Source organism: Neoarius graeffei, chromosome 27, assembly GCF_027579695.1.
Source record: "Neoarius graeffei isolate fNeoGra1 chromosome 27, fNeoGra1.pri, whole genome shotgun sequence".
NCBI classification, from domain to species: domain Eukaryota; kingdom Metazoa; phylum Chordata; class Actinopteri; order Siluriformes; family Ariidae; genus Neoarius; species Neoarius graeffei.
In genome coordinates, this window is record NC_083595.1 from 819,713 (window position 1) to 963,891 (window position 144,179).

The following is a 144,179-nucleotide window of genomic DNA, read 5'->3' on the forward strand; positions in this document are numbered from 1 at the left end:
GTTCTGGTATCTGCTGAGTCACCAGAAATCTGCCAAGACACTGACACTTGCACCTGCTCCAACATGTGGCGCACAAGGGCTTTAAGGTTTTCAGGACCAAGCTGCAATATTGTATGGACACTTAAGTATTTGAACTTTTGAACTTTCTCAAAGCTATCATTCTAGACACAAAACGCCCTGCAACTAAACATGCACTGATGTCTTTTCTGGGTCAGAAAATGGATCCCTGACTGCTCTTTATATGACAAGCTTCTCCATTCTGCAATCTCTCATCACGATCCACTGCAACATCCTTTGACCTGGACTGACGCTATGGTGGTCGCTTATCACTCCCTCAAAAGCACCCTTCGATCACTTCAAGCCCTTCCACCTCTATGCCTGTGAACACCGGGGCACAGCCTCTGGGGAGCATGGGGGGGGGGACTGCAGCATTGTGCATTTTTATCCAAAACATTAGACATTGTTGCTCAAGGCTTACCTGCGTGTCTGGGGGCTGTCTCCGCATGTGCTTTGATGGTTTTAGATGCGGAAAAATTGGTTTTGTCTCACCCACTGATCTTGCACTCGTCACATCAAGTTAAACAGGTGTTGCAAAATTTACAGACCCATTAAATTAATTTATCAGTAATTTAATAGATAATTAAATTAACATATGACTGTTTATTCTCTGTTCTAATAATCTCGAAATTCATGTCACATCCTCTTTTGATAATGTAGGTCACGCTCTCGCACGCCTCCTTAATTCTCAGGATGACACTTGGGATGACATTGATATTGTCTGTCTAAAAATTGTGCATACTACTAGTATCAGGTCTGATCTCTCCTCCAGCCCTCTAGGGATGGGGGAAGTACTCTTTGTTGGTGGTTCTTGTTCTAAACGGCTCTTGTTTTATAATTTATAATATTATCATACCTCTGTGGTTACTCTGTGTGTTCACTGCCTGATATTCTGCATGAGGCATACGCGCTTCCTTTCTCATTTGATTTTTGTCATCTTGATTGTGGACAAATTCTCTAAATGGGTAGAAGTTTTTCCCTGTTCTCGAGAGAACACGAAGGTAGTTACTCGTACTCTGGCAAAAGAAATAATACCTAGTTATAATAATAATAATGATACATTTTATTTATAAGTGCCTTTCAAGGTACCCAAGGACACTGGACAGTAAAAAAGAAAAAAACAAACAATAAAAGCAGAACAATAAAATAACAATAAAATAATAAGAAATCAATAATAATGATTATTATTATAGTTATGGGGTTTCAAATGCCATAGACTCAAAGGTACCCTTTGTAAGTATCTCTAAACTAAACTGGTGTTTTCACATTCCTCAATCCTCTGATATCGTGGAACGTACTAATCGAACATTGAAAGACAAATTAATTAAGGCCATGCAGGACACAGGTTTGGCTCTGGAATCCATAATTCATTCTGGCTGAAATTCGTGTGACACCAAGAAATTATTTTTGGAAGACCTTTCCCTCTCCCCTGGAAGAAGGGAACTCCGGCTCTGGGTACCTCTGATTTGAAAATGCATATGGATGAGTATTCTGCAGCCCTTATAGATAAGTTGCATAAAATTTGTACCAAGGGCAATAGTACAATATTATCTCCACCACACACCCCTTTCACGTGGGAGACAAGTGGTGGTATGACTTTTTAAAGTAATGATTTGGACAATTAGGAAAACCTAGATATGGTGGGCCTGCAGACATAGTCGCCATTACTTTTACTGCTGTTTTAACTGATCTTTTTCCACAGTGGATCCATTCTACGTGATTGAAGAAGGCTCCATAACAAAGTTGTGTTACAATGACAAGTTTGCTACTAACGTTTTCTCTGTGTCCCGAGAATCTCTGTTCTCTCTCTCTGTCTCTCTATTTCTGAGCTCTACACAGATTCGACTGATCATCCTCAAGACGTTGTGAACAAAGAGGGGAAGAGATCTTGCGCCCCGTTTGGAACCAATTATCCTCACTACAACCATGACAGTCCTCATCACGGGTTTCATGACTTCATTGTTGCTCAGGGCAGGGCTACCCTCCCAAGCCTTAGTGACTGCTTCATCTTTGCTCGGGGCAGGGTTACCCGCCCGAGCCTTCTGGACCACTTCATTGCTCGGAGCAGGGTTACCCACTTGAGCAGGACTTCGAGACAACATCATCTGGCAATTCGCTAGCTGCACAAGCACACACCAAATGAATGTGTTATGTCTTTCATCTGATGCCATCTTCTACTATTATTACACATCTCTATGCTCTGAAACTCTGTATTCTTACAGGACTCTGTTCTCACTATAGGTTGATATGCCTTCTAATTTCATTTTCCCTCACTGTTTTAGAACAAATTACTCTGAAGGAAGTAGCGTGTATTTGGGACGAATTAAGAGGTTTTGAGTTTCTCTAAGCTCCGGTGAGGTGGGACGAGGGCTGATCGGGCATGCCCGCCCTCTGAGCACCAATATACGTCAAGAAGGGCAAAGATTAACTCAAGATTAATTCTCGATGTAATCACATATATGATCACAAGGTGATAATGGTCATATATGATCCTAGGATTTGATAATAGTGATACTATTATCAAAGGGGGGGATTGTTAGGTTTATAGAAAGTATTATTCTTGACCAAGAAGGCAGCAATTTATTAAAATGGTGACAAAATTAAGGATTAATTTCTGTTCAGTTAAAATGACCTTCTGTCTCGGCTGGACATTGTTTGGGAACATTTTGTTTATTTTGATATATGTTTTTCGTATGACTGTCTTTGTTTAGGTTTGTTTTTATTTTTTGTTTACTTTCTTATAACATATCTTTGTTGAAAAATTCCGTATGTGCGTAGGCAATGACCTTTAAAATCTGTTTGTACCTTGCTATCATGTCATATGATCAGAAATGTCATTATGTTATGATTTACACACACACACACATCTGAACATTCCATCAGAACAGTGATGTAATTAAAATGTGACCTGCTCGCTCACACACAGACACAGATATCAAAATGATGTCACTTACTCACACCATCCCATAGAGACACACACACACCCATCTCTGAGGTCACATACAAACACACACACATTCGACAGACACAATTGCTGTTTAGAGAGATTATAATTTGTTAAAAAAGGTGTTTGTGATATTTCATCTTTGGCGGGAATACTGTGAATAAACAGCAGTGAAACCGATCTCTGGTTCTCTGTTTTTTTTATGGTGTTCCGTCCCAGACATCTGGGTGGTACGAGGGCGGGGGTCCCGAGAAGTAAGTTGACCGATTGACCGTTTCCGACTGGGAGAACCCTAACAGTATGTTTCTGAAAACCTGATGAGAGACACCAGCTTAATAGAATTGAGGAATGTGTGAAGGACATTGGACACTGGATGCTTAATAACTTCCTTCTACTTAACTCTGACAAGACAGAAGTACTTGTACTCGGACCACATGCAGCTAGAAGTAAGTTTTCTGATTCCACAGTAACTCTGGATGGCCTTTCTGTTTCTTCACGTGCAGCAGTAAAAGACCTCGGAGTGATTATTGACCCCAGTCTTTCATTCGAAACTCACATTGATAACATATACCCAGATAGCTTTCTTTCATCTCAGAAATATTGCTAAGATAAGAAATTTAATGTTACTACATGACGCGGAAAAAACTAGTTCATGCTTTCGTTCCCTCCAGGTTGGATTCTTGTAATGCCTTACTGTCTGGATGTTCCAATAAGTGCATAAACAAGCTCCAGTTAGTTCAAAATGCAGCAGCAAGAGTCCTTACTAGAACTAGAAAATATGACCCCATCACCCCTGTCTTATCCACACTGCATTGGCTCCCAATCAAATTTCGTATTGATTATAAAATACTACAATTGACCTTGAAAGCACTGAATGGTCTCACATCACAGTACCTGAGTGAATTTCTGCTCCTCTATGACCCGCCACGCCTACTTAGATCAAAAGGTGCAGGCTATCTGCTGGTACCTCCCATAGTGAAGGCTACATCAGGGGGCAGAGGTTTTTCTTACAAAGCCCCACAGTTATGGAACAGCCTTCCAAGTAGTGTTCAGGAATCAGACACAGTCTCAGCGTTAAAGTCTAGGCTGAAACCATACACTACCGTTCAAAAGTTTGGGGTCACCCAGACAATTTTGTGTTTTCCATGAAAAGTCACACTTTTATTTACCAACATAAGTTGTAAAATGAATAGAAAATATAGTCAAGACATTTTTCTGACCATTTTGAGCATTTAATCGACCCCACAAATGTGATGCTCCAGAAACTCAATCTGCTCAAAGGAAGGTCAGTTTTATAGCTTCTCTAAAGAGCTAAACTGTTTGCAGCTGTGCTAACATGATTGTACAAGGGTTTTCTAATCATCCATTAGCCTTCTGAGGCAATGAGCAAACACATTGTACCATTAGAACACTGGAATGATAGTTGCTGGAAATGGGCCTCTATACACCTATGTAGATATTGCACCAAAAACCAGACATTTGCAGCTAGAATAGTCATTTACCACATTAGCAATGTACAGAGTGTATTTCTGATTAGTTTAAAGTGATCTTCATTGAAAAGAACAGTGCTTTTCTTTCAAAAATAAGGACATTTCAAAGTGACCCCAAACTTTTGAACGATAGTGTATCTGTTTAGTCAAGCCTTTTGTAAATGGTGTTTATGAGGTAAAGGTGTAGATCTGGAGGATCCTCAGACAGAGTGTTTTGGTAAACTGGGATGTATGGATGCTGTCAGTCCCCACTCGCTTGCTCACTCGAGTTTGTTGACGGTGTAGTGGCTGGCTGCTTTATGTTCTGGGACTCCCTCATGCCTGTGTTACCTTCTGGCTCTCCCCTTTTAGTTATGCTGTCATAGTTAGTTGCTGGAGTCCCTGCTTGTACTCAGTGCAATATGTATACTGTTCCTACTTATTCAGGTGACATTGGGCATATCCAACAACCTGTGTTTTCCTCTCAGTTCTCCCCCCCAAATCTGTCTCTCTGAGTTACATGTTGGTCCTGGGATTGAGATGCTGAACCTCTTTGCTCCTTGGACCTGCCTGATCCATCCTGGTGCCCTGTTTCTGGTTCGAGTCTCATCGCATCGCTCCTGTGGAGGGTGGCCCCATGTGGACAGTTGGGGGTCGTGCCTGGACAGTTGGGGGTCGTGCCTGGGGGTCGTGCTCTGGACTCTTGCAGTGGTGCTTTTGTGGCTGGGGACTGCAGTTGACTTGCTTACTTTAGGACTGCAGTTGTTGCGAACGGTTTTTCACTTGGGTTTCCATTGGTGGGGGGGTTTATAGCATCAACAAAGCTGACTTTATGTTAGGACTGTTAATGTTATAGTCATGTTGTCTGTTGTTGCCCGGATGGGGATGGGTTCCCTTTGGAGTCTGGTTCCTCTCGAGGTTTCATCCTCATGTCGTCTGAGGGAGTTTTTCCTTGCCACCGTCACCACAGGTGTGCTTGTTAGGGATAGATTAGGGATAAAATTAGCTCATATTTTAAGTCGTTCAAATTCTGTAACGCTACTTTGTGACAATGTTTATTGTTAAAAGCACTATACAAATAAACTTGACTTGACTTTCAGGAAATGCACTTTCCAAGAGCAATCCTATTCAGCCATGCACCAGAAGAGGGAAATTGGAGGGTCTTGGATGCAGATCACGAATGCAAAATTCCAAGTTCCTTCTACTTAATACTGGCTTCCTTTGCATTCTTTGTCTCATCCTGGGACTTGACCATGTCTCAGTAAAATAAACAAACAAACAAATTAATAAATAAGTAAATAAATGAATGACTGATAAACTTTAAGTCTTCTGGGCAAATGCTGATTTTTTTTAAATATTTCCTTTTATTGTGAAGGATAATTTTTATGTCCAATTTATCATAGAATTAACTGAGATGAGGCTGAACTGGCTGCATCAACTGCTAAACTGGCTGTATTGCAAGCCTCAGATCTGTAAAGTTCTTTTCAAACACCCTCAGATGGCATGAACTCCTATTTCGAAAGGGAAAAATGGAAATGGCAATCCATCAACGTCTTAAATCCTATAGTGAAGGAATACAATCTGTGATTTTGGAAGCCAACAAAAATCAGTGCGATGAAGGGATCATTTCCATCTAATGACCCACAATTACCAGATGTGCAAAGAAAGAAATGGAACAGTGGTCTGAGGCTGCCTCAAAGCAGTGGGACAATCCCAATGAGCAACAGCAAGAAACCAATACTATGGGAACATTATAACAAATTTGTCGCCAGCCAACAATGGCACCAATGGAGGGTGAGCAGAGGCAATTCTCATATCAGCAAAGTGGTCAATATTCATCAAGTGACCTCCTTACCATCATGCACAGACAAAACGACCTAACTGCATCTTTAGTGCGACAACAGTACATTGTCCCTGCCACCCCAAGAAATTCCCATATTTGAAAGGAATCCACTCCAGTAAAGGGCACTTATCAAAGCCTTTGAACAAGGAATGGAGCAAAAGGCAGGAAAGGCAGACTGCTTGTACCATTTGGAGCAGTTTACAAGAGGACAACCACAAAAACTAGTGTGCAGTTGTCAGCAGATAGCTCCTGAGCGAGGCTACAGTGATCAGCGAAAATGAGTACATCCCCTTTGAAAAGTAACATTTTAAACAATATCTCAATGAACACAAACAATTTCCAAAATGTTGACGAGACAAAGTTTTATATAACATCTGTTTAACTTATAACGGGAAAAAATTAAGGTTAATAATATAACTTAGATTACACATTTTTCAGTTTTACTTCAAATTAGGGTGGTGCAAAAAGGAGTACACCCCACAACAAAAACTACTACATCTAGTACTTTGTATGGCCTCCATGATTTTTAATGACAGTACCAAGTCTTCTAGGCATGGAATGAACAAGTTGGCAACATTTTGCAACATCAATCTTTTTCCATTCTTCAACAATGACCTCTTTTAGTGACTGGATGCTGGATGGAGAGTGACGCTCAACTTGTCTCTTCAGAATTCCCCATAGGTGTTCGATTGGGTTCAGATCAGGAGACATACTTGGCCACTGAATCACTTTCACCCTGTTCTTCTTCAGAAATCCAACAGTGGCCTTAGATGTGTGTTTAGGATCATTGTCATGTTGGAAAAGTGCACGATGACCAAGGGCACGGAGTGATGGTAGCATCTTCTCTTTCAGTATAGAGCAATACATCTGTGAATTCATGATGCCATCAATGAAATGCAGCTCCCCAACACCAGCAGCACTCATGCAGCCCCACATAAGGACACTGCCACCACCATGTTTCACTGTAGGCACCATGCATTTTTCTTTGTATTCCTCACCTTTGCGATGCCATACAGTTTTGAAGCCATCAGTTCCAAAAACTTTTATCTTGTTCTCATCACTCCAGAGTATAGAGTCCCAGTAGTCTTCATCTTTGCCAGCATGGGCCCTGGCAAACTCTAGGCAGGCTTTTTTATGCCTGGGCTTTAGGAGAGGCTTCTTTCATGGACGGCATCCATGCATGCCATTCCTCTGCAGTGTACGCCGTATTGTGTCATGGGAAATAGTCACCCCAGTTTGGCTTTCTACTTCTTTAGATAACTGCAGTGAACTTGCATGCCAATTTTCTTCAACCCTTCTCATCAGAAGACGCTCTTGTCGAGGTGTTAACTTCCATAGACAACCTGGATGTCTCTGTGAGTTGGTTGCAGTTCCATCTTTCTTAAATTTTTGTACCACTTTTTCTACAGTATTCTGACTGATAAGTAAAGCTTTGCTGATCTTCTTGTAGCCTTCACCTTTGTGGTGTAAAGAAATTATTTTCTTTGGGGAATTCTGAAGAGACAAGTTGAGCATCACTCTCCATCCAGCCACTAAAAGAGGTCATTGTTGAAGAATGGAAAAAGATTAATGTTGCAAAATGTCACCAACTTGTTCATTCCATACCTAGAAGACTTGGTGCTGTCATTAAAAATCATGGAGGCCATACAAAGTACTAGATGTAGTAGTTTTTGTTGCGGGGTGTACTCATTTTTGCACCACCCTAATTTGAGTAAAACTGAAAAAAAAAGTGTAATCTAAGTTATATTATTAACCTTACTTTCACGTTATAAGTTAACAGATGTTATATAAAACTTTGTCTCATCAACATTTTGGAAATTGGTTGTGTTCATTGAGATTCTGTTTAAAATGTTACTTTTCAAAGGGGGTGTACTCATTTACGATGAGCAATATATATAGTGGCAAGGGATCTTTTACAGGAACGCTTTGGGAATCCATAGAAAATTGCAACTGCCTATATGGAAAGAGCTCTGGCATGGCAAACAATAAAATCTGAAGATGTTAAATCACTTCAAGCCAACTCCTTATTCTTGCATGGTTGCTGTAATGTAATAGAGGAGCTGCCATATGTGCCAGAGCAGGACATGCCAGTGAATATGAGGACCATCATCTCAAAGTTACCTTTTAAGATGAGGGAGCAATAGAGGACTAAAGCACATGAAATAATGTAAACAACTAACCATAGAGCTTGTTTCAGTGATCTGGTTACATTCATTGAACGACGAGTCAAAATTCTCTCTGATACTTTGTTTGGTGAATACAGGATCCATCATTTGGTGCCGTAGGGGAAAAGAATCCCAAGTTTAAATTGCAGCCCAGGGATAGAATAAAAGAAAATATTGTCACCACAACAGTAACATCTATGGATTTGTCTGAGGGAGTTCTTGAACTAACTTCAGATTTAGAGACATCTAAAGGAGTTGAATGTCTTTGTTGTGCTTGTAGTCACACTTTGGATGAGTGTAAGAAGTTTCAGAGAAAGGGGCGCAAGGAAAAGATAATCTTCCTGAAGGAAAGGGGAGTTTGCTTTGCATGTTTACATTCTGGGCTTATGAGTCATAACTGCCAGCAGTGCTTGATGTGTAAAGCATGCAGTCAAACTCATCCTACTGTGCTTCATATTAAGGGGCATCTTGCAACTCTGGAACAATCAAAGGAACCATCCAATGATCAGCTGACTCCACTCAAAACATGTAGCCCAACAGGGGCCGGTAAGGACCGAGGTGCTCTATCCATTTTACCTGGAAAGGTGAAATTAACAAAGGGGAATCAAATTATACATACATATGCCTTCCTGGATGTCGGTAGCTTGGCTACATTTTACTCAGAACATCTAATACAGAAATTGAATGTTACAGGCAGAAGAACTAGCCTCCTGTTGCGGACTATGGGTAAGAAAAGATTGTTCCAGCCTATTCTTTGACTGGTTAAGAGATAACTGGTCTGGACAGCAATGATTTTCACATCCTTCTCAAGGTTTTTACACAGAAGGAAATGCCTATCACTGTAGATGATCTGGTAATTCCTGAAGACCTGACTAATTGGCCATATTTGTCAAAGGTGCACATCCCAAGCATTAAGGCAAATGTTGTGCTGTTAATTGGTAGCAATGCTCCCAAGATAATGGAACCTTGGGAGGTCATCAACAGCTGTGGGAATGGTCCATATGCCATTAGGACATTGCTGGGATGGGTCATCAGTGGTCCACTGGCTAGAAACAATGACAACTTGGAGCAACGGTTTCTTTCTGCTACAGCAAACAGGATTTCTCTGTCCAAATTGGAGAAAATGCTGACTGATCAGTACAACTTTGTAATAAAAAGGGGGTACATTTCTGTTTTATGTATTTTGATCATGCATTGCATAAAAAGTGGGATTTTCCTCACTGAAACAAAATTGTCTTGTTTATCCATCATTCAATGGAGGCACAATCTTTGACAGGTTCCACCAACATTTGAACTCAGATGCCTGGATTCACCATCCAGAGTGCTAACCATGACACCATGGAGCCAAATCATTCAGCACTTGTGCTTTTCGGAAGATCAATACAGACACATAGCGGCCAATACCATTGAAGCCGCAATGATATTGCAATAAAGCTCAGATTCAAAATTGCAGAACTGGCCCATACCCATCTTGAAAAGAAGTTGTTTCATGGTGACGGACACAAAGGGTTTGGGACATAAAAGCTGGCTTGACCAAAAGGAGCCTTCTGTTGAGATAGTCTGTGCATGTTAGTTTGGAAGCTGCAAATGAAGGATTCATAGGTTCCACTGAGATTTGAACTCAGATCACTGGATTCAGAGTGCTAACCATTACACCATGGAACCAAAGTCAAACAGTGTGATTGTTTTAACCATCAAATTACTGGCATTGACCTGGCAAAAAAAAAAAAAGCACAGACCAAGATGTACACAAGCCACAGTCCTTGATGCTGAAATCTGGGCTTGAGCCAAAGATGCTTAGATTTTCAGTCTAACACACTCCCAGCGGAGCTATTTCAGCAACTCCTGGGGCAATCACATCACGACTCTATCCAAACAGCTGGATACAAAATTTGTCCCTTGTCAAATACAAACAGCAAGCCGAAATTTTGTTTTGAGATTACATTAGAATATGTTACAGGCATTTAGCAGGTGCTCTTATGGGACTGTGGTCACAACAGATCCAGTTCAAATCTGTGTGACAGCACTGCTTTTTCCAGGTCACTCTTGAATGCTGGATCAGTGGAAAATATCGATGGACAAAAAGTGTTTGCCCATCAAGTGAGCGGTCCTCACTCTCCGGTACTACCTGCTCGGACACCCGTTCACCTTCTGTTCTGACCAGTGGGACCACCGCGTGGATCACTCTGGGTATCACCCTTCAGCATTTTAAATTCAATTTGGCCTACAGGCCGGGGGCTACATATGGTGGTGGCAGATTACCTCTCCTGCCAGGTAATGCCAGGAAAATGACAAAAGGGAGGTCATCAAGATCGATGTCCATTGACCTTCTCAGGGCTCCGAACCGGGCTTTTAGCCTACCAAACGCACATTCTATTACCATCCATGCACGGCCCAAAGACAGTCCGAAGTACTGCTCTTGGGCAGTACTCCCCCCATTGGCATATTCTTTGATCAGATATGGGAGCAGTGGATACGCGGGGTCGCCCAGTAGGTAAATTGGTATGGCCTCTTCATCGATAATTTGCCTGGGACAGGGTGGAATATTTCCATTTTTCAGGTATGTGTTTAGATTAGAATTTGCAAACATACGAGCATCATGGACGCTCCCCAGCCATTTATTTTAACATGATGGTGGCACTGGTAATGGCGACAGGCAACAGCAGTGGTGTGTGAGCGTATGAATGTCAGTGCGCATTTTTGTAAGGCAAGGCAAGTTTATTTATATAGCACATTTCATACACAATGGCAGTTCAATGTGCTTTCCAGAAGTAAAAACAAAAACAGTAAACAATAGAGAAAAAAAATTACATAAAATAATTTTATTTTTATTCTAAAACAATTAATTAAAAGAATTAAAAGAAAATAATAAGAATTAAACAATAGTAGAAATAAAATAATAAAATGCCAAAAAGAAAAAGGAGAAAAAGAAAAAGAAACCAGTGGAATAAAATTGAATAAAATTAAAGTAAAGTTAAAACATGCAGAGAAAGTAAAGATTATAAAAAATGTAAAAATATTAATTATTTAACAGAAAACATCTGAAAACAGCTTGGTCTTTAACTTAGATTTGAAACTGCCAACAGTAGGAGCATTTTTAATGTCCTCTGGTAGTTGGTTCCATAGCTGTACTGCATAGTAGCTAAAAGCTGCTTCACCACACTTTGTTTTAACAACTGGTTTTAATAGTAAATTTTTCTGTTGCAATCTGGTAGATCTGATTGGGTTAGGCCGCTGCAACATATCAGAGAGGTAATTGGGCCCTGTACCATTTAGAGATTTGTATACCAGCAGCAATACTTTAAAGTCAATTCTGTAGCTTACTGGAAGCCAGTGAAGGGACCTTAGAATTGGAGTAATGTGCTCTGTTCTTTTTGTTCGTGTGAGAACCCTAGCCACGGCATTTTGAACCAGCTGAAGTCGTTTGATGGTCTTTTTTGGCAAACCTGTGAAAAGGCCATTGCAGTAATCAACCCTACTAGAGATGAAGGTATGTATTAGTTTTTCCAGATCATTTTTTGACATAAGTCCTCTTAGTTTGGAAATGTTTTTTAGGTGATAAAATGCCGTTTTAGTGATTGCTTTCATGTGACTGTCAAAGTTTAGCTCGCTGTCAATGAAAACACCAAGATTTTTAACCATTTCTTTAGTTTTAATCCCTTTTGTGTCAAGAATAGTGGTAATTCTGAGTCTTTCATCTTTTTTTCCAAATAGAATTACTTCTGTTTTATCTGTGTTCAGCTGAAGAAAATTTTGTGACATCCAGCTATTGATTTGATCGATACACTGGTAGAGACATTCAAGGGGGGCATAATCATTAGGTGATAGAGCAAAATAAATTTGGGTATCATCTGCATAGCAGTGATACAAAATTGAATTTTTATTGATAATTTGCCCAAGTGGGAGCATATAAAGGTTGAAAAAGTAATGGTCCAAGAATCGACCCCTGGGGGACACCACAGGTCAAGGGCATTGACATTGAGGAACAATTTCCCAGGGTAACAAAGAAGCTTCTTTTAAGTATGATTTTAACCAATTGATAACTTTACCAGTCAATCCAACCCAGTGTTCAAGTCGATATAGCAGTATGTTGTGATCAACAGTATCAAAAGCTGCACTGAGGTCCAGTAATACCAGGACTGATGTTTTGCTTGCATCAGTATTAAGACGTATGTCATTTATAACTTTAATCAGCGCTGTTGATACTGTTTCACTCTGCTCCTCCTACTCAAGCGAGTAGGACACTTCTTTGCTTTGGTCCTGCTTTCTTAATCTTTATTTCTATACTTTACTTTCTCATTGAATTTCCACCATTTTATTTTTTTTAATTTTTCATCTTTATAAGCTTTTAATTTAATTTCCACTATATATATATATATATATATATATATATATATATATATTTTTTTTTTTAAATGCCAGGAAGCAAAAAATCCTGCAGAAAATGCATGGAATTAGAACAGAGGATTTCTATTCTGGAATCAAAGATTAATGCTCTGCCAAAGACGGACGAATTAAAAGCGATATCTCAGGAAAGGAGTACTGAAACAGTGGCTGAGAATGCAGAGATTGCACTCCGACAGACTGAGGACATTGCAGACCAAGTGGAAGAATTCATAACTCAACCTGTAAGTACTGAAAACTGGCAAATGATGGGTGCTAAGCCCAAAAACAAAAACAGAAGAGTAATTACTTCAACACCAGCTCGTTCTACAAATTACAATAGGATCTACAATCCTATGGAAAATCCACAGCCCATAAGGCTTCAGAACAAATTTGAATGCCTCAGGGATGTGGAAGAGGATTTGTCAAGCAGACAAACACATAGTAAAAAGAGATCACACCAAGATCGAAGAGCTGTGAGAAGAGGCAAAAAGCAGCTCGTAACACCACCTGATCCCACAACCCTTGTTCTTGGTTATTCCACTGTAAGACAACTAAAAGGTTATGAGATGATTATTTGTTGTCTTCCAAATGCATCCATCTCTGACACCAAAGACAGCATTTTGAAACTCATGTCCGAGCATAAAACTATTAAACGTACTGTTGTGCATGTGGGAGCAAATGATGTTTTCAGAGAACAGCTGTTTGTCCAAGATGATTTCAGAAAACTTTTCTGAGCTCTATAAGACTGGAATTCAATCTTTTATCAGTGGCCCACTCCCAGCGAGAGGAAGTTTTGCTTTTTCTCGACTCTTCAGTCTTAACACCTGGCTTGGAAAAACTTGTTCTTCATTTGGTATGAATTTCATAGACAATTTTAACCTTTTTTGGAATCGCAAAGAATTTTACAAGCCAAATAGCACTTGAACTCAGCTAGATTGGAGCCAAAGTCCTAGCAGACCACTACAAACTTGCAATCTTTTCTCAGCCAGCACCGAGGAAAACAGTTGATAAGATGTCGCAGACTGACATAGTTACAAAGCTTAAACAATCATCTTTGCAAGTCGTCATCAAGGACACACAAACATCTGACTTGCAGGCCTCCCAACATTCAAGGACAGACGACTCCACTTCTCCTCCGATGGATTTCCCAAATAGCATGAAAAAATTGCTCCCAATGGCTACACTTTCCTTTTCCAGCCCAAATCTGTCGCGACAAGCAGTGTATCCAGTTCATCAAAATTGTGTTTGTCCAGGACTTTCAGCTGGCTACAAATCTTTTTCACCATCCAAAAGATACATGTCATCTCCAATCCTTTCACCCTCAAACCAAATGGAACATTTAGAAAGTCTTGTTTGATGTACTCTGGGTCCCTGCAAATGGTAGTGTTAAAAAAAAGCTGGGACCCGATGTTGACACTATTCCTGTGTTGATAAGAAACAGAAAACATAGAGCACATTTAACCCTGGGGGTGAACCAATCTAATCCCCTTCCTGTTTTAAAACAGCATCAGAGTGCACAACCAAATATTGCTTCTAGAATTTCTGTAAAGCTAGCTCTTCTGAACATTAGATCACTTTTAAACAAGTCATTTTTAATTAATGACCTTATTTGTAAACACAATCTTGATTTTTTGCTTCTAACTGAAACCTGGCTGGATCAAGCAAATAGTGCTACCACCCTTATCGAAGCAGCTCCCCCAAATTTTAATTTTTTGAATGTTACCCGACAAGGGAAAGGTGGAGGGATCGCAAATATATTCAAAGTCTCTTTTCAATGTAAACAATACTCACTTGGTGATTTTACATCCTTTGAACACTTATGTGCACTTGTTACATGCTCTCCTAACATATTATTATTAAATATTTATAGGCCTCCGAGACATTCAGCCAAAGTCTTTCTTGAAGAGTTTGGTGAACTGTTATCAGTCATTTGCTTAGAGTTTGATTGTCTTATTATATCTGGGGATTTTAACTTGCATGTAGATAATACTGATAACATTTATGCCAAAGAACTATTTGCAATTATTGATAACTTTAACCTGGTACAACATGTACAGGGACCGACCCACTCTCGTGGTCATACTCTTGACCTCGTCATCACAAAGGGTCTTACTGTTTCTTATACTGTTGTTGACCTGGCCTTATCTGATCATTTCTGTGTTTTCTTTGAACTTTCTATGTCTCTCTCCTCACATTCAGAATAGCTCAACGACTATAGGTAGGAGAGTCATAAACGACAACACATGTTCTTTTTGAGCAAGCTCTCTCTCAGAACTCAACCAAAATGTCAGACTCTGTAGATGATTTACTGGAATTTTTTAATTTAAATATGACCCAAATTATGGATGATATTGCTCCATTCAAAATAAAAAGAGTCAATGATAAGCAGAAAGCACCATGGAAGCAGTACCCGGCTGTTAAACTGCTAAAGAGAGAATGTAGAAAGACTGAAAGAAAATGGCGCAAATCTAAACTTCACATCCATTATCAAATCCATAAAGAGATGCTTTGTAATTATAATTATGAAATTCATAAAGCAAGACAGTCTTTCTTCTCCAACATCATCAGCAGGAATATGAACAATGCCCGTGTGCTATTTTCAACAGTAGAGAAGCTAACTAATGCCCCACCACAATTAGCACCTGAACTTCTATCAGTTAATAAATGCAATGAGTTTGCATCTTTTTTCAAAGGTAAAATTGATAAAATAAGGCAGAATATTTCTCATAATATATCTCAGTTGCAAAAAATTGAAAAACTGCAATCACCAATGACACAGATAGATAACTTTAACACAATGTCAAAGTAAGCTCTAACCTCCTTGTTTTTTGTCTTTATCGTCATTACTAACAAGTTCGGACTATTGTTACTATTTACTGCAACAATTACAATGACTTACTGCGGTATGTTGGGCCTTCTATTTCTTATCACTTTCTTCTGCCACCTGCTGAGTGGATTATGTGACCACCGAGGGCCTCTCCAATATGGCCGCAATTTTCTGCTGCTTCTGCGGGACAACAACGCTGGCAGTGTGGATCCCTCATCCACCTTCCCCGCGGAGATCATCCGTCCAGTATACATCAGCAGTAACAAGGGCTGGGGTCCCAAGCCACTGAGGAAGAGGGGGAGACGGGGTAGTGTGCGCCAGAGACTGAAGAGGCAAGGCTACCGACGGATTCCTCTGCCCACTGTCATCTTAGCCAACGTCCTTTTCACTTCGCAACAAGATTGACGAGCTCCAGGCAAACGTCAAGTTTTCACCTGAGTATAAGAACGCTTGTCTCCTTGCCTTGACTGAGACATGGCTCAAAGATCATGACCCTGAGTCTGATTTGGAGATCGACAGCTTTGGGGAGCCTGTTTGCTTGGACAGAGATCCCTCGGTGACAGGTAAATCACTGGGGGGAGGCTTATGTCTCTATGTTAATAAGAACTGGTGCAGCATGGTGATAATCAGAGAGTCACTATGTCACTTCGTCCATTTTATTTACCAAGGGAATTTCCACAGTTATTTATAACACTTGTCTACATTCACCCGAAAGTTAATGCCGAGTTAGCAACCCAGGTTATAGTCAAGGCGGTGCAGTGGCTACAAGGGATTTCCCCGGATGCGCCAGTCCTTGTCATGGGTGATTTTAACCATTGTCAACCAGGGAAGTCCCTATGTAATGTTTACCAGTATGTGACTTGTCCGACTCGCCATGGAGAATGTCTGGACCTCTGTTATGGTTCTGTGAAGGGTGCTTACAAGTCCTTGCACAGAGCACCACTTGGTTTGTCAGATCACAACGCCGTGTATTTACTTCCATCCTATAAACCAGTCCTGAAAGAACACAAGCCAGTGAAACGTTTGGTTCCGGTTTGGTCGGAGGAATCAATCCAAAGTCTACAGGACTGCTACAGCTGTACAGACTGGGTCTTGTTTAAGGAGGTCTGTACTGATCTAGATGATCTCACAGAGACTATGTCAGCATATGTAATCTTCTGTGAAGACTTGGTTATTCCACTCAAACAGGTTTCTTTCTTTCCAAACAACAAACCATGGATTTCCAAATCAGTTAAAAACTTAATAAAATCAGCGTAACATTTGTTATCGGGGGACACTACTAAGGCTACATCCACACGACAATGGCAACGAGATTTTATTTAAAAAAATATTGCGTCCACATGGGCAACGGATCTGTAAAATATCAGGTACATATGGCAACGCAACACTTGCTGAAAACGATGCAATACACATGCGACACTTCTACGTGCGCTGTAAGACGGTCCCATCGGAGACACCAGAACAATAGAAGAAGTAGGACGCATGCACATAAACCCCTTCTTCTACCCGGCGTGCAGCACTCACAGGACCAAACACACAACAACAACAAGAAGATGGCTGCGACTACGCGAGGAAATCGTGCCTTGTGTGTACAAATTAGTTTTATTAGTGTGCATAGTTTTATATAACTTAATTTTCTTATTGTGTGTGAACATTTTGAAAAGCATTTTTATATAATTTATATAACTTTTCATATTGTGTGTGAACATTTTGAAAAGCAGTCTTATCCAATAAAAAAAAGAAATTCAAGAAATGGTTCAGTTCCTTGTTTATTTAAAAGAAAAGCTGTATACAAAAGTGAATGCAATGCAGTGGTTCATACAAAACAGCGAGAGTGCTGCTTATTCTAGTCATGTGGTTGTGACATCATCGTAAACAAATCCGTTCTACTCATCCAGACGACTTCGCAATGGCGCCGTTGCCAGATTTTTCCACTCTGGAGCCCGTTCTCGTTTTGGGGCGCCCAAAACGCCGGTGCCGTGTGGACGCCAGGCCGAAACGATAAACAATTTTATCAGATTCACCTGAATCCCTTGCCGTGTGGACAGCCTCTAAGTATAGAGAGCTACAAAAACAAGTTAAGAAAGAACTTGAGATTGCCAAGTGTAGCTATAAAGATAGAGTGGAGAACCTGCTTTGTGCCGGTCACTCCAGCCCTGCATGGGAAGGGGTGAAATCCATGATGGGTATGAAAACCAAAAAAAACGTCCCATTTCCCATGGCAGCATGTCTGACCATGAACTTTCAAATGAACTGAATGTTTTTTATAACCGTTTTAATACACACAACTTTGCAGTGGAACAATCCCATTTTAAGGCTGTGACAGCGGACCAAAATCCCGTCCACATTGAGGAGGGTATGGTCCGGAGACTTTTCCAGGGTGTGAAGGAGAGGAAAAGTCCAGGCCTTGATGGTATCAGTGGCCACTTACTCAAGAATTGTGCACATCAGTTGTCTAATATTTTTTGCTATATTTTTAGACGCTCCCTCCATCTCAATAAGGTCCCTTGCTCATGGAAAGATTCCATTATTGTCCCCGTCCCTAAAAACAGAGCTCCAAAACAGCTGAATGACTACAGGCCCGTTGCCCTTACATCCCTTGTTATGAAGTCATTTGAGAAGATAGTTAAGAATGCACTATTATCCACTGTGAAAACCGGCTTGGACCCATTGCAATTCACCTATAGGCCAGGTAGAGGGGTGGACGATGCTATATGCACTTTACTGAACTTGGTGCTCTCACACCTTGAGGCAGCTAACACCTTTGCACGTCTTGTTTTTATTGATTTTTCCTCTGCTTTTAACTGTATCCAGCCACATATTTTAGCTAATAGGTTAAAGAACACACATAACATTGACCCTGGTCTTATTTCTTGGTTGATGGATTTTTTAACCGCCAGATCCCAACGTGTCAGGGTCAACGATATTTTATCTGATGCTCTGCTCTCCACTGGTTCACCGCAGGGTTGTGTTCTCTCCCCCCTTTTATTTGTTTTATACACAAATTTATGTCAAAGCCAGCACACAGGATGGCATATTTTAAAGTTTGCTGACGACTCTGTTATTGCGTCTCTTTAAAGTCAGATGATCCTGATCATGGCTCAGTGGTGTCTGATTTTATTAACTGGTGTAAGTCATCCTTTTTAGACATAAACGTGAGCAAAACTAAAGAAATGATCATTGATTTTAGAAAAAACAAAGATGTCATCTCCCCTGTATATATTAGTGATCAGGTAGTTGAAGTTGTGGAGGAGTATAAATACTTGGGTACCATAATCGACTACAGATTTACTTTTGGCAAACGTGGACACTGTATGCAAGAAAGCTCACCAACATATGCATTTTTATCGTAAACTGAGGAATTTTAACATGAACAGCAGTTTTATGAGAATGTTTTACAGTTATTTTATTGAATCTGTTCTTACTTTTTCTTTTATCTGCTGGTTTGGGTTGCTGACGCAGAAAAACAAGAACCGTATTTTTAACATTATCAGTCTCTGTAGCAAAATTGCCAATACTCCCCTGAACAATATCTCCACTCTCCATAAAATCAGGTCACTCGAAAAAGCACAGGCAATTTTAGCTGACCCCAGTCACCCCCGTTCTCAGAGTTCTCCCTTTTACCATCCGGACACAGATTTGTTTTAAAAGGTTGTAGAACCAACAGATTCAAAAACTCATTTTTACCTGCTGTAACCATCCTTTTAAACACTACTTGATGAATGTTTTTATTGTTCTAATTATTTATGGTTGGTTTATGTCTTGATTGTGACTGCGTGTTTTTTCTGCTGGCTGCAAAATGAATTGCCCTCAGGGGACATTAAAAATACCTTGAACCTTTCACCACCATGTCCATGAACGGATATTGTAGTCACAGGTAGCTTGAATATTTAAAGTATACCTGCCTTTCCTGTTAATGTAATCTGTAGAATTGGCTGAAGGTTGTTTTATCTCTGTGTGCGCGCGCCATCTACAGCACCTCGACACTGGGGGAGGCCATGCGCTTGCTGAAATCCGTGCACAAGCTGTTGGACAGCAGTTTCTCTTGTCGGCAGTCGTATGTACTTAGGACCAAGATGCACAGTAATCGCTTTACACACTTCTCTGATTATTATGGAAACCATCGACCTAGAGAGCCCGAATGTATTTGCCGTTTTCCGTATTCTACCCTCATCAGCTAAATAATATAAGGTGCAGGCTACTTTTGTCAGTACACTGGGCTCCGCATGACAGTCGTCTGGCCTTCAATGTAGAGATGCAGTAACTCTGCAAGCGAGAGCAGAGATGACTGTGACATTCGGAAGCTCTTGTGCCATTCCTCCGGGAGAACAACTTCATTTGTGAAGTTTAGCCACCAGGCAGCAGTTTGCCCGGGTCGGATACAAAAGCGGCGGCGACGTTGGTAAGCAGCAAGCCTTTGTCTTGGTGGTAGAACAAGTGCCTGAAAAACTGCGACCCTCCTCGCAGTCCTTCTCCTCTGCTCCTCATAAAGCAGTTGTAGTCCTATTTGCAAATGCAAACAAACCAAAAGTGTTTGCAAATATGTAAAAAGGACGACCACCCATGTTGCATCCATGAGACCATCAAACCAAAATATTGAGCACCTGACACAAATATTGTTCTGTGACGCATATCGTGACGTCGGGAAAACCTAAAACTCCGTTTTCCTCTATGTACACGCAGGCATGAAAATGGAGTTTTCAAAGAAATCCGTTTTCAGTGACTGAAACCTCCGTTTACGTGTAAATGAGACATGCAACTGCATAAATAAACATGCCTCTTCATAGATATTCGGCTACATGTAAACGCACCATGAGAATGCGTGTCGCTTTATAGCTCTGCGGAACACTGGGAGCTGTTTGAGATGCGCTATCCTGGGGTTTAATATTGAAGGCACGTTCACGCTGTCCCTCTTCTTCCTCATCACCCGCTTCCTCCTTTTCATCACTTTGTTCGCACTGAACCCATTTTATAATGCCATCCAAGAAGTCTTTGTAAAACTGAAATTTTGGTTTGTACCAGTCTGTATGATCGGCCTCTCTTTCATAGTCCTCTTTTATCAATCTCTGTACTGATGCTTGCAAGTTATTAAACTCAATGAAAAATCCCTCAAATAACTTAATTTGTTTCTCAACAGTTTCTTTATCTGGGCCGGATCCAATAAGGCTGTTGATTTCATTATGTTTATGTGTTAGAACACCAAGCTTCCCTCTGCGTGTTGCAATTAACTTAAACAGTTGTCGTTCATTTGAGAAATCCTGGTCTTCAGTCTCTTCCTCAGTCATATTGAAACTTAACTCAAAAGCTTTAAACACAAAAGTTCATGACTAACTTAAAAAGGTTGAACACAGCGCAGTAGGAAAGGCGAAAGGCAGTGCGCGCACAGGCCGGTTCAGTTTGTAAAGTGCGCGCAGCGGCTCAAGTTCAAATGCGAGCACGGCGGCCCGTTCAGCAGTTCAGCCTTATTCTCACCAACCAGAAAAGTCAGTCAATCCTACAAGCACGTAAATCCACATCCACGAACTCCCGACAAGTAATCCACAAGCTTGCAACAACGCAGCTTCCAATCTTCCAAGTATCCAAAGCAATATTTGAATTTCCACCGCAGTCGCCTAAACTATCGCAACGCTTCCAAATTGTGGTTTTCCAACTTGCAGGAGATTTTCCTACTTCAGACTGGGTTTTCCAACTTTAGGCTGGTTTTTCAATGATGCAATGTCTTCTTATAAGATACTAGATGCCAGTCAGAGATTTCAATAGTAGTTGTTGTTTTATTCCAAATGTAAATTAAGTAGTAAACAAAACGGTTCTTAAAGTCCATGAAACTAAACTTCACGCAAAAGAAAACGATAAGCAAACAAGCGATTGAAAAACCGTGTGCCTGCTGGCGTCTCCAAGCTTCTAAACTTTCCATACACCCTTGAGCACTCATGCGCGCGCCGCTAATTAGCGCAGGTGAACCAATTAACCCTTTCATGTACCAGGCTCCACTTAAGGCCAAGACCAACATCTCATATAATCTCTAGCCGCTTTATCCTGTTCTACAGGGTCGCAGGCAAGCTGGAGCCTATGTTGCAACAGAAGGCTTGGTTCGTTTTAGAAATGGTCAATGCACGGCATAGGGGATGGCGTACGAATCCCCAAGAACGTCACAAGAAACTAAATTGCTACAGAGCATAATTTTTTGACACTGAATTTTCCTGATTCAGGGATTATTCTTTTGAGTACAAATTCCAACTCTGGACCCACCAGAGGTAGGTAGGTAGGTAGGTAGGTAGGTAGGTAGGTAGGTATCTATCTATCTATCTATCTATCTATCTATCTATCTATCTATCTATCTATCTATCTAAATTGTATCCGTCATTGGTCAAGGGGTTGGCTTGGGAAACAGAATTTTGAGGTCAAAAATCGCAATCATTGATGATCAATGATGAAGGTTTTGGGTTCAGAAGCAGAACATTTAGAGTTTTTAAGAATGCAATTTTGGCTAGTTAAGTGGTTAAGGTCATGGGTCAAGAATTAGAAGGTTTTGAGGTTAAAACAGCAATCATTGCTAGTAAAGGGGTCAAGGTATTGTATACAGAATTAGAAGGCTCTGAGTGTAAGCAGACAATTAAGCCAAGTGTATCGTATAAAGAATTGGAAGGCTCTGAGTGTAAGCAGACAATTAAGCCTAGTCGGGGTATCCAGTCAATCAGACTTGTTTTAAGGGCTATTCCCCACAAACCCTGAACCTAACCACAACCTCTACACCTAAATTTAACCGTGATCCCAGTACCTAACCCTAACCCCAACCCCTAATCTCAACCACTAAAATCAAATCTTGGATCTAGACCTTCCCCTCATCCCGTTCCCGAACCCTGGTTGAGGACCGTCAGACTGATCACCAACCCCTTCGACCAACAGCCAGATTAAGGTACAGAAAGATTGTTTGCTCGGGAGTGTGGTGTCTGGGCTGGGGGGGGGGGGGGGGGGGGTGAGAGAGTAGATGGACTTTGGACCAGCCCGTGCAGAACGCAGGCATCAGCTTTTGCTGTGGCAATGGAAAACGTTCACCCTCACCCTACCCTAATCCTAACCAGAGGTAGCCTATTTTGGGGAGTGGGCCAAAGATAGCACCTTCTGGAACACCAAACTTTACTTTAGCATGCATACCAAAGTCACCATTTACGTATACAAACTGACAATGATCAGTTAAATAAGACCTGAGCCAGCAGAGGACCATTCCTTTACCTCCAATGACATTTTCTTGTCTATCCAGCAGAATGGAATGATCAGGTGTGTCAAAAGCTGCACTAAGGTTAAGCAGCACAAGCAAGGAGACACACCCCTGATCAGGAGCCATTAGTTGGTCATTTACTACTTTAACCAGTGCTGTGGCTCTGCTATGATGAGATCTAAATCCTGATTGATACCTTTTATGGATGTTATTCCCATGTAGATATGAGCATAACTGTTATGCCACAGTTTTTTCTAGGATTTTGGAGATAAAAGGGAGGTTTGATATTGGCCTATAATGGGACAGCTGACAAGGGTTGAGGTAGGTTCTTTAATCAAGAGTCTAACAACTGCTAGGTAAAAGGATTTAGGTACATAGCCATTGCTAAAAGAATAACTGATTGTTTTTCAAAGAGGTTTGTTTGCTTCTGGTGTTATTTATTTAAAGAATCATATAGGTAAGGGGTGAAAAAAATCCCCACAAGTACACAAGTTGAAGATTTTGATTGAATAAGTGAAATTAGTTTGGTCTCTTTAAGGAGTGTAAAACACAAACCATTGCTCATAGTCATAGTTTTGGATACTTATCAAATTGTCTAGTTTCAAATTAATAGTTTGATATTTTTGCCTGATATTTTCAATTTTGCCATTGAAAAAAAACTTCATTAAGCCATCGCTACTACATATTGAAGGTTTGCATGTTTCTGTGGTGGTCTTATTCCTAGTTAATTTTGCAAAAGTATTCCATAAAAATTTAAGATTATTTTTGTTATCTTCTATTATGGTGGAGAGAAACATTGAACAAACAGCATTAGAAGCTTGTCTCTGGAGTTCCAGTGGCTCTCATTCCATGCTAATTGGAATACTATCAATTTTGTTTGACACCATTTTCTAATTTTACATGTATTTTGTATGTTTTAAGGTGCATGTGTGATTGTTATACCAAGGTGCTAGTTTTTTTTTTTCCTCCTGAATTATTTTAAGTGGATTTTTTTTTTGTTTTTTTCTTTTTTATCAGACATCTAATTTTTGGGTTTGTTTACCTGACATGTTTCGACGTACAACTTCCGTCTTCCTCAGAGTGTCACCGGATGTTATTGGTGATGCATCTTTTATCAGCTGCTGTTTCTGAAGGCGTGGCCTTCCTGTCTGGTTTGACAGGTCGGTCACGCCTTATACTGTCTGTTCGTCCCCTGCAAGATGTCACTCCAGGTATGGGAGAGCATGTATGCTCCCTCATCCCGGTTGATGGTCCTCGGGCTTCACTTACGGATCTCCATGGCCTCCCTGATCCAGCGCTGATGTTTGTTATCTTCTGTGCGGATGACTCTGGCATTCCCCCAGTCCATAATGTGATTTTCCCTTTTGCAATGATCTGTTATAGCTGACTCATAATTTTCCTGTTGTGCCTTTTCTTGCAGCTGATAAAAGATGTGTCACCAATAACATCCGGTGACACTCTGAGGAAGACGGAAGTTGTACGTCGAAACATGTCAGGTAAACAAACCCAAAAATTAGATGTCTGATAAAAAAGAAAAAAACAAAAACTAACTATATTTAATATAAGACATAATGAACGTAATCGAAAGATATTTTAAGTGGAGCTACATTATCTAAAGTAAAGCAGAATGTTGACTCGAAGCATTCAGTTGTCTGATCAAGTTCTGCGAGGTCTAATGGGGATCCAATCATAGTTGATAACTCTGGGAAACTACTGATAAAACTTTATGCAGTAGTTGCTGTGAATGTACTTTTGATGTGATGGTGTGCAGGGTGCATATATTATTGGTAAGACATTTCAAAAAAGATGAGGTAATGGTCTAAGGGAGCATCAGACTGTGGAAGTATGACTATATTTTCTATATTTAATACAAATGCAAGTGCTAGATCGAGAGTGTGACCACTAGGAATCATACAAAAACCTGAACAAAAATAGGGTTAGGTCCTATGACATTCTGACTCACCCCTACTGAATCTAGAATGGACACGGATGCTGTTCTCAGAGTCTTCCAGGTGATCAGAACAATGTCTCTAACAATTAATTTGTTGTCGAAAGATACAACCAGGTTTGAGAAATTCCACAAATTCAGAAACAAATTCAGAATTTAAAACCACGGGTCTGTAAATAATTAGTTGAATCAACTGCGTAGATTTTTTTTTAGCTACATACATTAGGATAAAGAACTTCAAGCATACTGAATTTTTGTTCAGGTTTTTGTACAATTCCTAGATTATTATAAACAACTTTGATGCCTTCTCCTCAACCAGTGAGACGAGGTGGATGCATATAGTTGGACGAGCTTCATTTAAGTGCTCCGTACTCATTTGGTTTGATCGACATTTCCATTAAACATTAAAATCCTGATCAGAAATAATTCCATGAACAATTAGTCTCATGCTGCAGTACTACACTGATAAGAGTTACAGTTAAATCATTATTTGTATGGTGGTAATTAATGACTACTTAAGAGCAAAAGAAAACAGTCTCATTTTAAACATCACTATAAGGTTACAGATTTTAAAACAGTCATAGAACACTGGTCTACAGCCAAAATGCTTCTGAAATAAATATAGTCAAACTTTCCTAATTCTGGATCGCTGAGAACGAAAATGAAACTTAAAATTGTTCATTGGCTCGTTTTCAAGATTGGCTCTATGAATAAATCTATGAGTGGCTTTGGATAGTACTTACTTTTTTGGCAAAACAATGAATGATGCAATCTGAAGCCGGTATTGCATCATACATGACATTAGGTTATTCCTTGAAGTCACTGATGATGCATTCATAAATCAACTGACTTCACTCTGCTGAACAAACTGGTCTTAGATCAGCTCAAAAAAAAAAAAAATTCATACAGTGCTATGCACTCGAGATCAAGTCTTTGCTTGAAAAGAGATGCTCCATTTCATGAATACAAGAGACAAGCTGCCAATAAATAAATAAATAAAAACCCACTGCGTGCACACAGAATAAGGACGAAACCTATTCAGTACTTATACATAATTGTTTTGTGCAATTTGGTTCATGATACATTTTATTTATATAAACTTTTTGCTGATTTTCTCGTGTTACATAAAGAGATCAGGTGAAATATCATGTAAACCGACCATAAACACATGAAGAGACCTAGTTTTACAATTTATATTTAAAACATTACCATCTATACAATGTAAATAAGTATAAAATATAAAATCTTAAATATCTTGGAAACCATAGCCAATTAGCTGATTAACTGTCACTTCTAATTCAACACACCAAATTTCATAATATTCAACTTCATCTCTGAAGCAGACAACTTCTGAAAAATTGTTGACCAGTGTAACATGAACAATAAAGTTCAAAGTACAGGTCATTTTCAGTCAAAACTGTAACAACCATATTTAATTTGACAACTTTAAATCATGCAGTGTCTCTGAGTTAGTGCACTTGAAGGTCTTAAATGTAACTGTGGCAGCAGGGGCGTGATCAAGCGCCGGTCTGTGACAGGAGGGCGGAGTCAGGGAAGGTAAGTGGCAGAATCACTACACCTGACGTCAATTAACCTGTGTTTGTGTGTCTTCCCAGTGACTGCACCCTACTTAAGGAGGGAGAGCGAGAGCAGAGGGAGCTCTTCCCCGAACCAGACGCTGGTTGTGTGTGTGTCTGCAGTTATATGTCAGTTGTTCACTGGAAAGTGTGACAATAACAAAACGCATTATTAACCTGAACTCTGTCCTGCCGTCTTCTGTGCTCCGCCCTTCCATGAGAACCGCTACAGTGGTGCTGAAACCCGGGAATTATCTGGAGCGCAGAAGCCGAACAGCCCCATGGAGTCCTCCCCATTCGCTGACCTGGTCCACGCCTTCGCCACGGCCCAGCAAAGCCAGCACCAGGCGCTAGTCACCCTCCGAAAGGAGCAGGAACAGTGGTTCGAGGCCCTGGTGTTGGCCCAGCAAGAAGATCGTCAGGCGTTCCGGCACCTCCTCGCGTCGGCGGGGTCTACCAACGCTCCCACTGCGGGCCCGTCCCCCCTCACCCTGACAAAGATGGGCCTGCAGGACGACCCCGAGGCATTCATCACGCTCTTTGAGCAAGTCGCGGAGACCTCGGGGTGGCCGATGGATCAGCGCGCGGCGCGCCTCCTCCCCCTGCTAACGGGAGAGGCGCAGCTGGCTGCGCTACAGCTCCCTGCCGAATGCAGGCTGGCCTACGCGGACCTTCGCCGGGCCGTCCTCCAGTGTATGGGGTGCACCCCCGAGCAGCAGCGTCAGCGCTTCCGCGCTTTGCCCTTGGAGGAAGTCGGCCGGCCATTCGCGTTTGGCCAGCATCTCCAGGACACCTGCTGGCGGTGGTTGAGGGCCGACAACTGCGACGCCGAGGATATCGTCGACCAGGTGGTACTGGAAGAATTAATTCATCGCACGCTTGCCAGCAGGAACCGCGGAGTGGGTCCAGTGCCAACCCCCGGCGTCGCTGGATTAGGCCATCAAGCTGGTGGAGGACCATTTGGCGGCTGTCCCGGCGGCAGGACAGCAGACAGCCTCTTCTCTCCTCTCTCTCCTCCTGTGTCCTGTCCTTGCCCCATTCCCCCACTGCGGGGGCTGGCGCCACCCCAGCCGGCCCGCCGCACCCGCGGTGCCCTCCCATTTCTCCCTTCTGTGTCTGTCTCTCCCCCCCCTCAGGTGAGTGAGCCCCAGAACACTGGTGCGGAGAGGAAGCCCGGGCCGGTTTGCTGGCGCTGTGGGGAGCCGGGCCACCTCCAACAGCAGTGCACGGTAATGGAGGTGGGCGCGATGGTTCAGATCCCCGACGTGCCAGAAGCCGCCCTCGATCGGGCCGGAGCGTATCGCATACCGGTGAGTATCCAAGGGGATACATATCAGGCGTTGGTGGATTCTGGTTGTAATCATACCTCAATTCACCAAAGCCTGGTGCAAGATGAAGCATTGGGGGGAGCACAGGGGGTGAAGGTGTTGTGTGTGCACGGGAATGTTCACAGCTACCCTTTGGTGTCAGTCCACGTTTTTTTCCAAGGGGAAAAATTTATAGGAAAGGCGGCGGTTAATCCTCACCTCACCCACTCGATAATTTTGGGGACTGATTGGCCGGGATTCAGGGAGTTGATGAGTCATTTAGTGAGGAGTGGGTCCTGCCATAGGTCAGCAGGGGGAGGTCCTGGTGTCGCCTTGGCGGGAGCAGCTGTCACAGAGCCGTCTACGTCATCTCTGCCTAAGAGTGAGGAGCCACAGGCTCCTCCTCCCTCTCTCGGGGAATCCCTGGCAGATTTCCTGTTAGAGCAGTCGCGGGACGAGACTCTGTGGCATGCGTTTGACCAAGTGAGAGTAATCAATGGTCAAACTCTCCCGCCGAATGCCACCCTGTCCTTCCCCTATTTTTCTATTATGAAAGATATATTATACTGAGTGACGCAGGACACTCAGACGAAAGAGCAAATCACATAGCTTTTAATTCCAAAAAGCCGCCGGGAATTGGTATTCCAAGCAGCTCACTTTAATCACATGGCTGGACACTTAGGGCAGGATAAGACACTAGCCCGAATAATGGCCCGATTCTATTGGCCGGGGATTCGCGGCGATATCTGGAGGTGGTGTACGGCGTGCCATGAATGCCGGTTAGTAAATCCAGCGGCCATTCCAAAAGTGCCTTTGCGCCCTCTACCATTAATCGAGACCCTGTTCGAAAGAATTGGGATGGATCTCATCGGGCCATTAGATCAGTCAACACGAGGGTACCGCTTTATATTAGTTCTGGTGGACTATGCAACGCGATACCCGGAAGCAGTGCCTCTCCGCAATATCTCAGCACGCAGTATTGCGGAGGCACTCTTCCGCGTCATCTCCCGAGTTGGAATCCCGAAAGAGATTCTGACTGATCAAGGCACCACGTTTATGTCACGGACACTGAACGAACTGTATGGGTTATTAGGGATTAAGCCGATCCGCACCAGCGTGTATCACCCACAAACGGACGGTTTAGTTGAACAGTTCAATCGCACCCTCAATAATCTCATCTCATTATCTCTAGCCGCTTTATCCTTCTACAGGGTCGCAGGCAAGCTGGAGCCCATCCCAGCCAACTACGGGCGAAAGGCAGGGTACACCCTGGACAAGTCGCCAGGTCATCACAGGGCTGACACATAGACACAGACAACCATTCACACTCACATTCACACCTACGGTCAATTTAGAGTCACCAGTTAACCTAACCTTCATGTCTTTGGACTGTGGGGGAAACCGGAGCACCCGGAGGAAACCCACGCGGACACGGGGAGAACATGCAAACTCCACACAGAAAGGCCCTCGCCGGCCCCGGGGCTCGAACCCAGGACCTTCTTGCTGTGAGGCGACAGCGCTAACCACTACACCACCGTGCCGCCACCCTCAATAATATAATTAAAAAATTCATAAGTGAGGACGCATGTAATTGGGATAAGTGGCTCGAGCCCTTGTTGTTTTCAGTGCGAGAAGTCCCCTAAGCCTCCACGGGGTTCTCCCCAGTCTAATTATTATATGGGCGTAAGACGCGCGGCATTCTAGATGTGCTGCGAGAAAATTGGGAGGAGGGACCTTCACAAAGTAAAAATGAAATTCAATACATTATGGACCTGCATGCAAAACTCTACACACTCACCCAGCTAACCCAGGAGAATTTGCGGCAGGCCCAAGAACGGCAAACCCGCCTGTACAACAAGGGTACGTGCCTTAGGGAGTTCGCACCGGGAGATAAAGTAATCGTACTGTTGCCCACATCGAGCTCCAAATTGATCGCCAAGTGGCAAGGACCCTTTGAGGTCACACAGCGAGTCGGGGACGTCGACTATGAGGTGAGGCGAACGGACAGGGGTGGGGCGCTACAGATTTACCACCTCAATCTACTCAAACTCTGGAATGAGGAGGTCCCCGTGGCATTGGTGTCAGTGGTTCCGGAGAAGGCGGAGCTAGGGCTGGAGGTTCAAAATGGAGCATTGGCATCGCGCACCTCTCCGGTCCCCTGTGGAGACCACCTCTCCCCGACCCAACTTGCAGACGTAGCCCAGTTGCAGACTGAGTTTTCGGATGTGTTCTTGCCCCTGCCCAGCCGAACCGACCTCATAGAGCACCACATTGAGACGCCCCCAGGGGTGGTAGTGCGTAGCCGCCCTTACAGGCTACCTGAACACAAGAAAAAGGTGGTTCGGGAGGAACTTGAGGCCATGCTCGAAATGGGCATCGTCGAGGAGTCCCACAGTGACTGGAGCAGCCAGGTGGTCTTGGTACCCAAGGCCGACAGGTCGGTCCAGTTCTGTGTGGGCTATAGAAAAGTCAACACGGTATCTAAATTCGACGCGTATCCAATGCCTCGTATTGATGAGTTGCTCGATCGACGAGGCATGGCTCGCTTTTATTTGACACTGGATTTAACAAACGGTTATTGGCAGATCCCCTTGACTCCACTATCCCGAGAAAAAAACGGCCTTTTCCACACTGTTCGGCTTACACCAATTTGTCACAATTCCTTTTGGGCTGTTTGGGGCACCCGCTACGTTTCAGTGGCTGATGGACAGGGTCCTCCGCCCCCACGCCACCTATGTGGCCGCATACCTTGATGATATTATTGTCTATAGTAATGACTGGCCGAGGCACCTCCAACATCTGAGGGCCATCCTTAGGTCGATGAGGCGAGCGGATCTCACAGCCAACCCGAAGAAGTGTGCGTTGGGCGGGTGGAAGTACGATATCTGGGCTTCCACGTGGGCAACGGGCAGGTTAATTTGCGTCCCCAAATTAACAAGACAGCAGCAATTGCGGCTTGCCCAAGGCCCAAGACCAAAAAGGGGGTGAGACAGTTCCTGGGGCTGGCTGGCTATTATCGTAGGTTTATACCTAATTATTTGGACGTCACCAGCCCGCTGACTGATCTCACTAAAAAGGGGGCACCAGATCCGGTCCAGTGGACGGAGCAATGCCAGCGGGCTTTCTCTGAGGTAAAGGCTGCACTGTGTGGGGGGCCACTTTTACACTCCCCTGACTTTTCTCTCCCCTTTATGTTACAGACGGATGCATGGGACAGAGGGCTGGGGGCTGTTTTGTCCCAGGAGGTGGGGGGGAGGACCGCCCAGTCTTGTACATCAGTAGGAAGCTGTCGGTGCGTGAGGGGCGCTACAGCACCATTGAAAAAGAGTGCTTAGCGATCAAGTGGGCAGTCCTCGCCCACCGTTACCACCACTCCCCTCCAGTGGCTCCACCGCATGAAGGATGCCAACGCGCGGATCACCCGTTGGTACCTGGCACTCCAACCCTTTAACTTCAAGGTGATCCACAGGCCGGGGGCGCAGATGGTGGTGGCGGACTTCCTCTCCCGTCAAGGGGGGGGGGGGGGGGGGGGAGTCGGCTGCAGTGGGGGTATGTGGCAGCGGGGGCGTGGTCAAGCGCCGGTCTGTGACAGGAGGGCGGAGTCAGGGAAGGTAAGTGGCAGAATCACTACACCTGACGTCAATTAACCTGTGTTTGTGTGTCTTCCCAGTGACCGCGCCGTACTTAAGGAGGGAGAGCGAGAGCAGAGGGAGCTCTTCCCCGAACCAGACGCTGGTTGTGTGTGTGTCTGCAGTTATATGTCAGTTGTTCACTGGAAAGTGTGCCAATAAAAAAAACGCATTATTAACCTGAACTCTGTCCTGCCGTCTTCTGTGCTCCGCCCTTCCGTGAGAACCGCTACAGTAACTAAACAAGCAAACGTCTTCCCACACTGTGAGCAGTGATGCGGCTTCTATCCTGTGTGAATACGCTGGTGTGTTTGGAGATGACTCTGCTGAGTAAAACTCTTCCCGCACTGTGAGCAGCGATACGGCTTCTCTCCTGTGTGAATACGCTGGTGTGTTTGGAGATCACTCTGCTGAGTAAAACTCTTCCCACACTGTGAGCAGTGATACGGCTTCTCTCCTGTGTGAATGCGCTGGTGTGTTTGAAGAGCACTCTGCTGAGTAAAACTCTTCCCACACTGTGAGCAGTGATACGGCTTCTCTCCTGTGTGAATGCGCTGGTGTCGTTGGAGATGACTCTGATGAGTAAAACTCTTCCCACACTGTGAGCAGTGATACGGCTTCTCTCCTGTGTGAATGCGCTGGTGTGTTTGGAGATTACTCTGCTGAGTAAAACTCTTCCCACACTGTGAGCAGTGAAACGGCTTCTCTCCTGTGTGAATGCGCTGGTGTGTTTGGAGATTACTTTGCTGAGTAAAACTCTTCCCACACTGTGAGCAGTGAAACGGCTTCTCTCCTGTGTGAATGTGCTGGTGTTGTTGGAGATCAATCTGACTAGTAAAACTCTTCCCACACTGTGAGCAGTGATATGGCTTCTCTCCTGTGTGAATGCGCTGGTGTGCTTGGAGAGTACTCTGATGAGTAAAACTCTTCCCACACTGTGAGCAGTGATACGGCTTCTCTCCTGTGTGAATGCGCTGGTGTATTTGGAGATGACTCTGATGAGTAAAACTCTTCCCACACTGTGAGCAATGAAACGGCTTCTCTCCTGTGTGAATCCGCTGGTGTCGTCGGAGATCACTCTGCTGAGTAAAACTCTTCCCACACTGTGAGCAGTGATACGGCTTCTCTCCTGTGTGAATGCGCTGGTGTTGTTGGAGATGACTCTGACGAGTAAAACTCTTCCCACACTGTGAGCAGTGATACGGCTTTTCCCCTGTGTGAATGCGCTGGTGTGTTTGGAGATGACTCTGACGAGTAAAACTTTTCCCACACTGTGAGCAGTGATACGGCTTTTCCCCTGTGTGAATGCGCTGGTGTGTCTTGAGTGCATTCTGATAACTAAAACTCTTTCCACAATCTGAGCAGTGGTGAAGTTCCTTCTGTATATCATTATGGGAAGTATCAGAATGGATAATATCAGTTGATGTTGGTTGACGACTGCAGCATTTGGAGGGGATCTGAAGCTTATATTTAATCTCTCCTGATTCTCGCAATCTCACGTACTCTTCATAGTGGCATCTCTGGATATGCTTGTCGAGGTAAATTGGAGATGCATCGGAACGAGGGCATGTGGAGCAGGAAAAGACTTGCAGCAGAGCGTTCTTTATTTCTGGAGAAATGAAGGGACAAAAATAACAAATTGAACATGAAATGCAACAAGATTATAAAATATACCAACACTAACCCAATGTAAGGAGTGCCTTTACTGAAAATCAAGATTCTACATGAATTAAGACTGAGACAAAAACAAAAGGTTGCGGACTAAGATACAGCAGCCTCTAGCTTGGAATACTGGGAGTTTCAATAAGGTCCTGGAACAGCAGCTATGCACAGCATTGGCCATAGCCCCATGGGTCTGAGCGACCAAAGGGGAGTTGTTGGTTCCTGTTGGACATCATGTCAAGTCTAGGTAATGGCAAGCCTAGCCTTATTTACATCTCATCCAGGATTGAGAAGGAAACTCAGCCCTCACATTCAAGGTTCTGAAAGATCCAAAAATGGGCCTTATTTATCAAACTGGATATGGATAGATTTATTTGCAAATAGTTTCTAGTAGCATTTACACAAGCAAATATGTATTTTCTATCTGGATTTTTTATATGGATTAGGTTGTCAAGTTTAAAAACACTTATTAATTTCAATTACACACTAATTTCATGAAATTAAGTTTTGTGGGATTTTGTGAAGCCCCATGATTCATATTAATGTAATTGATGAAAGCAAGCCAACATCCATAAATTAAGACATATAACAATAGTCATTTAATTTAAATGTAGGCGTATAAAAAAAAAAAAAAGGGGGACACATTGCATCGGTTCAGATGGCATTCAAGTAGGTCTGCAGCAGTAGGAATTTCCTTACTGCAGTATTTGAAGAATGCCACGGTGTGATTTGTAGTAATAAAGCAACCAAACCTCCATGTGTTTAATTGTTCGTTAATTCATCAGACACTATTTGTTCCTTAACATGTTGAAGTTCTTCAGCTGCAAAAGTTTAAAGTGCATATCCTGGACCAATTTATTTATTTATTTTTTTATATATGAAAATTATGTCCCTTTACACACTCATCCAGAGGTGTAATTTTGCACAAGACCATCTGTCAACAGCAGAAAAAAATAAAATAAAACGTGTCTGGAAAAATCCCAAGGGAGTCTGGAGTGAGATTCGTGACGTCACCTGCGGAAGCGCCAGCAGGCTGTGAGAGCTTGCATGGTTTCAGTGCACAGCCTGTGTAGACCAAGCGCTCCCATTTCTCTCTTTGTCCAGTCTTGTGGGAAACGATGAGTACTAATACCATCATGATTGGTGTTGCTACACCCTCCTACGATACATCTGTTAACCATTTTAATAATTACGTGATAACGTTGAAGAAATTTGCATAAAACCACCAGGTCATTTTCTCAGAAACAAACCAGCGCTGACGTAGGATTCAGAGGGAGGCGGTCCGCACGCGACATCACGAAAATCAGTGTTTGGCGGGAAATTCAAATGCCAAGTTTTTCAAGAGGTGGACCGATTCGCCTCAAATGGCTTGATTTCAACTGAATTTTTCTGGTATTGCGCAAGGTAACAAAATTTCACAGAATGCAGAATGTTATAGATATTTGACCAAAGTTTAATATAAAATAGGAGAATTCCATTGATCTTGCTCCTGAATTTACCCGTGATATGCACTTTAAAGAGCTAAAATTTAACATAATTAAAAAGATAAGTTCTCCATGGTATGACTCTGGCGGAATTATTGAATTCCATAAAAATACTAAAATTGTTATTGCTTGTTAAATTGCTTGATAATATAACCATCACATATGCTCCTGAAATAAAGCAAATGTGTTGCAATTGATTTTTATCATGGTTGATGGGTTTGACTGACATCTGCATTATCCAATTAACAACTTCATTTGGTTCAGACACACTGCATGTGTGTGTTCAACTAACTTCTTTCCAGCCAGCTGGTTATATTGCACTGAAGGTATTATAATGCCGCCCCCCTCCCCAGTGTTTCTGTAATATGGGGAGGTCTGACATTATCCTATATTATGTGTTTACTGTGACAGGGCATTCCCCCCCCCCCCCCGATTTCTCCCCAATTTTCTCCCTAATTTAGCCATGGCCAATTCCCACCCATCAGACTCCTCCCCAGTATCACATAACAGCTGCCAGTCAGGAAGGGCTATCATGTGCTTCCTCCAAGACAAGAAATACCAGTTGACCACGTTTTACTCATACAATGTCAGGGGGCTGCAAAGCACACTCGGACGAAAGCCCAATCCACTTACTTACTATTAAATGTGCTCTCACACACCCATGACTGGCCAGTGTAACTGACAGGGCAGAGAAGAGAGAGCATGCCATCTCTCCCTCCCAGAGAGCCCAGACAATTTTGATCTCTTGAGCTCCCAACCACAGATGATTGTGGCGTCATCAGGATTTGAAAGTGGCAATATCTGGATGATGGGGAGGATGACGGGGACAACACTTTTCTGCTGTGCCACTCGGGATCCACAGGGCATGCATTTTACGCTACTTCTGGTTAAACTGGGCATGATGAATAAAACTACAACAATATCTTGTGGTTTACTATATACAGTAGTGCTTGAAAGTTTGTGAACCCTTTAGAATTTTCTATATTTCTGCATAAATATGACCTAAAACATCATCAGATTTTCACACAACTCCTAAAAGTAGATAAAGAGAACCCAGTTAAACAAATGAGACAACATTATAATACTTGGTCATTTATTTATTGAGGAAAGTGATCCAAAATTACATATCTGAGTGGCAAAAGTATGTGAACCTCTAGGATTAGCAGTTAATTTGAAGGTGAAATTAGAGTCAGGTGTTTTCAATCAATGGGATGACAATCAGGTGTGAGTGGGCACCCTGTTTTATTTAAAGAACAGGGATCTATCAAAGTCTGATCTTCACAACACATTTGTGGAAGTGTACCATGGCATGAACAAAGGAGGTTTCTGAGGAACTCAGAAAAAGCGGTGTTGATGCTCATCAGGCTGGAAAAGGTTACAAAACCGTCTCTAAAGAGTTTGGACTCCACCAATCCACAGTCAGACAGATTGTGTACAAGTAGAGGAAATTCAAGACCATTGTTACCCTCCCCAGGAGTGGTCAACCAACAGAGATCACTTCAAGAGCAAGGCATGTAATAGTTGGCGAAGTCACAAAGGACCCCAGGGTAACTTCTAAGCAACTGAAGGCCTCTCTCACATCGGCTAATGTTACTGTTCATGAGTCCACCATCAGTAGAACACTGAACAACAATGGTGTCCATGGTAGGGCTGCAAGGAGAAAGCCACTGCTCTCCAAAAAGAACATTGCTGCTCATCTGCAGTTTGCTAAAGATCATGTGGACAAGCCAGAAAGCTATTGGAAAAATGTTTTGTGGATGGATGAGACCAAAATAGAACTTTTTGGTTTAAATGAGAAGCGTTATGTTTGGAGAAAGAAAGGCATTGCATTCCAGCATAAGAACCTTATCCCATCTGTGAAACATGGTGGTGGTAGTATCATGGTTTGGGCCTGTTTTGATGCATCTGGGCCAGGACGGCTTGCCATCATTGATGGAACAATGAATTCTGAATTATACCAGTGAACTCTAAAGGAAAATGTCAGGACATCTGTCCATGAACTGAATCTCAAGAGAAGGTGGGTCATGCAGCAAGACAACGACCCTAAGCACACAAGTCGTTCTACCAAAGAATGGTTAAAGAAGAATAAAGTTAATGTTTTGGAATGGCCAAGTCAAAGTCCTGACCTTAATCCAATCAAAATGTTGTGGAAGGACCTGAAGCGAGCAGTTCATGTGAGGAAACCCACCAACATCCCAGAGTTGAAGCTGTTCTGTACAGAGGAATGGGCTAAAATTCCTCCAAGCCAGTGTGCAGGACTGATCAACAGTTACCGGAAATGTTTAGTTACAGTTATTGCTGCACAAGGGGGTCACACCAGATACTGAAAGCAAAGGTTCACATATTTTTGCCACTTAGATATGTAATATTGGATCATTTTCCTCAATAAATAAATGACCAAGTGTAATATTTTTGTCTCATTTGTTTAACTGGGTTCTCTTTATCTACTTTTAGGACTTGGGTGAAAATCTGATCATGTTTTAGGTCATATTTATGCAGAAATATAGAAAATTCTAAAGGGTTCACAAACTTTCAAGCACCACTGTAGTCAGTTTCGCAATAGCAAGATATGCAGTGGGCGGACTTCACGTGTCTCAAAGGAAGCTGATAGACTTCACCCTCTCTGGTTGGTCACGGTCACATGATCAAGAAGACCTACCTGGTTGGTGGAACAGGCTAAAATGAGGTCTCTGGGAAATGCTCTAAATATTGCAGACTGCATTGTACAACAGCTTTCATCCCAGAAACACTGGTAGGCTCAGAAATGTCATGAAATGATGCAGAAAATAACCTCTATAACCTGTTAGACAAAAGTAACACCTTGCTGTGTGGTTGTTCCTGTAGGTGCAGGACTGAGTTCTTTGGTGTACTCCTCTTCATACCACACCAAGAGCTCCTGTCCAGGGTTAATCGATTGACAGCAACGATACAGAATTCCCCCTTGATATTCAAATGCCACAAGATTCTGTTCTTCTTCATTACGGGCACAATTCACATACCTAAAAGAGTGAGGCAACGTTTCAGAAAAAGGTGAAAAATCAGATCAGAGTTACAGACTTGGAGAAAGCATGGTGGAGATATCAATGACATGAAGATAAAGTTCTTCCAACAAATGAGGAGCTGTAAAATCAAATCACTAAAATGACCCAACAGCTGGTGTACTGCTCACCTCATCCAATTCACATGTGTCTCTCTTTTGGCATCAATGTATTCTTCACACTGCATGCTCCTGTATACCTGTAGAAAAATACCACATTTACATTTTTTTTTTTTACACAAAATCAATACAGTGGGACAAAAAAGTATTTAGTCAGCCACCAATTGTGCAAGTTCTCCCACTTAAAAAGATGAGAGAGGCCTGTAATTTTCATCATAGGTACACTTCAACTATGAGAGACAGAATGGGGGGGGGGAGAATCCAGGAAATCACATTGTAGGATTTTTAATGAATTAATTGGTAAATTCCTCGGTAAAATAAGCATTTGGTCACCTACAAACAAGCAAGATTTCTGGCTCTCACAGACCTGTAACTTCTTTACGAGGCTCCTTTGTCCTCCACTCGTTACCTGTATTAATGGCACCTGTTTGAACTCGTTATCAGTATAAAAGACACCTGTCCACAACCTCAGTCACACTCCAAACTCCACTATGGCCAAGACCAAATAGCTGTCAAAGGACACCAGAAACAAAATTGTAGACCTGCACCAGGCTGGGAAGACTGAATCTGCAATAGGTAAGCAGCTTGGTGTGAAGAAATCAACTGTGGGAGCAATTATTAGAAAATGGAAGACATACAAGACCACTGATAATCTCCCTCGATCTGGGGCTCCACGCAAGATCTCACCCCGTGGGGTCAAAATGATCACAAGAACGTCTCGTCTTCTTCCGCTTTATCCGGGACCGGGTCGCGGAGGCAGCAGTCTAAGCAGGGAAGCCCAAACTTCCCTTTCCCCAGACACCTCGGCCAGCTCCTCGGGAAGAACACCGAGGCGTTCCCAGGCCAGCCGAGAGACATAGTCCCTCCAGCGTGTCCTGGGTCTTCCCCGGGGCCTCCTCCCGGGGGGACATGCCTGGAACACCTCCCCAGGGAGGCGTCCAGGAGGCATCCGAAAAAGATGCCCGAGCCACCTCAGCTGATTCCTCTCGATGTGGAGCAGCAGCGGCTCTACTCCGAGCTCCTCCCGAGTGACTGTGCTTCTCACCCTATCTCTAAGGGAGCGCCCAGCCACCCTGCGAAGGAAACTCATTTCGGCCGCTTGTATCCGCGATCTTGTCCTTTCGGTCATTACCCAAAGCTCATGACCATAGGTGAGAGTCGGAACGTAGATCGACCGGTAAATTGAGAGCTTCGCCTTTTGGCTCAGCTCCTTCTTCACCACAACGGACCGGTAAAGCGACCGCATCACTGCGGAGGCTGCACCGATCCGTCTGTCGATCTCACGCTCCATCCTTCCCTCACTCGTGAACAAGATCCCGAGATACTTAAACTCCTCCACTTGAGGCAGAACTTCTCCACCAACCTGGAGAGGGCAAGCCACCCTTTTCCGGTCGAGAACCATGGCCTCGGACTTGGAGGTGCTGATTCTCATCCCAGCCGCTTCACACTCGACTGCAAACCGCCCCAGTGCATGCTGAAGGTCCTGGTTTGAAGAAGCCAACAGGACAACATCATCCGCAAAAAGCAGAGATGAAATCCTGTGGTTCCCAAACAGGATTCCTTCTGGCCCCTGGCTGCGCCTAGAAATTCTGTCCATAAAAATTATGAACAGAACCGGTGACAAAGGGCAGCCCTGCCGGAGTCCAACATGCACTGGGAACAGGTCTGACTTACTGCCGGCAATGCGAACCAGACTCCTGCTCCGTTCGTACAGGGACCGGACAGCCCTTAGCAAAGAGCCCCGAACCCCATACTCCCGAAGCACCCCCCACAGAATACTACGGGGGACACGGTCGAATGCCTTCTCCAGATCCACAAAGCACATGTGGACTGGTTGGGCAAACTCCCATGAACCCTCGAGCACCCTATGAAGGGTATAGAGCTGGTCCAGTGTTCCGCGACCAGGACGAAAACCGCATTGTTCCTCCTGGATCCGAGGTTCGACTATTGGTCGAATTCTCCTCTCCAGTACCCTGGAGTAAACCTTCCCTGGGAGGCTGAGAAGTGTGATTCCCCTATAATTGGGGCACACTCTCCGGTCCCCTTTCTTAAAAAGAGGGACCACCACCCCAGTCTGCCACTCCAGAGGCACTGTCCCTGACCGCCACGCGATGTTGCAGAGGCGTGTCAACCAAGACAGCCCCACAACATCCAGAGACTTGAGATACTCAGGGCGGATCTCATCCACCCCCGGTGCCTTGCCACCGAGGAGCTTGCAAACCACCTCAGTGACTTCGGCTTGGGTAATGGACGAGTCCACCTCTGAGTCATCAGCCTCAGTCTCCTCAGTGGAAGACATGACGGTGGGATTGAGGAGATCCTCAAAGTATTCCTTCCACCGCCCGACAATGTCCCCAGTCGAGGTCAACAGCTCCCCACCCGCACTGTAAACAGTGTTGGCAGAGTACTGCTTCCCCCCCCGAGGCGCCGGACGGTTTGCCAGAATTTCTTCGAGGCCGACCGATAGTCCTTCTCCATGGCCTCCCCGAACTCCTCCCAGTTCCGAGTTTTTGCCTCCGCAACTGCCCGAGCTGCAGCACGCCTGGCCTGCCGATACCCGTCAGCTGCCTCGGGAGTCCTGGAGGTTAACATGGCCCGATAGGACTCCTTCTTCAGCTTGACGGCATCCCTTACTTCTGGTGTCCACCACCGGGTTCGGGGATTGCCGCCACGACAGGCACCGGAGACCTTGCGGCCACAGCTCAGAACAGCTGCGTCCACAATGGAGGTAGAGAACATGGTCCACTCAGACTCAATGTCCCCCGCCTCCCTCGGAAGCTGGGAAAAGCTCTCCCGGAGGTGGGAGTTGAAGACCTCCCCGACAGAGTGCTCGGCCAGACGTTCCCAGCAGACCCTCACCATACGTTTGGGCCTGCCAGGTCTGTCCAGCTTCCTCCTCCGCCAGCGGATCCAACTCACCACCAGGTGGTGATCAGCTGACAGCTCAGCCCCTCTCTTCACCCGAGTGTCCAAGACATAGGGCCGGAGATCAGATGAAACGACTACAAAGTCGATCATCGACCTCCGACCTAAGGTGTCCTGGTGCCACGTGCACTTATGGACACCCCTATGCTCGAACATGGTGTTCGTTATGGACAAACCGTGACTAGCACAGAAGTCCAATAACAAAACACCACTCGGGTTCAGATCGGGGAGGCCGTTCCTCCCAACCACGCCCCTCCAGGTGTCACTGTCATCTCCCACGTGAGCATTGAAGTCCCCCAGTAACACAATGGAGTCCCCAGTCTGAGCACTCCTCAGTACCTCTCCCAGGGACTCCAAGAAGGCCGGATACTCTATACTGCTATTTGGGCCATAGGCACAAACAACAGCAAGAGCCCTCTCCCCAATCCGAAGGCGCAGCGAGGCGACCCTCTCGTTCACTGGGGTAAACTCCAACACATGGCGGCTGAGCTGGGGAGCTATAAGCAAGCCCACACCAGCCCGCCGCCGCTCACCACGGGCGACTCCAGAGAAGTGGAGAGTCCAGCCCCTCTCGAGGAGCTGGGTTCCAGAGCCCAAGCTGTGCGTGGAGGTGAGCCCGACTATCTCTAGCCGGTACCTCTCAACCTCCCGCACAAGCTCAGGCTCTTTCCCCCCCAGCGAAGTGACATTCCATGTCCCAACAGCCAGCCGCTGTGTCCGGGGATCAGGTCGTCGAGGCCCCTGCCTTCGACTGCCACCCAATCCACATTGCACCAGTCCCCTACTGCTACCTCTGTGGGTGGTGAACCCACAGGAGGTCGGGCCCACGTCAGCTCTTCGGGCTGAGCCCGGCCGGGCCCCATGGGCAAAGGCCCGGCCACCAAGCGCTCGCATACGAGCCCCAACCCCGGGCCTGGCTCCAGGGTGGGGCCCCGGCTGCGTCATCCCGGGCGACGTCACGGTCCTCGGATTTCTCTCCATAGGGGTTTTGGTGAACTGCTCTTAGTCTGGCCTGTCACCTAGGACCTGTCTGCCTTGGGAAACCCTGACAGGGGCATAATGCCCCCGACAACATAGCTCCTAGGATCATTCAAGCACACAAACCCCTCCACCACAATAAGGTGGCAGTTCAAGGAGGGGATCACAAGAACGGTGAACAAAAATCCCAGAACCACACGGGGGGACCTAGTGAATGACCTGCAGAGAGCTGGGACCAAAGTAACAAAGGCTACCATCAGTAACACACTACGCCGCCAGGGACTCAAATCCTGCAGTGCCAGACGTGTCCCCCTGCCTAAGCCAGTACATGTCCAGGCCCGTCTGAAGTTTGCTAGAGAGCATTTGGGTGATCCAGAAGAGGATTGGGAGAATGTCATATGGTCAGATGAAACCAAAATAGAACTTTTTGGTAAAAACTCAACTTGTCGTGTTTGGAGGAGAAAGAATGCCGAGTTGCATCCAAAGAACACCATACCTACTGTGAAGCATGGGGGTGGAAACATCATGCTTTGGGGCTGTTTTTCTGCAAAGGGACCAGGACGACTGATCCGTGTAAAGGAAAGAATGAATGGGGCCATGTATCCTGAGATTTTAAGTGAAAACCTCCTTCCATCAGCAAGGGCATTGAAGATGAAACGTGGCTGGGTCTTTCAGCATGACAATGATCCCAAACACACCGCCCGGGTAACGAAGGAGTGGCTTCGTAAGAAGCATTTCAAGGTCCTGGAGTGGCCTAGCCAGTCTCCAGATCTCAACCCCATCGAAAATCTTTGGAGGAAGTTGAAAGTCCGTGTTGCCCAGTGACAGCCCCAAAACATCACTGCTCTACAGGAGATCTGCATGGAGGAATGGGCCAAAATACCAGCAACAGTGTGTGAAAACCTTGTGAAGACTTACAGAAAACATTTGACCTCTGCCATTGCCAACAAAGGGTATATAACAAAGTATTGAGATGAACTTTTGTTATTGACCAAATACTTATGTTCCACCATAATTTGCAAATAAATTCTTTAAAAATCAGACAGACAATGTGATTTTCTGGATTTTTTTTCTCATTTTGTCTCTCATAGTTGCGGTATACCTACAACCCCGATTCCAAAAAAGTTGGGACAAAGTACAAATTGTAAATAAAAACGGAATGCAATGATGTGGAAGTTTCATAATTCCATATTTTATTCAAAATAGAACATAGATGACATACCAAATGTTTAAATTGAGAAAATTTATCATTTAAAGAGAAAAATTAGGTGATTTTAAATTTCATGACAACACATCTCAAAAAAGTTGGGACAAGGCCATGTTTACCACTGTGAGACATCCCCTTTTCTCTTTACAACAGTCTGTAAACATCTGGGGATTGAGGAGACAAGTTGCTCAAGTTTAGGGATAGGAATGTTAACCCATTCTTGTCTAATGTAGGATTCTAGTTGCTCAACTGTCTTAGGTCTTTTTTGTTGCATCTTCCGTTTTATGATGCGCCAAATGTTTTCTATGGGTGAAAGATCTGGACTGCAGGCTGGCCAGTTCAGTACCCAGACGCTTCTTCTACGCAGCCATGATGCTGTAATTGATGCAGTATGTGGTTTGGCATTGTCATGTTGGAAAATGCAAGGTCTTCCCTGAAAGAGACGTCGTCTGGATGGGAGCATATGTTGCTCTAGAACCTGGATATACCTTTCAGCATTGATGGGGTCTTTCCAGATGTGTAAGCTGCCCATGCCACACGCACTAATGCAACCCCATACCATCAGAGATGGGGGCTTCTGAACTGAGCGCTGATAACAACTTGGGTCGCCCTTCTCCTCTTTAGTCCGAATGACACGGCGTCCCTGATTTCCATAAAGAACTTCAAATTTTGATTCGTCTGACCACAGAACAGTTTTCCACTTTGCCACAGTCCATTTTAAATGAGCCTTGGCCCAGAGAAAACGTCTGCACTTCTGGATCATGTTTAGATATGGCTTCTTCTTTGAACTATAGAGTTTTGGCTGGCAACGGCGGATGGCACGGTGAATTGTGTTCACAGATAATGTTCTCTGGAAATATTCCTGAGCCCATTTTGTGATTTCCAATACAGAAGCATGCCTGTATGTGATGCAGTGCCGTCTAAGGGCCCGAAGATCACGGGCACCCAGTATGGTTTTCCGGCCTTGACCCTTACGCACAGAGATTCTTCCAGATTCTCTGAATCTTTTGATGATATTATGCACTGTAGATGATGATATGTTCAAACTCTTTGCAATTGTACACTGTCGAACTCCTTTCTGATATTGCTCCACTATTTGTCGGTGCAGAATTAGGGGGATTGGTGATCCTCTTCCCATCTTCACTTCTGAGAGCCCCTGCCACTCCAAGGTGCTCTTTTTATACCCAGTCATGTTAATGACCTATTCCCAATTGACCTAATGAGTTGCAATTTGGTCCTCCAGCTGTTCCTTTTTTGTACCTTTAACTTTTCCAGCCTCTTATTGCCCCTGTCCCAACTTTTTTGAGATGTGTTGCTGTCATGAAATTTCAAATGAGCCAATATTTGGCATGAAATTTCAAAATGTCTCACTTTCAACATTTGATATGTTGTCTATGTTCTATTGTGAATACAATATCAGTTTTTGAGATTTGTAAATTATTGCATTCCGTTTTTATTTACAATTTGTACTTTGTCCCAACTTTTTTGGAATCGGGGTTGTATGATGAAAATTACAGGCCTCTCATCTTTTTAAGTGGGAGAACTTGCACAATTGGTGACTGACTAAATACTTTTTTGCCCCACTGTATATGGCTTTAAATGGAGGTTTACAGAAACAAGAACAATGGCTCATGCCAATATTATTAAGCCTCATGAAGGCTGAATTAAAGGTTTTTGACTGTATCGTAAGATTCACAAAACAGCTGACAAGCTCCAAGATGAATTTAGTAACTATAGGAAAATGCAGGCAAGGCTTTATCAGAATTTAGGCAAAGGAAAGGTTTCTCATAAAAGGCTTTACTTCTGACATGGCAAAGCTGTGCTGTGAATCAGACCTCTCTGATAAATATCTGTCCCTTGTGTTTTGGTCTCTAAACAGACAGCTACAAAAATACACAACTTTAAAAGTCAGTTCTGTCTCTAAATGGGTTTTATATAAAATATTTTTGATCTGTACAAGTAATATTTATTTGGGCGCCAATGTTGTTTTAGTTCAGTGTAGCAGTGTTCATCTTTAATTTAAATGATTTAAGTTTACTTTTAGTCTTGTGTCCTGAAAATAGTAGTTACATTTTAGTCTTTTTTTTTTTTTTGGTCAAGATTTCATCAATGGAACTCGATTTTAATTTTAGTCTATCAATGTTTTAATCATAATTTCCTCAGATAGTTGCATGGTACTTGTAAAATATGCCCTGCAGTTTTAAGAGGGCCTGTTGCAGCAGGGGTTTAGCCGGATTCCCCCCCAGCATATGGCTGGTTTTGTCACTATGCAGAAGTTACAGTACTCAGTATAAATGAGTACACCCCCTTTGAAAAGTAACATTTTAAACAATCTCAATGAACACAAACAATTTCCAAAATGTTGACAAGACAAAGTTTAATCTAACATCTGTTTAACTTATAACATGAAAGTAAGGTTAATAATATAACTTCGATTACACTTTTTTTTTTCAGTTTTACTTAAATTAGGGTGGTGCAAAAATGAGTACACCCCACAACAAAAACTACTACATCTAGTACTTCGTATGGCCTCCATGATTTTTAATGACAGCACCAAGTCTTCTAGGTATGGAATGAACAAGTTGGCGATATTTTGCAACATCAATCTTTTTCCATTCTTCAACAATGACCTCTTTTAGTGACTGGATGCTGGATGGAGAGTGATGCTCAACTTGTCTCTTCAGAATTCCCCAAAAGAAAATAATTTCTTTACACCACAAATGTGAAGGCTACAAGATGATCAGCAAAGCTTTACTTATCAGTCAGAATACTGTAGCAAAAGTGGTACAAAAATTTAAGAAAGATGGAACTGCAACCATCTCACAGAGACGTCCAGGTCGTCCACGGAAGTTAACACCTCGACAGGAGCGTCTTCTGATGAGAAGCGTTGAAGAAAATTGGCATGCAAGTTCACTGTAGTTACCTAAAGAAGTAGAAAGCCAAACTGGGGTGACTATTTCCGGTGACACAATACGGGGTACACTGTGGATGAATGGCATGCATGGATGCCGTCCACGAAAGAAGCCTCTCCTAAAGCCCAAGCACAAAAAAGCCCGCCTCGAGTTTGCCAGGGCCCATACTGACAAAGATGAAGACTACTGGGACTCTATACTCTGGAGTGAGGAGAACAAGATAAATGTTTTTGGAACTGATGGCTTCAAAACTGTATGGCGTCGCAAAGGTGAGGAATACAAAGAAAAATACATGGTGCCTACAGTGAAACATGGTGGTGGCAGTGTCCTTATGTGGGGCTGCATGAGTGCTGCTGGTGTTGGGGAGCTGCATTTCATTGATGGCATCATGAATTCACAGATGTATTGCTCTATACTGAAAGAGAAGATGCTACCATCACTCCGTGCCCTTGGTCGTCGTGCACTTTTCCAACATGACAATGATCCTAAACACACATCTAAGGCCACTGTTGGATTTCTGAAGAACAGGGTGAAAGTGATTCAGTGGCCAAGTATGTCTCCTGATCTGAACCCAATCGAACACCTATGGGGAATTCTGAAGAGACAAGTTGAGCATCACTCTCCATCCAGCATCCAGTCACTAAAAGAGGTCATTGTTGAAGAATGGAAAAAGATTGATGTTGCAAAATGTCGCCAACTTGTTCATTCCATGCCTAGAAGACTTGGTGCTGTCATTAAAAATCATGGAGGCCATACAAAGTACTAGATGTAGTAGTTTTTGTTGTGGGTGTACTCATTTTTGCACCACCCTAACTTGAGTAAAACTGAAAAATGTGTAATCTAAGTAATATTATTAACCTTACTTTCACGTTATAAAGTTACAGATGTTATTTTAAATTTTGCCTTGTCAACATTTTGGAAATTGTGTTCATTGAGATATTGTTTAAAATGTTACTTTTCAAAGGGGGTGTACTCATTTACGCTGAGCACTGTATGTGGAGTTAGCCACAACTGTAATGGTGATGAGCGCTATTTTCATATGAAGACGTTACTTTGTTCAGACCAATGCCGTGTGTGTGTCCTGACTCATATACCCGTTAGAATCCCGGAGCATTATGAAAGCCATGCAAGCAGGGAAGTGAGCGAGTCTAGCAAACCGGATTCACTCCCGCTTCCCAACTACGGTCAGGAACGTGAAAAAGAGGGAAGGCAACATACTGGAATGGATTTTGCTCAGGACATTTCCCCTAACTGTAAAAATGCCCTTGAGAAGTAAGCTAGGATGACTGTCTGAACAGAACCAGCTATTCTTGGGTCACGTTTATTCGTCAGGGCATAATGAACAGAGATTTTGTTTTGCCGTGCTTTTACCGGCCCTCTCTGTGGGCCTGTCATTTCAGGTTCACATGACAGCATGTGTGTTCTCACCGGTCAATCACAACCAAGTTAGCTAATGCACGTTAACATTCTACACTAATGCAAAAGCAGTGTGCAGCAGTGAAACAAAAGCCATGGAAAGGTCAAAAATTAAAGGAGGGGCCAAAAAAACAAACAAACCAGGCATCAGAGGCATAGGCTTCTAAATGTTTAAAAAATAAATAAATCTACAAACTGTTTGGGCATCAGCACCCTGAATTGGCCTGCAATGCCATTTTCAAGGACCAGAATGAAGAGCTTAAAATGGACATTAAAACAAAGCTATAGACTAGGCTGTTGCCTCTCGTGGTTACCAGAAGACTAGCCCCCCTGTAACCCTAGCTGTGAGAGGCCGAGGGCTATGGAAACGAAGGTCAGCGCCGCCCAATGTGCCTGACTGCATGGAGCGGGAAGGACTTTAGAGATGGGCTAGGCTGCATGTTCATTTAAAACTGCCGTAACTTGCCCAACCATAACTGACTATCATATGTACCAGAGATTTCCAAGCTTGTTGGGGCTGAAGCACATCAAAGGTCAAATCAGAATGTCAAGGCACACCAAATTAAAAGTTAACTATCGATTATGAAGAACGTCACACACATTATGATGGGCTGGAAGGTCATTTGCAAAATTTGACCCAGATTGCACTACAGCAGATTGTCAAATAATTATTAAAACAGATAGGTAAATCAGACAGGCAATTGTATAATTTATTAAAAACGTGAGGCAACGCTCATTACAGTGTTTTCCATGAGTTACTTAGACTGCAGTGAGTGAAGGAAGCATTACAGAACACAAACACCATTTGATTTGAGACTGATAACATTAAGTGTCCACTCCAGTCATCCACTAGTCCAAACACAATACTATGGTTATCAATTTAAAACAGCAAACATCAATGGAGAAGTTAGCATTGATAATTAGCATTCATCAAACTTGAGATTAGAGAACGATAACATCAGCATGTCCGAATCTCATCTCCTCACTTTAAAACAGTGCATGGTTAAATTTGTAGAGTTTTAGCTTATTTGAGTCAGAAAAACTGCTAACACATCCGGTAGCATGTATTCGTCATTCAAAACACAAGTGCATGCTCTAACCAGAGTTCAAAAGAGGTTTATTTTTGGCTAAAATGAAATTATTCTGTATGTTCTCTATTCAATATTTTAAATTTTCTAAAAAATAAATAAACCAGTTGAACACAGGTAACCACTTCTAATTCATTTCTTTGAGGGCTAAAGTGTATGCTCTAGTCATTTTATTAACCGTTTATGAACTGAAACTCCTTAACCATGCTTTGTGGGTGTGGCCTTTTTGCTGTGGCATCACCATTCATATTGAATTTATGCTTAAATTACTAAAGCACTTTTGTTTTGTGCAAAGTCTTCCTAGATCTAAAACTCTTAATTTTGCTTGCAAAGTGCACCAGTTTGATACATTTAACTTTAAAATAAACAAAATTATCTCACAGGGGAGCATGCCCCCAGAGCGAGGGCCACTGACCCTAGTTTTACAAAATCCTGAGGGAAACACTATTATTCTGTACTTTTTTTTTTTTAATAACTACTGCCAGAGGAAAAGCTACCTGTTCTTTTGCAAGTTAGGGTAGCTGTGAAAGAAATCACTCTCAGCTCAAATGTAGAAGTAGGTGACCGTGATTATGCAACATATCCTAGAAGCATGTTGATGTTCAAAAATAAACTTGACGGGTAGTGAACTAATGTGGCAAGTGTGCGTAGAAGGAGAAATCATGAGACGGAGAGCTCCGCTTTTGAATATAAAAGTGTCATTGCATATCGTACAATGAAATTGGACGCCATCCTACCAGTGCAACATCTGCTTATTTTAGATTTAATTATTTATTTTGGTCATTTCAACTTTCAATAACATACACACTGGTTACATACATATCAGCAAGAAAGACTGAAAAGGATTAGACTGAAGCAAAAGCTTATTGCGTCTACCCTCATCACATTTCATAAATTAATACATCTTTTTTTTATGCCAAAGGAATTAAGGAAAGAAACAAAAAGGAAAAAAAAATAATAGTAACAATAGTGTCTGTTACATTTTGTTCAATACAATTTTACAGCTTTCAATTTCAAATGAAGACCAAAACATACATATTGGATTTTGCCGTTTTCGTATTCTGTAGCGTTACATATCAAGTAGCTGGATCAAATTTAAATCAAACCATTTTTTTCCAAACATATTTCATATCTCAGTTTTGTCTCGTCTCATCTTCTTCCGCTTATCCAGGACCGGGTCGCGGAGGCAGCAGTCTGAGCATGGAAGCCCAAACTTCCCTTTCCCCAGACACCTCGGCCAGCTCCTCGGGAAGAACACCGAGGCGTTCCCAGGCCAGCCGAGAGACATAGTCCCTCCAGCGTGTCCTGGGTCTTCCCCGGGGCCTCCTCCCGGGGGGACATGCCTGGAACACCTCCCCAGGGAGGCGTCCAGGAGGCATCCGAAAAAGATGCCCGAGCCACCTCAGCTGGTTCCTCTCGATGTGGAGGAGCAGCGGCTCTACTCCGAGCTCCTCCCGAGTGACTGTGCTTCTCACCCTATCTCTAAGGGAGCGCCCAGCCACCCTGCGAAGGAAACTCATTTCAGCCGCTTGTATCCGCGATCTTGTTCTTTCTGTCATTACCCAAAGCTCATGACCATAGTACATAGGACGACGTTCCGACTCTCACCTATGGTCATGAGCTATGGTCATCTCAGTTTTGTATTTACTGATAATCTTATGTTTGTATGCTGTTTTAAGGCCTTTAAGCGTGTTACACAGTTTCATTTCATTTTCAAGACCATTCCATAAATTAACTCCTGTTATATACACCTCTGTTTCACATTTGTTCTGAACTTTGTTTTAACAAACATATATGAGTTCCTCTCAATTCATAATGACTCTCTCTGATTTGAAAGAACCTCTGAATACAGTCAGAGATAGTTCTGTTTTTGATTTTAAACAAATTCAGCAATTTTGTAATCCACAAAATGACGAAATTTAAAGGGCTGATGACACGAACATGACTCTATGCAATTTCTTCAATAAACTATACAACATGGCAAACATGTTAGATTTCTGTTATAATTACGTGAAAAGAAGCTGTTAAGCAAATATCCAACTTTTAATTGCACAGCGCAAGAAAACTGGGTCCGTGGCTCGCGGCCATGTTGTGACATCAGCGGGAGAACACGCTGCGGTTCACTGGCTGTTCTACTCTGGTTCTACTCAATGGAAATGGCGCATGAAAACGCCGGTGAACTCTCTAGTGCTAGCTCTTCGTCTTCTGGGAGTCTAGAATTGTGTTGATCTCTTCCGAATAGAATCTATGATAGCCTACCCTCTTTACCCTTTGCCTCTCGTTGCTAGGTGGCAGTTACATGAAAGCCGCAAGCTTTCACAAGCAAATACATGACTGATATCACGCCGACTTTATGATTACATTTATGATTATCATTTAGACTCTATAGCTCTACGTACCTTTATCTTATGTCGTTTCACAACACATGTTCTGACAGGAGGACTGTCTTTGGATCCGGCGTAGCTACTAGTAGACCCCCTCCGGAATACTGGCAGTGTTGCCAGATTGGGAGGAATCCCGCCCAGTTGGGCGGTTTCAAGTGCATTTTGGTGGGTTTTGAACAGTATCTGTTGCCAGATACTGCTGAAGTTTTCCAGCCCAAAATATGTTCAAAACCCACCAAAAATGCACTTGAAACCGCTCAACTGGGCGGGAAACCTCCCAATCTGGCAACACTGTGTAGGCACTGCTGATGGTAGTAACACACGTTTGTGCTGAACTGAACACCCAAGAGATTCTTTGAAGCTGGGAAGTGTGTCAAAACAATCCAAATCGAAGTGTTCAGAGCACAGGACAGATGTTGGTGAGGGCTCCCACTTGTCAAGAGTGCGCCTGACTTGCTTCACCCACTTCGCATGCAGCTCGGGATCCCTGGGAAACTTGAATAAACTTACCCCATCCTTGTGGGTTTTGGAGCAAAAGCCGGCAACACAACGCGAAGGCATAATAACTAATATATATGTATAATGTATAATAATAATACTAATAATGACAAACTGAACACCTGTCGCATCAACAACAAACTGGTAAGTTAGGAGGAAGGTTCTTTCACTGACGTCATATAGCTCCTCCTCCTCTTTCGTCTCCTGGGTGCTGCAGCCCTGTCAAATTTGCCCAAATAGCTGCGTTTATCATCATAACTTGTAAAATAGGCGCCTTCGTGAATTAATATATGGATCATCGGGAATTACTTTTTATGTTACAAAACATCGCCAAAGATGTCAAAAACGTGTCATCAGCACTTTAAGGCCATTCAAGTTTATAAACAACTGATTGGTTGGTTCACTATAACATATGTTGTGTATGATCCTAATCGCTCTTTTCTGCAATATGAAGATCGGGTTTGTGATTGTTTTACATGCATTTCCCCAGACCTCCACATAAGTTATGTATGGAACAAGCAGAGAATTATAAAGTGCGTGCAATGATTTTTGGCTTAGAATGTGTTTAGTTTTATGAAGTACTGCAATAGACTTGGACATTTTTGTTTTTACATGTTTAACTTGACAGGTAGTGAACTAATGTGGCAAGTGTGTGTGGAAGGAGAAATCATGAGACAGAGAGCTCCACTTTTGAATATAAAAACGTGTCATTGCATATCATACAACAAAATTGGATGCCATCCTTCCAGTGCAACATCTGCTTATCAAAAATAAAGAAATAAAATATACATATAATATATATTAACTCAAAAACTCTAAAAAGACATGCACGCACAAAACATTCACGCACTGCTTTTTTTTTTTAAATTGCACGGTCCCTTTAAAACAAGCACTGTTTAGTGCAGTTATGGCTCTTGGGTAGAAGCTCTTTTTTGGTCTATTACACTTTGGTCCCTTACACTGACATCACATTTACGTTAGTAACGGTCACTACCCTACCCTATACCTGGGGGACAAGCAAACTTTGTTTACATACTGTTCACATACTGAAGCCAAGCAAAGATGTCAGATGTCCGTTGCTGTTGTCTGAAGAAAACTACAGCTAAAAAAGCTCTACTAATGGATTACTTGGATAATCTTAGTTATAAAGAAGTGAAGGATACATGGAAATTAGAGAGTTTATTAGTGGCTATGATCTGTACAAAATTCCTCAAAACCAATGGAGTGACGGTGCAGATTTGTGGCCTAGTGTTAGATACATGTTGGAATGTACTTTCCTTTTCCTGAAGAATCCGGACATGGAAGAACAGTTCAAAAAAAAAAGAAAAAACTGTACACCCCACTACAAAAACAAGAAAACCTTTGTGTAAAGAATTTTTACCGACATCAGCTTTAGGGAACAGAATGCTGCAAAAGCCTGAGCATTTACTCTCAAAGGACTACTACTTGAACTGTGGGCTAGATGGTATTCCCGGCTCGCCATGTCTCAAAAACCTCAAGGACATCAAGTTACAGAGCTATTTGCACTCATTTATACATTGATATTTATGATTTGTTAAAAAAAAGAAAGCTCTGAAGTATTATTATTTGTAAAATAATGTTATCTTGCTCTAGACTTTCAAACAATGTTGTAAGATTTCATTTTAATCTAATAGTGGATGGTACAATAATTACAAATGCAAACAGAATCGGCACATTCCAGTTGCAGCTGTAGTCATATAGCGAACTATAAATCACCCTTGTAATAATAATTTCAATAAACTGTTCATGTTCAGTTCCCTCTTCATTTATTCTCTATTCAAAAGGCATGACTGAGTCACACAGGTTGATAAGTGTGCAACAGACAGTAATAATTTTATCCAAAATAGTTTTTCCTGCCTTAGTCGATTTATTTCCATTTCACATGCCTGCAGCTGTTGTACAGTTCAGTGCGTTTGTGTAGAACTCTCTCAAACTGTAGGTTCATTACTACACTCTTGCTCCAGGTTGACATTTTGCACAGGACTGAGTTCCTCTGATAACAGAAGCAAAGCTTCAGCGCTTTTTGCTCTTAATCTTTTCTGTTCTTTCAGGATGCATCAGGAGCATGTCGCTCCTTGTTGGGTTTAACTAATTATGTCAGCGTTGTTTGTTTGGTGCCCAATCTGGGTTTTCCATGTCGAATGAGGAAGTTGGTTCATCTGGAAGAAAAATCATTTCATTTTGTCTGAACACTTTCATGAAGAAGCTAATTCAAATGTGAGCAGAAATAAAAGGAGATTCTTAAACTCTTCCATACTCTGTTGCGCCTGTCTATTTTTAAAAAAATACATTTTAAATAGTCGCAAATTTCTCTGGAGTTTTCAGGGTTAGCTCCTCTCGCTGTATTCTCTTTAACCACTCATTTCTTCATTGTTCTTGAAGCATTTGCTTTTCTTTGTTAACATTTTTCTTCATAGCAGGGAAATGGTAATCTCTTTTATCTATTCCTTGATTTAAATGATTGGAACAACCAAAAACAGCGCAAAAATGAACCATATTTAAGACTGGTTAAGGCTTGCTTACACGAAAACTGGTGTCTTTTCACCTGGGGGTCAATTATCACGTGATGCGTAACGTCATGTGCAAGGGGTCTATTATGTCCATTTCTTAATTGACCTGAACTGCCTGCCCAAGGGCAGCAGTTCAAACAGAGGATTTCTGGGGTGGGACGGATCTTTTAATATACTGAGGGTTCTTTTGAGGCAGCAGGAACTGTAAAGCTCTTCCAGGCAGGGAAGAGGGCATCCGATGATCATCTGGGTGGTGATGACAACCCTCTGGAGCACTTTTCTCTATGCTCCTGTGCAGCTGACAAACCACACACTGATGCAGTATGTATGTAAGTATGTTCTCTGTGGAGCAACAATAGAAGGACACAAGCAGTTTTTGAGGGAGGTCGTTCATCCTGAGGATCATCAGGAAGTAAAGTCTCTGCTGTGCGTTCTTTATCACTTGTGTGGCATTAGAGCTCCAGGTCAGCTCCTCCTCTATGTGCACCCCAAGGAACCAGAAGTCCAGGATCCTCTCCACATATTGCGCACTGATGAGAATTGGCTGAAAGTCCGCTTTCTTTTTCCTGAAGTCTATGATCAGCTCCTTGGTTTTGGTGGTTGAGGACCAGGTTTGTTGTCTCAGCACCACCCAGACAGCTGCTCAACCTTGTGCTGATAAGCAGACTCCTTCCCCCAAGAGATGAGCCCCACTATGGTAGTATCATCCGCAAATATGATGATGCCATTACGGGAGCGAGCAGGGTGCAGTTGTAAGTGTAGAACAACAACTTGTTTAATCCTAGATCAAGCCGTGGCACAGCAGTTATGCTCATATTTACATAGGAATAACATCCATGAAATGTACCAGTCAGGATTTAGACCTCATCATAGCACAGAGACAGCTCTGGTTAAAGTAGTAAATGACCTACTGTTGGTGTCTGACCAGGGCTGTGTCTCGCTGCTTATGTTGCTTGACCTTAGTGCAGCATTTGATACCATTGATCATTCCATTCTTCTGGATGGACTAGAAAATGTTGTGGGAGTTAAGGGAACGGCCCTCTCCTGGCTCAGCTCTTATTTAACTGATCGCTATCAGTATGCTGATGTAAATGGTGATTTTTCTAGACATACTGCATTTTTATATCTTAGGGCTTTACATTAGCACCCGCCAAATGCGGGTAAAATTCGGCTTTGGCGGGTAATAACTTTAGTCTCACTAGCCACTTTGGCGGGTGGTTTATTCTGTGGAATGACAATATATTTTAATTGTAGTTTCCTCTGAAGGCATCTGATATAATAAACACATTGCAATGTAATATTGCACGCCTACAACTCCCATGAACACCTGCGTAAACATTCTGACATGTTAGAATTGTTTAGAACGTTCGTTAACGTCTCAGATAAAATCAAATGATACAGTAACCTGCGGTTAATGAACAAAGCAGCAAAGTTGCTGACGACTGACAAGCGCACTGTGTGGCAGCATATAGCTGGAGTTTCAAACCCTGCTGCTCAGGAAAAAAAGGGGCAGAAATGAGCAGGGCCGGAGCAGCATTTTAAAATCACCGAGGTCCGTGATGCGCAAAGCGCGCGCCGAAAAATGTTCGCCATATTTAAATGAGAGGGGTGAATTACACACCACACAAGAGATCTCATCTCATCTCATTATCTCTAGCCACTTTATCCTGTTCTACAGGGTCGCAGGCAAGCTGGAGCCTATCCCAGCTGACTACGGGCGAAAGGCGGGGTACACCCTGGACAAGTCGCCAGGTCATCACAGGGCTGACACATAGACAGACAACCATTCACACTCACATTCACACCTACGGTCAATTTAGAGTCACCAGTTAACCTAACCTGCATGTCTTTGGACTGTGGGGGAAACCGGAGCACCCGGAGGAAACCCACGCGGACACGGGGAGAACATGCAAACTCCGCACAGAAAGGCCCTCACCGGCCACGGGGCTCGAACCCGGACCTTCTTGCTGTGAGGCAACAGCGCTAACCACTACACCACCGTGCCACCCAGATTGGATCATTCATAGCAAAACCGAAAATACCATGTACTGCGAAGACTGTAGAAAGTCTGGCAAAGACAGGCACCAGTAATTTTAAACTCGAAACTATCAAGGACCACGGAAAGTCAAATGCACACATTGGTACTATAACATAAAAACCGGCGAAGACGGCTGGTTCACTACAGGGCACCATTGCTTTCAGTCCCTGGCTGTCATGAAGTCGGCTGAGCTGGAGAGGATGGAGCTGCCGTTTAGAAACGTTCACATGATTGTAAAGTTGTTGATCACAGCTATCAACTTATGACCTGTTGGAAGCCTCAGCTCACGAAGACCATTTTTCATGGACCATTCAGACTCATCTGATGATGAATGTAATGAGGACATTTAATGTGTCCCTCTACACATGTTCACACACACACACACACACACACACACACACACACACACACAATAGATAATACATAATATACATAATAAAACTTGATAATACACATAATACTTGCATATCAAAACATCAAATGTTTTTCAATGATAAATGTTTTGAATTGGACTTTTAATATTAGAATCAGTTCAACTATACTGAATGTTATTTTTCATATTATACGATATTTCATATTGTAAGGGGCTTGAATTTGAGTTCAATAAACAGAATACTCTGTTTATATTTTTGTCTGAATCGGTTCCATGTTCCCCTCCTAGAACTGCCACCTTATTGTGGTGGAGGGGTTTGTGTGCTTGAATGATCCTAGGAGCTATGTTGTTGGGGGCATTATGCCCCTGTCAGGGTTTCGCAAGGCAGACAGGTCCTAGGTGACAGGCCAGACCAAGAGCAGTTCACCAAAACCCTTATGGAAGGGGGAGGAAAAAATAAATAAATAAAAAAATCGAGGACCATGACGTTGCCCAGTATGGCATAGCCGGGGCCCCACCCTGGAGCCAGGCCTGGGGTTGGGGCTCGTATGCGAGCGCTTGGTGGCCGGCCCTTTGCCCATGGGGCCCGGCTGGGCTCAGCCCGAAGAGGTGACGTGGGCCCGACCTCCTGTGGGTTCACCACCCACAGAGGAAGCAGTAGGGGACTGGCGCACTGTGGATTGGGTGGCAGTCGAAGGCAGAGGCCTCGAAGACCTGATCCCCGGATACAGCGGCTAGCTGTTGGGACATGGAATGTCACTTCACTGGGGGGGAAAGAGCCTGAGCTTGTGCGGGAGGTTGAGAGGTACCGGCTAGAGATAGTCGGGCTCACCTCCACGCACAGCTTGGGCTCTGGAACCCAGCTCCTCGAGAGGGGCTGGACTCTCCACTTCTCTGGAGTCGCCCATGGTGAGCGGTGGCGGGCTGGTGTGGACTTGTTTATAGCTCCCCAGCTCAGCCGCCATGTGTTGGAGTTTACCCCAGTAAACGAGAGGGTCGCCTCTCTGCGCCTTCGGATTGGGGAGAGGGCTCTTGCTGTTGTTTGTGCTTATAGGCCGAATAGCAGTATAGAGTATCCAGCCTTCTTGGAGTCCCTGGGAGAGGTACTGAGGGGTGCTCAGACTGGGGACTCCATTGTGCTACTGGGGGACTTCAATGCTCACGTGGGTGACGACAGTGACACCTGGAGGGGCGTGGTTGGGAGGAACGGCCTCCCCGATCTGAACCCGAGTGGTGTTTTGTTATTGGACTTCTGTGTGAGTCACAGTTTGTCCATAACGAACACCATGTTCGAGCATAGGGGTGTCCATAAGTGCACGTGGCACCAGGACACCTTAGGTCGGAGGTCGATGATAGACTTTGTTGTCATTTCATCTGATTTCCAGCCCTATGTCTTGGACACTTGGGTGAAGAGAGGGGCTGAGCTGTCAACTGATCACCACCTGGTGGTGAGTTGGATCCGCTGGCGGAGGAGGAAGCTGGACAGACCTGGCAGGCCCAAACGTATGGTGAGGGGTCTGCTGGGAACGTCTGGCCGAGCACTCTGTTGGGGAGGTCTTTAACTCCCACCTCCGGGAGAGCTTTTCCCAGCTTCTGAGGGAGGCGGGGGACATTGAGTCTGAGTGGGCCATGTTCTCTACCTCCATTGTGGATGCAGCTGTTCGGAGCTGTGGCCGCAAGGTCTCCGGTGCCTGTCGTGGCGGCAATCCCCGAACCTGGTGGTGGACACCAGAAGTAAGGGATGCCGTCAAGCTGAAGAAGGAGTCCTATCGGGCCATGTTGACCTCCGGGACTCCTGAGGCAGCTGACGGGTATCGGCAGGCCAGGCATGCTGCAGCTCGGGCAGGTGCAGAGGCAAAAACTCGAAACTGGGAGGAGTTTGGGGAGGCCATGGAGGACTATCGGTCGGCCTCGAAGAAATTCTGGCAAACCGTCCGGCGCCTCAGGAGGGGGAAGCAGTACTCTGCCAACACTGTTTACAGTGAGGGTGGGGAGCTGTTGACCTCGACTGGGGACATTGTCGGGTGGTGGAAAGAATACTTCGAGGATCTCCTCAATCCCACCGTCATGTCTTCCATTGAGGAGACTCAGGCTGATGATGCAGAGGTGGACTCGTCCATTACCCAAGCCGAAGTCACTGAGGTGGTTTGCAAGCTCCTCGGTGGCAAGGCACCGGGGGTGGATGAGATCCACCCTGAGTATCTCAAGTCTCTGGATGTTGTGGGGCTGTCTTGGTTGACACGCCTCTGCAACATTGCGTGGCGGTTGGGGACAGTGCCTCTGGAATGGCAGACTGGGGTGGTGGTCCCTCTTTTAAAGAAAGGGGACCGGAGAGTGTGCTCCAATTATAGGGGAAATCACACTTCTCAGCCTCCCAGGGAAAGTTTACTCCAGGGTACTGGAGAGGAGAATTCGACCAATAGTCGAACCTCGGATCCAGGAGGAACAATGCGGTTTTCGTCCTGGTCGCGGAAGACTGGACCAGCTCTATACCCTTCATCGGGTGCTCAAGGGCTCATGGGAGTTTGCCCAACCAGTCCACATGTACTTTGTGGATCTGGAGAAGGCATTCGACCATGTCCCTCGTGGTATTCTGTGGGGGGTGCTTCGGGAGTATGGGGTTCGGGGCTCTTTGCTAAGGGCTGTCTGGTCCCTGTACGAACGGAGCAGGAGTCTGGTTCGCATTGCCAGCAGTAAGTCAGACCTGTTCCCAGTGCATGTTGGACTCTGGCAGGGCTGCCCTTTGTCACCAGTTCTGTTCATAATTTTTATGGACAGAATTTCTAGGCGCAGCCAGGGGCCAGAAGGAATCCTGTTTGGGAACCACAGGATTTCATCTCTGCTTTTTGCAGATGATGTTGTCCTGTTGGCTTCTTCAAACCAGGACCTTCAGCATGCACTGGGGCGGTTTGCAGCCAAGTGTGAAGCGGCTGGGATGAGAATCAGCACCTCCAAGTCCGAGGCCATGGTTCTCGACCGGAAAAGGGTGGCTTGCTCTCTCCAGGTTGGTGGAGAAGTCCTGCCTCAAGTGGAGGAGTTTAAGTATCTCGGGATCTTGTTCATGAGTGAGGGAAGGATGGCGCGTGAGATCGACAGGCGGATCGGTGCAGCCTCCGCAGTGATGCGGTCGCTTTACCGGTCCGTCGTGGTGAAGGAGCTGAGCCAAAAGGCGAAGCTCTCAATTTACCGGTCGATCTACGTTCCGACTCTCACCTATGGTCATGAGCTTTGGGTAATGACTGAAAGAACAAGATCGCGGATACAAGCGGCCGAAATGAGTTTCCTTCGCAGGGTGGCTGGGCGCTCCCTTAGAGATAGGGTGAGATGCACAGTCACTCGGGAGGAGCTCGGAGTAGAGCCGCTGCTCCTCCACATCGAGAGGAATCAGCTGAGGTGGCTCGGCCATCTTTTTCGGATGCCTCCTGGACGTCCCCCCGGGAGGAGGCCCCGGGGAAGACCCAGGACACACTGGAGGGACTATGTCTCTCGGCTGGCCTGGGAACGCCTCGGTGTTCTTCCCGAGGAGCTGGCCGAGGTGTCTGGGGAAAGGGAAGTTTGGGCTTCCATGCTTAGACTGCTGCCTCCGTGACCCGGTCCCGGATAAAGCGGAAGACGACGAGACGAGACGAAACGAGACGGTTCCATGTTTTCATAGAGGGAGCTACCTTAACAGCACTGAATACTTGAGTGCTACTGTAGAGATACATTATACGCTGCCATTCATGATTAAATCTAGATCTTCCAAACTTTAACGCATCATGGTGAAGAAAAAACTGCGATTTCCTGGCAACAAAATTATGGCTAGTGAAAAGGCTGAATGGCTAGTGACTTGGGAAAACCACTAGCCACAGTGGCCGGTGAGCAAAAAAGCTAATGTAAAGCCCCGATATATATATATATATATATATATATATATATATATATATATATATATATATATATATAAATAAAACCCCTGGGTAATATTATTCATAAACATTGTATTAGTTTCCACTGTTATGCTGATGACACGCAGTTGTATGTCTACAAAACCTGATGAGAGACACCAGCTTAAGAGAATTGAGAAATGTGTGAAGGACATTAAACACGGGATGCTTATTAACTTCCTTCTGCTGAACTCTGACAAGACTGAAGTACTTGTCCTCGGACCACTTGCAGCTAGAAGTAAGTTTTCTGATTCCACAGTAACTCTGGATGGCCTTTCTGATTCTTCACGTGCAGCAGTAAAAGACCTCGGAGTGATTATTGACCCCGGACTTTCATTCAAAACTCACATCAATAACATTACCCGGATAGCTTTCTTTCATCTCAGAAATATTTCTAAGAGAAGAAATTCAATGTCACTACACGACGCAGAAAAATTAGTTCATGCTTTTGTTACCTCCAGGTTGGATTCTTGTAATGCCTTACTGTCTGGATGCTCCAATAAGTGCATAAACAAGCTCCAGTTAGTTCAAAATGCAGCAGCAAGAGTCCTTATTAGAACTAGAAAATATGACCACATCACCCCCGTCTTATCCACACTGCATTGGCGCCCAATCAAATTTCACACTGATTGTAAAATACTATTCTTGACCTTGAAAGCACTGAATGGTCTCGCGCCACAGTACCTGAGTGAACTTCTGCTCCTCTATGACCCACCACGCCTACTTAGATCGAAAGGTGCAGACTATATGCTGGTACCTTGTATAGTGAAGGCTACATCAGGGGCGGAGCCTTTTCTTACCAAGCCCCACAGTTATGGAACAGCCTTCCAAGTAGTGTTCGGGAATCAGAAACAGTCCATGTTTAAGTCTCGGCTGAAAACATATCTGCGTAGCCAAGCCTTTTGTTAAGAGTGTTTATGAGGGAAAGGAGTAGATCTGGAGGGTCCTCAGATATAGTGTTTTGGTAAACTGGGATGTATGGATGCTGTCAGTCCCCCACTCGCTTGCTCACTGAGTTTGTTGACGGTGTAGTGACTGGCTGCTTTATGTCCCGGGGCTCCCTCATGCCTGTACTACCTTCTGGCTCTCCCCTTTTAGTTATGCTGTCATAGTTAGTTGCCGGAGTCCCTGCTTGTACTGAGTGCAAAATGTAGACTGTTCCTACTCATCAGGTGACATTGGGCATACCTAACAACCTGTGTTTTCTCTCTTTCTCTACCCCTCCCCCCATCTGTCCCTCTGAGTTACATGGCAATCCTGACCTCTTCTGCTCCTCAGACCTGCTTGATCCATTCTGATGCCCTACATCTGGTTGGAGTCTCATCACATCGCTCCTGTGGAGGACGGCCCCCATATGGACAGTTGAAAGTCACACTTGGAAGATGCTCTGGACTCTTACAGTAATGCTTTTATGGCTGAGGACTACAGCCGACTTGCTAACTTTAGGACTGCAGTTGTCATGAACAGTTTTGCACTCAAGTTTCCATCAATGAAGAGTTACATCATCAACAAAACTGATTTCATGTTAAAAATGTTAGAATCACATTGTCTCTTATCACCCAAATGGGGATGGGTTCCCTTTTGAGTCTGGTTCCTCTCGAGATTTCTCTCTCATGTCGTCTGAGGGAGTTTTTCCTTGCCACCGTTGCCACAGGTTCCCTCTTTGGGGATAGATTAGGGATAAAATTAGCTCATGTTTTAAGTCGTTCAAATTCTGTAAAGCTGCTTTGCGACAATGTCTATTGTTAAAAGCGCTATACAAATAAACTTGCCTTGACTAGAGGGTGAAGAGTGGGGAGCCATTGCTGAGGCAATTAGACAGGAAGTCCTTTATCCAGAGGCAGATGGATTAAGACAGTCCCAGGTCTGTCAGGTTGGAGACCAGTCTGTGAGGGAGAATGGTGTTGAATGCTAAGCTACAGTCCACAAAGAACAGCCTAGCATAGCTCTCCTGCTGCTCAAGGTGAGTGAGGAGAGTTGTTGCTATGGCGTCCTCTGTAGCCCCATTAGCTCTATAAAGTATACTGGTATCTAACATGGGTGGGGGACTTGAGATGATGCAAGTCTGAACCAGTTGCTCAAAGTGCTTCATGATGACGGGAGTAAGTGCCACTGGTCATTCAGGCTGCTAATGGTCTTTTTTTGGCAATGGAAGATGGTAGAGGACTTTAGGCAGGGTGGGATGGTGGACTGGGATAGGGACTGATTGACTTATGTGACATCCTATGCTCTGTACATGGTTCTAGATGTTGTTTTATTTTACTACAAGATACATGCCTATCAGAAATACTGGACAGAGGTGGTCAATTACTGCAGGAGTCTTGGTCAAGGTGGCTCATTGCTATTTAGCCCCTAATGATCTCCAAGCTTTAACATTAACAGCCCCATGAGCCTTTGCACTCTGGCAAGGCTCCGTGGAACTGGCAACAACTAAGGCGACTGCCTTTTCTGGTCGCTACAATAATATTCCTCCTCCCTGGACCCAAATTTATTTTCAAAATAGGATTAAAGGCCATTTAGATTTAAAAAAAAAAAAAAAGTAAAAAAAAAGTGACTACCTACAAACATTTTTAATGAAAAAGTACAGTCATTGTTGTATTTTAAAATATTATTTCATGAGCCTGCATGAAAATGCATGGGGTTGCTCAAAATTCCACAGCACACTTCACTTTGTCTCACAGCACACCGGATATATACTGTCTCATCTCATCATCTCTAGCCGCTTTATCCTGTTCTACAGGGTCGCAGGCAAGCTGGAGCCTATCCCAGCTGACTACGGGCGAAAGGCGGGGTACACCCTGGACAAGTCGCCAGGTCATCACAGGGCTGACGCATAGACACAGACAACTTGAGCACTGAGGTGTTACTAGTATTTTTATTAACAGGTAAGTTCCACCATACTGGCTAAAAGAACCGATGTCAGACCGCATTGTGCTCAAACTTGCGATTTCCACCACTACTCAGGGATGAGTGTGGGTGGTCACCAAAAAAGCAGAAAACAAGATGGCACCCGAAGCCGGGGGTCTGGGAGGGATACCCTCCCAGGAAAACTTTGAAAAATAAGGCCTTACAAACCACTTTTCCTGCAATCTGAGCTGTAATAGATAAATCTGTTGTCTTTTTTATATATTTACATGAAAATATGTTTCAAATCAATAGGAGTATTGTTTGAATACAAAATAAAATCACTTTCTACATTCAAGGGTATGGTTATAATTTATGATCAACAAAAATGACGAACTAAATTCACATTAAACGCAAGTTTTATTAATTATTAAAATGTTCAGATATTAAATAAAATTTCTTAGGGAGAAAAGGTCAGTCACCCTATGTCCTTATTAGTTGCATATGATTTCAAAGTGTTTTGAAATATTTAAGTTTTCAAAACTGTCAGCATTAATTCAGATTTAATGACCATCATATAAATGTTCAATGTATTTGTGGCAGTTCGGAGTAGGTGGGTGGAGCACAGAGGACGGCAGGACAGAGATCAGGTTCCAATTTAGCAGTTATTGTCACACTTTTCAGTCTAACAGTCACTCAAACACACACACACACACACACACACACACACACACACACACGACGGGTGTCTGTTCAGGGAAGAGCTCCTCTGCTGTCTCCTCTCCCTCCTTATATAGGGCGCAGTCACTGGGAAGACACACAAACAGGTTAATTCACATCAGGTGTAGTGATTCTGCCACTCACCTTCCCTGACTCCGCCCTCCTGTCACAGACCGGCGCTTGACCACGCCCCCGCTGCCACATACCCCCACCGCCCAAGTCAGGCCGGGTGTCCGGCCTGCAGCCGACTCCCCGCCCCCCCCGATGGGAGAGGAAGTCCGCCACGACCATCTGCACCCCCGGCCTGTGGACCACCTTGAAATTGAAGGGTTGGAGTGCCAGATACCAACGGGTGATCCGCGCGTTGGCATCCTTCATGCGGTGGAGCCATTGAAGGGGTGCGTGGTCCGAACAGAGGGTGAAAGGGCGCCCCAGCAGGTAGTAACGGAGGGCGAGGACCGCCCACTTGATCGCTAGACACTTTTTTTCAATTGTGCTGTAGCGCCCCTCACGCACTGACAGCTTCCTGCTAATGTACAGGACGGGGCGGTCCTCCCCCTCCTGGGACAAAACCGCCCCCAGCCCTCTGTCCGACGCGTCAGTCTGCAACACAAAAGGGAGAGAAAAGTCAGGGGAGTGTAATAGTGGCCCCCCCACACAGTGCAGCCTTTACCTCAGAGAAAGCCTGCTGGCATTGCTTCGTCCACTGGACCAGATCTGGTGCCCCCTTTTTAGTGAGATCAGTCAGCGGGCTGGTGACGTCCGAATAATTAGGTATAAACCTACGATAATAGCCAGCCAGCCCCAGGAACTGTCTCACCCCCTTTTTGGTCTTGGGCCTCGGGCAGGCCGCAATTGCTGCGGTCTTGTTAATTTGGGGACGCACCTGCCCGTTGCCCAAGTGGAAGCCCAGATACCGTACTTCCACCCACCCAATCGCACACTTCTTTGGGTTGGCTGTGAGACCCGCTCGCCTCAGCGACTTAAGGACGGCCCTTAGGTGTTCCAGGTGCCTCGGCCGGTCATTACTATATATGATGTCATCAAGATAGGCAGCCGCATAGGTGGCATGAGGGCAGAGGACCCGGTCCATCAGCCACTGAAACGTAGCAGGCGCCCCAAACAGCCCAAACGGAAATGTGACGAATTGGTGTAACCCAAACGGTGTGGAAAAGGCCGTTTTTTCTCGGGCTAGTGGAGTCAAGGGGATCTGCCAATATCCCTTTGTCAAATCCAGTGTCGAATAAAAGCGAGCCGTGCCTAGTCGATCGAGCAACTCATCAATACGAGGCATTGGGTACGCGTCGAATTTAGACACCGCGTTGACTTTTCTATAGTCCACACAGAACCGGACCGACCCGTCGGCCTTGGGTACCAAGACCACCGGGCTGCTCCAGTCACTGTGGGACTCCTCGATGATGCCCATTTCGAGCATGGTCTGAAGTTCTTCCCGAACCACCTTTTTTTTGTGTTCGGGTAGCCTGTAAGGGCGGCTACGCACTACCACCCCCGGGGGCGTCTCTATGTGGTACTCTATGAGGTTGGTGCGACCGGGCAGGGGCGAGAACACATCCGAAAACTCGGTCTGCAACTGGGCGACCTCCGTAAGTTGGGTCGGGGAGAGATGGTCTCCACAGGGGACCGGAGAGGTACGTGATGCCAATGCCCCTTTTTGAACCTCCAGCCCCAGCTCCGCCTTCTCCGGAACCACCGACACCAACGCCACGGGGACCTCCTCATTCCAGAGTTTAAGCAGATTGAGGTGGTAAATCTGTAGCGCCCCACCCCTGTCCGTTCGCCTCACCTCATAGTCGACGTCCCCAACTCGCCGTGTGACCTCAAAGGGTCCTTGCCACTTGGCGATCAATGTGGAGCTCGACGTGGGCAACAGTACGAGTACCTTATCTCCCGGTGTGAACTCTCTAAGGCGCGTATCCTTGTTGTACAGGCGGGCTTGCCATTCCTGGGCCTGCCGCAAATTCTCCTGAGTTAGGTGGGTGAGCGTGTGGAGTTTTGCACGCAGGCCCATAATGTACTGAATTTCGTTCTTGCTTTGTGAGGATCCCTCCTCCCAATTTTCCCGCAGCACGTCCAGGATGCCGCGCGGCTTATGCCCATATAATAATTAGAACGGGGAGAACCCCGTGGAGGCTTGGGGGACCTCTCGCACTGAGAACAACAAGGGTTCGAGCCACTTATCCCAATTACATGCGTCCTCATTTACGAATTTCTTAATAATATTTTTAAGGGTGCGGTTGAACCGTTCCACTAAACCATCCGTTTGTGTGTGATACACGCTGGTGTGGATCGGCTTAATCCCCAATAACCCATACAGTTCGTGCAGTGTTTGTGACATAAACGTAGTGCCTTGATCAGTCAGAATCTCTTTCGGGATTCCAACTCGGGAGATGACGCAGAAGAGCGCCTCTGCAATACTGCATGCTGAGATATTGCGCAGAGGCACTGCTTCCGGGTATCGCGTTGCATAGTCCACCAGAACTAATATAAAGCGGTACCCTCATGCTGACCGATCTAATGGCCCGACGAGATCCATCCCAATTCTCTCAAATGGGGTCTCGATTAATGGAAGAGGGCGCAAAGGCGCTTCTGGAATGGCCGCTGGATTTACTAACTGGCATTCGCGGCATGCCGTACACCACCTACGGACATCGCTGCGAATCCCCGGCCAATAGAATCGGGCCATTATTCGGGCTAGTGTTTTATCCTGCCCTAAGTGTCCAGCCATGGGATTAAAGTGAGACGCCTGAAATACCAATTCCTGGCAGCTCTTCGGAATTAAAAGCTGCGTGACTCGCTCTTTAGTTTGAGTGTCCTGCGTCACTCGGTATAATCTATCCTTCATAATCGCAAAGTAGGGGAAGGACGGGGTGGCATTCAGCTGGAGCGTTTGACCATCGATTACTCTCACTTGGTCAAACGCATGCCGCAGAGTCTCGTCTCGCGACTGCTCTAATGGGAAATCCGCAAGGGATTCCCCAATAGAGAGAGGAGGAGCCGGCGGCTCCTCACTCTGACGCGGAGATGACGTAGAGGGCTCTGTGACAGCTGCTCCCGCCAAAGCGACACCGGGACCTCCCCCTGTCAAATGGCAGGACCCACTCTTTACTAGGCGTGTCATTAAACCCCGAAATCCCGGCCAATCAGTCCCCAAAATTAAAGAGTGGGTAAGGCAAGGATTAACCGCCGCCTTCACTATAAATTTTTTCCCCTCTGAAAATAATGTGGACCGACACCAAAGGGTAGCGGTGAACATCCCCGTGCACACACAACACCTTCACCCCTTGTGCTCCCCCCAATGCCTCGTTTTGAACCAGGCATTGGCTAATTGAGGTCTGATTACAACCAAAATCCACCAACGCCTGATATGTAGCCCCTTGGATACTCACCGGTATGCGATACGCTCCGGCCCGATCGAGGGCGGCCTCTGGCGTGTCGGGGATCCGAACCACCGCGCCCACTTCCATTGCCGTGCATTGCTGTTGAAGGCGGCCCGGCTCCCCGCAGCGCCAGCAAACCGGCCCGGGCTTTCCCTCTGCACCGGTGATCTGGGGCTCACTCACCTGAGGTGGGGGAGAGACAGACACAGAAGGGAGAGACGGGAGGGCACTGCGGGTGCGGCGGGCCGGCTGGGGTGGTGCCGGCCCCCGCCTCCGCGGTGGGGGAATGGGGCGAGGACGCCATGGGGCTGTGAGGCTGCTGTGCTCCAGATCCTGGGTTTCGACACCACTGTGGCAGTTCGGAGTAGGTGGGTGGAGCACAGAGGATGGCAGGACAGAGATCAGGTTCCAATTTAGCATTTATTGTCACACTTTTCAGTCTAACAGTCACTCAAACAGACACACACACGACGGGTGTCTGTTCAGGGAAGAGCTCCTCTGCTGTCTGCTCTCCCTCCTTATATAGGGCGCGGTCACTGGGAAGACACACAAACACAGGTTAATTGCTCTCAGGTGTAGTGATTCTGCCACTCACCTTCCCTGACTCCGCCCTCCTGTCACAGACTGGTGCTTGACCACTGCCACAGTATTAAATCAAACGAATGCTAAGTTTATGGGATAATGTCTATGTACACTTGATACAATTATTTATAGTTCACAGTCACTTCTCATTTTCATTTAATCATTTCGACAACTTCTTCAGCCTTTTGGCCAAAGACAAAAGCTTGTCAGTCCTCTCTCTGTTTTTTATACCAGCATCGATTTCACGTACCTTCGCTTCGTCTCGCTTGTCAATTGTATTCGGCATTTTGAGTAAAAAAGCCGATACGAAAGAGAGACGTATTTTTGAAGCGCAGCGACGATGAACATGTGCAAGTTTCGATAAAATAGAACAGATGCGGGTACTTTTGTAAGAACTGTTATGATTGGCTTTTGTTCTCTCCCACACTCTTGTAAGAACTGTTATGATTGGCTATCATGCTCTCGCCAGCGATGTTTTGGCCAATTACATTGTAGATAACACGTATTCTACCGCGACACTTCGCGAGACTAAAGATGGCAAAAATATAAACAGGTAACATCGTCGTACGCTTGAGTATCATGAAGGAACATACCCCAACCCCCCTCAATGAAAAAAAAAAATCTCAACGGATTTGGCATAATATCGATTTTTGCTCAGAAAAAGCGGAAATCCGCCGAAAACTCTCATCCCTGACTACTCCGCATATCATCTGCAAGAAGAAATTGATATTAATTGGAGCTACCTTCATCTAGTCATCATATTTTGTTACATAAAAATATACAATCTTTATAACAAAATTTATGACAAACTCACAACCGAGGAGTCTCCACTGTTCTTGGCTTCCTCTCGGTTCACCAGCTCTCCCTGGCAGGGGCCGAAGTGTGCACCTACTGGAACAGTCTCCCCCTTATTAAACACTCCCAGGCCTGCATCAGGAATACTGGACTTCTGGATTTCTAGCCCAAGAGGAAGTGTTTGTCTGGCTCGGTCAGGGACTCCCATGGGAACAGGAGTATCGGGGATGAAGAGGGGTGGTCCATGAACCTCGCATTTGTTGAGGAAGAAGGATTTGCAAACTTCACAGTCTAGGAGTAGAGAAAACACAACAGGAAGAAATGAGGCCCAAATGTGTGTGCAATCTGTGTGTGTCTATCCAAGACCATATACGGTACATTAGTACTGTATAAAGATTATCCTAAGAAAGCTTGCCAGTAAGGTTCACTGAGCACCTGGTTGAGACTAGAGGTGTCCATCAGGACTGGGATCAAACAGGACACAACAAGGTACCAGTATTGGCAAAAAATATGGAAACACCTACCAAAATGACAAAACAACACAATTTGGCCTTTTGTTCTCAAGTTCTCTTAATAAACTAAACATTTTCATCATAACAAACAAATGTTACAAGTAACCAGAGTAAATCATTCTAAAATATTATCAATATTTGGTATGGAACCCCTTGACACTGAAGTGCACCGACACAATCAGGCATGCTATCATAAAGTTTATGAATAAAATCAAGTGGAATTGATCTCCATATGTCTTGCAACACTTCCCAGAGCTGTGGCAGGTTTGAAGGAGCCCTTTTCACCTTCTCTCGCGCCATGTAGTTCCAGACTTGCTCAATTATATTCATGTCAGGACTTTGGGCTGGCCAATCGAGAATTGCCAAGCTGCCATCTTGTTCTTTGTTTTGTAAATACTGTTTAACCATCCTGGCTGTGTGTTTTGGGTCATTATCTTGCTGGAAGATAAAGTTGTTGCCAATGAGAGCTCTTCCAGAAGGCACAGCATGATGGATAAGGATTTGTCTGTACTTGTCAGCAGTGAGGGTCCCATCTATTTTGTAGAGATGACCAACTCCATTGTAGGTGATGGCTCCCCATACTTGCAGGACCCCTCTGCCATGTTTTACTGTGGGAGAAATACAGTTTGCCTTGCATCTTTCTCCCTTTCTGCACCTGACTTACTGTTGCATAGCATTGCCAAATAATTCAAAATTTCTTCTCATCTGAGAACATGACCCTTCTCCACTGCTCAGAAGTCCAACTCCTGTGAATTTTTGCCCAGTTAAGTCTCTTCTGCTTATTTCTACCTCTCAACAAAAGTTTTGCGCACTGACACATGACCTTTGAGACCTTCTGCTGAGAGCATCTTCCTAACCAGGTGTGGGGAGACATCCTTGCCTGTAGCATCTTGGAGGTCCTGTGCCAGTTCCTTGCTGGATTTCTTCCTCTCTCGTAGGGATGTAGTCTTGAGGTCCTGGACATCAGCTTTAGTCAACTTTTTCTTCCTTCCTCTGCCTGAAATGTTCTTGAAGTTCCCAGTCTTCTGGTGATACTTGAGGCATTTCCAGACAGCACTGTGGGTCACATGCAGTTTCTTTGCTATGGCTCATTATGAATGGCCCTCCTCCCGCAAAACTTTCATCCTAATACGCTGCTCTTCTGTAGTTTCTCTCTCTGATGCCATTTCTGCCTGTTGCCTGGCTGTAGTCAGAGGATAAATACTTTTTCTAATTAATTATTTGTAGAGACCACATGATTTAGTTAATGGTTTTCACCTGTGGAATAATTAGCATATCATGGTAGGATTGCCCAACAAGGAGTGATTAAGGTGGTTTTTGGGGCCAAACTAAAAAAGAGATACTATTTCCAATATTTTTCTGATGTTTATCACACAACGATGGCCAAAACTGCTAGTGTTTTCATGGGTAAAGCATAAAATTGTGGTTAAAAGGTGTCTCTGTATCTTCATAATGTATTTCAGTTGCCTTCAGTGCAGATTCTGATGTCATTTGCACGGATTAAGAATGCAAAATCGACCTTTTCCTAGGCATTTCCATATTTTGTGCCAGTACTGGATACGAGTATGAGTTTTTTTTTACTTCCTTGTGGGAGTAAACAAATGGTCAGATACGAAGCTTGCAGGGCAAAATAAAATGAATGTTCATTAACATGACTGTGGCACTGCATGATGTATTTACAGTATTGTCTTAGGACTTGCCTGGTCAGGGTTGTTTTAAATTCAGCGACTTGTTTGCTTATCTTCTGGGGAACAGAATTTCCCAAATTTGTTATGAAAAATCACATGCAGGTACAAACAAAATTAACTGTGGCACGGTGGTGTAGTGGTTAGCACGGTTGCCTCACAGCAAGAAGGTTCTGGGTTCGAACCCAGCGGCCGGCGAGGGCCTTTCTGTGCGGAGTTTGCATGTTCTCCCCGTGTCTGCGTGGGTTTCCCCCACAATCCAAAGACATGCAGTTAGGTTAACGTGGGGTGGCCTTGGGCTGGGGTGCCCTTGAGCGTGGTACCTGACCCCTGACTGCTCCCCGGGTGCTCTGGTGTGGCTGCCCACTGCTCTGGGTGTGCGCGCGCGCGCGCGCGTGCATGTGTGTGTTAACTGCTTCAGATGGGTTAAATGCATAGGATGAATTTCACTGTGCTTGAAGTGTGCATGTGACAAAAAGTTTCTTCTTCTGTCCACACAGTAAGTAAGAAAGCAAATAAATAAATAAATAAATAAATAGTCCAACGGGGAGGAGAACTTGCAAAACTTCACACAGACAGCAACCCAAGCTTAAAATCAAATCCAGAGCTGGATTCCCCGGAGCTGCGCCACTGTAATGCCCCGAAATCCGTATATTTGGACTCCTGTCTCTCACACCCACTGTCTCTTATTGAACATTCCATTCCAGAGGCATAATGAGGGGCATACTCTCTGTCCCCTATTAAATCACAGCTGGTTGGGATCTTCTGCGAGCTTATGCATGTGGGGAACAGAGCACATAGCACTGTCCTCCCGGTGTGTTTTGCTATCATGTGACACAGCATGAGCTTCAGTTGAAAAAGAGGAGTTTGATGGCTTTACATGTCTTGGAGGAAGTACGTGTTAGCCTTCACTCATATGGTTAGAGAGACCTGGCTAGTGGGTGGATACTAGCAGGTGGCCACACTGGACGACAAATGGGTGGAAGAAAGAGGGGGGGGAAAAACTATAATCTTCTAATGTGGTGAAGACGTTAGGACACATTTATTTAACATTTATGGAAGGAGACCCAGGTATCAGTCAGTAAATTTCCCCAAGATGGAAGAGTCTTTAGGACAGAGGACTTTGTGCTTTCTGGTTCCTCAGTCACATGACATTCCACATTTTTTTTTTTGTCTCAGAATAAAAACACAGGAGTGGCTGGAGGGAATGACAGACATTCTGCAACATTAAATGTAAACAGAAACAAATTAAACATTGAATGTGTCATTCATTAATAAATTCAAAATTGCAATAACAAGCAAATCACTATGGTTTGAGGGGAATCATACATTTTGGGCCATGCTGTAATATGAAAATAAAACCACGCAGCATAGAATTTTTTAATACACACCCATCGTGTGATATTCCATACTTTTTTGTTCAGGTTAACATCCTCGGTTTATAACGATTCAAGTATTTTAAATAAACAAACAAACAAACAAACAAAGTTTCTCTCACTCCTCGCTACCATGTTACACGCTCTATAAACAAAGTTCATACTTTAATCAATAAAAAAATTAAATTTCAATGTCAATTTGTTGATTAAAATAAGAGAGACTGAGGCTACATGCCAAATGTACTGTATTGCACTTTTAGTGCACCAGATAGTGTGCAGGGTAGAATAAACAGTGAGTGTTACTGAGCACCAGAGTGGCCTAATGTCTTACAGAGATAGTCTTTATCGTCAGGATCTTCCACTTTAACGGCGAGACCTTCAGGTGGGTTGTTGAGATCGTCTCCATAGCTGTAGATATTCAGCTCCAGCGTCTCCTCTTTCTTCACACAGGCTTCTGAGGTCTCTCCATCCATGGATGTCTCTGTCTTCATGTCCTCACACAGCTAAAGATCAAACAAATCTGTTAGGGCGGGACGGTATCCATCCCACTCGAGAAGATGCTGCTCTCATTTCTCGCAGCATAGCTCATAGTCTCAGAACAGGCCTAGTTAATCCACGACAATCCAGAGCCAAGGCCAGGGAGCAGACGGACAGGCTAAACTGTCTGTCTGCTACCTGCACAGAGTCATCACACAGGTTTCATTACATTGAGACTGTGCCTGTTCCCCAAGCTATACAAAAAAGTAGAAATACTCAGAGTTTGTTCTAATAATCTAATTAATATAAAATTAGATCATACTGACTGTACAGCCACTGCCAGCACCTTTGACCTACTGTAAAAGGTAAGACTTTTAAATATTTTCTCTCTTATGTCTGAAGCACGAACTGTTAATGAACTTCTGACTGATCAGCAGTTTAATGTACTGTGTTTAGACAGAAACATGGATTAAACCAAAGGAGTCTGTAGCATTAAATAAAACTCGTCCTCCTGGTTGCAGTTATATACACCAGCCTCGTCCAACTGGCATAGGAGGCATTGCGATTCTTTATAATGATTATCTCGGCATGACACAAAAACCTGGACAGTTAGTATGAAGAACTTCAAATGCCTTTGTGGCAGTGGGGGTGTGGCTTAGTGTCAGTTTGTGAATGTAGGGCAGGGCCAGGGAAGGTGAGTGGCAAAGTCAATGCACCTGTTGTCAATTAAACGTGTGTGTTGCAGTGACTGTGGAGAACAGAAATAGAGGGAGAGAGCAGAGAGAAGAGATTTCCCCAGACCAAAACACAACTGTGTGTACACACACATCTGTGTACCTAAACAGACGTTAAAGCTGAAAAACAACATGAAAATAAAAGGTGTGTGTGAACGTCATCTCTCATCTGCCATGCTTCTGTACTCCACCCACATGAGGGACGTATTAGAGTGATGCCGAAATCCGGGAGTACAGAAGGGAACCACCACATGAAGTCTTCCCCATTGAAGGATCTCATCCACGCCCTCGCTACTGCCCAGCAGAACCAGAATCAAGCGCTGACCGCCCTCTGGAAAGAACAAGAGCAATGCTTTGAAGCCTTGATACTGGCCCAGCAGGAAGATCGCCAAGCGTTCCGGCATCTGCTTGTGTTGTCGGGGACCTCGACCACAGCGGACCCTCCCCACAGCACCCTCACAAAGATGGGTCTGTACAACAATCCGGTAGGCTTTAATTGCTCAACTCAAGCCAGCAGCCCAAGTGTGGGGGTGGCCAGTCGAGCAGCGCACAGCATACCTACTTCCGCTCCTGACTGGCGAGGCACAGCCCACCACACAGCAGCTCGCTGCCAGCAGCCAGCTCATATACACCGACCTGAAGAGAGCCATCCTGCAGTGTGTCAGCCACTCTCCGGAACAACATTGCCAGTGCTTCTGGACATGGACATTGGAGGTGGTCAGCCGGCCAGTCGCATTCGACCAATAGCGGCTGAGGGTGGAAAACCATGACACCAACAGGATCATCGATCTGGTGACACTGGAACAGTTTAACCGCTCAACTTCCGGAAGGAACGGCAGACTGGGTCCAGCATCATCGCTTAGCGTCCCTGGAGCAAGCCATCAAGTTGGTGGAGGGCCATCTGATGCCGGTTCTGACAGCAGGCGGATGGGTCGCCTCTTCTCCCTTCTCTTCCCATCCCCACCCCATTCCCCCACCACAGAGACGGGGGCTGGCTCCCTACAGCTGGCCCACCGCACCAGTGGTGTCCTCCCATATTTTCCTTCCGCATTTATGATTGAGGAATCACACAGTGACTGGAGCAGCCCGGCGGTCCGGTACCCAAGACTGATAGATCAGTCCGGTTCTTTGTAAACTATAGAAAAAAAGTCAACACGGTGTCTAAATTCGACACATACCCAATGCCTCGCATTGATGAGTTGCTTGATCGGTTAGATGCTGCTCACTTTTATTCGACACTAGATTTAACAAAGGGATATTGGCAGATCCCCTTGACTCCTCAATTCTGAGAGAAAATGGCCTTTTCCACACCGTTTGGATTACACCAGTTTGTCACGCTTCTTTCTGGGTTATTTGGGGCTCCCGCCACATTCCAGCAGCTCATGAAGAATATCCTCCATCCCCACACTGCCTATGTGGCAATGTACCTTGACGACATTATCGCGTACAGCAATGATTGGCCTCGGCACCTTGAGCACCTTAGGGCTGTCCTAGAGTCACTGAGGCATGTGGGTCTCACAGCTAACCCAAAAAAAAAAAAGTGCAATTGGGTGGGTGGAAGTACCGTATCTGGGTCATGGGCAGGCGTATCCCCAAATTGACAAGACTGCTGCGATTGCGGCTTGCCCGAGGCCCAAGACCAAAAAGGGGGTGAGGCAGTTCCTGGGGCTGGCTGGCTACTATCCTAGGTTCATACCTAATTATTCAGATGTCACCAGCCCACTGACTGATCTCACTAAAAAGGGAGCACCAGATCCGGTCCAGTGGACGTTGCAGTGCCAACAGGCTTTCACCAAGGTAAAAGCTGCAGTGTGTGTGTGTGGGGGGGGGGGACTTTTACACTCCCCTGACTTCTCTCTCCCCTTCATTTTACAGACAGACGCATTGGACAGAAGGCTGGAGGCCGTTTTGTACCAGAAGGTGGAGAGCAAGGAACTGTAAATCAGCTGCAAGCTCTCTATGCACGAAAGTATGTACAGCACCATTAAAAAGGAGTGTCTGGCCATCAAGTGGGCGGTCCTCACCTTCCAATACTACCTGCTGGGGTGCCCTTTCACTCTCTGTTCGGACCACGTGCCCCTCCAGTGACTCCACCGCATGACGGATGCCAATGTGCGGATCACCCATTGGTATCTCACCCTCCAGGAGGTTACATGGTTACATTTGAGGTGGTCCACAGGCCGGGGCACAGATGGTGGTGGCAGACTTCCTGTTCCATTGAAGGGGGAGTCCACTGCAGGATGGATGGCTCCCCAGCCCGAGTCGACCGGTGGGGGTATGTGGCAGTGGGGACATGACCTAGCGGCAGTTTGAGAATGGAGGGCGGGTCCAAGGTTTCTTTATTTGTACCATACCATAGTACTGGTAAATTCGTTGTGCAGGCAGGAATTCAGCGATCCCAATACAAAATAACAGCTACGTAAAATACATTGTAACAGACAAGACAACAACAGTACACACATTCTAACATATACAATCCTTAAAAGTGTGATCTTTAAAAAATGCTTCATCATCAATTGTTCAGTATGAACAAAATTATTCACCTCTGGGCCTGACTGTTCAGCAATACAATTGCTGTTGGTACAAAGCTCTTTCTGTACCGTTTTGTCCTTCCCTTAGGGACCCCAAAACAACGACCAGAGCAAAGGAGCTGGAACTCACCATGCAAAGAAGAATACAGAATACAGGTAGCTTTACGTTGTAACTGTGTATCATAAAGAGAAGACATGGTGGGTTGAGGCTTCTCAATTAGCCGCCCAGCCCATTTATTTGGTTCAGGGAGTTTTTGTCCTGTAGTGACAGATTACCAAACCAAGACACGAAGGCAAAAGATAACAATGACTCAATAAAAGCACAATAAAATAAGGTCAGCATAGTTTTATCAATGTTAAAACGGAACAATTTCCGAAGATAAAACAACCGCTGATGTCCCCTCTTGCATACTGCTTCGCAGTTCTTGTTAACAGTCAATTTATCATCAATGACAATCCCAAGATACTTGTAAATTATCCACGCGTTCAACAGATTGGCCCTTGATGACTGTGGGATCATGGTTTGGAGCCTGATTTCTAAAATCAATAATCATGTCTTTTGTTTTGGATGTATTAAGCACCAAGAAAGAAAGATCACACCACCTAATAAAATCCTCCAAGACTGGACCATGGCTGTATTCATTATTGTGTAACAAACTTACAATGTGCCTGTTTTCATAGACACTCTTACACATATCTGTATAAAGGATAAAAAGTAAGTGAGAGAGAACACATCCCTGAATGAATAAGTTTAACTAGACAATTCCCCTGTGGGAAATCGTGAGAGTGATGCAGTGGCCATAGCAGTCGCGTCGCTATTGCAGGAGTTGTACTGTACTGTGTGAATGTGTGACTTGCTATGATGCTATGATCATGTGTGTGTTTGAGAGAGAGAGAGAGAGAGAGAGAGAGCAGCCCCTCCCCCCTCTGCTCCCTGACTGGAGCTCGTTGCCTTGGTGATGGTGCTCAGGTGCAGAGCAGAGACATAAGATTACATTCTCAGATTTCCTTCTCCTCGAACAACGGTGATTTACATGAAAATGAAAGAAGGTATTCACAAAATTCTTTCACATTGAGCGCTACAAGGCTCTCATGAACACATTGATGTAATTTTTTTGTCCCTAGTGTAAAAAATGTGGACAACAGAGAGAGTTGAAAACAACTGACATTTCTGATTTTTTCGTCAAAGCACTGTCAGGATTATAATGGGAGTCAATTGGGCAGTTGGGCTGTGAACCTGTCACTTTGAGGCTTCTTGTGCGAAAACTGTAAATCCTATCGTTTAGGTAGACACATTGCGTGAATCAAGACAAGTGTGACTCCAACTTTTGAGAAAATTGTGTGTAGAGTGAAATTTGTGGCTGAAAAACACAGTTTAAATGAGAAATGTAGAGCATTTTTTTTAAAGCTGTGTACACTCTAGCTCACTCTAGCTCGACTGCACAGACACCCATTATAAAGTCTGAATTTCTCCAGAACTGATCATGGTGATTGATCTGTGACTGTACAAAAAGTATACAACCTAGCAAAAAAGTTGAACGCCAGATCCACACAGGAGAATTTTGTCTCCGTTTTAAAGTTTGAATCATGTCTCTAGAGGGGTGTTCACACGGCACATATTTGCATCAGTGCTGCACCGATGTATTTTGTTGCGATATATCTTACACCGGTGTAAATTTTGTGGAGCGTTCACACGTCACAAACCTGCTTACTAGCGAGAAGCGTGCTAGCACCGGTGCAGCCCCACTTATGTTCACACGGCAGTTTTTGCGACCGTGCTATACAATAGTAATAATGCAGAAATTAAATATGCGCATGCGTGAAAATGTACTTCCTTTTCCCGGTTGTCATGGCATCACCAAGCGCCGGGAAAACAACGTGGATGAAGACACCAGTGTTGCTAGATACTGCTGACGTTTTACAACCCAAAATATGTTCAAATCCGCCAAAATGCACTTAAAACCGCCCAATCTGGCAACACTGGAAGACACACAGTTCTGTTGTTGTTGATATTCGCCATTTTGAAAGCGCAAAATACCAGGATGCAAATTATGCAATGCCCATATGTAATCAACTCTCCTCACGCGTAGCGAGTCTACCCCTGTAGTGTTCAGACGTCCCATTTTATATCAGTGCTGCCCCGCAAACTAGCATTTACTCCGGAGTAAATTTCTTAAACCACCTCCGGAGCAGGGTTAGATTTGCACCGGTTTAAGGAGCTTTCAGGGGCTACACCGGTATAACTTTGTACCGTGTGAACGCTCTACCGGGGCAGCCCCGGTGCTACACCAGAGTAAAAGTTGCCGTGTGAACACCCCTTTGGTGAAAGCATGCCAGAGCAGCGGATGTTTGAAAAACGTTTAAAATGTGCGATTTTTTTCATTTATTCCCATTGAAATGAATGGGAAATTTTGCGTGATTTTTTCACGACTACGTCGCAAAAAAAAATCGTAGAATGCTGAACAAAGTAATAGCACAGCGAGTCCGATCGAGCCGCACGTTTTGATGTATAGATAGTTTTCACTGACGTCACGGCATTCCGGGGAACGCCCTCCAGTCGCCATGTTGTGGGGCAAACAAAACGGACCATCGCCATTACCGGCTACGTTATCTAGGACGAATTTATGAAGTTATATAGTCAGTTTTCTAAAATAAAGATCAATGCCGGCAAAATCAAGCAAACAGACGTATATAGATACATTAGACGACATCTCACGACAACGGTATGCAGCCAAACTGGCCTTGATTGGGGGAATTGACCCCTTAGTGCAGCGGTTAAGAGAATAATTGTTCAAATTATGATAAAAGTACCAAACTTGGACCAAGTACAGCCTGAACCCTTGCCTTCCACATAAGGGAGAGCTTCACCAGAAATTTGCATTATTTCAGGGGTAGATTAAGTATTAAATATTGGGTATCGGTTAATATGTTAAATATTATAAAAATCATTTAACACTGTGTATATAGCCAAATTGGTGGCCTATTTTCCCTTCAAGTGGAAGACAGCTATTGATTAGAGGGATTTTAAGCATGTTTAGCTAAAATAATAGTGGTTCTGCAGCATAAATACTTCAAAATGTACACAATTTAAACTTTGAATATACAGAATACTTAACAGTTAAGAATTATACCATATCAGTAACATTTGGCCTACATTATACATGGCTGTTCATCCAATTGTTGCACAATTTATAGCTGTGTAACTTAAAAGTAACAATCCTATGTCTTTTTCATGTATTTCACTCTTTAGAGTATTGTCCTTAAACATTAAATTTTGATTTAAAGGGTTTCAGTTTATTGTTATACTTCTTGATCTCAAATATGATGTTATTCTTAAGGGCTGGTTGAACCATTTTCTGTACAGACTTAGCATAATTATAGAAAATGGTTCAACGGTGAGTTGAAATGTTAAAAATGGGTCTGATTTGCACCTATCCTGTCTGTCTGCATCTGTTATTATCATTTTCAGAAAACTTTGTTGTGGTTTTTACAAGACTCTCCTGCATGAGCAAAAAAAAAAAGAACAAAAAGTTGATATTGACCTGAGTGGGTGACATTGGTTTGATTATTTGATCTGATTATATCCTCTGGCTACATGATTACACATTCTGTCTTACAGATGCATGTGCATGTTCATAATCACAAAATGAGAGACCTGAACTGAGGACCGCCGACATCCTGGCTGCCATTAATTTTGAACTCTTGTAACTGGAGGTGGATTCAGCTTGAGTAGAATAGTGGAGGTGATTATCATAAAATTGATGATGTAAATTAATACATGTACATGTAACATGAGCTAATCATTTTGAATTTTATATTTTAAAATGTCTATCTACAGTATGTGGAGGATGCTTGTACATATTTATAGACACCAATTCTTTTGCAATTCACTACTATGAAAATGGCACTAATTTTCCTAACACTATTTTGTCTTTCAGATGCATGTGCATGTTCCTGATGGTACTGAACTGTAGCATTTTCATGTGCATATAACAGCTTACTGACTAATACCTGCAATGTAAATTCATGGTGGAGGATTGTAATTAGACATTTTAGTTGGTGGAAGTAATCTGGTAAAAATGCAGAAAACATTCAAGCTAGTTGCTTCAGGCCTGATGGGACAGTCAAGCACTACTGCGAAACCAACAGACTGGTTGTTATGTTTCTTGTGCCAAACAGATGATGCAGGATTAGGTGAACTGAAATGTCTAGTGAGAATAAATATTTATTTATGTATTTATTTATTACTATATTTATATATAATAAATATTTATGAGAATAAATATTGTCCTTTGCATTCATAATGATTATGCTTATATATGTTCCAACATGCTTCACTAGTGTATAAGATGTCCTTTGTTAATTCCTTGAATAAAACTTTTGAATGGCAATTAAATAATTGGTGTGCTTAGTTACTTTTTTTCTGAAAGTTTAAAATAATTTTTATTGGTCATTTCTACATTGTCAACACTTTTTAAGTATTTACAAAGTACATTTAGCTCTGTTTTTGTTGTTGTCAAAGAGATAGTTACAAAATAAATACACACAATACATATTTCTTGCTAAAAACCGAGTATCCTAAATAAAACATTGAATCCACCCCCTTAATCTTTTAATTTTTGCTGAAGCTCTCCTTTTTCTGCTTACCAATGGTCTTGGCTATGCATCTCCAAAATTTGGTACTTTTATCACAATTTGAACAATTCTTCCAAATATTCTCCTTAACCGCTGCACTACCTATGAAGTGGACAAAGATGCATTTTCAAGTGACTATGCAGGGCTGCCAAAGCCTGAAACTGCCAAAGCCTGAAACTGACTTCATCAAACTTTAAAGGCTGTCTGATATATACAACTTTATATATTCACAGCGCGCCTTTTGTTGGATGCCGCCTTTTTCACGGCTGAATCGCGCAGATTCGATTTTTTTTTGGGGGGGGGGGGGGGCGTTGGAGTGTCTGATTATAATTTCAAAGTAAATTCTGTATTAAAATTACTAAATAAGCAAATCCATTACAGTCCATGAAACAGGAAGTATAAGGATGAGAAAAAAACAGTTTAAATCGGAAAGCTGCGCACATTTGCGCAGTCCTGCACACCGCTCGGGCTGCGCAAATGTGTGCAGCTTTCCGATTTAAACTGTTTTTTTCTCATCCTTATACTTCCTGTTTCATGGACTGTAACGGATTTGCTTATTTAGTAATTTTAATACAGAATTTACTTTGAAATTATAATCAGACACTCCAACGCCCCCCTAAAAAAAAAAATCGGATCTGCGCGATTCAGGCGGCATCCGCCAAAAGGCGCGCTGTTTGCATCCCAAACACAAATCAAATCATACAGAATAGACCTAAAATGTTTTTCAAAAATGACCCTTGCGTGAGTGAAGTGACAAGTTTCAAATAGAAACGTGACAAACGAGCGATATTAAGTGTACATTACAATGTAAACGTACACTCAGCGGTTCCAGTTAGGCATTCTCCAGAGATTGTTCACATGATGTTTTGGTTTCCAAAAACAAACAAACACAATTGATTGCTTATTTAAACAACTTACAACTTATAAAATGATCGGAGCAGACTTTGCTGTGTTTGGAAGGCTAATAATCCTTGCGGTTGATTCTCACAAGCCATAGATTTCTCCTTTGTATGCTGAGTTTCTTTATTTGCTCGCCTTCGTGCTCCCGTACAGTGGGAATTCCATAAAAGCTCCACTTGACTTCATCATTTGACCTATTACTACAGCCGTGAATACAACAGGTGTGCACCATTGCTAGCTTTAAATAGCCTGCTTGGGTTCTTTTGAAGACTTTGTACTCGCGCGTTACAATGTGTGCTCAGTCACCCGTACGGTAAGCTTGACCCGCAAAATGGCCGCCACTAGGGAATCCCCGACTCTGTGACATCATGTGAAAACTATCTATTGTTTGTCTGTGTGCGATGTACGGTTATTGGATTATTCGAAATCGAAATTTGTACGGAAGATGAATAAGTTGAAGACGACGAAACACGTAGAAGAACAAGAGTTTGCAGTGCCTCATAAAGCCCTGCGTATAAAACCAGCCCTGAGTTAAAGTAAGAGGTTTCATTGCTGCCAGAACTAATTGTTAGACACAGTTCTCTCTCTCCAGGGATCAGAGGCTTCGAGCTCAACACCATACGATTCTTCCAACAGCAAGACCTCCCGGTTCAGGAAACCATGCCTAAAACAGTCCCCTATGATTTCATCCATTTTCATTTTCAGTGTGTAAAGCTTTCTGCTCAACACACTGCAGAGGGGGTGAGGCTGCCTGATTAGCTTAATAATAATAATAATAATTTAAAAAAATAAATAAAAACCCCGAGGGGAAAAAAAAAGTCTGTGAGAAATCAAGTCAGAATTTTGAGAAATAAAAAGTTGGAATTGCGAGGAAGTCACAATTTAGAGAAAGATTGTTAGTTTGTTCTTTTTTATCAGACATCTAATTTTTTAGGTTTGTTTACCTGACGTTTCGACGTACGACTGTCGTCTTCCTCAGAGTGTCACCGGATGTTGTTCTTCTTCTTCTTCTTCTTTTGAGTAATGGCAGATCACAATGTACTTGTATACCGCCACCTACTGCACAGGAGTGTGTGAAATGATCATGTCAAATCCATTTGGGCAGAAAAAAAAAAACTCCTAAATTCTTTCTATGAGCTTTGTATCATTAAGGTATGACATAAGGCAGCGCTCGAAACTAACGGTGTCCCGATGTCCCGGGGACCATAAAAAATGTCATCGGGACACAAAATTATCATATCTGGGACAATCCCGGGACAATGGAAAAAAAATAGATCTAGAAAAAAAGTTCTACATTAAAGGTGCAGTACAAGATTTTGGAATAACGGTTCCCGCAAGCCATATTTTGAAAAGAAACACTCCCACCCCCCGCGTCTCCACCCCTCCTCCCCCTCCTAAAGCCTGAGAAAGTCCGGCTTTATAATGGGTGTCTATTGCGTTACACACTAGTGGAGCTCGTTAAGTTAGAGTGTAAAGAGCTTGGAAAAATAGCTCAAACTTTCTCATTTAAACTGTGTTTTCAGCCCCAATTTTCACTCCACACACATAATTTTCTCAAAAGTAGTAGCCACACTTGTCCTGATTCACACAATGTGTCTACCTGAGCGATAGGATTTACTGTTTTTGAATGAGAAGCCTGAAAGTAACGAGAGCACAGCCGCGCAGCCTCATAGACTCCCATTATAAACGTGGCAGAAAAGTCACTCGTTTTTAACTCGCTCTAGTGACCTCATTTTTTACACTACAGACAAAAAAAAATTACATCCGTGTGTTCAGGAGAGCCTTGTGGCGCTCACTGTGAAAGAATTTTGTGAATATCTCCTTCCGTTTTCGTGTAAATCCCCGTTGTTTGGAAGGAGCGCACTGAGAGAATCCTGCGCTCTGTGTGACACTCTGCTCGCTCTCACACACACACACAGAAGGGACGGGCTAGTCGCGGGCTTCAGTCTGATTGACGTGTCAGTATCCAATCATTTTGAGGTGGTACCTCGATATGATTGGATGGCGTTTTTCCTTTATTTTACACTGTAGACTGGATTAAAATATTTCGTTTTTTGGGTCAAACCTTCTATTGTACTGCTTGCAACATGGGTGTGCATTTCATCCATTGATGGTATGGCTGATGGCTTTCAAAACATCTCTGAATGGGGCAACAGGTATATTACATAAAAATGGATAACGGTAATGGTGAAAATGATAAGTTGGCCTTAAATATGCCAACAGATATTCAAGGTATAAGTAGATGAAACAAACATAAAAGGGGTCTTATTTTCAGCTAAAGTGTACTGCAGATGTAGGGAGTTGAAACATTTTCTGAATGAGCTAGTTGGCCCCTTTTAAATAAACGGGTATCTATTCATACAGTGAGATCACCAAAGTTTAATAAACTGAAAATGCAATAACTGTAATTTTGAAGTAGATGATGTATTGGACATGTGTCACTTGTGTTTTGTGACTTATTGTAAAAATGATATAGAGGGTTCAAAATCGTATAGTTACAAATATAATAGAAACTTCATATGATAATATTAACCACTGGTTATTTCAGAGAGGAAAAAAATGGGGACACTATTGCTTCCATTCGGGACAATACAACACAGAATTCGGGACCACTGGGGGACACAAAGAAAAAAAAGTTAATTTCGAGCCCTGCATAAGGGCTTTAATTCTTTCTACTTGTATACCTTCTTCCTTAAGAATAGTATTAATGTCTCCATCTTCACCCTCTTGTTCTATCCATGTTTCTCTCTGGACATTGTACTTTCTACAATGAAAAAGAACATGCTCCACATCTTCCTTGACCTTGCACTCTACACAGAGCTCATCAGTTTTCCCTAATACATGTAATGTGGCACGGCACGGTGGTGTAGTGGTTAGCGCTGTCGCCTCACAGCAAGAAGGTCCGGGTTTGAGCCCCATGGCCGACGAGGGCCTTTCTGTGTGGAGTTTGCATGTTCTCCCCGTGTCTGCGTGGGTTTCCTCCGGGTGCTCCGGTTTCCCCCACAGTCCAAAGACATGCAGGTTAGGTTAACTGGTGACTCTAAACTGACCGTAGGTGTGAATGTGAGTGTGAATGGTTGTCTGTGTCTCAGCCCTGTGATGACCTGGCGACTTGTCCAGGGTGTACCCCGCCTTTCGCCCATAGTCAGCTGGGATAGGCTCCAGCTTGCCTGCGACCCTGTAGAAGGATAAAGCGGCTAGAGATAATGAGATGTAATGTGGCATTGAGACCAGTGTGTCCCAACCTTAATCTTGTGTATGTCACTTCTTCTCTTCTGCCAAGTCCTATATATGTAATTCTTTTACCCCCAACCTGACGCTGTACATTGAAGTATTGTCTACCCTTTGTTCCTGCCTCCCATTCTTCTTGCCATCTCTTCATGATCTCTGTTTTTATAATGGATTTAGCTTCCCCTCTTCCTAAAGGAATATAAATATCAGTGCACACACAATCTAAAGCTTTCTTAGCAGTTTTATCTGCTATCTCATTGCCCTTAAGGCCAATGTGAGCTGGGACCCAGCAGAAGCTGACAGCAAGTCCAAGGTTTCTCAAATGAGCTAGATGTTGTTTCATCTCAATGATTAAATCATCTCTTGCTGAGTTACCTGAGGAAAAGCTTTGTAATACAGATAATGAGTCGGTACATATGATTGATTTGAGGGGTTTGACTTCCTCGATCCATCTTAAGGCAGTAATTATTCCAGTTAGTTCAATAGTGTAGATTGATAAAAAGTTACTCAATTTATATCCATATGTCTTATTCAGTTCTGGTATGTAAAGTCCTATACTACATTAGCCATCCTGAATGTTTTTAGAGCCATCAGTAAATATTTGCAGATGTTCATGGAAGGAAGAAGACAAATAGTTTTTGCAATATATTGCAAAAGTGCGATCAATTGGGTGTTCTTTCTTTTCTGTAAGAAGTGCAATACTGACATCAGGTGTAGGGAGGATCCATGGAGGGACACTACTAATAGCCATTGCAGCACTAAACCCCAAGCTGTTTAGCCCACATAGTCTTACAGCCTGTTTAATATTCCATCCAAACCCCTTAGATTCTTTACAATACTCCCAACAATCATTGAGCACTATCACAGTCACCGGATGTTATTGGTGACGCATCTTTTATCAGCTGATGTTTCCGAAAAAAAAAAACCGTGATGGAAATAAACTTGAAGTGAAGCTTTAAATACTTTCAATATACAACTAAGCAGGTTAGCCAAACTACAACTCTCTCCTGAGTGGATAAATAGTGCACTATCTAGGGTGCACACGGCATTATTTCATACTGAACGGAGTTCCTAAAACAGTAAAGTGGAGATATATTTGGGATTCGACCGCACACCTTCAGTTTAACTTACCTCAGGGTTTTAAATCCTCAGAGCCAGACACAATAACGCGTTTTTATTTTTATAACTCGAGGGGCTAAAGCGGCTCAGGCGAGCAGCGGCTTTTTCTTCTCCAGTGTTTTCTGGCGGTTGGAGAAGCAGCTACTGGACGCGTTACCGCCACCACCTGGACTGGAGCGGAGTTTCAGGGTGGAGGACGCCTATCCCAGTCGAACCCAAAAGCCAGTATCTCACTGGGCTGCGACAAATTGCGAACGTCATGCGCGAGTGTGTTTCAAAAGTGTCTTGAAACATTCGCGGGGCTTCTCAATTTCCTCGCATAAGTCGCAAAGTGTCGCCCTTTCATTGCTGATATTTTGAGCATGTTCAAAAAATTACTGCGACAAAATTTCTCTCAAAATAGCCATAAAAGCATCGCTGGTGTCGCAAAGCTGTCACGAACCCTTCTCAAGTCAGTTTCCGTGAGACAGGAAGTGCGAGTTCTTCAGCCAGTATCTCACTGGGCTGCGACAGCCTGCGGCTAGTTGGAGACACAGCAATTGCGATAAAATATGTGAATATCAATTCAGTGTGATTCCAAGTGAAAATTGTCGCTAATTCATATATTTAATCACAATTGTTGTGTCTCCAACTAGTCGCAGGCTGTCGCAGCCCAGTGAGATACTGACTTAACCCTCACACACTTCTACTAATAACAACTATAATGTAATTTTAAAAAGTGTAATGTTGCATGCCTGGACCCATTTGGTTGTTCTGAATATGTCCGGATTGGGGTTTTTTGTTTGTTTGTTTGTTTGTTTTCTGCCAGAAGCTAAAATTCTCTGGGGCTGGAATAATAAAGACTCCTCTGGGGCACATAAAGCCAGCATCTATTTGAACTGCTGCTCATACAGCATCACACACCAGCTGTCTACCCATTTCTATATGTAGGAACTCATAGACATTTGGCTAGTGTTACTTGCAGTTGACACCTCTCCCTTCCTGACTTTTGAGAACATCAGGATTTGGACTCCTAATCTCTAGATGATAGGGTGAATGCTTTTCTGTTGCACCAATTAGGCACCACTGCCCAAGAAGCTCCATCCATCCATTATCTGTTGCTGCTTATCCTGTCCTACAGGGTCGCAGGCAAGCTGGAGCCTATCCCAGCTGACTATGGGCGAAAGGCAGGGTACACCCTGGACAAGTTGCCAGGTCATTGCAGGGCTGACACATAGACACAAACAACCATTCACACTCACATTTAGAGCCACCAATTAGCCTAACCTGCATGCCTTTGGGGGAAACCGGAGCACCCAGAGGAAACCCATGCAGACACAGGGAGAACATGCAAACTTCACACAGAAATGCCCTCATCAGCTGCTGGGCTCGAACCCAGGACCTTCTTGCTGTGAGGTGACAGTGCTAACCACTACACCACCGTGCCGCCCCCTGCCCAAGAAGCTTTCTGTCAAAATCTTGTTGATGTCTACAAAAAGTGTCCGTCCAAAGGGAAATTCAGTGTTGGGCAGTAGCGTCACTACAAGTAGCATCATGAGTAACTTAACTAAATTTCTCAGTAACATCACTATTTACTGAATCAAATAGCTTTTCAGTAGCTTAACTCTTTTATTGATCAAGTAGCATGGCAATGGCCATACAAGCTACTTTTTTATTGGGTATTTCTGTGATAAACACAGTAGAGCAGCTGCCTGCAGTCTAAAATTATCCCCGCAACACAAGCACTCTCTCTTTTTTTATCTTTATTGAAAATAACAGCAACAAAATACAACCCCGATTCCAAAAAAGTTGGGACAAAGTGCAAATTGTAAATAAAAACGGAATGCAATGATGTGGAAGTTTCAAAATTCCATATTTTATTCAGAATAGAACATAGATGACATATCAAATGTTTAAACTGAGAAAATGCATCATTTAAAGAGAAAAATTAGGTGATTTTAAATTTCATGACAACAACACATCTCAAAAAAGTTGGGACAAGGCCATGTTTACCACTGTGAGACATCCCCTTTTCTCTTTACAACAGTCTGTAAACGTCTGGGGACTGAGGAGACAAGTTGCTCAAGTTTAGGGATAGGAATGTTAACCCATTCTTGTCTAATGTAGGATTCTAGTTGCTCAACTGTCTTAGGTCTTTTTTGTCGTATCTTCCGTTTTATGATGCGCCAAATGTTTTCTATGGGTGAAAGATCTGGACTGCAGGCTGGCCAGTTCAGTACTCGGACCCTTCTTCTACGCAGCCATGATGCTGTAATTGATGCAGTATGTGGTTTGGCATTGTCATGTCGGAAAATGCAAGGTCTTCCCTGAAAGAGACGTCGTCTGGATGGGAGCATATGTTGCTCTAGAACCTGGATATACCTTTCAGCATTGATGGGGTCTTTCCAGATGTGTAAGCTGCCCATGCCACAGGTACTAATGCAGCACCATACCATCAGAGATGCAGGCTTCTGAACAGAGCACTGATAACAGCTTGGGTCGTCCTTCTCCTCTTTAGTCCAAATGACACGGCGTCCCTGATTTCCATAAAGAACTTCAAATTTTGATTCGTCTGACCACAGAACAGTTTTCCACTTTGCCACAGTCCATTTTAAATGAGCCTTGGCCCAGAGAAGACATCTGCACTTCTAGATCATGTTTAGATATGGCTTCTTCTTTGAACTATAGAGTTTTAGCTGGCAACAGTGGATGGCACGGTGAATTGTGTTCACAGATAATGTTCTCTGGAAATATTCCTGAGCCCATTTTGTGATTTCCAATACAGAAGCATGCCTGTATGTGATGCAGTGCCATCTAAGGGCCTGAAGATCATGGGCACCCAGTATGGTTTTCCGGCCTTGACCCTTACGCACAGAGATTCCCCCAGATTCTCTGAATCTTTTGATGATATTATGCACTGTAGATGATGATATGTTCAAACTCTTTGCAATTTTACACTGTCAAACTCCTTTCTGATATTGCTCCACTATTTGTCGGTGCAGAATTAGGGGGATTGGTGATCCTCTTCCCATCTTTACTTCTGAGAGACACTGCCACTCCAAGATGCTCTTTTTATACCCAGTCATGTTAATGACCTATTGCCAATTGACCTAACGAGTTGCAATTTGGTCCTCCAGCTGTTCCTTTTTTGTGCCTTTAACTTTTCCAGCCTCTTATTGCCCCTGTCCCAACTTTTTTGAGATGTGTTGCTGTCGTGAAATTTCAAATGAGCCAATATTTGGCATGAAATTTCAAAATGTCTCACTTTCAACATTTGATATGTTTTCTATGTTCTATTGTGAATACAATATCTGTTTTTGAGATTTGTAAATTATTGCATTCCGTTTTTATTTACAATTTGTACTTTGTCCCAACTTTTTTGGAATCGGGGTTGTATAAATACAGTTATTAATACACACACAAACAACAAACCAAGAGCCAGGGGGAGTTTTCAAATAAAAACAAAATAATAAGCACAAATGAAAAAATTTAGCAGATTTCTTGTTTTTGGAGTTAGAGGTGATTTTGATTTCCTGTTCATTTTCCTTTCTGAAGGCTATAAATGAAGGTTTTGAATGACTAAACTTGGCTTTATGAATATGGCATTTTCCTAAAATGATCAACAAATTTATATATCTCATCTCATCTCATTATCTCTAGCCACTTTATCCTTCTACAGGGTCGCAGGCAAGCTGGAGCCTATCCCAGCTGACTACGGGTGAAAGGCGGGGTACACCCTGGACAAGTTGCCAGGTCATCACAGGGCTGACACATAGACACAGACAACCATTCACACTCACATTCACACCTACGGTCAATTTAGAGTCACCAGTTAACCTAACCTGCATGTCTTTGGACTGTGGGGGAAACCGGAGCACCCGGAGGAAACCCACGCGGACATGGGGAGAACATGCAAACTCCACACAGAAAGGCCCTCGCCGGCCCCGGGGCTCGAACCCAGGACCTTCTTGCTGTGAGGCGACAGCGCTAACCACTACACCACCGTGCCACCCAAATTTATATATAATTCTTTTTATTTTGTTGTTATAGAAACCAAACAGTACATATTTCCAACACAGAGAAAAATCAGAGTCAAGTTTGGCTGGAATGTACCGGGTTATTTCTGTCCAGAATGTGATGGTAAAGGGACGTTGCCAGAATAGGTGCATTATTGTTTCCGGGTCTGTCTCACACAATGAACAGTCCACACAAATGTCTCTCTTAAACTTAAGCATATAATGCTTGGCAGGATAGTATCTATGAATCAGTTTGAAAGACACCTCCCTTACTTTGTAAGGAAGTATCTGTATGGGAGGTTCCACACACTGCTCCAGTTCAGGTCACCAGCAAGACCAGTCCAGTATTGAACCACAGAGGGGATAGTGGTGATATCTGCCTGGAATAATGCACGAATATTGTGATTATTGTTCTTGTGTGTGACAGAGAAGCATACCTGACCCACTGAGGTCAATATGGGGTCCAGAGATGGTAAGCAAACTGGTTTTTCAGCCCCTCTGAGAAGAGTTAGGATACCAGAGGGAATGGCATTCATTACAATGGCAAACTCTTTTGGGGTAACAGGAATACCAAATGTTTGGAGGAACTCAGTAATTTAGCAGATTTCTATTATCATTGAGTAGTTGTGTTACTAGTTATGTTGTTGAACCAGGATTGAAAAAAAATAAGGATTTATTTTTATATTTAATGTGCTGATTATTCCAGATGAAGCATCTATGTGGGGAGAAGTTGTATTTATGTTAGTGACCATACCAAGAGCATTTGTTTATGGAAATTGGACAGGATTAGGGGAAGTTTCTCTATTTTATAATCACACAAGAGTATGTATTCAAGGCCTCCAATCATAGAGAAAATGTACAAGCACTCAGGATTGTATGGGAGAGCAAAATATGCACACAGCTGTGTGCATCGCCAGTGGAAGCACTCTGTGGCCCTTTCCAAAACTAGCTACTTTGCCCTCCCCCTACTCACTTCCACTTGATTGATGCATTATAGTATAGTAAACTTTATTATCTCTGTGAGGGGCAATTTGTTGTACAGCCAGCAGAGAATAAAACTGTTAAGGGTAGCAAGATGTGGTGAGTTAGGATCCAATAGCAGAACACAAACCAGGAAATCCAATGAATAAAAAATGATTTAATTAAAGTCCAAAAAGTAGTGGTTAGCACTGTCGCCTCACAGCAAGAAGGTCCTGGGTTCGAGCCCCGGGGCCGGCGAGGGCCTTTCTGTGCGGAGTTTGCATGTTCTCCCCGTGTCCGTGTGGGTTTCCTCTGGGTGCTCCGGTTTCCCCCACAGTCCAAAGACATGCAGGTTAGGTTAACTGGTGACTCTAAATTGACCGTAGGTGTGAGTGTGAATGGTTGTCTGTGTCTATGTGTCAGCCCTGTGATGACCTGGCGACTTGTCCAGGGTGTACCCCGCCTTTCGCCCGTAGTCAGCTGGGATGGGCTCCAGCTTGCCTGCGACCCTGTAGAAGGATGAAGCGGCTAGAGATAATGAGATGAATAATGAGAAGTCCAAAAAAAGTCAATGAACAAAAATAGCAAAATAATCCAGACAACAACGAGGTAGACAAAGAGCTAATATGAAAAAACATGAAACATAGTTCTGACAAAAACTGGAGACAAAAAACAGTGCAAAAAACTGTGACAAGACTAGACAAAACAGAGAGCAGAAATCTCATCTCATTATCTGTCGCCGCTTTATCCTTCTACAGGGTTGCAGGCAAGGTGGATCCTATCCCAGCTGACTACAGGCAAAAGGCAGGGTACACCCTGGACAAGTCGCCAGGTCATCACAGGGCTGACACATATGCCGCTTTTCCACTACAAACACAGCTGAGCCGTGCCATGCTGAGTCGAGCTGAGTCGAGCTGAGCGGGGCTGTTGGAGTTGCATTTCGACTACAACCGTGCTGAACCGTGCTGGCTGGAAGTGGGTGGACACATTGGGTGGAGTTAGCGAAAGTGGGTGGACGTCACGTGATGTCGTTAAGCAGCGCAAACAGTGACATCAGTGAGCTTTTAAGCGGTAGTCTCACAACCCGAATAGTAAACAATAAACATGGAGGACATGGAGTCGTTAGTGTTGCTGGTCTTGGTGCTGTGGCTTGTTGTCACCAACAACGCCAACAGATACTGGCAAGAGCGTATAGATGAGGCGAGGCGCATAAGGCTTCAGAAATTCTCGTAATTCGTAATTCTTCTTCTTCCGGGTTTGCGGTGTTTACAGATCCCAGTGTGCTCGCGGGGCGTGTGTGGGCATGTGAGGACACTCCTCCTCACCAATCAGTGCACAGGGGAGTGTCTGCTCACGCCCCCAGCCTCACTCGGCTCGCTTTGGCTCGCTTCAGCCCCACTCCAAAATGGTGCGAGTTTTAGGGGCTAAGCAGGGCTGAAGCGAGCCGAGTCGTGCTGTTTTTTGGTAATCGAAACACGAGCCGTGTCGGGCTGAAGTGAGCTGAAGCGAGCTGAAGTGAGCTGAAAAAGGGTAGTGGAAAAGGGCCAATAGACACAGACAACCATTCACACTCACATTCACACCTACGGTCAATTTAGAGTCACCAGTTATCCTAACCTGCATGTCTTTGGACTGTGGGGGAAACCAAAGCACCCGGAGGAAACCCCCGCGGACAACATGCAAACTCCACACAGAAAGGCCCTCGCCGGCCATGGGGCTCAAACCTGGACCTTCTTGCTGTGAGGCGACAGTGCTAACCACTACACCATCGTGCCACCAAGAGCAGAAATCCAGGAGGCACAAAAATGGCACAAGAAACAAACAAGACATTCTGGCAAAGTCCCCTTCTACACAGCAGAGCAGACCAGGAAGTGAATGCCAGCAAGATGGAAGTCCCGTCCCAGATCCAGATTGCGCTCACCAACTTATACCAGTGCACCATACAAAGTGTTCTGAGCTATGGATGCATAGTGTGGTTCTCCAGCTGCACCTCAGAGGAGAGGAAAGATCTGCAGTGGATCATCAGGACTGCATCTAAAATCATTGGTAACCCTCTCCAATCCCTGGAACAGATCTACTCTGCCAGGCTGAGAAACAGAGCCACAAAGATTAGGACTGACTGCATTCACCCCGGACAATGTCTTTTTGACACCCTTCCTGGAAGGCTTAGGGTTAGAAAGTCACAAACAGCAAGACACCAAAATAGCTTCTTCCCCAGGGCTGTAAAAGCTCTGCTGGAGGCTTGATCTGGACTTGGACTCACACTCTGCACCTTACTGTGTTTGGCTACATTAAATAATTACATACTACAATTTATACTACCGGCTAGTGGTAGTGTGTCCACCTCTCGATTGGGAGATCATGAGTTCTATTCACGGTCAGGTCATACCAAAGACCATCTTAAAAATGGTACCTACTACCATCTGGCAAGGCACGCTGCAATACAGATGCAAGTGGGGAGTTAAACTCTCGTGGTTCCCAGAGGACTAGCCCCCCACTGTAACCCTAGCTATGTAATAGGCAAGAGGCCGAGGGCTGTGGAAACGGAGATCGGCGCCACACAGCGCAGGAAGGTCTTTAACTTTAACTTTTAACAATTTATACTACTGCTTATATGCCATTATGCTGCTTTGAAAAGGTTGTGTATATATATATATATATATATATATATATATATATATATATATATATATATATATATATATAATTATTTATTGATATGCTGCTGTGATCTGAGCCCTCAAACAGTGTTTTGTTGTATAGTAATGTGCAATGACAATAAAGAATCAATCAATCAATTTTGTACCCCATTTGTTATAGAAATTGCATCTTACAAATTTAATCAAAAATAACTTCATATTTTAAAAAGAAAATATGTACAATTTCTGATAAATCCCAAAGCCAGAGAAATACATTTTCAAATTCTAAATGGAGTGTACCATCCAGTGATCTGTTGCAACAGTGGTTAATTATTGAAACCAGGAATTGTGTGTTTTGTGAAAATAATGAAACCTCTGATCATTTATTTTTCCAGTGTATGTCTGCAGAAGCCTTGTGACTGGATGGACATGACTGGCTTGACCTGAAGGTTTTTCAGTTGGAAAACTTTACTCAAAAGGACATTGTTTATGGACAACAGGAAAAATGACTTTTTGGTGAATGTCATTATTATCCTTTGTAAATTCTATATCCACAGATGGAAGTACATGAAGGTGAAACCCAGGTGTTGTGGATTTCATAATGAGTTTCTTTCTTACACTAAAGCCATTCAGGTCATGAAAACGAAAGATGCAATTAAACTTTTAAACATAATTGAAGAGCATGATTTACAAGAAAAGCCTGAGCCTCATAAATGTGTTTTACTTTTGTTTGTTTGTTTGTTTTGTTGTAATTTATATGCACCTGTTCTTTATGATCTGAAGGAAACATTAGTGCCAAGTAGTTTGTATATGGGTCTGTCTCAGAAACTGGTCTCTCATTTGGTACATTATGGTCAAAAAATACATTTTCTAATTTTACAATTTTTTTTTGCATTTACTTAACACTCAATGTTTCTTTTGTCATGTTTAATAAGAATAAAGATAGCAATAAAGAATAAAGATAGCTTTATCTGGCCTCCACTGTGGAAAATTTTAACGATGTTCTGAAGTTCACTCGCATAACATGGAAACATGTATGCATTTAAAAACCCTCTTTTATAACCAAGGAATATCTTTTTCTGTGCATATATTTGTTTCTTTAAATGCAATTATTGGACAGAAAAACAAAAACATATTTGTTATCATTATTTTTTAATTTTACTCCCTAGTTTCGAATGTTCATCAGTTATCATACATTTTATTAAACTTTACTTTGTTGTGCCTGCAGATATCATGTAGATACACTCCTTATTTTGTACTAAATTATCAATTAGCATAATAGTAATACACAGACAAAAGTTTGAAACTGTCACACAATATCCCATTGATTTATTCAATTATTTGCTTTTTCATCACTCACATAACATGGAAATACATGGGTTTTTTTCTTTACTAGTTTCTTTTTACAGTGAAGATATCATTACTTAGATCACATCTGAACAAGTTGCAGATTTACACTCTGCATTAAAATGCAATCATTCTCACAACTTAAAGTTAAATTATATTTTGATTACAACCAGGTCAGGGGGCGCTGGTGTTGTAGGAGCCGCGCTGTGTGCTGCTTCACTGTCTGGTCTTGGCACTCTACACACTCCCTGTATGCACACTTCTTTTGCCATATTCCGTCATCCCGACCACAGGTCAGGAGATCGATGGCATGGTAGCCATGCCTGATGCGAGCAGCATTGTCTGTCCTTCCAGTGATGGCATTTAGGGTACGAAGCTTCAGGTCAATGTTTGTGCAATACTCCCACAGACACATTCTCAGCTGCCAGTCTTGCTGTGGATAAATGTACCTGGGTTTGCACTTGGCAAAGTGAGAGAAGCTGACCTTCGTTGACCCTGCTGGTTGCGTGGCAACAAAGTCATCATAGACTTCTCTCAAGGGCTTCGTCAACAGTGATGCAGCCTGGCTGGTTTTTGATGAGACAAGCTTTTTGTCAGGGATGGGGCAGGAAACACTTTTGTAATATTCCTCAATCTCTTTTTTCATCTTCTCTCGTTTCATGTGCTTTGATGCAGCCAGTGACAAAATGCTCCCCTTGCTGACTGCTAGGATGCTGCTGGATCCTCAAAGATTCAGGTATTTTTGACAGGTATTGAGGAGAACATGGTGAGTGTGAAGCAGATCTTTATTTTGCCTGGTGTTGTTTTTTTTTCAGCTCAAATATCACAGATTTCCCGAGCCTGTATTCTAATGACTCTGGCTGGAGCGTTTTGAATAGCTGTCTGTGGTTGGTTGAAGAGAGCAACTGGACTTGCTTGAAGATTCTTGAAAACGTTTCGCCTCTAATCCTAAAGGCATCCTCAGTTCTGTCTGACTAATAGGGAGTATCCAGTATTTATCCTCTCATGGATCATCATAGAATCCGAATCAGAATGCTGATCGCTGCATTGTAGGTGGCTGATAAAAGATGTCATAGACACCCACCTCTGTTCAATGATGGTCGTTCCTGGTTGACAAAAATGAATGATCCTCTCTGGCTAAGATGTCTGCCAGTTTTCTAGAAGTCCTCTCATACTCCTGCACCAGTCCAAGGGATCTCATCCCAAAGTGCGTAGAAACATATCTGTGACGAATCTCAGTCATCCAGGTACATAGTAATCTGTGGTTGGTTGAAGAGAGCAACTGGACTTGCTTGAAGATTCTTGAAAACGTTTCGCCTCTCATCCTAAAGGCTTCCTCAGTTCTGTCTGACTAATAGGGAGTATCCAGTATTTATCCTCTCATGGATCATCATAGAATCCGAATCAGAATGCTGATGGCTGCATTGTAGGTGGCTGATAAAGACACCCACCTCTGTTCAATGATGGTCGTTCCCGGTTGACAAAAATGAATGATCCTCTCTGGCTAAGATGTCTGCCAGTTTTCTGGAAGTTCTCTCATACTCCCGCACCAGTCCAAGGGATCTCATCCCAAAGTGTGTAGAAACATATCTGTGATGAATCTCAGTCATCCAGGTACATAGTAATCTGTGTAATCACAGATTACTATGTACCTGGATGACTGAGATTTGTCACAGATATGTTTTGAATAGCTGCTTCTTACGAGGTGCAAGGGAATGTACAATATCATTCAGAGTCTCTATGAGTCTGCAAGGACTGTGTGGAAAAGTTGCATAGGCCCGAGCCTTTGCCTTTCTTCTGGCTCTTTGACTCCATGATGACAATGGGGTGCAAGTGGAAGCCTGTGGTATGCTGCTGGATGGCTGGGAAGCAGCAGCTGCAGATACTGAAACAGTAAAAATGATTAAATAAACTTGTAACAATTTTTGAAACACAAGTGTGTAACTTGTAAAAAATATATTTTCAATAATACTATTTAAATATAATGATCATCAATATATTTCTATTGTAATGTTTAATTTGCAGTGTACATGCAGAATTTCACAGCTATGATTAATTTCATAACCAGGATATAACACAAAGTGATGATTCTAAAACATCCATCAGTCTACAGTTTATTTAAAAATTATGATAATCATTCACATCAACATCTTTAAAAATATTTTTTGACTGCATGCACTAGAACATTCAAAGAAAAATCATTAAATCAATATTTTAAATAGAAAAGTTTATTATGTCAATATTATTATCTTTCTTTTCACTACCGGTAAACACAAATAGATGGGAGATATTTCCAGAAAGCAGCTGAACAATGTCAGTAGTGGCCATGACATTCAGATTAAATGGCTTTTACAGCTTTTTATTTTAAGTGTCACTTAAAATAGAGAGCTCTGAGAAATTACAACTTACACCAAACATTATAACTAAGTGGAATTTACTTCCCACTTTCCTAACTAGATTTAAGTTTATTACTAGACAATACATGGTACCTCTTTTGTTCGCTCGCTTTTCTCTTTCCGGCTGGGCTCTCTTCTCCCTCTGTTGTTTCTGGGGGTGTAAGCTCACCCAACACTTTGCCTTCGCCTGCCTCGACTTCTCTCTCTGCTCCTCTTTAGCAGCTCGAGTCAATGAGTCAATCTAGGTTGCTCTGGCTGCTCTGCTTTCTTTCGGGCTCTCATCGCCTGCATCCGAAGCCTGCTTTGTTCTCTCTGAATGGCCTGCGCGCGCACACACACACACACAAGTTAGCTTTGTATTTGGCAACTTTTCAACACGTTATGATGAATAATCCTGTTACATAAAAATGAAACTTGCACTAATTGTAATATTCAGGTATGCTTCGCTTCATTCATTTATACTGCCATGCACATATTCTTACTGACAAATATATCAACAATAGATGCATTTGCAAAATATATGTCTAATGCACACTTTGATTTAGGTTTTTGGAAAAATGTACCTTCTTTTCTTCAGAACAATTTTTTCTCTAGGCTTTTGTTGCCTCTCTGCCTCTGTGGATGTATTCAGCCCATCTCTCAGGTTCATTTTGTTGCAGTCGGTCTTTCCAATCGCGTGTCGCCTCAGCGGCAGTTTTCCTTTTTTTGAGCGGTGGGGATGGAGTAAGGCGGAGTGTGTGTCTCTAAAAGACGGATACTTAGCCTTGAACTATGGCGTGAAGCCACTGACCTGATTAAGAGTAAAACAGCTTAATGATTTTTATTAGTAAATTTTGAATAAATTTAGAAACAATCCACAGGTATTGAAGGTTGTTTTAAAAAAGTATCAAGATAGTTAATTAAAACAAGAAATGGTAGCAATGCGTATACCAAAGCTGATCCGAAAGATTTAGTACAGTCACAAAGCATTCTCAATCTTCACGGAAAAATACTAATTACAGCAAATTATTCCTGTAACATTCTTGTGCATGCAAAAATACAACCCTGATTCCAAAAAAAATTGGGACAAAGTACAAATTGTAAATAAAAACAGAATGCAATGATGTGGAAGTTTCAAAATTCCATATTTTATTCAGAATAGAACATAGATGACACAGCAAATGTTTAAACTGAGAAAATGTATAATTTAAAGAGAAAAATTAGGTGATTTTCAATTTCATGACAACAACACATCTCAAAAAAGTTGGGACAAGGCCATTTTTACCACTGTGAGACATCCCCTTTTCTCTTTACAACAGTCTGTAAACATCTGGGGACTGAGGAGACAAGTTGCTCAAGTTTAGGGATAGGAATGTTAACCCATTCTTGTCTAATGTAGGATTCTAGTTGCTCAACTGTCTTAGGTCTTTTTTGTCATATCTTCCGTTTTATGATGCGCCAAATGTTTTCTATGGGTGAAAGATCTGGACTGCAGGCTGGCCAGTTCAGTACCCGGACCCTTCTTCTACGCAGCCATGATGCTGTAATTGATGCAGTATGTGGTTTGGCATTGTCATGTTGGAAAATGCAAGGTCTTCCCTGAAAGAGACGTCGTCTGGATGGGAGCATATGTTGCTCTAGAACCTGGATATACCTTTCAGCATTGATGGTGTCTTTCCAGATGTGTAAGCTGCCCATGCCACACGCACTAATGCAACCCCATACCATCAGAGATGCAGGCTTCTGAACTGAGCGTTGATAACAACTTGGGTCGTCCTTCTCCTCTTTAGTCCGAATGACACGGCGTCCCTGATTTCCATAAAGAACTTCAAATTTTGATTTGTCTGACCACAGAACAGTTTTCCCATTTTGCCACAGTCCATTTTAAATGAGCCTTGGCCCAGAGAAGATGTCTGCGCTTCTGGATCATGTTTAGATACGGCTTCTTCTTTGAACTATAGAGTTTTAGCTGGCAATGGCAGATGGCACGGTGAATTGTGTTCACAGATAATGTTCTCTGGAAATATTCCTAAGCCCATTTTGTGATTTCCAATACAGAAGCATGCCTGTATGTGATGCAGTGCCGTCTAAGGGCCCGAAGATCACGGGCACCCAGTATGGTTTTCCGGCCTTGACCCTTATGCACAGAGATACTTCCAGATTCTCTGAATCTTTTGATGATATTATGCACTGTAGATGATGATATGTTCAAACTCTTTGCAATTTTACACTGTCAAACTCCTTTCTGATATTGCTCCACTATTTGTCGGTGCAGAATTAGGGGGATTGGTGATCCTCTTCCCATCTTTACTTCTGAGAGACACTGCCACTCCAAGATGCTCTTTTTATACCCAGTCATGTTAATGACCTATTGCCAATTGACCTAATGAGTTGCAATTTGGTCCTCCAGCTGTTCCTTTTTTGTACCTTTAACTTTTCCAGCCTCTTATTGCCTATGTCCCAACTTTTTTGAGATGTGTTGCTGTCATGAAATTTCAAATGAGCCAATATTTGGCATGAAATTTCAAAATGTCTCACTTTCGACATTTGATATGTTGTCTATGTTCTATTGTGAATACAATATCAGTTTTTGAGATTTGTAAATTATTGCATTCCATTTTTATTTACAATTTGTACTTTGTCCCAACTTTTTTGGAATTGGGGTGTGGCAGCGGGGGCGTGGTCAAGCATCAGTCTGTGACTGGAGGGCAGAGTCAGGGAAGGTAAGTGGCAGAATCACTACACCTGATGTTAATTAATGTGTTTGTGTGTCTTCCCCAGTGACTGCGCTCTATTTAAGGAGAGAGAGCGAGAGCAAAGGGAGTGCTCTCCCCAACCAGATGACTGATGTGTGTGCATGTGTCTGAGTGTGTGTGAGAGTAAATATCAAAGCTGAAAAGCTAAATAAAAGAGTTTTGTGAACTCAGTTCTGGCCTGCCGTCCTTCTGTGCTCCACCCACCTACACGAACTGTCACAGTGGTGCAGAAACCTGGGATGAGCACAGAAGATAACAGCCCCATGGAGTCCTCCTCCTTCGCAGACCTGATTCACACCCTCAACACGGCCCAACAGAGCCAGCACCAAGTGCTGCTCGCCCTCCGAAAGGAGCAAGAACAACGGTTCGAGGCCCTGGTGCTGGCGCAACAGGAAGATCATCGGGCATTCCGGCACCTCCTCGTGTCGGCGGGGTCCGCCATCTCTACTGTCATGGGCCCTTCCCCCCTCACCCTCACGAAGATGGGCCCGCAGGACAACCCCGAGGCCTTCCTCACACTCTTTGAGCAGGTAGCAGAGACCTCGGGGTGGCTGGTGGAACAGCACACGACGCACCTCCTCCCCCTGCTAACGGGAGAGGCGCAGCTGGCCGCACTACAGCTCCCCGCCGACTGCCGGCTGGCCTACGCGGACCTTCGCCGGGCCATCCTCCAGCGGGTGGGGCGCACCCCCGAGCAACAACATCAGCGCTTCTGCGCTTTGTGCTGGGAGGAAGTCGGCCGGCCGTTCGCATTTGGCCAGCAACTCCGGGACGCCTGCTGGCAGTGGTTGAGGGCTGACAACCGCGACGCTGAGGGACTCATCAACCAGGTGGTACTGGAGCAGTTCATCGCGCGTTTACCAGCAGGAACCGCAGAGTGGGTCCAGTGCCACCGCCTGGCGTCACTGGATCAGGCAATCGAGCTGGCGGAGGACCATTTAGCAGCTGTCCCGATGGCAGGACAGCAGATGACCTCTTCTCTTCTCTAATCTCTCTCTCTCCCCCCATTGCCCCACCGCGAAGGCGGGGGCCGGCGCCACCCCAGCCACCCCGCCGCACCCGTGGTGCCCTCCCATTTCTCCCTTCTGTGTCTGTCTCTCCCCCCCCCTCAGGTGAGTGAGCCCCAGAGCACTAGTGCAGAGAGGAAGCCCAGGCCGGTTTGCTGGCGCTGTGGGGAGCCGGGCCACCTCCAACAGCAGTGCTCGGTAATGGAGGTGGGGGCGGTGGTTCAGATCCTCGACGCGCCAGGAGCCGCCCTCGATCGGGCTGGAGCATTGCATACCGGTGAGTATCCAAGGGGATACATATCAGGCATTGGTGGATTCTGGCTGTAATCAGACGTCAATCCACCAAAGCCTGGTGCAAGACGAGATCATTGGGGGGAGCACAATTGGTGAAGGTGTTGTGTGTGCATGGGGATGTTCACAACTATCCTCTAGTGTCGGTCCACATTCTTTTTCGAGAGGAAAAATTTATAGTTAATAGTTAAACATTTATAAAAAATTATAGTTTATAGTTAATCCTCACCTTACCCACTCGATAATTTTGGGGACTGATTGGCCAGGATTTCGGAATTTAATGACACATTTAGTGAAGTCCTGCCATAGTTTAACAGGGGGAGGTCCCGGTGTCACATTGGCGGGAGCAGCTGTCACAGAGCCGTCAACGTCAGCTCCGCATCAGAGTGAGGAGCCGCTGGCTCCTCCTCTCTCTGTTAGGGAATCCCTCACGGATTTTCCATTAGAGCAGTCGCGAGACGAGACTCTGTGGCATGCGTTTGACCAAGTGAGAGTAATTGATGGTCAAACGCTCCATCCAAATGCCACCCCGTCCTTCCCCTACTTCACAATTATGAAGGATAGATTATACCGAGTGACGCAGGACACTCAAACTCAAGAGTGAGTCATGCAGCTTTTGATTCCGAAGAGCCACCGGGAATTGGTATTCCAGGCAGCTCACTTTAATCCCATGGCTGGACACTTAGGGCAGGATAAAACACTAGCCCAAATAATGGCCCGGTTCTATTGGCCAGGGATTCGCGGCGATGTCCGTAGGTGGTGTACAGCATGCCACGAATGACAGTTAGTAAATCCAGCGGCCATTCCAAAAGTGCCTTTGCACCCTCTGCCATTAATCAAGACCCCGTTCGAAAGAATTGGGATGGATCTCATTGGGCCATTAGATCGGTCAACATGAGGGTACCACTTTATATTAGTTCTGGTGGACTATGCAATGCGATACCCGGAAGCAGTGCCTCTTCGCAATATCTCAGCACGCAGTATTGCGGAGGCACTCTTCCGCGTTATCTCCCGAGTTGGAATCCCAAAAGAGATTCTGACTGACCAAGGCACCTTGTGTATGTCATGTACACAACGAACTGTATGGGTTGTTGGGTATTAAGCCGATCCGCACCAGCGTGTATCACCCACAAACGGACGGTTTAGTTGAATGGTTCAATAGCACCCTCAAGAATATAATTAAAAAATTTGTAAGTGAGGACGCAAGTAATTGGGATAAATGGCTCAAACCCTTGCTATTTGCAGTGCGAGAGGTCCCCCAAGCCTCCACGGGGTTCTCCCCATTTGAATTGTTATATGAGCATAAGCCGCGTGGCATTCTAGATGTGCTGCGGGAAAATTGGGAGGAGGGGCTTTCACCAACTAAAAATGAAATCCAATACATTATTGACCTGCGCACAAAACTCCACACACTCATGCACCTAACTCAGGAGAATTTGCGGCAGGCCCAAGAACGACAAACCCACCTGTACGACAAGGGTACGCGCCTTAGAGAGTTCGCACCGGGAGATAAAGTACTCGTACTGTTGCCCACATCGAGCTCCAAATTGGTCGCCAAGTGGCAAGGACCCTTTGAGGTCACACGGCGAGTCGGGGATGTTGACTATGAGTTGAGGTGAACGGATAGGGGTGGGGCACTACAGATTTACCACCTCAACCTGCTCAAACTCTGGAATGAGGAGGTCCCCGTGGCGTTGGTGTCAGTTGTTCCAGAGAAGGCGGAGCTGGGGCCGGAGGTTCAAAAGAGAACATTGGCATCACGTACCTCTCCAGTCCCCTGTGGAGACCACCTCTCCCCGACCCAACTCGCGGAGGTTGCCCAGTTGCAGACCGAGTTTTCAGACATGTTCTCGCCCCTGCCCGGCCACACCAACCTCATAGAGCACCACATTGAGACGCCCCCGGGGGTGGTAGTGCATAGACGCCCTTACAGGTTACCCGAGCACAAGAAAAAAGTGGTTCCGGAAGAACTCAAGGCCATGCTCGAAATGGGCATCGTCGAGGAGTCCCACAGTGACTGGAGCAGCCCGGTGGTCTTGGTACCCAAGGCTGACGGGTCGGTCCGGTTCTGTGTAGACTATAGAAAAGTCAACGCGGTGTCTAAATTCGACGCATACCCAATGCCTCGTATTGAGGAGTTGCTCGACCGGCTAGGCACGGCTCATTTTTCTCGACACTGGATTTAACAAAGGGTTATTGGCAGATCCCCTTGACTCCATTATCCCGAGAAAAAAACGGCCTTTTCCACACCGTTCAGCTTACACTAATTTGTTACACTTCCTTTTGGGCTGTTTGGGGCGCCCGCTACATTTCAGCGGCTGATGGATAGGGTCTTCCACCCCCACGCCACCTATGAGGCCACCTACCTCGACGACATTATTATCTATAGTAATGACTGGCCGAGACACCTTGAACATCTGAGGGCCATCCTTAGGTCGTTGAGGCAAGCGGGTCTCACAGCCAACCCGAAGAAGTGTGCGATTGGGCGGGTGGAAGTATGGTATCTGGGCTTCCACTTGGGCAATGGGCAGGTGCATCCCCAAATTAACAAGATAGCAGCAATTGCGGCCTGCCCGAGACCCAAGACCAAAAAGGGGGTGAAACAGTTCCTGGGGCTGGCTGGCTATTATCCTAGGTTTATACCTAATTATTCGGACGTCACCAGCCCGCTGACTGATCTCACTAAAAAGGGGGCACCAGATCCGGTCCAGTGGATGGAGCAATGCCAGCGGGCTTTTTCTAAGGTAAAGGCTGCACTGTGTAGGGGGCCACTTTTACACTCCCCTGACTTTTCTCTCCCCTTTATGTTACAGACGGATGCATCAGACAGAAGGCTGGGGGCTGTTTTGTCCCAGGAGGTGGAGGGGGAGGATCACCCAGTACTGTATATCAGTCGCAAGCTGTCGGTGCATGAGGGGCACTACAGCAGCATTGAGAAAGAGTGCCTGGCAATCAAGTGGGCGGTCCTCGCCCTCCGTTACTACCTGCTAGGATGCCCTTTCACCCTCTGTTCAGACCACGCGCCCCTCCAGTGGCTCCACCGCATGAAGGATGCCAACGCTCAGATCACCCGTTGGTGTCTGGCACTCCAACCCTTTAACTTCAAGGTGATCCACAGGCCGGGGGCGCAGATGGTCGTGGCGGACATCCTCTCCCGTCGGGGGGGGGGGGTCGGCTGCAGGCCGGACAGCCGCCCACCCTGAGTCGGGTGGTCGGGGTATGTGGCAGCGGGGGCATGGTCAAGCATCGGTCTGTGACCGGAGGGCAGAGTCAGGGAAGGTAAGTGGCAGAATCACTACACCTGATGTTAATTAATGTGTTTGTGTGTCTTCCCCAGTGACAGCGCCCTATTTAAGGAGAGAGAGCGAGAGCAGAGGGAGCGCTCTCCCCAACCAGATGACTGATGTGTGTGCGCGTGTGTCTGAGTGTGTGTGAGAGTAAATATCAAAGCTGAAAAGCTAAATAAAAGAGTTTTGTGAACTCAGTTCTGGCCTACCATCCTTCTGTGCTCCACCCACCTACACGAACTGTCACATGGGGTTGTATATCGGCATTAAAAATTTGATGTGATTACAATAAGAATTGATATTAAACTGGACATGAACAAAAAAACTTAATTTTCTCTTTAGGGTGGGCATTACTTTCAAATGAGCAAAAAAAAATTTAGCAGCATTTCCCCTAGATTATTAATTTCATAAACCCCCTTTCCCCCGATCCTCAGTTTGCCAACTGGCAATACTGCCCCCACACTAAACTAACCTTAAATAGTTTCCAAACTATTGCCTTTTTAATTTTATTAGGTTTGCAAGCCAAAGAAGAAGAAGCCTTTATTTGTCACATGTACACTCAAGCACAATGAAATTCCTCCTCTGCATTTAACCCATCTAAAACAGTGAATACACACATGCATATACAAGTGAGCAATGAGCACACACACACACACACCCAGAGTAGTGGGCAGCTATAAACCCCTTGCACTGATGTCACATTTACGTTAGCAACTGTCGCTACCCTAGTCCTGAAGGACAAGTGAACTTTGTTTAAATACAGTTCACATACTGAAGCCAAGCAAAGATGTCCGACATCTGTTGCTGTTGTCCTAAGAAAACTACACCTAAAAAAGATTTACTCTCAGATTACTTGGATAATCTAAGTCAGAAAGAAGTGAAGGATAAATATATGCAGAAATTAGAGTTTATTAGCAGTTAAGATCCATACAAAATTCCTCCCAGTCAAATTCCATATTGTTTATAAAATACTACTATTGACCTTTAAATCACTGAATGGTCTCATGCCACAGTACCTGAGCTAAATTCTGGTCCTTTATGACCCGCCATGCCTACTTGGATCAAAAGGTGCAGGCTACCTCAAGGGGCAGAGCCTTTTCTTACAAAGCCCCACAGTTATGGAACAGCCTTCCAAATAGAGTTCAGGCATCAGATGCAGTCTCAGCATTTACGTCTCGGCTGAAAACATACAGTGGTGCTTGAAAGTTTGTGAACCCTTTAGAATTTTCTATATTTCTGTAGAAATATGACCCAAAACATCATCAGATTTTCACACAAGTTCTAAAAGTAGATAAAGAGAACCCAGTTAAAGAAATGAGACAAAAATATTATACTTGGTCATTTATTTATTGAGGAAAATGATCCAATATTACATATCAGTGAGTGACAAAAGTATGTGAACCTTTGCTTTCAGTATCTGGTGTGACCCCCTTGTGCAGCAATAACTGCAACTAAACATTTGCGGTAACTGTTGATCAGTCCTGCACACTGGCTTGGAGGAATTTTAGCCCATTCCTCCATACAGAACAGCTTCAACTCTGGGATGTTGGTGGGTTTCCTCACATGAACTGCTCACTTCAGGTCCTTCCACAACATTTCGTTTGGATTAAGGTCAAGACTTTGACTTGGCCATTCCAAAACATTAACTTTATTCTTCTTTAACCATTCTTTGGTAGAACGACTTGTGTGCTTAGGGTCCTTGTCTTGCTGCATGAACCACCTTCTCTTGAGATTCAGTTCATGGACAGATGTCTTGACATTTTCCTTTAGAATTCACTGGTATAATTCAGAATTCATTGTTCCATCAATGATGGCAAGTTGTCCTGGCCCAGATGCAGCAAAACAAACCCAAACCATGATAGTACCACCACCATGTTTCACAGATGGGATAAGGTTCTTATGCTGGAATGCAGTGTTTTCCTTTCTCCAAACATAACGCTTCTCATTTAAACCAAAAAGTTCTATTTTGGTCTCATCCATCCACAAAACTTTTTTTCCAATAGCATTCTGGCTTGTCCACGTGATCTTTAGCAAACTGCAGATGAGCAGCAATGTTCTTTTTGGAGAGCAGTGGCTTTCTCCTTGCAACACTGCCATGCACACCATTGTTGTTCAGTGTTCTCCTGATGGTGGACTCATGAACATTAACATTAGCCAATGCGACAGAGGCCTTCAGTTGCTTAGAAGTTACCCTGGGGTCCTTTGTGACCTCGCTGACTATTATACGTCTTGCTCTTGGAGTGATCTTTGTTGGTCGACTACCCCTGGGGAGGGTAACAATGGTCTTGAATTTCCTCCCATTTGTACACAACCTGTCTGACTGTGGATTGGTGGAGTCTGAACTCTTTTGAGATGGTTTTGTAACCTTTTCCAGCCTGACGAGCATCAACAACACTTTTTCTGAGGTCTTCAGAAATCTCCTTTGTTCGTGCCATGATACACTTCCGCAAACATGTGTTGTGAAGATCAGACTTTGATAGATTCCTGTTCTTTAAATAAAACAGGGTGCCCACTCACACCTGATTGTCATCCCATTGATTGAAAACACCTGACTCTAATTTCACCTTCAAATTAACTGCTAATCCTAGAGGTTCACATACTTTTGCCACTCACAGATATGTAATATTGGATCATTTTCCTCAATAAATAAATCTCATCTCATTATCTCTAGCCGCTTTATCCTTCTACAGGGTCGCAGGCAAGCTGGAGCCTATCCCAGCTGACTACGGGCGAAAGGCGGGGTACACCCTGGACAAGTCGCCAGGTCATCACAGGGCTGACACATAGACACAGACAACCATTCACACTCACACCTACGGTCAATTTAGAGTCACCAGTTAACCTAACCTGCATGTCTTTGGACTGTGGGGGAAACCGGAGCACCCGGAGGAAACCCACGCGGACACGGGGAGAACATGCAAACTCCGCACAGAAAGGCCCTCGCCAGCCCCGGGGCTCGAACCCAGGACCTTCTTGCTGTGAGGCGACAGCGCTAACCACTACACCACCGTGCCGCCCTTCAATAAATAAATCTCATCTCATCTCATTATCTCTAGCCGCTTTATCCTTCTACAGGGTCGCAGGCAAGCTGGAGCCTATCCCAGCTGACTACGGGCGAAAGGCGGGGTACACCCTGGACAAGTCGCCAGGTCATCACAGGGCTGACACATAGACACAGACAACCATTCACACTCACATTCACACCTACGGTCAATTTAGAGTCACCAGTTAACCTAACCTGCATGTCTTTGGACTGTGGGGGAAACCGGAGCACCCGGAGGAAACCCACGCGGACACGGGGAGAACATGCAAACTCCACACAGAAAGGCCCTCGCCGGCCCCGGGGCTCGAACCCAGGACCTTCTTGCTGTGAGGCGACAGCGCTAACCACTACACCACCGTGCCGCCCCAATAAATAAATGACCAAGTATAATATTTTTGTCTCATTTGTTTAACTGGGTTCTTTTTATCTACTTTTAGGACTTGGGTGAAAATCTGATGATGTTTTAGGTCATATTTATGCAGAAATATAGAAAATTCTAAGGGGTTCACAAACTTTCAAGCACCACTGTATCACTCACATGCTGTATATTCACAACTTGTCACTACTTCAAATATACAGGGTGTCCATAAAGTCTCTTTACAATTTAAAAAAATTATTACAAAGCCAGTTGTTGAGATATTGTAACTAGATTTATTTTATTTTAATCAGTGTTTATTAATTTTTTTTCAACTGCAGTTAATAGACCTCTATATGGGCCCATTAGTTGCACGAAGCACATCAAGACGGTACTCAAACCAGGATACACATTGTGCCTTTTTTTGAGGAGTAGCCATTTTTTATAGGGGTTAGGTTTCCATCAACACAGTATCTGAAACACAAAATTGTAATGTGAATAACAACTTTAATCAACAATGATTAAAATAAAATAAATCTAGTTACAATATCTCAAAAACTGCCTTTGTAATAAATTTTTTAAATTGTAAAGAGACTTTATGGACACCCTGTATAATTGTAGTTGATACAAGTATTTTAAATGTATTTTATATAAAGCGCATCATAATTTCTGTCAGTTTAACCAAGGTAGTTTACAATTCTGTATTGTATACTTTTAAATGATGACCATGTAGAATTATAAATTATAAAACACAGTTTTGATTCTTCATGATATACATATCCTATTTATGTCCTTTACAAACATATGAAGGAACTTACAGCTGCTGTTACACTACTGCAATATTTAAATACTCAAATGTGTATGTGGCAGTGGGAGCGTGGTCAAGCATTGGTCTGTGACCGGAGGGCGGAGTCAGGGAAGGTAAGTGGCAGAATCACTACACCTGATGTGAATTAACCTGTGTTTGTGTGTCTTCCCAGCAGCTGCGCCCTATTTAAGGAAGAGAGCGAGAGCAGAGCGGGCTCTCTCCCCAACCAGATGACGGGAGTGTGTGTATATGTGTGTATAGTCAAGGCTGAAAAGCTAAAATAAACGGTTTTTGTGAACTCAGTTCTGGCCTGCCATCCTTCTGTGCTCCACCCACCCATCCGAATTGCTACAGTGGTGCCGAAACCCGGGAATTGGAGCGCCGAAGCAGAACAGCCCCATGGAGTCCTCCCCTTTCACCGAGCTGGTCCACGCCCTTGCCACGGCCCAGCAAAGCCAGCACCAGGCATTAGTCACCCTCCGGAAGGAACAGGAACAGCGGTTCGAGGCCCTGGTGCTGGCTCAGTAGGAAGAGCGACAGGCGTTCCGGCACCTCCTCGCGTTGGCAGGGTCCACTGCCGCAGGGCCGTCGCCCTTCACCCTGATGAAGATGGGCCCGCAGGACGATCCCGAGGCCTTCCTCATGTTCTTTGAGCAGGTGGCAGAGACCTCGGGGTGGCAGATGGAACAGCGCACGGCGCACCTCCTCCCCCTGCTAACGGGAGAGGTGCAACTGGCTGGGCTACAGCTCCCTGCCAACCGCCGGCTGGCCTATGCGCACCTTCGCCGGGCCGTCCTCCAGCATGTGGGGCGCACCCCCGAGCAACAACGTCAGCGCTTCCGCGCTTTGCACTTGGAGGAAGTCGGCCAGCCGTTCGCGTTTGGCCAGCAACTCCGGGACGCCTGCGGGCGGTGGTTGAGGGCCGACAACCGCGAAGCCAAGGGGATCATCGACCAGGTGGCACTGGAGCAGTTCATCGCGTGTGTACCAGCCGGAGCTGCAGAGTGGGTCCAGTGCCACCGACCGGAATCGCTGGATCAGGCCATCGAGCTGGCGGAAGACCATTTGGCAGCTGTCCCAACGGCAGGACAGCAGACAATCTCTTCTCCCCTCTCCTCTCTCTCTCTCTCCCTCTCCTCCCGTGTCTCCTCCTCGCCCCCTTCCCCCACCATGGAGGCGGGGGCTGGCCCCACCCCAGCCGGCCCACCACACCCACGGTGCCCTCCTGTTTCTCCCTTCTGTGTCTGTCTCTCTCCCCCCTCAGGTGAGTGAGCCCCAGAGCACCAATGCAGAGAGGAAGCCCGGGCCGGTTTGCTGGCACTGTGGGCAGCCAGGCCACTTCCAACAGCAGTGCTCGGTAATGGAGGTGGACGCGGTGGTTCGGATCCCCAACGCGCCAGGAGCCGCCCTCGATCGGGCCGGAGCATTGCATACCGGTGAGTATCCAAGGGGATACAAATCAGGCGTTGGTGGATTCTGGCTGTAATCAGACCTTAATCCACCAAAGCCTGGTGCAAGACGAGGCATTGGGGGGAGCACAATTGGTGAAGGTGTTGTGTGTGCACGGGGATGTTCACAACTACCCTCTAGTGTCGGTCCACATTCTTTATCGAGGGGAAAAATTTATAGTGAAGGCGGCGGTTAATCCTTGCCTTACCCACTCGATAATTTTGGGGACTGATTGGCCCGGATTTCGGGATTTAATGACACAGTTAGTGAAGAGTGGGTCCTGCCATAGTTTAACAGGGGGAGGTCCCGGTGTCGTGTTGGCGGGAGCAGCTGTCACAGAGCCGTCTATGTCAGCTCCGCGTCAGAGTGAGGAGCCGCCGGCTCCTCCTCTCTCTGTTGGGGAATCCCTCATGGATTTTCCATTAGAGCAGTCATGAGACAAGACTCTGCGGCATGTGTTTGACCAAGTGAGAGTAATCGATGGTCAAACGCTCCAGCCAAATGCCACCCCGTCCTTCCCCTACTTCGCAATTATGAAGGATAGATTATACCGAGTGACACAGGACACTCAAACTAAAGAGCGAGTCATGCAGCTTTTGATTCCGAAGAGCCGCCGGGAATTGGTATTCCAGGCGGCTCACTTTAATCCCATGGCTGGACACTTAGGGCAGGATAAAACACTAGCCCGAATAATGGCCCGGTTCTATTGGCCAGGGATTCGCGGCGATGTCCATAGGTGGTGTACGGCGTGCAGTGAATGCCAGTTAGTAAATCCAGTGGCCATTCCAAAAGTGCCTTTGCACCCTCTGCCATTAATCGAGACCTCGTTTGAAAGAATTGGGATGGATCTCGTCGGGCCATTAGATCGGTCAACATGAGGGTACTGCTTTATATTAGTTCTAGTGGACTATGCAATGTGATACCTGGAAGCAGTGCCTCGCAATATCTCAGCACGCAGTATTGTGGAGGCACTCTTCCGCATTATGTCCCAAGTCGGAATCCCGAAAGAGATTCTGACTGACCAAGGCACCTCGTTTATGTCACGTACACTGAACGAACTGTATGGGTTGTTGGGTATTAAGCCGATCCGCACCAGCGTGTATCACCCACAAACGGACGGTTTAGTTGAATGGTTCAATCGCACCCTCAAGAATATAATTAAAAAATTCATAAGTGAGGACGCACGTAATTGGGATAAATGGCTCGAACCCTTGCTATTTGCAGTGCGAGAGGTCCCCCAAGCCTCCACGGGGTTCTCCCCATTTGAATTGTTATATGGGCGTAAGCTGCGCGGCATTATAGATGTGCTGCAGGAAAATTGGGAGGAGGGGCCTTCACCAACTAAAAATGAAATCCAATACGTTATTGACTTGTGCGCAAAACTCCACACACTCACGCACCTAACTCAGGAGAATTTGTGGCAGGCCCAAGAATGACAAAACCCGCCTGTACGACAAGGGTTCACGCCTTAGGGAATTTGCACCTAGAGATAAAGTACTCGTACTGTTGCCCACATTGAGCTCCAAATTGGTCGCCAAGTGGCAAGGACCCCTTGAGGTCACACAGCGAGTCGGGGACGTTGACTATGAGGTGAGGTGAACGGATGGGGTGGGGGGCTACAGATTTACGACCTCAACCTGCTCAAACTCTGGAATGAGGAGGTCCCCATGGCATTGGTGTAGGTGGTTCCGGAGAAGGTGGAGCTGGGGCCGGAGGTTTAAAAGGGAACATTGGCATCACATACCTCTCCGGTCCACTGTGGAGACCTCCTCTCCCCGACCCAAATTGTGGAGGTTGCCCAGTTGCAGACCAAGTTTTCGGACGTATTCTCGCCCCTGCCCAGCCGCACCAACCTCATAGAGCACCACATTGAGACGCCCCTGGGGGTGGTAGTGCGTAGCCGCCCTTACAGGCTACCTGAACACAAGAAAAAAGTGGTTCAGGAAGAACTCGAGGCCATGCTCGAAATGGGCATTGTCGAGGAGTCCCACAGTGACTGGAGCAGCCCAGTGGTCTTGGTTCCCAAGGCCGACGGGTCGGTCCAGTTCTGTGTAGACTATAGGAAGGTCAACGCAGTGTCTAAATTTGACGTGTACCCAATGCCTCGTATCGATGAGTTGCTCGATCGACTAGGCACGGCTCGCTTTTACTCGACACTGGATTTAACAAAGGGTTATTGGCAGATCCCCTTGACTCCATTATCCCAAGAAAAAACGGCCTTTTCCACACCGTTTGGCTTACACCAGTTTGTCACACTTCCTTTTGGGCTGTTTGGGGCACCCGCTACGTTTCAGCGGCTGATGGATAGGGTCCTTCGCCCCCATGCCACCTATGCGGCCGCCTATCTTGATGATATCATTATCTATAGTAATGACTGGCCAAAGCACCTCCAACATCTGAGGGCCGTCCTTAGGTCGCTGAGGAGAGCGGGTCTCACAGCCAACCCGAAGAAGTGTGTGATTGGGCGGGTGGAAGTACGGTATCTGGGCTTCCACTTGGGCAATGGGCAGGTGCGTCCCCAAATTAACAAGACAGCGGCAATTTCGGCCTGCCTGAGGCCCAAGACCAAAAAGGGGGTGAGACAGTTCCTGGGGCTGGCTGGCTATTATCGTAGGTTTATACCTAATTATTCAGACGTCACCAGCCCGCTGACTGATCTCACTAAAAAGGCGTCACCAGATCGGGTCCAGTGGACAGAGCAATGCCAGCGGGCTTTTTCTGAGTTAAAGGCTGCACTGTGTGGGGGGCCACTGTTACACTCCCCTGACTTTTCTCTCCCTTTTATATTGCAGACGGATGCGTCGGACAGAGGGCTGGGGGCTGTTTTGTCCCAGGAGGTGGAGGGGGAGGATCGCCCAGTGCTGTATATAAGTCGAAAGCTGTCAGTGCGTGAGGGGCGCTACAGCACCATAGAGAAGGAGTGCCTGGCCATCAAGTGGGCAGTCCTCACCCTCTGTTACTACCTGCTGGGACGCCCTTTCACCCTCTGTTCGGACCACGCGCCCCTCCAGTGGCTCCACCACATGAAGGATGCCAACGCGCGGATCACCCGTATCTGGTATCTGGCACTCCAACCCTTTAACTTCAAAGTGGTCCACAGGCAGGGGGCGCAGATGGTCATGGCGGACTTCCTCTCCCATTGGGGGGGGGAGTTGGCTGTGGGCCGGACAGCTGCCCGGCCTGAGTCGGCCGGTGGGGGTATCTGGCAGTGGGGGAGTGGTCAAGCGTTGGTCGGTCACCGGAGGGTGGAGTCAGGGAAGGTAAGTGGCAGAATCACTACACCTGATGTGAATTAACCTGTGTTTGTATGTCTTCCCAGCAGCCGTGCCCTATTTAAGGATGAGAGCGAGAGCAGAGCGGGCTCTCTCCCCAACCAGATGACAGGAGTGTGTGTATATATATATATGTGTATATTCAAGGCTGAAAAGCTAAAATAAATGTTTTTTGTGAACTCAGTTCTGGCCTGCCGTCCTTCTGTGCTCCACCCACCCATCCGAACTGCTACAGTGTATTTTAGTGTCGTTTTCAAGTATCTATATTTATTTTCAATTATTTTTTGATTGCTTTTACTCACTACATTTCAAAATTCTATGATATACATATTTTTTCATAACTCTAGCTCATTTTTTTCTCTTCTGATATCTTCAATCAATTTTTTAGCTGCTGTGAAATAATAAATTAAAGGGGGAACTATTTATATGCACATTTTACATGTGTAAGCAGAGTGTTTACACTAAATAGCAATATTTTTCTCTCCAAAAATTGCAGCATTATTACAAATATATGTTGTGAGCTGTGTTTTGTATTTGTATCAGGAAATTTGTATTATAACTGCTTATTACTAGCATGTAAGCGAGGCTGTATTGTCAGAATTATTAACAGGCTCGCTAACATTTGAGAGATTGCACATATAGCTTCAGTTTGTTTGTTACTGTTACCCAAAATCTTGGGTAACAAGATTTCTTAATTCTTGCTTTCTTTATTCTTGTACTTCAAGGTAATTTCAGCAATTTTTTTTTATTCTTTAACTGAAGGATTTTTTATTTCTTTTTTTTTAACACAAGACTTAGCACTTTTATTTGGGTATAAAATTGGTTTGCCTCTACTGCTTCTGGTCACATGCCTGCCACAGACTGAGAATAAATCAGTTGTGCTATAATAATGAATAATACATGCATGCTTACCTTTGGCCCAGGCTCACCAGGGGGTCCTTGTTCACCTTTGTCACCCTGACGTCACTTTTGACAATATGTTGACTGATTTATCAGTGAATTGTTTCAATACGTTTGAATATTCTGGGGTTGTTTCTTTTGCTATTTTTTTTTTTGAGGGTGGGGTGGAAACAGCACATTGGTGCTTAATTATTTCACCATCTGGCACCTACTTGGTTAAAATAAACAGCAGCTGTAATGTGCACAGAGTGTACAAAGTGCTCCAAAGTGTCCTTTTTTTTACTGCCATCACTCCCAGTGCCCTTTTTTTAATATGCCACACAACAAAGCAAAATGCTCATTTCCTCTCCATGTTTTTTGAAAGAGTACAGACATTCTGCTTTTAACTGCCCTGAGTCAACAGGAAATGTTTCTGTGAATTATATATTATGTGTTTTTATATCTTGTGCTTAAGAACAACATGGTGAAAAATGTTAGAAAACCATGAAATCAACTCTGATATTTCCTTATTCACTTACCAGGATCTTTGATACCAAAACAGCTCTGAGTTGTGAGTCTTAGACATGAGTAACATACTATGACAAAACTGGTACTGAGGGTGGGCATTATTTCATTTCCATAATGCCTATGTGCTTGTCTATGTGATGATAGAAAGACACTGATCAATGCTAAACTAGTGACAGAGCACTGAAAATCAGGCCTCTTATGGACAATTTTCAAGGTCAGGGAACGGTGGGCCAGTTAGATGCCTTCAGCGAATAAATTTATAGTAAGATAGTTAGATGAAGTTTTTTGCCTCTGCTGGGAAATTTGGGATGAAAACTGGATAGAAAAAGCAACAGATGGTTTTGATCTCTGGGTTCTGGGCCCAGTGTGCTTCCGGTGCAGCACTCTGTTCACCTCACACCCGAGATAGGACTTGAACCAACAATCCCTGGCTCATGGAAAACATTGCTGTAAAAGAGCTCAGAACCAGCAGAGGATGATTTCCATCCATTGACCTCTGGGTTACAGGCCCAGCATGCTCCCACTGTGCCACTCTGCTCATCTCATGTGCAGCCTGGGACTCGAACCCACAAACCCTGGCTCATGGAAAATGTTGGTGTAAAAGACTGCAGAATGAGCAGAGGATGGCTTCAATCCATCAACCTCTGGGTTTGGGGCCCAGCATGCTCCTACTGTGCCACTCTACTCATCTCACATGCCTCCTGGGACTCAAACTAGAGGTCTGCGCGGGTCGGATTTTTCAGTCCCGTTCCTGCACGCGCCCGCATTGTGCAGTCCCACTCCCGCCCGCACCCGCAAAGAATTATGATTTTCAGTCCCGCTCCTGCCCACAAAGAATTATGATTTTCAGTCCCGCTCCTGCCCGCGCCTGCCATATTTTGTCCCGCTCCCGCCCGCAAATCCCGCATGATGCAGATGTTCGCGTTATTTCTCAGGAAAGTTCTTGTCTTGACACAGCGTGATGGTGCCCTGCCCTCTACTTTGAGTGGATTTGAGCATAAATATCTACAGATCATGTTCACGTTTGTTATTATTTACCTTGTTTCTGAATTCAGCATATAGTGTCTCTAATAATAATAATAATAATAATAATAATTAGTGCTGTCAAGTGATTAAAATATTTAATAGCAAATCGCACATTTTTGTCACATGAGAAACAATTGTAATTCTCTGATCAGCATAAAAAAGTGAATGGCCTTGCTTTGTACCAATATTGTTTTTTTTTTATAGCAAAGCAGAGCTAGCAAGTGAACCATGAGTGAACCACTCTAATCAGAGAGACAGGTTATACAGTGATGGTAGGCTTGACTCAATGCTATCCCAGAAATCCTTCCTGTAATATGCAAATTTGGCCGCCTCTGATTGGACAGCCAAATTTGCATATTACAGGAAGGATTTCTGGGAAAGCATTGAGTCAAGCCTACGGTCACTGTGTAACCTGTCTCTCTGATTAGAGTTGTAAACTAACTCAAGCAGTAAATCACTTCACTCATGGTTCTCTTGTTAGCTGGGTGTGAACGGCGAGTTGTTAGAGTGATCAAAGGATTTCCCGTTAGGGTGATCAATGGCAAATTTAAGATGCCATTCCTCACTCAATCTGGCATCTTAAAATGTTTTTATTAATGCAAAATAAAATATCCAGCACAAGTTATATATGATAGACATAAATTAATAATTTGTAAATTTTATTTCAAACACGTTTTTAGTTAGCGGGACTGCAGCTTATCACCGCTCCCGCCCGCGCCTGCATAATGTGCACTTCCGGTCCCGCCTGCGCCCGCAATGAGCTTTCAAAATTTGTCCCGCGCCGCACTGCTTTGCGGCGGGTCCCGCGAGTCCCGCGGGACTCCCGCGGGAGTGCAGGGCTATAACTCAAACCCACAATCCCTGGCTCATGGAACACACTGGCATAATAGACCTCAGAACCAGCAGAGGATGGCTTCGATCCATCAACTTATGGGTTATGGGCCCAGCATGCTCCCACTGTGCCACTCTGCTCAGCTTGTGTGCTACCTGGGACTTGCACCCACAGTCCCTGGCTCATGGAAAACATTGGTGTAAGAGATCTCAGAACTAGCAGAGGATGGTTTTGACACACTAACCTCTGGGTTATAGGGCCCCCCCACATCCCAGGTGGGACTCAAACTCAATCCCTGGGTTAGGAGGTTAGTGCCTTACCCATTACAACTCAGGAACTTCCTGGTTCCTGAGTTGTTTGCGCTGAGTCCTTTTTCCTGCGAGTGCTGGCGTTAATTACTAATCTTTAACTTTTTTCTACAAATAATTTTCCAGTATCCTCTTCATTTTTATTGTACTGTTGCTTTCCTTTTTGTACTTTCCACTTTCGCGTTCCTTTTTCCATTTTTTCTCTCTCTTTTTTTGGAAGAACACAGAGACTGGAAGCTTCCTTTTTCTTTTTTTTTCTCTCCCCCTGTGTAAAGACCACAAGCGGAGGCCATCTACATCAGATCTGCTTTAATATCAACAGATCTTCGATTAAGGTATGTGAATCTTTTCATCATGGCACACCTTCAGCTTGCTCAGTGTGCTGAGTGCAGGATGTTTAGTCATTCTTCCTTTGTCGCTAGTCATAGCTTTATTAGCTTTATTTGTGATGAGTGCAGATTAGTTAGCTCTCCGATGGAGAAGATTATAGTGCTGAAGCGCATGTCCAGGCTTTAGAGAAGGCCAGTGAGCGTGAAAACAGTGTAGTTTCTGTAGGGGAAAGTCTGGATGCCCTAGGTGGAGTTAGTAATCCCCCAAATCCAGCATTAGAGCCCTTACAGCGGGGCGAATGGGTGACGACTTGGCAGCATAAGCGTAGAGCCAAAGCTACCGCTGAGGCTAGCCCCATGGGAGCACCACTCCTCTCCACATCACATGTCGAACAGGTTTGCTCTCCTTAGTGATGCACCCACTGAGAAACCTGAAAGAACTCTGGTTATAGGGGACTCTATCATACGGCATGTGAAATTAGCTCAGCCTTTAGGGGCACCAGCAGCTTTAGTCAGGTGTATAACAGGAGCCAGAGTGCCGGACATAGCAGGTAATCTTAGGGTCTTAGGCAAGCACAGGTTCTCAAAGATAGTTATCCATGCAGGAGCTAATAATATATGCGTTCATCAGTCTGAGGTTACTAAGAGTAACTTTCTAGAGGTGTTTAAATTAGCAAAGGCGATGTCTGATGCTGTAGTATGTTCTGGCCCCATCCCAATGCGGCGTGGCGATATGGTTTACAGCAGGTTATGGTCACTGAACTGCTGGCTGTCCAGGTGGTGCTCTGAAAACAGTGTGGACTTTATAGATAATTGGGCTAATTTTGAGGGCACTGCTGGCCTGTTAGGGCGGGACGGTATCCATCCCACTCGGGAAGGTGCTGCTCTCATTTCCTGCAGCATAGGCCATAGTCTCAGAACAGGCCAAGTTAATTTCTGACAATCCAGAGCCAAGGGCAGGGAGCAGACAAACAGGCTAAACCGACTGTCTGCTAGCTGCACAGAGTCATCACTCAGGGTCCTCTACATTGAGACGGTGTCTGTTCCCCGAGCTCAACAAAAAGGTAGAAATTTTCAGAGAGTTTACTGCAGTAACCTAATCACTATAAAATTCGATCATACTGACTATACAGCTGCTGCCAGCACCTTTGATCTAAAGGTGGGGCTATTAAATATTAGATCTCTTACATCTAAAGTGCTAATGGTTAATGAACTCATTACTGATCAGAAGTTTAATGTACTTTGTTTAACTGAAACATGGATTAAGCCAAATGAATATATAGCATTAAATGAAGGAAGTCCTCCTGGATACAGTTATATATACCAGCCTCGTCTAACTGGCAGAGGAGGAGGCGTTGAGGTTATTTATAATGATTATCTAGGTGCAGGGGCGTAGCCATCATTTTAGAAGTGAGGGGGACAAATTGTTCAGAGGTCTTTTGAGTGATTTATCATCCTCTCGCATTCAATTGTACCTCTCCTTAGCAGCTAAAGAACCACATAACCACAAACAGCACAGCACCAGGGAACCAACTTTAGTTCTTTAAAATGATATATCAAAATCTAAAGTTAAAATCTATAAATCTATAAAGTAAAATTTATAAATAGAATTAAGAATAGTAGTAGTGACATAGCTAGCTATATTCTCTTCTCACCTGTGACCCTGCATAATCATCCCTGTTGGTGTCTGGTCCACTGTCTCCTCTCTCACCCTGCTCTTTCTATTGTGGCAATAAAAATTAAAAAATATGTGGAAAGCAACAGTTTGAAACAGAATTAGGAATACAGTAATAATAATCAGCAAATTCATGTACTTTAAACTTTAACTACCACAAAAATAAATTAAATCTTTACAAAAATAACAGTCAAAGGAACACAAATACATTTATATTTTTATTTTCTACCCAAAAGTGAGTAAACTTAGAGTAGCCAAAATAGTAACGTTACTCAAGTAAGAGTATTGTTACTTTAGAATAATATTACTCAAGTAAAACGTATTTTGCAACAAAACTCTTAAGAGTACAATTGTCGGTGCATTTGGGTAATTGAGTGATCAATCTCATTAAATCAGTCTCATTAAATTTGAAGGTTAATAATTAAATTGAATCAGTCTCATTTGAATCATTTAAAGTGAATCATTTAAAGTGAATCATTCAAGTGAATCATTCAAGTGAAACATTCAAAGTGAATCATACCATTAATTTTGGTGCTTAATAATAAATTACCAAACAGCCAAATTATGGTATATTCCAAATTATTATGATCACTTACCGTATTACATAACTTATATGCACCTTTCTGAATTCTTTGGGAGATTGGGGACTTCAAAGATATTGGAACACAAATAAAACACAGAGTTTCAATAATAAATGAATTTATTATAACAAAAATAAAAATGGATAATAGCAGATTGAAATATATACAAACAGTGAGGTGTGTGTGGGTGTGTGTGTGTATGAGAGGCCTTGTGTGGGTGTGGCCTACACAAAATTAGCTTTGGTTGCTAAGACAAAAGAATTAGCTTTGGTTGCTAAGACAAAATAATTAGCTTTGTGTAGCTAACTAAGATATGTTTGTGTGTGAGAGAGAGAGACCTTGGGTGTGGCCTACAAGAGGGTTAGCTCTTGTAGCTAACTAAAGGTGTGTTTGAGTGTGGGGGAAGGACCGCCACGTGTTCGGGTAGGCCTAGATTAACCTCGTGTGGCTAAGCTAAGACAAAGGGGAGCTAGCTAAAGTGTGTTTGTGAGTGGCCATGTGGCCTGAACAAAGAGCTAGCCTGTGGATTGCTAACTGAGGTGTGTTTGACCACATGGTAAGGCCTAGCAGTCCTTTGGGGACAATACAGTTATCTCCGTTTGCTAATAAGATAGAAGAATTAGCCATAGCAGCTAATCCACTAGCTTTATAACATTACTAAATTCACTGAAATCTTGATACAATCAAAAAGTATAATAAGGAAATCAAAATGTTAGTAAGGGATAGAGAGAAGCATGCACAGCCTATCTATTAAACAATTGAGAGATTAAAACAAAATAAATCAATTCAACACGCTGCATGTCTATAATGTAACAATTAAACGCAAGTTTAAATTCACACTACTTCAATAAAAGCAAATTCCTAAGACTAGTCTTTATGCTCAAAATTTGCCAGTCTTACTTAGTATCTTGCCTCTAGCAAGATTATGAAGAGATGTTCTGAGACTTTGGAGGTTTGCCGTTGTGGAACACGTGAGGCTTCCGTGAGGCGATTCCGTGGAGCAGAGAACTTCTTGATCCGACAACGGTCGCTCGTGATGAAAAGAAAGTCTCTGATTAAATACTGTGCACAGCTTTTGAGTTAAAAAGGATTCAATCGCTTCATAACTTTAAAATAACTGCCTGGTTGCAGTGTTGTACGTACTTAGAAGGAACAAATGAAAAACCGGTTGTAAACTCAAGCTGAGTTTGAAATCGCGTGATCTTAGAGTCTACCATGGCCAAAGGTAAACAAAGAAAAGCGCAAAACTCTGATTCTTGCAAGAAAGAAAAGATGTCTTTTTAAATTTGCTCGGGTGAGCAGCCTCTTTGTGTACGCAGACCGCTGGTCCCACGACGGAAAGAGCGGAAGTTTGTTCCGTTATTTATGCTTTCATGGAGGACGTGATGTTGGTGATCCCGCCCCGGCGTGACGCAGGTCAACATGGAAGTGGGCTGATGGGAAATGTAGTTTCTTAAAGAGACGGACTGTGTACCTACACAATTTATCCAAAAAGTTACTCAAGTAAATGTAACGGAGTAAATGTAACTAGTTACTACCACCTCTAAGTTAGCTAGCTAACTTAACTAACTAAATTGACATCTATTTGTCATCTTTAAGCTAAACATTATCTACATTCAACAGCATTACTCAACTTACATGGTTTGTTTGGAAAAAAACTGTCTAAAGTCTTTAGCCTCTTGGCTGGTTTGCTGAACATGCCCAGATCTGAATCACACCAAAGATACTCATACAATATTTTCTAGAGCGTCTCTGATCACACATGACAGCGGTGTTTGTTTGCCGCCTTAGCTCCGCCTGCTCATGATGCGTTTAGAGGCGGCTCGGAAAAACGCGTTTCCACATGTAAAAAATGAATTCAGTGGTTGTAATGGCTGTAAAAAGTGCGGGGGACAGGGGGGACAAATACGGGAAGTGCGGGAGACATGTCCCCCGCGTACCCCACGTCCGCTACGTCCGTGTCTAGGCGTAACACAAAAACCTGGTTATAAATTAAATACATTTGAAGTTCTTCATACCCATATAATGTATGTAGCCTCGAAAAATAAGTCGACCCAGTTAATTCCATTACTTATTATTTACAGGCCATCAGGGCAATAGTCCGAGTTTCTTTCTGAATTTGCAGATTTTATCTCAGACCTGGTTATTTCCTTAGACAAAGCTTTAGTTGTCAGAGATTTTAATAATCATTTCGATAACCCAGTGTTGTTTTTGGCAGCCATTTTTGATTTAGTTTTAGTCTTATGGACGAAATGCTTATTAGTTTTAGTCACATTTTAATCAATTCTATCCTTGATAGTTTTGGTCTAGTTTTAGTTGACGAAAACTAAAAGGGTTTTAGTCCAGTTTTAGTCAGTCATTCATTTTAGTCGAAAAAATAATTACTTTAAAACATTAAATTAGGCCAATACAGAGATAGGAAATTGTAATTGAGGTTGACAGGTTGTGCATAACATATTCTCAAAGCAGTGTTTCAAAACAAACTTGTTTCACTTGAACGTAAAAAGTATGTCAAATATTTGGGTTTAATAATCGATGACAATCTTTCTTGGAAGCCTCATGTTGATTTTATTTGCAACAAAATAAGCAAGGTTGTTGGCCTTTTGGCCAAGCTTACACATTTTATTCCACTACATACCCTTATGACATTATATCGCTCTCTGATTCAACCTTATTTAACATATGGTCTTAGTTCTTGGGGACAGGTTTGTAAAACTCATATAAATAAAGTATTAATCCTACAAAAATGAGCTTTAAGATTAATCCATTTTGTTGATAATAGAGAAAGTGCCCTTCCATTGTTTTCCAAAACCAATATTTTACCAGTAAATCATCTTTTCTATGAATGTATTTCTAAATTAATGTATGACGTTGTTAATCAAATTGCACCCTCAAACATTTGTAAATTATTTTCTTCTATTTCTAGTATCCATCCTTATTCAAGATGGCACCACAAGAGTGGCAGCTAGTTGCAGTCGCTCCGAGCGTGTTTGTGTGTTTTGGTATGTTTTTGGACTTTTTTCATGTTTCTGCACTATTCTCAGTCATAAGTGTGCATCTCGGGATGTACTACTCGTGAGACTGTGCATTTGTATTTTTCTCTTTTTCTTTCTGGGGCTAGTTAAATCAGCATCAGCGGACCCTTTTAGCCACGGCTCCATTGTTTACGCTCGGGAGCAGCTGTTCGCACTGCGCAACACCAAAGTCCTCCCCGTGGAAAGACCGGTGATCCCCACAGAATTAAGGAGAAGGAGATGCAGAGCTGGATTGAAGTGCCAGGAGAAGAAAAGACAGTATAAACCATGCATACCATCTGTCATCATGGGAAATGCAAGATCTCTCCCTAATAAGATGGATGAGCTAATGGCGCTAACCAGGCTGCAGAAGGAGTACCGGGAGTGTAGCCTTATGTGCTTCACAGAGACTTGGCTGAATGAACTCTCACCTGACTCACACGTCACTCTGGATGGATTTCAACTCGTGAGAGCGGACAGGAAAGCCAAGGAGAGCGGTAAGAGGAAAAGAGGGGGTATAGCAATGTTTGTGAATGACAGATTGTGTAACCCGGGGCATATCAGGGTAAAGGAGCAGTACTGCAGTAAAAACATTGAACTGCTAGCGGTTAGCATTCAGCCATATTACCTCCCAAGGGAATTCTCGCACGTTATCGCGATAACTGTGTACATCCCACCGGCGGCCCATGCTGCTGCAGCCTGTGAGCTCTTACACACTACAGTGTCAAAGCTTCAGACATCACACCCCCAGTCCCTGCTACTAATCTCCGGTGACTTCAATCATGCTTCCCTGTCCTCCACTCTCCCAACCTTCACTCAATATGTGAAATGCCACACCAGAGACAAGAGAACTTTGGACTTAATGTATGTGAACACCAAGGATGCATATAGCTCATCACCCCTCCCCCCACTGGGCTGTTCTGACCACAATCTGGTTCACTTGTCCCCTACATACATACCTATGGTGAATAAACAACCACCCACTAAGAGGTATGTAAGGAGCTGGTCTGAGGAGACCAGTATGGCACTGAGGGACTGCTTTGACACCACGGACTGGGATGTGTTGTGTGAAACTCACGGTGATGATATTAATAGCCTGACAACCTGCATCACGGATTACATTAATTTCTGTGTTGAAAACACTGTGCCAGTCAGGAAGGTACGGTGTTTTCCCAACAATAAACCCTGGGTGACCTCTGAACTAAAAGCACTATTAAATGAGAAGAAGAAGGTTTTTAAATCTGGCAACAAGGAGGAGATGAGGAGAGTGCAGAGGGAGCTGAAGAGGGGGATAAGGAGAGGCAAGGACAGCTACAGGAGGAAGCTGGAGGAGCGCCTCAAGGGGAGCAACACCGGAGAGGTATGGAGAGGCCTGAAAACCATCTCTGGCCACACAAAGGACAGTGGAAGGGGCCCTGTATCTGGGGTCCAGGACTGGGCAAATGAGTTGAATCTCTTTTTCAACAGATTTGACTGTGCCACCCCACCCTCCCCCACTCACCATAGTCCTGACCTGTCTGTGATATCACTCCACCCCTCCATAATACCTCTGACACCAACAGCTTCCTCCTCACACCACATCACCCCCCTCCGCTCCCTGCCAGACCAATCCACACACTCCACCCCGACCTCACTCTACAGGAGTCACACGTCGGCTACACCCCTCGCCTCTCCATAACAGCTGATCAGGTGTTGAAGGAGCTGAGGAGGATCAAGACAAGGAAAGCTGCTGGCCCTGATGGTATCAACTCCAGACTGCTTAAGGACTGTGCAGATCAGCTCTGTGGGATTCTTCTGTACATTTTCAACCTGAGCCTCAGTCTGGAGAAAGTTCCACTTCTGTGGAAAACATCATGTGTGGTTCCAGTTCCCAAGACTGCGCACCCCAGGGAGCTCAACTGCTTTTGGCCAGTAGCTTTAACGTCTCACCTAATGAAGATCATGGAGAGGATTGTTCTCTCCCACCTCTGACACCTGGTGAACAGCGAGATGGACCCCCTGCAGTTTGCATATTGACCGGGCATTGGTGTGGATGACGCTGTCATTTACCTGCTAGACCAGTCACTTTTGCACCTGAAGGGCACTGGGAGCACTGTGAGAATCATGTTCTTTGACTTCTCTAGTGCTTTCAACACAATCCAACCATCATTGCTTAGGGGGAAGCTGGAGGGAGCTGGTGTCGACTGCCACCTGGCTGCATGGATCATCGACTACCTCATTAACAGACCGCAGTATGTGAGGCTCCGTGACTGTGTGTCTGATGTGGTAGGCTGCAGCACAGGGGCTCCACAGGGTACAGTGCTCTCTCCTTTCCTCTTTACACTTTACACATCTGATTTCAGCTACAACACAGACAGCTGCCACCTCCAGAAGTTCTCAGATGATACAGCCATCATTGGACGCATGTCAGAGGGGGACGATCTGGAAGACAGAGAGGTCATCACCAACTTTGTCGCCTGGTGCGAACTGAACCACCTGCACATCAACGCCAGCAAGACAAAGGAGGTGGTGATCGATTTCAGAAGAACAGCTCCTCAAATTGCACCAGTGAACATCCAGAGTTTGGACATTGAGATCATGGAGAAGTACAAATACCTGGGTGTTCACCTCAACAACAAACTGGACTGGACTAACAACACAGATGTCCTGTATAAGAAGGGCCAAAGTTGTCTCCACCTGTTGAGAAGACTGAGGTCTTCTGGCGTGTGCAGGGCACTGCTTAGGACTTTTTATGACTCTGTGGTGGCATCAGTGATTTTCTATGCTGTGGTCTGCTGGGGCTGTGAAAGTTCAGAGAGGGACAGGAAGAGACTTAATAAACTGGTCAGAAGGGCTGGCTCAGTCTTGGACTGTTCTCTGGACTCCATTGAGGTGGTGGGTGTGAGGAGGATGTTCACCAAGCTGACATCAATCATGGATAACCCGTCTCATCCCCTATATGAGGCTGTGGGGGCTTTAAGCAGCTCTTTTAGTAGTAGACTGCTACACCCATGGTGTAAAAAGGAGAGATACCGCAGGTCATTCGTACCTGCTGCTGTCAGACTGTATAACACTCACAACTTGTAATGTAGCACCAATAACCTGTTTGTCATTATATTTGCACTACTTCACCACTACTACCTCTGCCATCTCTCATCAATGCAATTACGTGCAATAATATAGGCCTTAACTATTTTTTATGCATACTTATATTTATGTATATACATCTCATATCATCTCTAGCCGCTTTATCCTGTTCTACAGGGTCGCAGGCAAGCTGGATCCTATCCCAGCTGACGACGGGCGAAAGGCGGGATTCACCCTGGACAAGTCGCCAGGTCATCACAGGGCTGACACACAGACACAGACAACCATTCACACTCACACCTACGGTTAATTTAGAGTCACCAGTTAACCTAACCTGCATGTCTTTGGACTGTGGGGGAAACCGGAGCACCCGGAGGAAACCCACGCGGACACAGGGAGAACATGCAAACTCCACACAGAAAGGCCCTCGCCGGCCACGGGGCTCGAACCCAGAACCTTCTTGCTGTGAGGCGACAGCGCTACCCACTACACCACCATGCCACCCTTTTATTTTATATATATATATATATATATATATTTTTTTTTTTTTTTTTTAATGTAATATGTGTGTATATATACACAGAGTCTACCTGTAATGTGCAATTTTTCCGAGCCTCTCAATAAGGCAATTTTTCTATAATTTTTCACGGTAGATAATGCAAATAGCCCTCTGTATTTAATCTTTCATTGTCTAATTTTTATTTCAGTTTTATTTGTTATCTGTAAGACATTTTCTTGCTACTGTAACGTGAATTTCCCCGATGTGGGATGAATAAAGTGAATCTAATCTAATCTAACACTAGGTCATCTTACTCCAAGAACTTATACTCAGTATTCTTGTACAAATCTACAAAAGAACTCATTTTCCCGTGTTGGTGTTAGGGTATGGAACCAGATTCCAACTTCTATAAGATCTTCATCCAAATTGTTGTTCAAGAAAAAAGTCAGACACCACCTTTTTTCTGATTTAAGTAGATATGGATATGATGTTGACATCTCCAAACTCTTTCTTTCTACATAACTTTATTTCTATATATAATTAAGAGCTATTTATTTATTTATTTATTTATCTTAGTTTTAACTTTAAATATTATTAAATACCATGCATGAATTATTAATCAGTATGACAAGTATCTATCTATCTATCTGTATTTTTTCTCAATGTTATTGAATGATTTATTACTGTACCTTTATATCAAATAACAAGTATTGTCTCCTCTTTTTCTTTTTGTTACCAAATAGTTGTTAATTTGTCAAGTACGTTTTATTATCTTTTTCATACATATTTAAGTATTATATTAATTCATATAAAATATTTTTCTTTGTAAACATGAGTCTGCCTTGATTAGCAGTGCGCTATTTGCAGACTCGTGTAGTCTATTATATGTTTATATGTAATTGAAATAAAAGATTGATTGATTGAAGTATGCATGCTGTCTACATAAACACTGTCGAGTGCAGACATCCCATGTCTCCCGGAAGTTCCAGGAGTCTCCCGCATATTGATAGTGGCTCCCTGATGCCCGCAAATTGGATAATATCTCCCGGAATCTAGAGCAAGCGAGCAAGAGCGTGCACGTGAAACGTTAATGTCTGCATCACACATATGACTGCATGCGCGAGGGAGAGCGAGAGAGACTGCGCGTGTACCTGTTCAAGTAGCGCATGCTAGACAAAGAGCATCCTGATTGATTTACAGACATCCCAACTAATTTCAGGGAGGTGTCGTGACCCCCCCCCGGCTGATGGGGAAAAAAGTCATGCGTCACAACACCTCCCTGAAATGAGTTTCTGCAGGCTGGGATGTCTGCTAGTGCGCATGCTCCATTGTTCACAGACTCGTGTTTCTGCCTCCATTTAACATGTTGCAATATATTAAGGCACAGCAACAGCTCTGAAAAGCTACATTTCCCCACCTATGTTTCATACTAACTCAAATATGGGTCAATATATGACAAAGCATTCAGTTGCTGTCCCACCAATAATCCCTGCAGGACAAGTTTTACTCATGACATGTTAATTGAATTTAAGTTAGTTTAACGAAGCCAACTTTAGCATGAAGCTAGCGGTCCCATTCATTTTCGCCAGGTCACGGTGTTTTGGAAAACTTCATAGGAAATTCATCACAGACCGATTGTTGAGTGACATTAAACAAAGCTAGCAAACATATATATATATGATCTGTTAAGGACTTCTTGTAACGTTAACTTACCGTCGCAGAAATAGCAGCATGGTGAGCTTTAGATGCCTCTTGAGGTTGGTCATATTCTTGCCACGTAGTTTATAGCCACAGCGTGTACCTCTGTCTCCCACTACAAGGCATTCCGTTTTATTTTCTGCTGGATTATGTGTAAAGTATGTCCATAAATCATCGCATCTTTTCCGCCCACCAAGCCTTTGTGCTGGCGTTGCCACCGCCATGGTCCATAAACTGTGTGCACTGTGTCTGGTGGGTGTGGCCAAACAAGGATAGGATGGAGTGCATTGCTGATCTTTTCAGTATTTGGCAGACAGGTTGCACATGCTGTTGGAGTTAACACCATGCATTTTGATAGTCCTATAGCCAACCCACTAACATTTTCGTCTCATCTCGTCAACGAAAACAACAGATACGTCTCGTCATATTTTTGTGATCAAAGAGTTATGTTTAGCTCATCACTGTCTCATTTTAGTCATGAAAAAAAGTGCGTTAATGAAATCATTTTGTCATCATCAACGAAAACAACACCGATGTAGTAGCAATGATTTCATGAATTTTTTTAATGACAAAATTGAGAATATCTGACAAAAAATTCAAACTAGTAATTTAAGGTCAGACAATGTAAGTGACCCTGTAGTTAACAATATCAAATCACTTTTTAATTGTCATTCTCATAAATAACAACGAAATTCCGTTGGAGCAACCCAGCCATACATAGTAGGTGTAAAAGTGTACAATGTAAAAAGTGCATAGTAGTGCAAAGTCCCATAATACCCATTATAAATAGAGTCCAGTGCAGGCATGAAATGTAAACGGTCATAGTCATAGCAGCAAGAGGTATATCAGAAAACAGATCAAGAACAGGGGCACCAAAAACAGAGAGCATGGTCAGCTGTGGAGTTAATGTAATGTTGCAGCAATGCAGAGTCCAATTCACAGTTATTGTAGGGTGAGGTGTGGTCATCTCCCAAGGTCCAACCCCTCGTCCTCGTTGTGGGAGATGGTAACAGATGGAGTTTGGACAGCCCGTAACATCGGCACACCAACCCATCTGGCTAACGGGGCTCTGGTGAAACTGCGACAGGCCCAGCAAGCCGGCAGTGGATTACAGTGCTCGTAGAAACAAAAGGAAATGTAAATGGCTGGACCAGAATGGAAAGACCCGGAACGGACAGGCTTTGACGAAGATAGGAACATGGAATATATGTGGTCTAAGGGACAAGGAGCCAGAGATTGTAGAGTTTATGGAAAGGCACAACATCCCAGTTATGGGTATATCAGACTGCAGAAGGAAGGGGAAAGGATGTAAAGAAATCCACCTCAACTTCGTCCTAGTTTGGAGTGGAGTAGAGCAAAATCAAAGGGCAACCCATGGAGTAGGGTTCATCCTGCACCCTGACACAGCAAAGAATCTCTCAGACACAGTCTACATCTCAGAGAGGATCATCAAGATCACGATCAGGGAAAAAGACAGCATAACCAATTACTTCCAAGTATATGCACCATGCAACAACAACTACACAGAAGAGGAGAAGGACAGGTTCTTTGAACAACTCTCTGACAGTCTTTCTCTAGTGGCTGATGAGGAGGAAATAGTTGTCATGGGTGACTTCAATGGAAGAGTAGGAAGAAGGAGAGACCCTTCTTCACTGTGGGGCACATCTTGGCCCCCACAGTGACAAAAACACAGAATGCAACTACAATGGACATCAACTCCTGAGTCTATGTGCAGAGTACAATCTGGTCATCACCAACACTCTCTTTCAACATTGCCCCAGCCACACCCAGACCTGGTATCGGTGGAGTGACATGACAGTCTCATCCCAGATAGACTTCATCCTCACTAGGGCATCCAGGACAACCACAGTCCACGATGCATGGGCGATACCAAATGCCGGGCTGGACACAGACCACAGACCAGTGCTGAAGAGTATGAGAGGGAAGAAAAATGGGAACCACAGTCGAAAGGTGCCACATGAGCCACAGATTAACTTACACAAACTCCGGAAGAACATGGACACATAAAATGGACAGAGATAAAACATGGACAGAGATAAAACAGAGTGTCACAGAGAGACTAGAGCAAGAAGACACACAGGACAAGAGCGCAGAAGAAACATGGAATATCTTTAGAGACACACTCCTTGATTGCCTCAAGAACACATGTGGGACGAAGAGACATGGAAGAGGTCAGAGAAAAGCCACAAAGTGGTGGAATGACGAGGTGAAAGAGGCAGTACGGGAAAAGAAGAGACTCTACAAAGTATGGGTAAAATCACAGACACACGAAGACTATGTGAACTACAGACTAGCCAGAAGGAAGAGCAAGAGAGAGGTGAGACATGCAAAGGATGCCTCATGGAAGGCTTACAGACAGGAACTGAGTGAACTCTGCAAATGGTCACCACGGAAGTTCTATAGGAGTGTCAGAGCCATGCGACTCAGAGACGAACCCTACAACCCCACCCCTGTGATAAACGATCAGGATGGAAACCCCATATATGAGGAGGACAAGATTAAACAGCAATGGGAGCAATACTTCAGAGATCTCCTCAACCCAGTTGACGAGAACAACAGTCACATCCAGTTCAACCCCAGCTACCCAGAGCACATGGAACCCAGCATACTAGAGGAAGAGTTACGGAGAGCAGTGAAGACCAGTCCAAAGAACAAGCCTGCAGGGGTTGACGGGATCCCTGTAGAAGCCATCATCACAGCGTGTGGCTAGACTGGCATTAGATGGCTCACTAGTATCTTCCAGAAAGTATGGGTGGAACAGTGTGTGCCGGAGGACTGGAGGAAATCGATTGTCATACCAATATGTAAGAAGAAAGGGAACAAGAAAGAATGCAGCACATACTGAGGCATCTCCCTCATCAGTCAAACGGGTAAAATATTTGCAAAAATTCTTGAACAACGCACAAGAGCAATTGTAGACCTGATGCTCAGTGAAGCCCAGTTCGGCTTTCGGAAAGGGAGGGGCTGCACGGACACAATTTTTGCACTCCGACAACTCTGTGAGAAGGCTTGCGAGTACCAAAAGCACCTCCGCCTTGTCTTTGTCGATCAGGAAAAAGCTTTCGATCGGGTAAACAGGAACAAACTTTAGCAGATTTTGGAACAGTACAGTGTAAAGGGCCAACTTCTAGAGAACATAAGAGCACTTTACCATAACAGTCAGAGTGCAGTACAAATACCAAATGGTCTCTCCAGTTGGTTCCAGATAAGGTCTGGAGTGAGACAAGGATGCATACTCTCACCTCTACTGTTCATAGTGTACATGGATAAAATCACAAAGGAAGCTAACCCAGATCCAGAGTCCTTAAACGAACTGCTTTTTGCTGATGATCAAGGTATCCTGAATGAGAGCAAGGAGGAACTCCAGCACCACACAGATGAGCTAAACAGTGCATGCGATCGTCACGAGATGAAGATCAGCATTGGGAAGACAGAATCCATGTCAGTTGGCCGCTGCCCAGAGAGACTGGAGATCACAGTTAATGGACAACTCCTCAAACAGACCACAGAGTTTAAATACCTGGGGAGCATCTTTACAGAGGATGGGAAATTAGACAGAGAGATAGAGACAAGAATAAAGAAAGCAAACTCTGTCAACTACCAGCTAGCACCTACTAAAGCACCCAAGTATTCCTATGGAGCCCAAGGCCAGAATGATCAATGCCATCTTCATTCCAACACTCACATACCAGTGCCAAACCTGGACCCTGAACAGAGCACAAGAGAGAAAAAACAAACAAGCTGTGAGATGAGGGTCCTGAGAAGAGCAGCTGGGAAGACAAGGAGAGACAGGTTGAGGAACGAAGTGGTTAGAGAGATGGTTGGAACCAAACCTGTCCTACAGTTCATTGCCAAGCAGAGAATACAGTGGTTTGGTCACCTGACGAGAATGCCAACCACACAGCAGCCTTAAGAGCCTACACCGCCAGACACTCAGGTGTCAGGGCCAGAGGGAGACCACGCTGTAGATGGATAGAGGGAGTAGCAGAGACCCTCCGTGCATATGGCCTGACTCTCCAGGAGGCTACTCACCTGGCTGCAGAGAGACATCTACATCTCCCCGCGATGCCCCCCCAGGCATAAACGGAAGGATAAAGTAAAGTAAGTAAGTAAGAGGTGTGGTCTACTGTCCATGGGAGGAGGGGAGAGGGGCACTGTTCAGCAGCCTCACTGCCTGAGGGTACAGGCTTTGGGCCATTCTGGTTGTTCTGGCTGGTAAGGCCCTGTACCTTCTGCCTGAGGGCAGCAGGTGGAACAGGTGATGGGCCGGGTGTTGTTGGTCACGGAGGATGTTACACACTCTCTTCAGACAGCGGGAGGTGTAGATGGTACTGATCTCTGGTAGAGTGGTCCCCATGATTTTCCCCGCTGTTTTGACCACCCACTGGAGTGCCTGCTGTTCAGCCTTAGTGCAGCTGGAGAACCACACAAGGAAACCATACATCAGAACACTGCTGATGGCACAGTTGTAAAAGTTCACCATCAGCTGTTTCTGGATCCCGGCATTCTTCAGTTGCCTTAGGTAGTAGAGCTGTTGCTGGGCCTTTCCTACCACTGAGGTGGTGTTGATGCCCTAGGACAGGTCCTCAGTGATGGTCACTCCCAAGAATTTGAAGTACATCACCCTCTCCACCGCCTCATTGCCGATAAAGAGTGGAGGGTGGTTGTTTTGTCTCTTCTTGTGGGGGTCCACAATCATCTCCTTGGTCTTCTTGATGTTCAGTATGAGATTATTACCCACACACCATGACGCTAGATGTTGCACTTCAGCCCTGTAATCTGTCTCATTATTGTTGTTGATAAGTCTGAGCACTGTGGTGTCGTCAGTGAATTTAACAATGAGATTGGAAAGAGAAAAAGCAGAGCAGTCATGTGTGAACAGGGTGTAGAGCAGAGGGCTAAGAACACACCCTTGGGGGGCCCAAGAATTGATTGAAAGGGTGGAGGAAGCATGCTTGTCTACTCTCACCTTCTGTGTTCAGTTTGTCAGAATGTCCACAATCCAATTGCACAGTGAGATGTTCAATCCAAAATGGTGTAGTTTGGCTTGGAGCTTGAAGGGCCGGATTGTATTAAAAGCCGAGCTGAAATCGACAAAGAGGAGCCTCACATAGGTGGTGTTCTGCTCGAGATGGTCCAATAGTGAATGGAGCACGATGGCAATAGCATCCTCAGTCCACCTGTTCTGTTTGTATGCAAATTGGTATGGGTCAAGTGTTGGTGGTATTGCACCTTTAATGTGTTTGATGACCAGTCTCTCAAGGCATTTGGCAGGAATGGAGGTGAGTGCCACAGGTCTGTAGTCATTCAGACATGTGACATTTGACTGCTTGGGGATGGGAACTATTGTAGCTGCCTTAAAGCAGGCAGGGACCCATGATGTGGACAGCGATGTATTGTAAATGGAGGTGAAGACATCTGTTAGCTCCACAGCACAATCTTTCAGCATATGGCCCAGCACACCGTCCGGTCTGGCTGCTTTTCTGGTGTTGATGCTGTGGAGGACAGGTCTCACCTCATGAGAGCTCAAGACTGGAGCAGGGTCAGAAGAGGGGGGGGGCAGCACCGGGTCTGTGTTTTCCCTGTCAAAGCGGGCATAAAAATAGTTTAAATCCTCAGCTAAGGTGGCATCAGCTGAGGAAGATGTTACTGTTGCTTTGCTCTTGTAGTCTGTGATGGCCCAGATGTCCTCCCATACCTGCCTGGGGTTTATAGTTATTGAAACAGGCTTCAATATGCCTCCTATGTTGTTGGTTGGCAGTATTGATACCTTTCCTCAGTGCAGCCCTGGCTCTGCTGTATGCCCCAGAATCCCCAGAGCTAAGTGCTGCCATTTTCCTACATTATAAATGTAACAGATCAGCAATTAGAATGGTTTACTCCCCTAAAAGAAACTGAATTACTTTCATTAATCTCAGCATCAAAAGCTTCAACTTGGGTACTAGATCCCTTACCTACACGTCTATTCAAACAGATAATACCTGAAGTAATTGAACCACTTCTAAAAATAATAAATTCTTCGCTTAGGATTGGTTTTGTACCCACATCCTTTAAACTAGCAGTTATTAAACCCCTGATTAAAAAACCTGACCTTGATCCCTGTCAGCTGTCCAATTATAGGCCAATATCAAACCTCCCCTATATCTCCAAGATCGTTGAAAAAGCTGTGGCACAGTAGTTATGCTCATATTTACATCAGAATAACATCCATGAAATGTGTCATTCAGGATTTAGACCTAATCACGGCACAGAAACAGCTCTGGTTAAAGTAGTAAATGACCTACTGTTGGCGTCTGATCAGGGCTGTGTCTCGCTGCTTGTATTGCTTGACCTCAGTGCAGCATTTGATACCATTGACCATTCCATTCTTCTGGATACACTAGAAAATGTTGTGGGAATTAAGGGAACATCCCTCTCCTGGCTCAGGTCTTATTTACCTGATCGTTATCAATATGTTGATATAAATGGTGATATTTCTTGATGTACTGAGGTAAAGTTTGGTATTCCACAAGGTTCTGTCTTGGGTCCACTGCTTTTTTCTTTATATATGTTACCTCTGGGTAATATTATTCATGAACATTGTATTAGTTTCCACTGTTATGCTAATGACACACAGTTGTATGTTTCTGCAAAACCTGATGAGAGACACCAGCTTAATAGAATTGAGGAATGTGTGAAGAACATTAGACACTGGATGCTTAATAACTTCCTTCTGCTTAACTCTGACAAGACTGAAGTACTTGTACTCGGACCACATGCAGCTAGAAGTAAGTTTTCTGATTCCACAGTAACTCTGGATGGCCTTTCTGTTTCTTCACGTGCAGCAGTAAAAGACCTCGGAGTGATTATTGACCCCAGTCTTTCATTCGAAACTCACATTGATAACATTACCCAGATAGCTTTCTTTCATCTCAGAAATATTGCTAAGATAAGAAATTTAATGTTACTACACGACACGGAAAAAAACTAGTTCATGCTTTTGTTACCTCCAGGATGGATTATTGTAATGCCTTACTGTCTGGATGTTCCAATAAGTGCATAAACAAGCTCCAGTTAGTTCAAAATGCAGCAGCAAGAGTCTTTACTAGAACTAGAAAATATGACCACATCACCCCTGTCTTATCCACACTGCATTGGCTCCCAATTAAATTTCATATTGATTATAAAATACTACTGTGGCAGCGGGGGCAGGGTCAAGCATCGGTCTGTGACCGGAGGGCGGAGTCAGGGAACGTAAGTGGCAGAATCACTACACCTGTCATTAATTAATGTGTTTGTGTGTCTTCCCAGTGACCACGCCCTATTTAAGGAGAGAGAGCGAGAGCAGAGGGAGCTCTCTCCCCACCCAGACGACTGATGTGTGTGCGTGTGTCTCAGTGTATGAAAGAGAAAATATATAAGCTGAAAAGCTAAATAAAAAGAGTTTTGTGAACTCAGTTCTGGCCTGCCGTCCTTCTGCGCTCCACCCACCTATACGAACTGTTACAGTGGTGCCGAAACCCGGGATGAGCACAGAAGAGAACAACCCCATGGAGTCCTCCCCCTTCGCAGACCTGATCCACGCCCTCACCACGGCACAACAGAGCCAGCACCAGGCACTGCTCACCCTCCGAAAGGAGCAAGAACAACAGTTCGAGGCCCTGGTGCTGGCGCAGCAGGAAGATCGTCGGGCGTTCCGGCACCTCCTCGCGTCGGCGGCGTCAACCAACGCTCCCACCGCGGGCCCGTCCCCCCCCCACCCTAACAAAGATGGGCCCGCAGGATGACCCCGAGGCATTCATCACGCTCTTTGAGCAAGTCGCGGAGACCTCAGGGTGGCCGATTGATCAGCGCGCGGCGCGCCTCCTCTCCCTGCTAATGGGAGAGGAGCAGCTGGCCGCGCTACAGCTCCCCGCCAACCGCCGGCTGGCCTACGCGGACCTTTGCCGGGCTGTCCTCCAGTGTGTGGGGTGCACCCCCAAGCAGCAGCGTCAGCGCTTCCGCGCTTTGCGCTTGGAGGAAGTCGGCCAGCCATTCGAGTTTGGCCAGCAACTCCAGGACGCCTGCTGGCAGTGGCTGAGGGGCGACAACTGCGATGCCGAAGGACTCATTGACCAGGTGGTACTGGAACAGTTCATCGCACGTTTACCAGCAAGAACCAAAGAGTGGGTCCAGTGCCACCGCCCGGCGTCGCTGGATCAGGCAATCGAGCTGGTGGAGGACCATTTGGCGGCTGTCCCGACAGCGGGACAGCAGACGACCGCTTCTCTTCTCTCTCTCTCTCTCTCTCTCCCCTCCTCCTGTGTCTCCTCCTCGCCCCATTCCCCCACCGCAGAGACGGGGGCCAGCACCACCCCAGCCGGCCCGCCGCACCCGCGGTTCCCTTCCGTTTCTCCCTTCTGTGTCTGCCTCTCCCTCCCCTCAGGTGAGTGAGCACCCGAGCACTAGTGCAGAGACGAAGCCCGGGCCAGTTTGTTGGCGCTGCGGGGAGCTGGGCCACCTCCAACAGCAGTGCTCAGAAACGGAGGTGGGCACGGTGGTTTGGATCCCCGACACACCAGGAACCACCCCTGATCAGGCTGGAGCGTATCGCATACTGGTGAGTATCCAAGGGGATACATATCAGGCGTTGGTGGATTCTGGCTGTAATCAGACCTCAATCCACCAAAGCCTGGTGCAAGACAAGGCATTGGGGGGAGCACAATTGGTGAAGGTGTTGTGTGTGCACGGGGATGTTCACAACTACCCTTTAGTGTCAGTTCACATTTTTTTACGAGGGGAAAAAATTATAGTGAAGGAGCCGCCAGCCCCTCCTCTCTCTGTTGGGGAATCCCACGTGGATTTCCCATTAGAGCAGTCGCGAAACGAGACTCTGCGGCATGCATTTGACCAAGTGAGAGTAATCGATGGTCAAATGCTCCAGCCAAACGCCACCTCGTCCTTCCCCTACTTCGCAATTATGAAGGATAGATTATACCGAGTGACGCAGGACACTCAAACTAAAGAGCGAATCACGCAGCTTTTGATTCTGAAGAGCTGCCAGGTATTGGTATTCCAGGCGGCTCACTTTAATCCCATGGCTGGACACTTAGGGCAGGATAAGGCACTAGCCCGAATAATGGCCCAATTCTATTGGCCGAGGATTCACGGCGATGTCTGTAGGTGGTGTACGGCGTGCTACGACTGCCAGTTAGTAAATCCAGCGGCCATTCCAAAAGCGCCTTTGCACCCTCTACCATTAATCAAGACCCCGTTCGAAAGAATTGGGATGGATCTCGTCGGGCCATTAGATCAGTCAACACGAGGGTACCACTTTATATTAGTTCTGGTGGACTATGCAACACGATACCCGGAAGCCGTGCCTCTTCGCAATATCTCAGCATGCAGTATTGCGGAGGCACTCTTCCGCGTCATCTCCCGAGTTGGAATCCCGAAAGAGATTCTGACTGATCAAGGCACCTCGTTTATGTCACGAACACTGAACGAACTGTATGGGTTATTAGGTATTAAGCCGATCCGCACCAGCGTGTATCATCAACAAACGGACGGTTTAGTTGAACGGTTTAATAGCACCCTCAAGAACATAATTAAAAAAATCGTAGGTGAGGACGCACGTAACTGGGATAAATGGCTCAAACCCTTGTTATTTGCAGTGTGAGAGGTCCCCCAAGCCTCCACAGGGTTCTCCCCATTTGAATTATTATATGGGTGTAAGCCGCACGGCATTTTAGATGTGCTGCGAGAAAATTGGGAGGTGGGACCTTCACCAAGTAAAAACGAAATTCAATACGTTATTGACCTGCGTGCAAAACTCCACACACTCACACACTTAACCCAGGAGAATTTGTGGCAGGCCCAAGAATGGCAAACCTGCCTGTACAACAAGGGTACGCGCCTTAGGGAGTTTGCACCGGGAGATAAAGTACTCGTACTATTGCCCACATCGAGCTCTAAATTAGTTGCCAAGTGGCAAGGACCCTTTGAGGTCACACGGCGAGTCGGGGATGTCGACTATGAGGTGAGGCGAACAGACAGGGGTGGGGCACTACAGATTTACCACCTCAATCTGCTCAAACTCTGGAACAAGGAGGTCTCTGTGGCGTTGGTGTCAGTGGTTCCAGAGAAGGCGGAGCTGGGGCCGGAGGTTCAAAAAGGAACAGAAGCATCACGTACCTCTCCGGTCCCCTGTGGAGACCACCTCTCCCTGATCCAACTCGCGGAGGCTGCCCAGTTGCAGACCAAGTTTTAGGATGTGTTCTCGCCCCTGCCCGGCCGCACCAACCTCATAGAGCACCACATTGAGACGCCCCCGGGGGTGGTAGTGCATAGCCGCCCTTACAGGTTACCCGAGCACAAGAAAAAAGTGGTTCGGGAAGAACTCGAGGCCATGCTCGAAATGGGCATCGTTGAGGAATCCCACAGTGACTGGAGCAGTCTTGGTACCCAAGGCTGATGGGTCAGTCCGGTTCTGTGTAGACTATAGAAAAGTCAACGCGGTGTCTAAATTTGATGCGTACCCAATGCCTCGTATTGATGAGTTGCTCGATCGGCTAGGCACGGCTCGTTTTTACTTGACACTGGATTTAACAAAGGGTTATTGGCAGATCCCCTTGATTCCACTATCCCGAGAAAAAATGGCCTTTTCCACACCGTTCACCTTACACCAATTTGTCACACTTCCTTTTGGGCTGTTTGGGGCGCCCGCTATGTTTCAGCGGCTGATGGATAGGGTTCTCTGCCCCCATGCTACCTATGCGGCCGCCTACCTTGACGACATTATTATCTATAGTAATGACTGGCCGAGGCACCTCGAATATCTGAGGGCCATCCTTAAGTCGCTGAGGCGAGTGAGTCTCACAGCCAACCCAAAGAAGTGTGCGATTGGGCGGGTGGAAGTACGGTATCTGGGCTTCCACTTGGGCAACGGGCAGGTGCGTCCCCAAATTAACAAGGCAGAAGCAATTGCGGCCTGCCCGAGGCCCAAGACCAAAAAGGGGGTGAGACAGTTCCTGGGGCTGGCTGGCTATTATCATAGGTTTATACCTAATTATTCGGATGTCACCAGCCCGCTGACTGATCTCACTAAAAAGGGGGCACCAGATCCGGTCCAGTGGACGGAGCAATGCCAGCGGGCTTTTTCTAAGTTAAAGGCTGCACTGTGTGGGGGGCTACTTTTACACTCCCCTGACTTTTCTCTCCCCTTTATGTTACAGACGGATGTGTCGGACAGAGGGCTGGGGGCCGTTTTGTCCCAGGAGGTGGAGGATCGCCCAGTACTGTATATCAGTCGTAAGCTGTCGGTGCGTGAGGGGCACTACAGCACGATTGAGAAGGACTGCCTGGCGATCAAGTGGGCAGTCCTCACCCTCCGTTATTACCTGCTGGGATGCCCTTTCACCCTCTGTTCGGACCACGCGTCCCTCCAGTGGCTCCACCGCATGAAGGATGCCAACGCGCGGATCACCCGTTGGTATCTGGCACTCCAACCTTTTAACTTCAAGGTGATCCACAGGCCGGGGGTGCAGATGGTCGTGGCGGACTTCCTCTCCCGTCGGGGGGGGGGGGGGGGGGAGTCGGCTGCAGGCCGGACGGCCGCCCGGCTTGAGTCAGGCGGTGGGGGTATGTGGCAGCAGGGGCAGGGTCAAGCATCGGTCTGTGACCGGAGGGCGGAGTCAGGGAACGTAAGTGGCAGAATCACTACACCTGTCATTAATTAATGTGTTTGTGTGTCTTCCCAGTGACCGCACCCTATTTAAGGAGAGAGAGTGAGAGCAGAGGGAGCTCTCTCCCCACCCAGACGACTGATGTGTGTGCGTGTGTCTGAGTGTATGAAAGAGTAAATATATAAGCTGAAAAGCTAAATAAAAAGAGTTTTGTGATCTCCGTTCTGGCCTGCCATCCTTCTGTGCTCCACCCACCTATACAAACTGTTACAACTACTATTGACCTTGAAAGCACTGAATGGTCTCACATCACAGTACCTGAGTGAATTTCTGCTCCTCTATGACCCACCACACCTACTTAGATCAAAAGGTGCAGGCTTCTGCTGGTACCTCCCATAGTGAAGGCTACATCAGGGGGCGGAGCCTTTTCTTACAAAGCCCCACAGTTATGGAACAGCCTTCCAAGTAGTGTTCAGGAATCAGACAGTCTCAGCGTTTAAGTCTAGACTGAAACCATACACTACCATTCAAAAGTTTTGGGTCACCCAGACAATTTTGTGTTTTCCATGAAAAGTCACACTTTTATTTACCACCATAAGTTGTAAAATGAATAGAAAATATAGTCAAGACATTTTTCTGACCATTTTGAGCATTTAATCGACCCCACAAATGTGATGCTCCAGAAACTCAATCTGCTCAAAGGAAGGTCAGTTTTATAGCTTCTCTAAAGAGCTAAACTGTTTTCAGCTGTGCTAACATGATTGTACAAGGGTTTTCTAATCATCCATTAGCCTTCTGAGGCAATGAGCAAACACATTGTACCATTAGAACACTGGAATGATAGTTGCTGGAAATGGGCCTCTATACACCTATGTAGATATTGCACCAAAAACCAGACATTTGCAGCGAGAATAGTCATTTACCACATTAGCAATGTACAGAGTGTATTTCTGATTAGTTTAAAGTGATCTTCATTGAAAAGAACAGTGCTTTTCTTTCAAAAATAAGGACATTTCAAAGTGACCCCAAACTTTTGAACGGTAGTGTATCTGTTTAGTCAAGCCTTTCGTTAATGGTGTTTATGAGGTAAAGGTGTAGATCTGGAGGATCCTCAGACAGAGTGTTTTGGTAAACTGGGATGTATGGATGCTGTCAGTCCCCACTTGCTTGCTCACTTGAGTTTGTTGACGGTGTAGTGGCTGGCTGTTTTATGTTCTGGGACTCCCTCATGCCTGTGTTACCTTCTGGCTCTCCCCTTTTAGTTATGCTGTTATAGTTAGTTGCCGGAATCCCTGCTTGTACTCAGTGCAATATGTATACTGTTCCTACTTATTCAGGTGACATTGGGCATACCCAACAACCTGTGTTTTTCTCTCAGTTCTCCCCCCCAAATCTGTCTCTCTGAGTTACATGTCGGTCCTGGGATTGAGATGCTGAACCTCTTTGCTCCTTGGACTTGCCTGATCCATCCTGGTCTGAGTCTGTTCCTCTCGAGGTTTCATCCTCATGTCATCTGAGGGAGTTTTTCCTTGCCACTGTCACCACAGGCATGCTTGTTCGGGATAGATTAGGGATATAATTAGCTCATATTTTAAGTCGTTCAAATTCTGTAAAGCTACATTGCGACAATGTTTATTGTTAAAAGCGCAATACAAATAAACTTGACTTGACTTTCAGGAAATGCACCTTCCAAGAGCAATCCTATTCAGCCATGCACCAGAAGAGGGAAATTGGAGGGTCTTGGATGCAGATCACAAATGCAAAATTCCAAGTTCCTTCTACTTAATACTGGCTTCCTTTGCATTCTTTGTCTCATCCTGGGACTTGACCATGTCTCAGTAAAATAAACAAACAAACAAATTAATAAATAAATGAATGACTGATAAACTTTAAGTCTTCTGGGCAAATGCTGATTTTTTTTTAAATATTTCCTTTTATTGTGAAGGATAATTTTTATATCCAATTTATCATAGAATTAACTGAGATGAGGCTGAACTGGCTGCATCAACTGCTAAACTGGCTGTATTGCAGGCCTCAGATCTGTAAAGTTCTTCTCAAACACCCTCAGATGGCATGAACTCCTATTTCGAAAGGGAAAAACGGAAATGGCAATCCATCAACGTCTTAAATCCTTTTATGAAGGAATACAATCTGTGATTTTGGAAGCCAACAAAACAAATCAGTGCGATGAAGGGATCATTTCCATCTAATGACCCACAGTTACCAGATGTGCAAAGAAAGGAAATGGAACAGTGGTCTGAGGCTGCCTCAAAGCAGTGGGACAATCCCAATGAGCAACAGCAAGAAACCAATACTATGGGAACATAGCAAATTTGTCGCCAGCCAACAATGGCACCAATGGAGGGTGAGCAGAGGCAATTCTCATATCAGCAAAGTGGTCAATATTCATCTAGTGACCTCCTTACCATCATGCACAGACAAAACGACATAACTGCATCTTTAGTGCGACAACAGTACATTGTCCCTGCCACCCCAAGAAATTCCCATATTTGAAAGGAATCCACTCCAGTAAAGGGCATTTATCAAAGCCTTTGAACAAGGAATGGAGCAAAAAGCAGGAAAAGCAGACTGCTTGTACCATTTGGAGCAGTTTACAAGAGGACGACCACAAGAACTAGTGCGCAGCTGTCAGCAGATAGCTCCTGAGTGAGGCTACAGTGCTCAGAGAAAATGAGTACACCCCCTTTGAAAAGTAACATTTTAAACAATATCTCAATGAACACAAACAATTTCCAAAATGTTGACGAGACAAAGTTTTATATAATCTGTTTAACATCTGTTTGCAGTGTGGATTGGGTGGCAGTCGAAGGCAGGGGCCTCAACGACCTGATCCCCGGACACAGCGGCTGGCTGTTGGGACATGGAATGTCACTTCGCTGGGGGGGAAAGAGCCTGAGCTTGTGCGGGAGGTTGAGAGGTACCGGCTAGAGATAGTCGGGCTCACCTCCACGCACAGCTTGGGCTCTGGAACCCAGCTCCTCAAGAGGGGCTGGACTTTCCACTTCTCTGGAGTCGCCCCTGGTGAGCGGCGGCGGGCTGGTGTGGCTTGCTTATAGCTCCCCAGCTCAGTCGCCATGTGTTGGAGTTTACCCCAGTGAACGAGAGGGTCGCTTCTCTGCGCCTTCGGATTGGGGAGAGGGCTCTTGCTGTTGTTTGTGCCTATGGGCCAAATAGCAGTATAGAGTATCCGGGCTTCTTGGAGTCCCTGGGAGAGGTACTGAGGGGTGCTCAGACTGGGGACTCCATTGTGCTACTGGGGGACTTCAATGCTCACGTGGGCGACGACAGTGACACCTGGAGGGGCGTGGTTGGGAGGAACGGCCTCCCCGATCTGAACCCGAGTGGTGTTTTGTTATTGGACTTCTGTGCTAGTCACGGTTTGTCCATAACGAACACCATGTTCGAGCATAGGGGTGTCCATAAGTGCACGTGGCACCAGGACACCTTAGGTCGGAGATCGATGATCGACTTTGTAGTCGTTTCATTTGATCTCCGGCCCTATGTCTTGGACACTCGGGTGAAGAGAGGGGCTGAGCTGTCAACTGATCACCACCTGGTGGTGAGTTGGATCCGCTGGCGGAGGAGGAAGCTGGACAGACCTGGCAGGCCCAAACGTATGGTGAGGGTCTGCTGGGAACTTCTGGCCGAGCACTCTGTTGGGGAGGTCTTTAACTCCCACCTCCGGGAGAGCTTTTCCCAGCTTCCGAGGGAGGCGGGGGACATTGAGTCTGAGTGGACCATGTTCTCTACCTCCATTGTGGACGCAGCTGTTCGGAGCTGTGGCCGCAAGGTCTCCGGTGCCTGTCGTGGCGGCAATCCCAGAAACCCGGTGGTGGACACCGGAAGTAAGGGATGCCGTCAAGCTGAAGAAGGAGTCCTATCGGGCCATGTTGACCTCCGGGACTCCTGAGGCAGCTGACGGGTATCGGCAGGCCAGGCGTGCTGCAGCTCGGGCAGTTGCGGAGGCAAAAACTCGGAACTGGGAGGAGTTCGGGGAGGCCATGGAGAAGGACTATCGGTCGGCCTCGAAGAAATTCTGACAAACTGTCCGGCGCCTCAGGAGGGGGAAGCAGTACTCTGCCAACACTGTTTACAGTGCGGGTGGGGAGCTGTTGACCTCGACTGGGGACATTGTCGGGCGGTGGAAGTAATACTTTGAGGATCTCCTCAATCCCACCATCATGTCTTCCACTGAGGAGACTGAGGCTGATGACTCAGAGGTGGACTCGTCCATTACCCAAGCCAAAGTCACTGAGGTGGTTTGCAAGCTCCTCGGTGGCAAGGCACCGGGGGTGGATGAGATCCGCCCTGAGTATCTCAAGTCTCTGGATGTTGTGGGGCTGTCTTGGTTGACACGCCTCTGCAACATCGCATGGCGGTCGGGGACAGTGCCTCTGGAGTGGCAGACTGGGGTGGTGGTCCCTCTTTTTAAGAAAGGGGACCGGAGAGTGTGCTCCAATTATAGGGGAATCACACTTCTCAGCCTCCCAGGGAAGGTTTACTCCAGGGTACTGGAGAGGAGAATTTGACCAATAGTCGAACCTCAGATCCAGGAGGAACAATGCAGTTTTCGTCCTGGTCGCAGAACACTGGACCAGCTCTATACCCTTCATAGGGTGCTCGAGGGTTCATGGGAGTTTGCCCAACCAGTCCACATGTGCTTTGTGGATCTGGAGAAGGCATTCAACCATGTCCCCTGTGGTATTCTGTGGGGGGTGCTTCGGGAGTATGGGGTTCGGGACTCTTTGCTAAGGGCTGTCTGGTCCCTGTACGAACGGAGCAGGAGTCTGGTTCGCATTGCCGGCAGTAAGTCAGACCTGTTCCCAGTGCATGTTGGACTCTGGCAGGGCTGCCCTTTGTCACCGGTTCTGTTCATAATTTTTATGGACAGAATTTCTAGGCGAAGCCAGGGGCTGGAAGGAATCCTGTTTGGGAACCACAGGATTTCATCTCTGCTTTTTGCGGATGATGTTGTCCTGTTGGCTTC

General features: G+C 44.7%; 1 protein-coding gene across 1 annotated transcript; it reads right to left on the bottom strand.

Annotated features, from left to right (window-relative positions):
- Window positions 1–26,092: 26,092 nt before the first annotated feature.
- LOC132874809 (zinc finger protein ZFP2-like) lies at window positions 26,093–85,645 on the bottom strand. Its single transcript, XM_060911215.1, has 7 exons — window positions 85,502–85,645; window positions 82,084–82,198; window positions 72,194–72,365; window positions 68,309–68,580; window positions 37,687–37,754; window positions 37,338–37,516; window positions 26,093–32,980 (listed from the first exon to the last, which is right to left on the bottom strand). Exons 3-7 carry the CDS (start codon window positions 72,351–72,353, stop codon window positions 31,656–31,658), a joined length of 2,004 nt encoding a protein of 667 aa, XP_060767198.1. The 5' UTR covers window positions 72,354–72,365; window positions 82,084–82,198; window positions 85,502–85,645; the 3' UTR covers window positions 26,093–31,655.
- Between the last annotated feature and the right edge of the window lie 58,534 nt (window positions 85,646–144,179).

Bases quoted from the DNA above. Each gene is read 5' to 3' on its own strand.
- LOC132874809 (XM_060911215.1), bottom strand. From the start codon at position 72,353: ATGAAGACAGAGACATCCATGGATGGAGAGACCTCAGAAGCCTGTGTG. The intron at 37,517-37,686 runs GTGAGCAGTACA...TCACTCTTTTAG, and splicing joins ACACATGTGAATTGGATGAG to GTATGTGAATTGTGCCCGTA. The intron at 32,981-37,337 runs GTGTTACTTTTG...TCATTTCTCCAG, and splicing joins AGGAACAACCACACAGCAAG to AAATAAAGAACGCTCTGCTG.